This window comes from Rhinopithecus roxellana, chromosome 14 (assembly GCF_007565055.1).
Source record: "Rhinopithecus roxellana isolate Shanxi Qingling chromosome 14, ASM756505v1, whole genome shotgun sequence".
Taxonomy (NCBI): Eukaryota; Metazoa; Chordata; class Mammalia; order Primates; family Cercopithecidae; genus Rhinopithecus; species Rhinopithecus roxellana.
The window spans coordinates 60,546,676-60,655,377 of record NC_044562.1 but is presented as its reverse complement, the minus strand read 5'-3'; the positions used below and the strand labels follow the sequence as shown (position 1 = coordinate 60,655,377).

Genomic DNA, 108,702 nt, shown 5'->3' with positions numbered 1-108,702 from the left:
CTCCAGATCCCCTCAAGTCCATCCTCGACGCGTGACTCCAACTTCACGACATCCACGTCCCCTATGGAGCCGCTCCGACTATGGACGCGCAGGTCCAGCGGACCTGCTCATCGCTGTTCAGGGCGGCCCGCGGGAGACCCCCGGGGCCCCGGCCCTGCCGCCGCGGTCCCAGCACTTCCCCTCGAGTGTTCGCGGCGAACAAGGCCACGCGGCCCCGGCTCTCCCGGTGCGCACGGTTCCGCGCGCAGGCAGCCAGAGGGAGGCACGCGCAAGACAGCACAGCTGCATCGGCTTCTCAGGTCCAGCTCGGGCCTAGCCTGCTCTTACGCCGACTAGCCGGCCGCGGACCGACGGCGGCCCTGCCCCAGAGAGCGAAGGTCACGGGGCTCCCCCGGAAGTGAAGTTGCGGGGATTCGCGCCAAGTTTCCGGGAAGCCCTGTGACGCGCTAGGCCCCGCCCCAACCCGTTACCTGACCCCCGCGCAGCCCCGCCTCCCACTGGGCGCACTGCGGCCTTGTGAAGCGGGCGGATTGGCTGGGGGTGCTTCGCTCAGCCAATCCGAGCGCGTCCGGGCGTCGCGGCACCGCCTCCTCCCCAGCGCTCGGGACTTGTAGCGCTCCGCGGGAAGAAGGCTGGAGTCCCGGTAGCCGTGGGGCTAGGATGGAGGCGGCCGTGGCGCCGGGGAGGGATGCGCCCGCACCCGCGGCGAGTCAGCCCAGCGGCTGCGGAAAACACAACTCGCCGGAGAGGTGCGCGCCGTCAGGGGAGGGCCGGGGAGGCGGCCGGCGTCAGTCCCCGATTGTCCCGCGCGGGAGGACGGAGGGCGCTGCCGGCCTGTGGCCGCTCTCGCGTGGGGCGTCCCGCGCGGGGATGTCCTCGAGGTCGGTCTAAGTCAGGGATGCGAGCTTCGAGGAGGAGCAGGTGCGAGCTGTGTCCCGGGAAGGGGCCACGGAGAGGTGACTTTGAGGCCGAAACTCGAGTGACTTCCAGGGGTGAGGTTTACAGGTTCTGGGGCAGCAGAGCCTGCCAGGAAGAGGGCACAGCAGATGCGAAGGGCAGGGGACTTGTCAGAGGTGATCCGGCAGAGCCGGGAAGAACTTCGGGGTTCATTCGGAGCCTTATGGGACCTCGGAGGTTGATCACGGAGCGATGCAATTTAAGTGTTTTGAAGGAGTCCTTCTGGCTGTTTCCTAGAAATAGGGGCGCGGGTAGGCCTGGGACGGGAGGAAGCCGGGAAGCCAGTTGGGGATCTTGTAACAGTCTAGGAGGGAGATGTGGTGTGCTCCCAGAAACGGATGCGTTGGTAGGAAGCTGTTGCACTGGGGCAGGTGAAAGGGAATTAAGGATTCTCCCAGGCTACTAGCCCAGCTGCAGGAAATTGGGGCTGGCCACCGCTGAGAAGCGCGGAGACCCGGAGCACGTGGTGTCCACACTTGTTAAGTCCGAGAAGGGCGGGAGGCAGGGGTATGCATTTTCCGGTCTGTGTGTCTTCTCTCTCTCTCTCTTTTTTTTTTTTTTTTGAGACGGAGTCTCGTCCTGTTGCCCAGGCTGGAGTGCAGTGGCGCGATCTCGGCTCACTGCAAGCTCTGCCTCCCGGGTTCATGCCATTCTCCTGCCTCAGCCTCCCGTGTAGCTGGTACTACAGGCGCCCGCCGCCACGCCCGGCTAATTTTTGGCATTTTTTAGTAGAGACAGGGTTTCACCGTGTTTGCCAGGATGGTCTTGATCTCCTGACCTCGTGATCCGCCCGTCTCGGCCTCCCAAAGTGCTGAGATTACAGGCGTGAGCCACCGCACCCGGCCTGTGTGTCTTCTTTTCCAGACCCCTCTTTTTCCTTTTTGTGAGCTCATTTGCTACCCATGCTTAGAATATGAGGGGTCCAGGCCTAAAGCACACACGTTTGGCATTCTACCTTGGTTGGAACAAAGTGAAGGGATCTGGGAAAATATCCCCTATGGAATCAGTGGAGCGAGATTCCCAAGACTTTTTATTTTTTGGTTAAGAAACTAATAAAGTTGAGCCTGCTCATCCAATACTGATAGCATTTTAAGGAAGCAGCAAATAATGAAGCAAAGGAATGTGTAAAGTGTTAATCTGAAATTCAAGCCATAGATTTGTTCAGCCCAGCAGCAGATTGAAGAGCTATAGTCGCCCAACAAACACTAGCTAGACTAAGGTGCTTTGGATGCTTATTTATAGGAAAGAAACAGATTTAAGGACACATGCAAAGTCAAGCTGGGCTGGGGGTTTCCTGGGACTGTTAATGTCTCACGGGTCCGTGTGAAGAGACCACCAAAAAGGCTTTGTGTGAGCATCAAGGCTGTTTATTTCACCTGGGTGCAGGTGGGCTGAGTCTGAAAAAGGAGTCAGCAAGGGTGGTGGGATTATCATGAGTTCTTACAGGTTTTGGGATAGGCGGTGGAGTTAAGAGCAATGTTTTGGGGGCAGGGGGGTGAATCTCACAAAGTATATTCTCAACGGTGGGGAGAATTACAAAGAAACTTCTTAAGGGTGGGGGAGATTATAAAGAACATTGATCAGTTAGGGTGGGGTAGAAACAAATCACAATGGTGGAATGTCATCATTTAAGACTATTTTCACTTCTGTGGATCTTCAGTTGCTTTAGGCGGTCTGGATGTATCCGTGCAGGTCACTGGGGATATGATGGTTTAGCTTGGGCTCAGAGGCCTGACATTAATACTAGTGCCACAGTGATAAAGGACAGCAAGTCAAACTTGTCAAAGCCTTGTACCTATTGAGTGATTTTTTTTTTTTTTAATTGAGATGGAGTCTCACTATGTCACCCAGGATGGAGTGCAGCGGCACAGTCCTGGCTCACTGCAACATCCACTGCCCGGGTTCAAGCGATTCTCCTGTCTCAGCCTCCCGAGTAGCTGGAGATTACAGGCACCTGCCACCACATCTGACTAATTTTATTGTATTTTTAGTAGAGATGGGGTATCGCCATGTTGGCCAGGCTGATCTTGAACTCCTGACCTCAGGTGATCGGCCCGCCTTGGCCTCCCAAAGTGCTGGGATTACAGGCACGAGCCACAGCGCCCAACCTATTGAGTGATTTTGAACAGAAAAGATGCTTCATTACAACTGGTGCACATTCTGTCCACACTCTGTGTCTTAACAGCCATAGTTAGTCATTGTTTCTGGGGTTTCATGTGGATGGTGTAAGTACTGTTTATTTTAAAACTAGGTAAATTAATATCAGGCAGGACTACTACTACACATTTTTCTAAAGGCTTTCAAAGATTTTGGATATTAGTAAAAACATATACAGATAAATTTTACTTAGTGAGGGATCTTTCAGGGAATTTGTACTTTCTGTGGCATTTATTTTGTCATCTTATAAAAATCATGCCCCTGCTGTGTGGTACCTATGGGCTTCAGCATTGGTGACAGGGCAGTGAGAAAAACAGAGCCCCTATGCCCATAGGAGCCATACTTCTGTCAGTCTATTAAGGTAGACAGTAAGGGAATAAGTCTAGTGTGTCAGATGATGCTGCTGCCTGGAAAGGAAGGAAAGAATGGGACCTGGAGGCTGGGGAGGGAGGGACATAGGTGGCTGCAGTTTTGTGGATTGGTTGGTTGGTTGGTTGGTTGGTTTTTCTGAGACAGAGTCTTACTCCGTTGCCCAGGCAGTGGCGTGATCTCGGCTCACAGCAATCTCCGCCTCCTGGGTTCAAGCGATTTTCCTGTCCCAGCCTCCCTAGTAGGGCTAATTTTTGCACTTTTAGTAGAGATGGAGTTTCACCATGTTGGCCAGGCTGCTCTCAGACTAACCTCAAGTGATCCACCTGCCTTGACCTTCCGAAGTGCTAGGATTATAGGTGTGAGCCACTGCGCCCAGCCAGCTGTAGTTTTAAACAGAGCTGCGGGGCAGGGCATCTCACAAGAGGACTAAGTTGGAACAAAGATCTAAAAAAGTAAGGTGGAGGCAGGGCGTGTAGTTTTTCTGGGCAAAGAAATGGAAAGTGCAAGGTCTGGGGCCAAAGTTCACCTGCCCCAGGGAGAAGCCCAGGTCACCACGAGCCCCACAGGCCATTGCAAAAACAGGTGTGGGGAAATAAGGCGAAACTCTGATGAAGTTAAAACAGCAGACAGGAAAGTTCCCTTGGGAATATGCAGCTGTTCCCCTCCTTCCATAAGAAAGAGGCCAACGATCTGCCCTTTACAGCCGTCAGATGGGTAATCTGGGCCCAACAGACCGTTAATCCTACCAAGGGGTAGAAAGAGTGTTATTAGAGGCAGGATCTGGCTGTGTTGCCCAGGCTGGTGTGCAGTGGCTATTCATAGGCGCCATCATAGCTCACTGCAGCCTCAAACTTCTGGCCTGAAGAGTTCATTCCGCCTCAGTCTCCCCCGTGGCTGGGACTACAGGCACGATCCACTGTGCCTTACTAGAAAGAAATTTTGAAAACCTAAATGAAAATCCAAGTCCTATCAATTATAAAAGAAATTGGCAAAAACTAGATTATTAGAAATTGTGCATACGTTTTCCATAAGTAGTGCAGATCTGGATATTCCCAAGTGCAGCTTGTGGGTGTCTGCAGTGCTTATGCAGAAGACCGCCGTGCCCTTGACATTTTTTGCTGCTGCTGATGGGATAGACACAGAGCAGCCGTACTTCCCATATGCCGTCTCCTTTTCCTTAGGGGTGTCTTTGCTTTCTTTCCTTCAGGAAAGTTTATATGGACTATAATGCAACCACTCCCCTGGAGCCAGAAGTTATCCAGGCCATGACGGAGGCCATGTGGGAAGCCTGGGGCAATCCCAGCAGCCTGTATCCAGCAGGTAATTCTAGAAGATGCACATGTTCACAGATGGGAGATAATGGGGATGGGACACTCTTAGAGAAATTACACACCCACATGTGATGGCTTTGTTTTGAATAGATTTCTGTTAGCTGCAAATCTTTAGCTGTAATTTTTGATTGTTTCTTTTCTGAGAAGTCCCGGTTTGTAAGCTGAGCCTTGCTGCTACTGTAGTCTTTAACCTTTAATGTTTAATCTTTAACATGCTGTCCTGTCACCCTTTCCCGGATGAGAAAGGTGTCCACTGAGAGTTCCTTGCAGTGGCAGTCAGTGCCTGTTGAGCACTGCACAGATCTAGCTCAGTCAATCCTTACAGAATTCGCAAAATATGTCTTTTAGGTCATCAGGATAACATACAATCCTGGCCCTTTTTAAAAATGAAAATTACTTTTTCATTAATTAGTTATAAATATTCTTATATGTTTCCAATTTATTTTTACTGTAATGTAGAGCATTAAATTGGAGGTTTTTGAGAATAATTTGCTTCAAGTCAGTTATATGGCAGAGTTACATTCTGTTTTTCAGACAGATGAGCAAACTCAAAGTCTTTCTTATTTAATGTTTATTAGGGATAATTAAGATAAACTATGTTAACTGTGGATTATGATGAACTAAAATAACTTCAAACAGAATATTGCCAGGCCATATGGTTTAGTAACACTTGTGTACAACTTTACAGGTTTAATGTGTTCTCATATTCATTTGCTGTTAAAAGTTTCACAGCAACTTAGTAACAAAGCCCTTCAGCTTAGATACTAGTCATTCATTAACTTATTTGTTGGCTTATTTGTTGGTCTATTCTGGCTAATCTTCTGCACATTGCCTTGTATCCAGGATCTCCTTTGGTAAAATTGAACTTTCTGACGTATTAAACTTGAAAATACGGAGAATAGGCCGGGCGCAGGTGGCTCAAGCCTGTAATCCCAGCACTTTGGCAGGCCGAGACGGGCGGATCACGAGGTCAGGAGATCGAGACCATCCTGGTGAACGCAGTGAAACCCCGTCTCTACTAAAAAAAAAACTAGCCAGGTGAGGTGGCGGGTGCCTGTAGTCCCAGCTACTCGGGAGGCTGAGGCAGGAGAATGGCGTAAACCCGGGAGGCAGAGCTTGCAGTGAGCTGAGATCCAGCCACTGCACTCCAGCCTGGGTGACAGAGAGAGACTCCGTCTCAAAAGAAAAAAAAAAAAAAAAAAATACGGAGGATAATTAAATGCCGATGACAGGCATGGTCTCATGAAAACGTCTGGGAATCGCTGTCACGGAGAAATCATGTTCTGGACCTAAATGAAGCCTGGCAGTGGCTTTTAGGTTTCCTTGACAGCCTTTGTTTCCACAAATTAAAAACCATAAACTCAGAAGTGTTGCAGTTCACTTTCTGTTGCTACTCAGAAATGCAAAAGAAAAAAAATCAATTTATAGAGTGGTTTAATTATTTTCACAATATTATTATTTAAACATTAATAATATTTAAATATTATTATTATTATTTTGAGACTGAGTCTCGCTCTCACCCAGGCTGGAGTGCAGTGGCACTATCTCAGGTCTCGGGTCACTGCAACGTCCGCCTCCTGGGTTCAAGCAATTCTTCTGCCTCAGCCTCCCAAGTAGCTGGGACTAGAGGCACGTGCCACCATGCCTGGCTAATTTTTGTATTTTTACTAGAGATGGGGTTTCACCATATTGGCCAGGCTAGTCTTGAACTCCTGACCTCGTGATCCACCCACCTCGGCCTCCCACAGTGCTGGGATTACAGATGTGAGCCACCACGCCCGGCCTAAATATTATTATCTAAAGTCTTTGAGGGAAATTTATTTTAAGGAAAATGTTGAGGATGTGGGGAAAGATTTTACATACCTAAGATATTTATCACAGTCTTGCTTATAATAGCAAAAAAAAAAAAACCTGAAAATAAGCTCAGCGTTCATAAATGTTTATGAAAAATAAACTATCTTCGGCAAAACAGAAGAAACCTCGTGAGCGTGGCCCTGTTGTGCGTGTGGAGGTCTCTTTACAGCCTGTTGCTGGAAGATAGCCAGTGCTCAGACCTCCCCGTCCAACCCACTGAAGTCACTACATCGTCATAGCAACAGAAGCCTCTGGAAGCTTCACCATATACCTGTGAGAAAAGGAGCGTGAACAAGGCAGCTGATCTCTTAGTATCATCATGAAAACAGTTTTGACTTTGTGGAGCTCGTGAGAGGGCCTTGGGGTTTTGGAAACCGCTGACGTAAGCAGCACTGACTGAGCATCAGCTGTGTACTCAGCACCCTGCTGGGGAGGGATGAAGCAGGGTGCCCAAAATATGTTTGGGTTTTTGAGGCATTACCTTGTCCACTATGTGGAGAATGGACCCTGGTGGGGGCCTGCTAGGAGAACATCACAGCAGTGGCCTTGGCTTGGTTGGTGGCTGGGCGGTGGAGAGGCGGAGTCAGGTTCGGAACGTCTTTTGAACACAGAGCCTACAGCATTTGCCGGTGGATTAATTGGCGGGGAATGGAAAGAGAAAGAGCCCGTGCTTTTGCCCTGGGCTGCTGAGGGATGGAGTTGCCATTTCCTCAGTGTATTAGTCTAGTTCTCATGCTGCTAATAAAGACCTACCTGAGACTCGGCAATTTATAAAGGAAAGAGGGTTAATGGACTCAGTTTCCCATGGCTGGGGAGGCCTCACAATCATGGAGGAAGGTGAAAGAGGAGCAAAGTCACACCTTACATGGCAGCAGACAAGAGGGCATGTGCAGGGGAGCTCCCCTTCATAAAACCATCAGATTTCCTGAGACTTCATCACTGTCATGAGAACAGCATGGGAAAGACCTGCTGCCGTGATTCAGCTACCTCCCCCCGGGTCCCTCTGATGACATGTGGGAGTTATGGGAGCTACAATTCAAGATGAGATTTGGGTGGGGACACAGCCAAACCATTATCACTGAGAGAGGGAAGGCTGAGAGTGAGGGTGACAGTTTATTACGGTGACTTTTAGTGTCACCAAGTAAAATGATGGAGTTTTCCTAAACACCATAGGCCTTAGGTGTTTAGGAAACTGCTACTAAAACTGACATCTATACAGTAGCATTAAGGAGCGGCAGAATTACTTTGTGTATTTATTTTACCTCAGCTTTTTATATTTCTCTTTTTTATGATGTTTTGTAATAGTATGTGTTTTAGTGGTGCCTGTTCAATTTTTTTTTTTTTTTAAACAAGACTGAATGGTCAAAAAAGTTTGGGGACTCCTGGTGTGTACAGTAAGGATGGTCACTGAAACTTTCAGAATTCCCATGGCAGAGCCGTTCTGTCTTTGCCCCATCAAGCATGGTTCCTGTGTTTTCCTTCTAGCCAGTGAAACTGGGTGATGGCCAGATGCATAGCCCTGTTTGAAAGCAGGTGTGTCCCTCAGACAGTAACCTTCGCAGCCCAGGCACACGTGGGCGGCATGCAGAATGAGATATGGCACTAGACTTTGTGTTGAGGAGTCATGAGTTCTGTTTTTGCTTATTTTTGTTGTTTGCAACCCGTTCCACCCTTTCATTCTCCGCTCTTGTTGAATGGGAAGCAAGGCAGATGGCCGCAGCTTCCCCCCGCAGCAACTGGTGAGAAGAAAGCCACATCTTGGGGGACGTCCAGGTTCTTAGCCAACCTCCCGTACTTGTTTCTGGGTCTCATGGAGTTAGTAACTCTCAGTTGGTCACTGGTTCGCTGCTGTCTCACGGCCGCCCCTTTGCCAGGTTGTGTCTAGGTTGTAGTGTTTTGCTGTGCTCACATTAAGGGGGCAGATTTTTCTTAGAACGGCCCACGCAGACCTCTTACTCTTTTGTATTTGGTTTTCCTTTTAGAAGCGTTGGTAGGGCTTGGTGAAGCAATGTTAATGAATTTCCTTTTTGGTCCCTCAAGGAAACAAGGCCAAGGATATTATAAATGCAGCTCGGGAAAGCCTGGCGAGGATGATAGGGGGGAAAGCCTCAAGATATAATCTTCACTTCCGGGGGCACTGAGGTAAAGCTTCTGAACACGCTCACATTCTTTTAGCTGCAAGTTATAATAAAGTACACAGAAAGTGATTCCCTTTTGCTACATTTTCATTTAAAGAAAGAGTAGGCCAGGTGCGGTGGCTCATGCCTGTAATCCCAGTACTTTGGGAGGCCAAGGCAGGAGGGTTGGTTGAACCCAGGAGTTTGAGACCTGCCTGGGCAACATAGGGAGAGTCCATATCTACAAAGGAAAAAAAAATTAGCTGGGTGTGGTGGTGACACCTGTAGTCCCAGCTACTAGGGAAACTGAGGTGGGAGAATCATTTGAACCCAGGAATTCAAGGCTGCGGTGAGCTATGATCATGCTGCTGCACTCCATCCTGGGCAAGAGACAGACCCTGTCTCAGAAAGAAAGAAGGAGTAATGTGTGGTCTTGCTATATTGCATACTAGCTCGAGATAATTAGTATATATCCTTTAAGTAAATTTCAGGTAGCTAATAGGATTTTCGTAATGTAATATGTAAAGTAACCTGCTTTGCATTGTTATTTCCATAAAGGTTTCCCCATCATTTTTGCCCTGGAATCATTCCTTTTCATCCCTAATTGATGGATATTTAAGGGCTTTCCACGGTTTTGCTGTAAGAAATGGCGCTGCACTTAATATTAATAAATAACCTTTATACACTATTTTGTTTCACTGTGAGTGTAGCTGTAGGAAAAAGTCCAAGAACTGGAATTGCTGGGTCACGGGGCTCATTTGGTAGATGTGACAGATGGCCCCACTGTAGAGGTTGTACCAATTTATACTCCCACCAGCAGTGGTGGCTGGACAAAATACTCTTTATGGCAGATTTATAAAATTTTAAAATTCATAATATTCTATGCATATAACAAAACTGCACTTACACCAATACATTTATATAAATTCTTAAAAATTAGTAATATTGCATAACAATAAAATAGACATGATTGACTGGAAATGAATCTCAAGTTTTTGAATGTTGGAAAACCCCAAATCTTTCAAAAGGTCCAACTCAGGAAGCTGAATTTCTTTGAAGCTTTTTTGATATTAGCCACAAAAGAAATTAAGTAACAGAAATTGTTGCTCTGACCCTTACCTCAGCACAGTTTTTGTAAATGCTTTTTTTGCTGTATCTCTGCAGTCAAATAATTTAGTCATCCATTCTGTGGTGAAACATTTCCACGCAAACCAGACGTCAAAGGGACATGCGGGTGGGCACCACAGTCCAGTGGAGGGGGCCAAGCCCCATTTCATTACTTCCTCGGTGGAACACGACTCCATCCGGCTGCCCCTGGAGCACCTGGCAGAAGAACAAGTGGCAGGTGAGCGGGTGCAGGGTGGCCCTGGGGCCACCCTGCTGGGCTCCAGCTGTGAGGCGGGCAGCAGCCTGCAGGCAGAGCCTGGGATCCACTGTGGAGATGTGGATTCAATGTGCCACTCACTGTAACTCCCCGGTTCTGATGGGGAGCCAGGCCCTGGCGCCTTGGTGAATAGATGCCCCTCACTGCACTGGGCTCCCTGGCTGCCCCTCTCAGTGCAGAGACCAGCTGCCACGAGGGCGTCAGCCAGTGTGGCTAAACCTTCCCTTAGGAAAAACATCGAAAATGAATATGTAGAACTAGCCATTTGTGTAAACTGAGTGATATTTGAAACTTGCATGTAAGAAATATTTAACCTTTATATAGTACGCCTGCAAATGGGCAAATGAAGCTTGTCATTATTTGGTTTTCATCATAAAATCTCAGCTCCCACTCTCCTCTCACATGAAGGGGAAGGGTCAGATAGCCCTAAACTTCAGGTGTGAAGGCTGGAATAAGCTGCTGCACCTGATCTCAGCACCCATGAGGCAAGCAAGGCCTCCGGCTGTGTGCAGAAAAGTGGAGCGAGGTGGTGCCCAGGTGCAGCAGGAGGCGCAGGGGCCTGCGGGGAGGAGGAGGCTCGCTGCAGCAGCAGTGGCCCTGTGGCTGTCACACAGCACAGAGCCACCTTTCAGTTTTCTTGCCATAGGACGTCCCAAAAGGGAGTGACATGTTCGCCAGTTGTAGACCATTAACTTGTAAAACTGGGGCAGTCAATTAATCAACACTGTCCTTGAAACAGATTTTCTTCTCAGCCTGAGCTTTCTTATGTAATCTATATGAAAACCTGAAGGTGAATAAAAAGAAAATACAGGCCGGGCGCGGTGGCTCAAGCCTGTAATCCCAGCACTTTGGGAGGCCGAGACGGGCGGATCACGAGGTCAGGAGATCGAGACCATCCTGGCTAACACGGTGAAACCCCGTCTCTACTTAAAAAAAAATACAAAAACTAGCCGGGCGAGGTGGCAGGCGCCTGTAGTCCCAGCTACTCAGGAGGCTGAGGCAGGAGAATGGCGTGAACCCAGGAGGCGGAGCTTGCAGTGAGCCGAGATCGCGCCACAGTACTCCAGCCTGGGCGACAGAGCAAGACTCCGTCTCAAAAAAAAAAAAAAGAAAGAAAAGAAAAAAAAAATACACTTCTCTTCAAGATTAAGGGACTGTGGCTGAACTGCTTGATTTGACTATGAAGCCTTTTTGGAAAAAAAAATTTTTTTTGGCCGGGTGCAGTGGCTCAAGCCTTGTAATACTAGCACTTTGGGTGGCTCAGGTGGGTGGATCACTTGAGGTCAGGCAGTTCAAGACCAGCCTGGCCAACATGGTGAAACCCCATCTCTACTAAAAATACAAAAATTAGCCAGGCGTGGTGGTGCATGCCTGTAGTCCCAGCTGCTGGGGAGGCTGAGGCAGGAGAATCACTTAGACCCTGGAGACGGAGGTTGCAGTGAGCCAAGATCACACCACTGCACTCCAGCCTGGGAGACACAGCAAGACTCTCTGGGGGAAAACAAATTAGCATTCTATTGAGTGGGATTGCTGGGTCATGTGGTAACTATCTGACAACTTTTAAGGTAACTCTGTTTAACCTTAAGCTTTGTTTTCCAAAGTAGCCGCACCGCACCGCTTAGTACTCCTATTTGCAGTGTCACAGGGTTCCAGTTCCTCCATGTCTTTGCTGACATTTGTTATCTGTCTTTTTGATTATTGCCATCCTAGTAGGTGTGGTTTTGATTTAAAATTCCCTGATGGCCAGTAGTGTTGAGCATCTTTCGTGTGTTCATTGGCCATTTGTATATATCTTCTTTGGAAAAATGTCTATTAAAGTCCTTGCTCGTATTTTAATTGGATGACTTGTCTTTTTATTGAGTTGGAAGCGTTCTTTATATATGCTTGATACAAGTCCCTTATCAGACAGATGATTTGTAAATATTTTCTCTCCTTCTGTGGGTTTGCTCTCACTCTCGTGGTATCCTTTAGAGAACAGAAACTTTTCGTTTTGATGAAGTCCATTTTTGTTGTTGTTGTTCCTTGTGTCATACGTAAGATTTTGTCCTACCCAAGGTCATGACAATGTACTCCTATATTTTCTTCTAAGAGTTTTATAGTTTTAGCTCTTACATTTAAATCTGTGGTACATTTTGAGTTAATTTTGTGTGTGGTGTGAGGGAGGAATCCAAATTTACTTTTTTTGCATGTGGACATCCAGTTGTTCCAGCACATTTGTTGAAAAGACTCTTCCATGGATGGTCTTGGCACCGTTATTGAAAATCAGTTGACCATAATATGTGAGGGTTTATTTCTTGACTGTCACCTCTATTCCATTTACCTGTATTTCTGTTCTTAGATTGGTACCAAACTGCTATGATTACTGTAGCTTAATAGTAAGTTCTGAAATAGGAAAGTAGGAGTTCTCCAAATTTGTCATTTTTTAATATTGTTTGGCTATTCTGCATCTGTTGAAATCTCAAAAGAATTTTAGGATCAGCTTGTTAATTTCTGCAAAAAGTCTAGCTAGGAGTTTGATAGGGATTGAATTGAATGTGTAGATGAATTTGGTCAGTGTTACTACCGTAACAATATTGTTTTCCAGTCCATTAACGTGATGTCTTTATATTTACTTTAATTTCTTCCAGCAATTTTTGCAGTTTTCAGGATTAAGTTTTTGCACTTTTGTTAAATTTATCCTTAAGTGTTTTATTCTCTTGATACTATTGTAGATGGAATTGTTTTCTTATTTCATTTTTGGATTGTTCGTTGCTAATATATGTAAATGTAGTTGACCCTTGAACAGCATGGGTTTGAACTCTGTGGGTCTACTTATATGTGGGTTTTCTCCTATCTCTACTGTCTCTATGACTTCAGGATCAACCCCTCTTCTTCCTCCTCCTCAGCCTACTCATTGTGAAGATGATGAAGATGAAGACCTTTATGATTATCTGCTTCCACTTAATAGTAAATATATTTTTTATTCCTTATGATTTTCCTAGTATTTTTTTCTAGCTTTATTGTGAGAATACAGCATATAATATATAATATACAAAATATGTGTTAATCAAGTGCTTATGTTATCAGTAAGGCTTCTAGTCAACAGTAGGTTATTTGTTGGTTAAGTTTGCGGGGAGCTGGCTGGGTGTGGTGGCTCACACCTGTAATCCCAGCAATTTGGAAGGCCAAGGGGATACGGATCACTTGAGGTCAGGAGTTCAAGAACAGCTTGGCCAACATGGCAAAACCCCATCTACTAAAAATACAAAATTAGCTGGGCATGGTGGCACATACCTGTAATCCCAGCTGCTTGGGAGGCTGAGGCAGGAGAATCACTTGAATCTGGGAGGCAGAGGCTGTAGTGAGCTGAGATGGTGCCACCACACACCAGCCTGAGCGACAGAGCAAGACTCCATCTCAAAAACTAAAAATAAAAATAAAAAGTTTTGGGGGAGTCAAAAGTTAGACACAGATTTTCAGCTGCATGAGTTGCGCCACACCCCTAACCCTCACATTGTTCAAGGGTCAACTGTACAGTTGATTTTGTATGTTACTCTTGTATTCTGCAACTTTGCTGAATTTATTAGTTCTAATTGTTAGTCTTTTTTTTTTTTTTTTTTTTTTTTTTTTTTTGAGGCAGAGTTTCACTCTTGTTGCCCAGGCTGGAGTGCAATGGAATGATCTTGGCTCCTGCAACCTCCGCCTTCTGGGTTCAAGCAATTCTCCTGCCTCAGCCTCCTAAGTGGCTGGGATTACGGCATGTGCCACCATGCCCAGCTTATTTATTTTGTTATTTTTAGTAGAGATGGGGTTTCACCATGTTGGTCAGGCTGGTCTCGAACTCCTGACCTCAGGTGATCACCCCAACCTTGGCCTCTCAAAGTGTTGGGGTTACAGGCGTGAACCACCATGCCCAGCCTAATTGTTAGTTTCAATAGGTTTTTTAATGGATTCCTTAGGATTTTCTATATAGAGGGTATCATATCATCTACAACTAGAGATAGTTTTACTTCTTGTTGTCCAACTTGTATTTCTTTAATTTTATTTTCTTGTCTAATTGCCTTGGCTAGGACCTCCATACAATGTTGAGTAGAAGTGGCCAGAGTGGATATCCTTATCTTGCTGCTGATTGTTTTTTTTTTTTTTTTTTTTTTTTTTTGAGAAGGAGTCTCGCTCTGTCGCCCAGGCTGGAGTGCAGTGGCCGGATCTCAGCTCACTGCAAGCTCCGCCTCCCGGGTTCACGCCATTCTCCTGCCTCAGCCTCCCGAGTAGCTGGGACTACAGGCGCCCGCCACCTCGCCCGGCTAGTTTTTTGTATTTTTTAGTAGAGACGGGGTTTCACCATGTTAGCCAGGATGGTCTCGATCTCCTGACCTCGTGATCCGCCCGTCTCGGCCTCCCAAAGTGCTGGGATTACAGGCTTGAGCCATGGCGCCCGGCCTCTTGCTGCTGATTGTAAGGGAAGGCATTCATTCTTTCATAATTTCATATACTGTTAGCTGTGGGTTTTTTATAGATGGCCTTTATCAGGGTGAGGAAGTTCCCTTCTGTGCTTGGTTTGTTGGGTGTTTTTATCACGAAAGGGGTGTTGGATTTTGTTAAATGCTTTTTCTGCATTTATTGAGATGATCATGTGAGTTTTTGTTCTTTATTAAGTTTGTAATGTTGTAGTACCTTAACTAATTTTTGGGTGTTAAACCATTTAATCCTTTTCATATGTTTTTAGATTTGGTTCACTATTATTTTGCTGAAGATTTTTCTGTCAATATTCATAAGAGGTATTAGTCTATAGTTGCCTTGTGGTGTCTTTGTCTAGTTTAGTGTCAGGGTAAAATTTGCCCCATGTAAATCATGGGGAGTGTTCCCTCCTCTTCTGTTTTTTGGAAGGGTTTGTGAAGACTTGGTTTTCATTCATCTTGAAATATTTGAGAGAGTTTGCCAATGACAACATCTGGGCCTGGGCTTTTCTCTGTGGAGAATTTTCAAGTTACTGATTCAGTCTCTTTACTTTTTATAGGTCTATTCAGGCTCTCTATTTCTTTTGAGTCATTTTCAGTTGTTTGTGTCCTTCTAGGAATTTGTGCATTTCATTCGTTATCTAATTTTATTGGCATGCCATTGTTTATATTAGTCTCTAGTAATGCTTTTTTATTTCTGTAAGATTTATATATCCCTTTCATACATGATTTTAGTAATTTTATTCTTTTTTTCTCTTGATCAATTTAGCTAAAGATTTATCTTTTTTAAACTCTTTAAAGAACTAACTTTTGATTTTCCTGTGTTATTTTTGTAATCTCTATTTTATTAATTTCTACACCAATCTTTATTAACCCATTTATGCCGGAGGTTGCAAGTTTTTTGTGTGTGAAAAATCAGACCTTGGCAATAACCTTGAGCAGTAGGATATAAATAACTCCCACAAGCTTAGTGTTCCAATAATGGAACACTTGGCATAAATGGGTTCTTTCTTTCTACTTGTTTTAGGTTTGGTTTGTTCCTTTTTTTCCAGTGTCTTAAGGTGAAAGATTAGTTATGATTTGAAATTTTTTTTTTTTTTTTTTTTTTTTTGAGACGGAGTCTCGCTCTATTGCTGGGGCTGGAGTGCAGTGGCCGGATCTCCGCTCACTGCAAGCTCCGCCTCCCTGGGTTCCCGCCATTCTCCTGCCTCAGCCTCCCGAGTAGCTGGGACTACAGGCGCCCGCCACCTCGCGCGGCTAGATTTTTGTATTTTTTAGTAGAGACGGGGTTTCACCGTGTTAGCCAGGATGGTCTCGATCTCCTGACCTCGTGATCCGCCCGTCTTGGCCTCCCAAAGTGCTGGGATTACAGGCTTGAGCCACCGCGCCCGGCCTAATTTTTTTTATTTTGTGGCCTAGCCATATAGTCTATCCTAGAGTATATGTCAAGTGCACTGGAGGATAATGTATGTTCTGCTATTGTTGGTTGGAGTGTCTTGTAGATGTCTGTTAGATCTACTTAATTTATAATGTTATTCAAGTCTTCTGTTCCCTGTTCCCTTGTTAAAATTCTGCCTAGTTATTGTATCCATTATTGAAAATGTGATTTTGAATGATCCCGCTATTATTAATCGGTGGTCTGATTAATAGTTGATCACACTATTAATTAGTTTCTCGCTGCAAACCTGTCAGCTTTTGCATCATGTATTTTGGTGCTCTGTTGTTAGGTGCATATACATTTATATTTGTTTTGTATTATGGATGAACTGGTTCTTTTATCATTATAAAATGTCCATCTTTATCTCTAGTAACTTTTTTTAAGTCCTTTTTATTTTATGTAAGTATAGTCATTCCAACTGTCTTATGGTTGCTGCTAGCATAACTATCTTTTTCCATCCTTTTACTTTTAATCCATTTACGTCTTTAAATCTGACATGTTGTAATACAGTGTAAGCGACATATTGTGGCGATAAGATTAATGATAGTGGTAGCCCCTCATGCAGGGCTGACACTATGTGTCAATTAGCAGTATGACGCAACATGGCCTAGGGATTTCCAACCCTGGCTGGGGAATTTCCAGGAGGTAAGACCGCCTCAGCATAGATGGAACTCTCATAAACCATAAATACAAAGCTTACCCTTACCAAAATAGCTTAACTCCCTTACGGAAGAGAAACCTGGTAACTGACCTGGACTAAATACAAGATAAGAACGGGGAAGAATCCCTGAAACTCTGAGAATGCTCTCTGGACAGAGACCCTCTCGGTCAGGCAGTCATGATGCCTGAATGTATCTGACCCTTGCCACCTGCCTGCTCCTGCTAGCTATCTTGTAAGAGCGCTGCCAGAATAAACTGCTTGAACATCATACAGTATCTAAGACTTATCTTCGATGTGAATAATACGAAAAGGGAAAAGTCACCTTTGGGGAAGGTTAACTAGGCCCACCCCAAGAGCCCTGAACAGGACGCATGGGTCTCCTGTAGATTCTTTTTTTGTTTTTTGGTTTTTTTTTTTTTTTTTTAGACAGAGTCTCGCTCTGTTGCCTAGGCTATAGAGTCTCGCTCTGTTGCCTAGGCTATAGAGTGCAGTGGCACAATCTCAGCTCACTGCAACCTACGCCTCCTGGGTTCAAGCCATTCTCCTGCCTCAGCCTCCTGAGTAGCTGGAACTACAGGCACCTGCCATCATGGCCGGCTAATTTTTGTATTTTTAGTAGAGACGGGGTTTCACCATGTTGGCCAGGCTGACCTTGAACTGATCTCAGGTGAACCATCTGCCTCGGCCTCCGTAAGTGCTGGGATTATAGGCGTGAGCACCCGGCCAGTTCTTTTTAAATCTAGTCTGACAGCCTCTGCCTTTTTATTAGATTGTTTTATCATTCACACTTAATGTTGCTATTGACATAGTTGGATTACCACCTATATTTTTACTTTTTGTTTTCTAGATATCTCATATATTTTTGTTTTCTTTTCCCCCTTTACTCTTTTCTTTTGCATTAACGAGTATTTTCTAGTTTAACATCAAAATTCATTAGTGCTGGCCGGGCGCGGTGGCTCAAGCCTGTAATCCCAGCACTTTGGGAGGCCGAGACGGGCAGATCACGAGGTCAGGAGATCGAGACCATCCTGGCAAACATGGTGAAACCCCGTCTCTACTGAAAAATACAAAAAACTAGCCGGGCGAGGTGGCGGGCGCCTGTAGTCCCAGCTACTCAGGAGGCTGAGGCAGGAGAATGGCGTGAACCCGGAGGCGGAGCTTGCAGTGAGCTGAGATCCGGCCACTGCACTCCAGCCTGGGTGACAGAGCCAGACCCCATCTCAAAAAAAAAAAAAAAAAAAATTCATTAGTGCTTTTTTCACTTTTTAAATTAGTTATTTCCTTAGTGGTTATCAAGGGCTTACTATATACTTATAAACTTATCAGTATTTACTTCAGATTTATACTAACTTAATTCCAGAAAGATGTAGAAATGTTACTCCTATACAGTTCTGTTCCTTCTTCTTTTTTGTGCTTTTCTTGTTATGGGTATTACATCTATATATGTTACAAACTCAACAGTGCATTGTTATAATTTTTTTTTTTTTTTTTTTTTTTGAAGCAGTCTTGCTCTGTCACCCAAGCTGGAGTGCAGTGGTGCAATCTTGGCTCACTGCAACCTCCACCTCCCAGGTTCAAGTGATTCTCATGCCTCAGCCTCCCAAGCAGCTGAGATTACAGGCATGTACGATCAGGCCCATCTAATTTTTGTATTTTTAGTAGAAACAGGGTTTCTCCAGGTTGGACAGGCTGATCTTGAACTCCTGGCCTAAAGTGATCTGCCCACCTTGGCCTCCCAAAATGCTGAGATTACAGGCATGAGCCACTGCACCCAGCCACAAATATCATCATTTTAGTTAATTTCCTGTCTTTTCTTTTCTCTTCTCTTCTCTCTTCTCTCTTCTCTTCTCTTCTCTTTTTGACAAGATTCCACCCTGTCACCCAGGCTGGAGTTTGGTGTCACAATCACAACTCACTACAGCCTCAACTTCCCAGGCTCAAGTGATCCTTCCTCCTCAGCTGCCCTAGTAGCTGGGACTACAGGCATATCCCATCACACCCAGCTAATTTTTTTTTTTTTTTTTTGTGCAGATAAAGTGTCCTTATGTTGCCCAGACTGGTCTTGAACTCCTGGGCTCAAGTGATCCTCCTGCCTTGGCCTCCCAAAGTGCTTACAGGCATGAGCCACTGCACCTGGCCAATTTCATGTCTTTTAAGGAAGCTAAGGGAAGAAAGAGCAAGTGTATGTTTATAGATTTTGTTCGAGTAACCTTCTTAGTTGCCTTTTCACATTATCTTCATTTGTTCCATGGATCTGAATTATCATTTGGTGTCTTTCCTTAATAGACAGTTCTGCTCCCTCCTACCTCCTTGGTGCTATTATCATGAAATATTGTGTTACAGCCCTAACAAAATAGTTATATCTATGTTACTTTATACAGTTGCTTTTAAATCAGTTGAGAGAAGCAATATACAGTTACACTGCCCTTTTTTCCCTTTATTTTTTTGAGACAGAATCTCTTGTGCGAATTTCAAGATACTTTCTCTGTCTTTGGCTTTCAACATTTTCATTATCATGTGTCTGGGAGTGAATGTCTTTGTGTCTCATCCTACCTGGAATTCATTTAGCCTCTTGGGTGTGTAGATGAATGTTTTCCATCATATTTGAGACATTTTCAGCCATTATTCTTCAGAGATGTTTTTCTGCCCCTTTCTCTTGCTCCTGCCCTTCTGCTACTCCTGTTTTCCATATTTGGTGCCTTATGGTGTCCCACATTTCTCTGAGGCTCTGTTTATCTTTCTCATGTTTTTCTCTCTTATATTTGGATTTCATAATCTCTGTAAATCTACCTTCATGTTGACTAAATGTATTTTCTGCCGGTTCCAACAAACTCTTGAGCCCCCCTCCAGTGAATTCTTCATGTCGGTTGTACTTTCCAACTCCACGATTTCCTTTTGGTTCTTTTTCATAATTTCTCTCTTGTTTTTTTTTTTTTTTTTTGAGACGGAGTCTCGTACTGTCACCCAGGCTGGAGTGCCGTGGCTGGATCTCAGCTCACTGCAAGCTCCGCCTCCCGGGTTTACACAATTCTCCCACCTCAGCCTCCCGAGTAGCTGGGACTACAGGCGCCCGCCACCTCGCCCGGCTAGTTTTTTGTATTTTTTAGTAGAGACGGGGTTTCACCATGTTAGCCAGGATGGTCTCGATCTCCTGACCTCGTGATCCACCCATCTCGGCCTCCCAAAGTGCTGGGATTACAGGCTTGAGCCACCGCACCCGGCCAATTTCTCTCTTGTTTATCTTGAGGACTCTCTATTTGATGAGCCACTGTCATCATTCTTTATCTCTTTAAGTACAGTTGCAGGCAGTTTTTATCGCTTGCCTTTTTTCCTGCTTTTCCACACACTGAAGATACCAGTTAGAATTATTTTAGTTTTCCTGTTCCTGGGATTGCTTCTGTGTGATCTAGAATCAGTCATTTACCTGTTCATCCTGGTTTTTCCTCGGACTTGGGGATCCTGGATTGTTCCTGTGGATGGATGAAGCATTTCGTTGTTTGATGTAGGGGCTAGGGAGGGCTCATCTCCAACTCTCAATGCGTTTCCCCAGGAGGTGTCTCCCAGGAAGGGAGGGCCCACAGTGGGCTGTGCATAAGGTAGTGGCAGCAGACCCCGCCCACTTTTCTCTGTGACTTCCCTGGACAGAGCTGCTTTTGCTTTGCTCCTCTGAGTCCCCTAGCAGATGCCTCAAGCTCTTCCCCCTTTTCTAGATCCTTCCCCCAGACAAGGAGCCTGCCTTGTGCCTGTCGTTCCTCTCTGGGCGAGTGGCGCTGTCTCAGTCTGAGGTCAGTGCCTCTGCTGCTGACTTGGTGTACGGGAGCAGGGAGTGCTCAGACATTGGGACACGGTCCTCTGCCGGCCTTGGTAGCTGGCCCCTGCCCTGCGCTTCCCGCTGTCCACCCTGAACTTGCATGGCCACTGATCCTTTCAGATTTGCCTTTAAGTATTCTCTTCACTGTTAATTTAATGCCATCATCTTGCTACATTTTAGGGACTCCTCAAAATTCCTGGTCCACATACCTCACCGCCCCCCCTTTTATCTGAGACAGTGCGTTACTGTGTCACCCAGGCTGGAGTGCAGTGGTGTGATCTCCCTATGTTGCCCAGGCTGGTCTTGAACCCCTGGGCTCAAGCCGTCCGCTCACCTCGGCCTCCCAAAGTGAGCCACTGCGCCCGGCCAGATACCCTTTGTTGGTGTTGTTTTGATTTGATTCTTATTCGGAGAAGTGGCTGTTTTCTCTTTCATTTCAGTAGGACCCTGAGCGGGCAGTGGATACATTTGTTTTTCACCATTTTAAACTCAAAGGACTAAAGCTAAATAATGTTGTCTCCTCTGCTCATTTTCCATCCGCAGTAGCGAGACTGTCAGTGCCTGGGGCAGCGCCTGGTGCGTAGGAGTGGCTTCATCAGCACTGGCTAGGTGCCAAGCACATGGCAGTGAAGTGCTGTGTGCGAGGACCCTCCCCTAAAGCAAGAGCCTGTGTCCCTGTTGCCACTTCCCCTTTGGTCCCCGTAGAAGCAGAAAGGCACGTAGGTTCCACGACACAGATCCACCCACTGCAGCCACATTAAAGATGCGTTCACACTGAAGCACCCGACAGTGACGCTGGGCGAATGATGATGGGCGGCTTATATTCTTCTTTATAGTCTTCTGAACTTGGACAACAATTTACTTTTATAGTTGTAGAAAACTGTTTTTTTAAGCTCTGTTGGAATAGAGTTTTGCGAGGAATCAATTTGTGCAGCTTAGTTCGGTACCCATGTTTGTTTCCCAGCGGTCACCTTTGTCCCTGTGTCCAAGGTGAGCGGGCAGGCAGAGGTGGAGGACATCCTCGCAGCTGTCCGCCCGACCACACGCCTCGTGACCATCATGCTGGCCAACAATGAGACCGGCGTTGTCATGGTGAGTCAGCCTTTGTTTCTCTTTAAGGAGAGCTCATGGGGAAGAACTGCGGCTTAGACTCATGGCGTTTCAGGTTTCCCAGCTCTGGCCTCTCCCATTTCTCTGTTCACTTTGATAACATTTGGCCTGTGCTCACTACTCCTGATTTCTGTCATTCAGTTTTCATCAAATCGGAGCAACATATTCAACTGTTTCCTTTCCCCGTCAGCCTGTCCCTGAAATCAGTCAGCGCATTAAAGCCCTGAACCAGGAACGGGTGGCAACTGGGCTGCCTCCCATCCTCATGCACACAGATGCTGCACAGGCCTTGGGGAAGCAGCGCGTGGATGTGGAGGACCTGGGCGTGGACTTCCTTACCATCGTGGGCCACAAGGTACGTCTGCAGAGGCTTCCTCCCTCTATGGGCAGAGTCTGCTGCGCAGGTGGCTGTTCACTCCTCGGTCCGTAAGCCTCACTGCCCACTGTGAGCCAGGCCTTGGGGGCACTGCAAGGAGCAACACGGGATCCCTGTCCTCAGGAGCTTTAAGAGAGGAGCCCCACATGGCCAGCAGGCCAGGCTGAATGCCATGGCAGGGATGATGGGGGTGCCCAACCCACATAGGGCAGGGTGGGGTGGTAGACCAAGCTAGGGGAGGAGACGTCGAGATCTCAGGCAGAGTAAGGCAGGGGGTTCGGCCAGGCAGCGAGTGTCTCTGCAGCGGACAGAGCATATGCAGAGGGCGTGGGGTAGAAGATGTGGGGACAGGAAATTGTTGCTTTCTCTAACGTGATTTCAGATGCGGCTCCTCAACAAAAACTTACTAGCTATCTTTAAGGTGGGAGTATGGGGGAAAGAGTTAACAGTGAAGACCCTTCTGAAATTTTGTACATCTTTCTGGCAGCTTACCAGGTCCTGAGATATTTTTAGTACTCAATTTTGAAGCACAGTCCTCAGCTGGTTTCCAAAGGAGTATCTCTGGTGGCCTGACACTGTGGCACTCCAGAGTTCTGCACTGTGTCAGTTGGAAACATGGAATCATTTGCAGGAAAGGCCGTGGCCAACTGCTAGTTCCAACCCCTCTCTATTTATGCATTCTCTTTCTCTTTTTTTAAACCGTGATCCATATGATTTGAGATCCTTGTCCAAATTCTATCACATGATGTGCGAGGGAGAGCTGCCTGCCACAGAGCTGGGCACAAGAGTCTAGCACCTGCGCTGCCTCCTAGTTTGGGGTTCCACCCTGCCCCGAAGGCTTTTGTGACTCTGCATGTCAAAAGGGGATGACACTCAGAGGCACCCCAAGGAAGCACTGTGCATCGCAGAGCATTTCTCCTGTGTGCCTCTAAGCACTTGGCGTGTCTACAGAGTAGGTCCTTGGAAAGTTCTTGTTGAATAAATGACCAACTTTTCCTTCCAGTTTTATGGTCCCAGGATTGGCGCACTTTATGTACGAGGACTTGGTGAATTTACCCCACTCTACCCTATGCTGTTTGGAGGTGGACAAGAATGGAATTTCAGGCCAGGGTAAGGCAGAAAGTTAACAAGTCTCTGACCTACTGACCATGGCATTTGTAGAGCAGTGACATTGTAAAGAAACATGGCGCCATTTCCCTGTCTCGTGGAGGCTCTGTAGCAGTGTCCACACTGCCGCTGTCAGAACTGACTCCACTGACTGATTTCACGCCGAGGACTTACAGGACCTGCAGCCTCTTTGGGAATGATTGAAAGCAATGAAGGAAATCTCTGTTTCTTTTAACTGCTCCAACGCATGCAATTCCCCTTGTAATTTTGGCCCAGCCCACTGAAGAGATAACTGTTGGACCCTTCATGGCTGAGGCCTGCTGCTGTTTTAACTTCGGGGCCACACGGAAGCACCCTGGTCTCCTTTCTGATAGCTCCTGTGTCCCCTCTGGGTACAGTGACGTGAACTGGGAAATTAGTTGTTGCCCCACTACACCTTTTGTTAGAAACTTGTTAACAAGAGGCAGAAACAGTAACAGCGTAGAGGTGGGGGTGGGGGTGGGGGTGGGGGTGGGGGTGGGGGTGGGGGTGGGGGTGGAGGTGGGGGTGGAGGTGGGGGTGGAGGAGGTGAGGTGAGTTCCCGGGTTTTCTTCTCACCTTATATATCCCACACTTAGTGCTGGAGAGGCTGGCAAACCTGAAATGCCAGTAAGGGCAGACACAAATTGCCCCAACCAAAGCCTGTCCTCTCTAGTCAGTGGACCAGGAAAGGAATGGCCTTAGTAAGACAGAACACTTGTAGACAACACCTGCTTTACTCTAGCCAGATGCTACAGAGGATATTGTGTGGCCACACCTATCCACGCATGCAAAGATGGAGCGGGAAACCCAGACTTCCGCCAATACGGGCTGTAACAAGGCATCCCACACCGCCCCCGGGTGTGTCAAGAAGGCGAGGTAGAGAACCAGGACTTAGGCACCCCCACCATAGTGTCAGCAGAGACCATATAGGGATCTTGGACCCACACCTGTCAGTCACAGGGAGTGTCCTCCCATTGGGTGTCAACATCAGCCAAGTGAAAAATCTAGACATTGACCAGGCATAGGCTCATGCCTGTAATCCCAGCACTTTGGGAGGCCGAGGTGGGCAGATCACTTGGGGTCAGGAGTTTGAGACCAGCCTGGCCAAGATGGTGAAACCTTGTCTTTACTAAAAATATAGAAATTAGCCAGGTGTGGTGGTGCATGCCTGTAATCCCAGCTACTCGGGAAGCTGAGGCAGGAGAATTGCTTGAACCTGGGAGGCTGAGGTTGCAGTGAGCCGAGATGGCACCACTGTACCACTGTCCAGCCTGGGTGACAGAGCGAGACTCTGTCTCAAAAAAAAAAAAAAAAAAAAGGCCAGGCGCGGTGGCTCACGCCTGTGATCCCAGCACTTTGGGAGGCCAAGGCAGGCAGATCACAAGGTCAGAAGATCGAGACCATCCTGGCTAACACGGTGAAACCCCATCTCTACTAAAAGTACACAAAATTAGCCAGGCGTGGTGGTGCATGCCTGTAGTCCCAGCTACTTGGAGGCTGAGGCAGGAGAATCACTTGAACCCAGGAGGCGGAGGTTGCAGTAAGTCAAGATCGTGCCACTGCACTCCAGCCTGGGTGACAGAGAGACTCCATCTCAAAAAAAAAAAAAGAAAAAAGAAACCTAGACTTCTACTTCCAGTTGGCAGTAATGAGTGGCATACCCCTTCTCCTGCCAGCGCAACGTCGGAAAATGCCAGCCAAAACAGAAAGGTTGAATAAGATCCAGATTCTCATAACGTAAGGCAAAAATGTCCCGGTTTCAAGTGAAAATCATTTCATCATACCAAGAACTAGAAAGGTCTGAAATTGAATGAACAATAATGCGTGCCTGCACTAAGATGATGACGTTAAAATTATCTAACAAATATTTTACAGCAGACACAGTAAAAATGCTTCAATGAGAAATTGTGAACACACTTGAAACAAGTGAAACGAAGTGTCAGCAAAGAGGACAACATAAAAGAAGAACTAAATGAAAATTGGAAATTGTAGAACTAAGAACTGCAGTAGCCAAAATATAAAGCTCAGTGGATGGGCTTAATAGAAAAATAAGAGGATAGGGAAGGAAATCTGTGAGCCGAAAGACAAAACAATAGAAATAGAGAAGAAAGAGAGTGGGGCTTCGGCCGGGCATGGTGGCTCACACCTGCAATCCCAGCGCTTTGGGAGGCCGAGGGGAGCGGATCACGGGTCAGGAGATCGAGACCATCCTGGCTAACACAGTGAAACCCCATCTCTACTGAAAAAAAAAATACAAAAAATTAGCCGGTCTTGGTGGCACGTGCCTGTAGTCCCAGCTACATGGGAGACTGAGGCAGGAGAATCCCTTGAACCTAGGAGGCAGAGGTTGCAGCGAGCCGAGATCGCACCACTGCACTCCAGCCTGGGCAACAGAGCGAGACTCTGTCTCAAAAAAATAATGGGGTTTAAAATAGAGCTGCAGGGACCTGTGAGACGATAACAAATGACACAACATTCGTTTCATTGAAATCCCCTGAAACAGAGAAAGATAACAGCCTGCAAAGGTACTTGAAGAAATAATAGCTAAAAAATTTCCTGAATTTGGCAAGAGACATAAACGTACAGAATCAAGAAACTGAGCAAACCCCAAATAGCATAAACCCAGAGAAATCCATGCCAGACATACGATTAGACTTCTAAAAATGAAAGAGAGAATTCTTGAAAGCAGTCAGAGAAAGATGACACTTCACCAATAAGGGAAAAGAATTTGAATGACAGTGGTCTCATCAGAAACCAGAAAGCCCAGAAGAAAGGGACACAATTATTTTTCTTCAAGTGCTCAAAGAAAACCATCAAGCCAGAATCCTGTACCCAGTGAATATATCTTTCAGGAATGAAGAAGTAATCAGAATATTCTCAGATGAAGGAAAACTAAGAATTTGTCACCAAATAGAATAGGCTTTCCTTCTCCTTTAGAGTTTTCTGAATTATGTTTGATAGCATAAGCAAAAATCATAGCAATATCTCCTGTGGTTCAAAATGTACATAAAGGACATATTTAAAATAATTACAGAAAGGCAAAGTAAAGGAACATAAAAGGAGATGAGGTCTGTGCTTCACTGGAACTTTCAAAAAGACAACTCAGGCTGGCACGGCGGCTCACACCTATAATCCCACTGCTTTGGGAGGCCAAGGCAAGAGGATTGCTTGAGGACAGGAGTTCAGGACCAGCCTGGGCAACATAGCAAGATCTCATCTCTCAAAAAAATTTTTTTAATTAGCCGACATGGCAGTGCGTGCCTGTAGTCCTAGCTACTCAGGAGGCTGAGCGGGGGAGGATCACTCAAGCCCAGAAGTTCGAGGCTACAGTGAGCTATGACCACGCCATTGCACTCCAGCCTGGGCAACAGAGCAAGAGCCTGTCTCTTTAAAAAAAAGACAATATTGGCCAGGCACGGTGGCTAACACCTGTTATCCCAGCACTTTGGGAGATCAAGGCGGGCGGATCACCTGAGGTCAGAAGTTTGAGACCAGTCTAACCAACATGGAGAAACCCCGTCTCTATTAAAAATACAAAATGAGCCAGGTGTGGTGGCACATGCCTGTAATCCCAGCTACTAGGGAGACTGAGGCAGGAGAATCACTTGAACCCGGGAGGCAGAGGTTGTAGTGAGCCAAGATCGCACCATTGCACTCCAGCCTGGGCAACAAGAGTGAAACTCCGTCTGGAAAAAAAAAAAAAAAAAAAAAAAAAAAACCATTAGCTGGGCGTGGTGGCTCACATTTCTAATCCCAGCACTTTGAGAGGCCAAGGCAGGCAGATTGCTTGAGGCCAGGAGTTCAAGACCAGCCTGAGCAACATAGTGAAATCTTGTTTCTACCAAAAAAAAAAAAAAAAAAAAAAAAGCTGTATGTGGTGGCACAGGCCTGTAGTCTCAGCTACTTGGGAGGCTGAGATAGATGGTAGGATTCCTTGAGCCCAGGACAGACCTCTAGCAAGACTAACCAAAAAAACAGAGAAGTTATAACATCAGGAATGAAACAAGGAGTGTCACTCCAGGCCCTGCAGCCATCAAAAGGATAAGAAGGGAATGCCACAAACAGCTCTACACATAGGAAGTTGACAACTTAGATGAAACTGACCACTTCCTCAAAAAGCACAAACTACCACAATTCACTTGATATAAAATAAATCATTTGAATAGCTCTATAACCATTAGGAAATTGAACTTATAGCTTTAAAACTCCACAAAGAGAAGTCTTCAGGCCCAGTGGTTTCACTAGAGAATTGTATCGAAGAATTCTTTGTTTAAAGAAGAATTAACATTTCTATACAGTCTCTTCCAGAAAATAAAGAGGAAGGACAACTTCCCAGTTCATTTGATGAACCTAGATCCTCATACTAAAACCAGGTAAAGACAGTATGAAAAAATCCTTTACAGCCCAACATCATCATGAATTGTGATGCAAAAAATATTTAACAAAATGTCTACAAATAGAATTCAGCAATACATAAAAAGAATTATATACAGCAGGGTGTGGTGGTTCATGCATGTAATCCCAGCACTTTGGGAGGCTGAGGCAGGGGAATCGGGATCACTTGAGCCCAGGAGTTCAAGACCAGACTGGGCAACATAGTGAGACCCCTCTTCAAAAAATAAAAAAATTAGCTGGGCATGGTGGTACATGCCTATAGTCCCAGCTACTTGGGAGGCTGAGATAGGAGGATTGCTTGAGTAAGCCTGGGAGGTCGAGTCTGCGTTGAGCTATGATCACACCACGACACTCCAGTCTGGGTGACAGAGTGACACTCTGTCTCAAAAAAATAATGATACACTGTGACCAAGTGGCATTTATTCCACAGATGCAAGGGTGGTTCAGTATTCAAAATGCAATCTAGAGCCGGGAGTGGTAGCTCAAGCCTGCAATCCCAGAACTTTGGGAGGCCAAGGCGGGTGGATCACTTGAAGTCAGGAGTTCGGGCCCAGCCTGGCCAACATGGTGAAACCTCATCTCTATTTCAAATACAAAAATTAGCCAGGTGTGGTGACAGACGCTTGTAATCCCAGCTACTTGGAAAGCTGAGGCACAAGAATCACTTGAACCTGGGTAACAGAGGTTGCAGTGAGCTGAGATGGCACCACCACACTTCAGCCTAGGCAACAGAGCAAGACTGTCTCAAAAAAAAAAAAGAAAGAAAGGAAAAATGCAATCAAGGCGGGGCACGGTGGCTCATGCCTATAATCCTCCAGTACTTTGGGATGCCAAGGCAAGTGGATCACTTGAGGCCAGGAGTTCAAGGCCAGCCTAGGTGAACTGCAAGACCCATCTCTACAAAAATAAAAAAATTTAATCAATGTAATCTACCATATTAACAAGCTAATGAATAAAGAAGATAACATGTTCGTATTTGATGCAGCAGAAGCATTTGACAAAATTCAACCAGTCATGTTAAAAACTCAGAATAATAGGATTAGTGGGGAACTTTCTTAACCTGATAAAGAACGTCGACATAAAACCTACAGCTAACATCGTTCTTAGTGGTCAAAGCCTCAATGTTTTACTCCTGTGGCTGGGGGAACAAAGCAAGGATGTTCACTGTCACCACACTTATCCAACATAGTGGTGGAAGTTCTGGTCAGCGCAGTAAGGCCTGAAAAGGAAGCAAAAGGCATATAGATCAGAATGGAAGAGGTAAAATTGTTTCTAATCAGATCACACAATTGTCTATAAAGAAAATCCCAAGGAATGTACAAGAAAACTCCTAGAACTAATAAGTGAGTATAGCAAGGTTGCAGGACACAAGATAAACATGCAAAAATCTGTCTTATTTTTATATAATGGTAATGAACAAGTGGACAGTAACATTAAAAATATAATACCATTTACGACTGGGTGCAGTGGCTCAAGCCTGTAATCCTACCACTTTGGGAGGCCGAGACGGGCGGATCACGAGGTCAGGAGATGGAGACCATCCTGGCTAACACGGTGAAACCCTGTCTCCACTAAAAAATACAAAAAACTAGCTGGGCGAGGTGGGGACGCCTGTAGTCCCAGCTACTCGGGAGGCTGGGGCAGGAGAATGGCGTAAACCCGGGAGGCGGAGCTTGCGGTGAGCTGAGATCGGGCCATTGCACTCCAGCCTGGGCGACAGAGCGAGACTCCGTCTCAAAAAAAAAAAAAAACAAACTACCATTTACAATGAAACAAAATTACGCAGATATAAACTAGCAAAATATAAAGGACTTATATGCTAAAAATAGCATAACATGGATGAGAGAAGTTAAGATCTAAGCAGAAACACATCCCATATTCATAGTTTGGAAGATTCTACATACCAAAGATGTCAGTTCTCTCCAAATGGATACACAGGCCTAACAATTTCTGTCAAAATGCCAGCAAGTAGATCAGTGGAGGAGAATAGACCCAAACAGAAATAGGCCCATATGAGATACGGGTGCAGATACAACCACAGGAGACGCAAATTAATTCAGCAGATGAAAGTCAGCCATTCAGCAGATGGCAAGTTAGCCTTTCAACAGATGGTGCCAAGGCAGTTAGTTATCCATAGGCAAAAAATTAACCTTGACCCAAGTCTGACACCAAGCTTTTCCAACCTGCGGCCTGCAGCTGCATGTGGCCCAGGACAGCTTTGAATGTAGCCCAACACAAATGCATAAACTTTCTTAAAACATTGTTTTGTTTTGGGTTTTTTTTGCGATTTTTTTTTAATTTTTAAGCTCATCAGCTGTCGTTGCTGTATTTTATATGTGGGAATTCTTCCACTGTGGCCTCGGGAAGCCAAAGGATTGGACACCCCTGTCTTACACCTCATAAAATAGTATCTCAAAATAGATCATGAAATTAAATGAAAAACATAAAGCAATAAAACTGCTTAAAAATAGGAGAAAATCTTCAAGTTCTAGAACTAGGCAAAGAGTTCTTAGACTTGACACCAAAAGCATCCATAAAAGGAAAAACGGATAAATTAGACTTCATCAGAATTTAAAGCTTTTGCTCTGGGAAAGACCATATTAAGAGTATGGGAAGATAAGCTAAATCTAGGAAAAAATATTTTCAAATGACTTACCTCACAAAGGAATGGTATCTAGAATATATCAAGAACTTGCAAAACTCAACAGCAAAAATAATACAATAAATTCAATCAGAAAATAGGCAAAAAATATAAACAGACATTTCACCAAAGACAAGACCCACGTAACAAGTACAGGAAAAGATGTTCAACAGCATTAGTTATTGGGGAAATGCAAATTAAAACCACCAGATATCACTAACTCCTATAAGGACGGCTAAAATAAGAATAGAGACACCACCAAATGCTGGTGAGGGCACAGAGAAAATGTCTACTGGTAAACAAGCAATAGCCGGGTCCAGAGGTTTAAGAAAACTTTGTTCAGCCAAACTTAAATTACTGGGCTGGGCACAGTGGCTCATGCCTTTAATCCCAGCACTTTGGGAGGCCGAGGCCAGTGAATTACGAGGTGAGGAGTTCAAGACCAGCCTGACCAACATGGTGAAACCCTGTCTCTCACTTCTCAGAAGAAGACATTTACATAGCAAGCGGACACATGAAAAAATGCTCATCATCACAGGCCATCAGAGAAATGCGAATCAAAACCACAATGAGATACCCTGTCACACCAGTTAGAATGGCAGTCATTAAAAAGCACCCACAGGTGCTGGAGAGGATGTGGAGAAATAGGAACACTTTTACACTGTTGGTGGGACTGTAAACTAGTTCAACAATTGTGGAAGACAGTGTGGTGGTTCCTCAAGGATCTAGAACTAGAAATACCATCTGACCCAGCCATCCCATTACTGGGGATATACCCAAAGGATTATAAATCATGCTGCTATAAACACACATGCACACGTATGTTTATTGTGGCACTATTCACAATAGCAAAGACTTGGAATCAACCCAAATGTCCATCAGCGATAGACTGGATTAAGAAAATGTGGCACATATACACCATGGAGTGCTATGCAGCCATAACAAAGGATGAGTTCGTGTCCTTTGTAGGGACATGGATGCAGCTGGAAACCATCATTCTCAGCAGACTCGCAAGAACAGAAAACCAAACACCGCATGTTCTCACTCATAGGTGGGAATTGAACAGTGAGATCACTTGGACACAGAGCGGGGAACATCACACACCGGGGCCTGTTGTGGGGTAGGGGGAGGGGGGAGGGATAGCATTAGGAGATACATCTAATGTAAATGACGAGTTAATGGGTGCAGCACACCAACATGGCGCATGTATACATATGTAACAAACCTGCACGTTGCGCACATGTACCCTAGAACTTAAAGTATAATAACAAAAAAAAAAAACCCTATCTCTACTTAGCCAGGCATGGTGGCGTGTGCCTGTAATCGCAGATACTCAGGAGGCTGAGGCAGGAGAGTCACTTGAACCCGGGAGGTGGAGGTTGCAGTGAGTCGAGATCCGCTGCACTCCAGCCTGGGCAACAGTGTGAGACCCCGTCTCAAAAAAAAAATGAAGAAATGATTAAGTGAATTTTTTTTCCTGAAAATAGGGTAATGAGTTCTGGTTTTCAGTTTGTTAGGTCAGAGTATGGAAGCCATTGTCTTTAGGGGTCTCTTGGCCATCTGTGTGCGCACACCCACCCGCCCACACGCGTGCACACACACACACCCCTCTTGTTTGCTGATGCCTGAAATGTTGAGAACAAAGGGTTCTCCCCTGTTCCATACTGTACTGGTTTGGCAGTGAGGACTAAGGAGAGCTGTGCCTGGGGCCTGCGGGAGGAAGAGTGCTTGCTTTGGGTAGGAAAAGGATCCAGATAGAATTGTCACAGTGAACACCCAGCGCGTCACCCACAGTGGGCCTTGTTGATCTTCACTGGGCCAGGGCAAGTGCAAACTTGGCAGGGGAGGTTTCTGGGGCCTGCAGCTGCCATTGCGATAGCCACATGGTGCATGCTTAGGAAAGATGGAGCGTGAGTTTATTTTGTTTTAACACAATGACTTTCATGGAGACAGGATTCCTTCCTGAGACATTTGTTTATTCTTGCTGAATCCCTTGTTTCTTACAGGACAGAGAACACCCCAATGATTGCCGGCCTTGGGAAGGTGAGCCCTGGTGAGCTGGAGGAGATGAGTTGATTGCTTTGTCATCAGTGACCCCTGTGGCTCTAGCAGGAATCCAGGGCTTTAGGGAGATCATATTCGTGATCTCATAAACGGACTGACAAGAAAAAGCCTGGAGTCTGATTTATCAACCCAGAGATCTGTACTTTTTCAGATCTGTGGATTAGTGGCACTTGCTTAGCATTTAAAAGGGAAAAACTCCTTGTCTCTGTCTCTTCTGACGTAAGAAACAGTGATATCTTACAGCAGAGGTGAAACGTCAGGCCGCAGGTTCACCATTCCCAAAGGCGTTGGCAGCCCCCAGACCATCGACCTTCTGTCCCCGAATGGTCTGTGGGGTGGCCAATCCAGCACCTGCCGCCAGCCCTCCACTGGGGCCTGTCCTGCTTCTGCGACAGTAACCAGACTCAGGTTTTGCTGTGCGAAGGCAGGGGTACTGGTCACGCCTCGGCATCTGCAGGCTGCTGCCTCGCTGTGCAGGCCTCTGCTTAAAGGCCACCACCTTCAAGCACCCCTCCATGAACCACAGCTACATTGGTCCCCCCATGTCCCCTGCTGTCACGCTCTATCCCTGACACTGCTTTATTTCCCCTATCTGATGTTTCTCTGTAGTGTGTTCAGATGTATGCGTCACCTCCTGCTTCCCCTTCGAAGGGGCTTGTCAGCTCCACGAGAGCAGGGGCTTGGCCTCAGTATCCCCAGTACAGAGAAAGGGCTTGGCGCCCAGGAGGCCGGGCCTTGGGAAGAATATGAATGGATTCCCTGTTACTTAGAATATTCAAAATTAGTAACAGTGGTAACTAAGGCTACATTTACTAGAAGGAAGAGTGTTTTTGTTTGTTTGAGACGGAGTCTCACTCTGTCACCCAGGCTGGAGTGCAGTGGCGTGATCTTGACTCACTGCAGCCTCCACCTCCCAGGTTCAAGAGATTCTCCCACTTCAGCCTCCAAGTAGCTGGAACTACAGGCATGCACCACCGTGCCCGGCTAATTTTTGTATTTTTAGTAGAGACAGGGTTTCATCATGTTGGCCAGCTGGTCTCGAACTCCTGACCTCAGGTGATCTACCCGCCTTGGCCTCCCAAAGTGCTGGGATTACAGGTGTGAGCCACCGCACCCGGCCGGAAGAGTGTGTTTTAAGTGGAGTCCAGTACCTGCTCATACTGAACTGAATGATGAAGTAGTGGTGCGGTCCACAGGCTTTGAAATACCAGGGTTCAAATCCTGGCTTGAAGTTTCACTCACCCTGTGCCTTGGGTCAGGTCGCTAGAACTCCCTGAGTCCTGGCTGTCCCCCCTGCCAGATGGGAATCATGGTAACAGCTTCCTCAATAGAGCCTCAGCTCACAGTGCTCGAAGTCCCCCAGCCCCTGACCTTCTCCGTGCTCCTGCGGCTGCATCTGCACCTGTAACAGCACAAGTGCCACAGCTTGGTCTCAGCCCCAGCACCACACCCCCGCTGGTTCTTCAGCTTCGCCCAGACCCCAATGCCACCAGCGCGTTAGACAGCCCCCCTCTGCTGCCCAGCCTGGACTCCATCCTGCACACGCCCTCCCCAACATTCTTTCCCCCACCCATTCCTTTCTGCCTTGGTTTCGTGCTGGCGGCCCTTCCCTGCACCTGCACCCTCGTGGATCCCTCCGTCCTGTCACTGTGATGCTAGCCTGTGCTCCTGCCTTTGAACTTGACATCTCAGCTAGGCCCTGGCCCATCTCCTGAGAGACCCATTCCTCTCAGTTCAAAGCCTGTCCCGACTGCTCTCCACCCTCTTCCCACCCTGGGTACCTCCCACTATCCAGGTTCTTGCCTCTGAAGTTCGGGAGATGCCCTCAGTCCTTCCTTGTCATCGTCCCCTCCCTCTCATACAGCACCTGTCCTGTCAGTCTGGACTCCAGAATACACCCACTACCGGCCTCATGTCCATTTTCATGGCCACTAATCTTAGACCAAGGGTCTGGATGCCTGCCATGGCCTCCTGGGGGCCTGCTGCTGCCGTTGTCCACACAGCCACAGAGTGACCAACACAGGCCAGTCAGACCATCGCATCCCTCCCTCAGAGCCTCACTGCGTCTGCCCTGTGGCCAGGCCTGCAGGGCCTGTGGATCTGTCCCTGGGCCTTCACCCGCTCTGCACACTCCACCCGCCACACCAGGCCCCTCTGTTCTAGAGACAGAATGACTCTCCGCTGCAAAGCCCTTGCTGAGACGCCACTCTGTGCTCTTGTGCAGCCATCTGTCACCACCCCACCTCGGGCCTGCGAGGTCCCTTCACAGCGCTGACTGGTGGGTAGGAGTCTGTTCCCCCCGCCCCTGCTTTTGTCCGTCTGCCTCTTGGATGCTGGCTCCTCAAGGGTTGGGATCCCCTTCAGGGCTGCTTTGCTGGGGCATCTCCAGTGCCTGGCGCTGTCAGGAAGTGCCTGGTGAAGTCAATTTCTGTGGCACTTCCACACCCTCCAAGTGGCAGCACTCAAAAAATATGGTCTGTCTGTGACTGTCAGGAGAATGAGCGGTTTCAGGAAATGCTGCCTGTGCTGTTGAAAGCTTTTTTGCCCTCCTTTGTTTTGCAAGAATTGTGCTCCCACTCGTGTGTCTGCCCCCAGGCCGCGGAGCTGGTGACCCAGAACTGCGAGGCTTACGAGGCCCACATGAGGGACATCCGCGACTACCTGGAGGAGAGGCTGGAAGTGAGCACAGTGTGGGGTGGGTACCGGGAGAGGGAGGGTGTGTGGGGCAGGTGCCTGGAGAGAGGGGGGGCCTGGTGCTCCTGGACCCCAGGACCTGTGGGGATTGCAGCGTAGCCTGGAACTCGTCAGGATGCAGTGAGGGAAGAAAGAACTGGTGGGAAGCACATTGGGATCGGAAACCCCGAAAGTGGGACCCCAGGCCAGGGACATGATCTTTTTCAGAGACACATGATCAGATATGCAGAGGTGGTGTGCTTCATGGTTTATGTGGAAGGTTCACATGTTTCTGAATATTTGGTTTTTCTCCTAATTAACTTTGCTTTCCATAGTCTGTCCCCATAACTATTCTGGGTAGATGCTGATTGAAAAGTATGCACCTGCTGAGCTTGTGTTTCTGGAAAAGTCTAAATTTCAAACAGTTGCTGATGGTGGTGTCTTTGAAGGTCACCAAATATTTCACTTTTTTTTCAGGCTGAATTCGGTCAGAAGAGAATCCATCTGAATAGCCAGTTTCCAGGGACCCAGCGGCTTCCCAATACCTGCAACTTCTCCGTCCGGGGACCCCGGCTTCAAGGTGACGGCCCCTCACCCTGGTCTCTCCGAGTGTTAGCATAGCTCCCGCGGTGCATGGGTTCTGGTCCGAGCCAGCGACTCCCACTCTCCCTGCCCTGAGCATGACACGGCTTGGGCTGTCAGAGGGCCTTGCTGGGGTTGCTGAGAGCAGGCTCAGGTGGCTGTGCTATGGTCCATCGGGCTCTTGCTGCCAGCCCCTCCTCTCCCTGACTTGGCTCATTTTGCTGCTGCTGGGATGTGGACCGTGGCGAACTTTCATGTCTGGCATTAGCACCGCCCCAAAAGCTGTCAGGGAAGGAAGTAACATTAAATTTTAGACATTTGTCTATTTTGTTGGCAGTTTTTATTAAATATTTTATTAGAGTAAGGGAAAGGGGAGGCGATCAGTTTTAAAAACTGGCAGAGGCTGGGCACAGTGGCTCAGGCCTGTAATCCTAGCATTTTCGGAGGCTGAGGCAGGCTGATCACAAGGTCAAGAGATTGAGACCAGCCTGGCCAACATGGAGAAACCCCATCTCTACCAAAAACTACAAAAACTTAGCCGGGCATAGTGGTGTGCACCTGTAGTCCCAGCTACTCGGGAGGCTGAGGCAGAAGAATTACTTGAACCTGGAGGTTATAGTGAGCCAAGATTGAGCCACTGCACTCCAACTTGGGCAACAGAGTGAGTGAGACTCTGTCCGTCTCAAACAAACAAAAAAACAATAAAAATAACTGGCAGAGTAAGGATCAAGTACAAATGTGGATTTCCTGCGGCATCTGCCTCGGCTAGGAGCAGTTAGGGTCACCCCTGTCCCAGATGCACCTGAAACCTGGTCTGCCCTGACTCCATGAGAGTGGAAGTCCAGGTCGTTGACCAGCCACGTGTCATTTGGGAGCAGGTTATAGCAGCCCTGAGATCACGATGAGCTGCCTCTGTAGACGAGGTTTTGACTTCTTAGAAGATGAAGGTGTTGCTTCTTTCTTCTTCCTGGATCATGCGGAGAAACCCAGCAGTCGTGTTTGGTCCATGAAGAAGAGCCCGTGGGTAACCGTCATGATGGCTGCGTTCATGAGAACCTGGGCTGAAATGCGTTCTTGTAGGCAATGAAGCCTGGGTTTCCTTGACCATCTCAGATTCCTCACCATGGAAAGGAGAGTTCTCTGTCAACATTCCCCTTGTTCTGGGGTCAGACTTTGTATTCAGTGACGACCTGTGTTACTTTAAATGAGACAGAGATTCTCATTTTATATATTTATTTTTGGATTCAGGGTCTCACTTTTTCGTCACCCAGGCTGTAGTGCTGTGATGTAATCACAGCCCCACTGTAGCCTTGACCTCCTGGGTTCAAGTGATCAGCCTCCCTAGTAGCTGGGACTACAGGCATGCACCACCACACCTGGCTAACATTTTTTTTTTTTTTTTGAGACGGAGTTTCACTCTTATTGCCCAGGCTGGAGTACAGTGGCACGATCTCGGCTCACTGCAACCTCCGCCTCCCGGGTTCAAGCAATTCTCCTGCTTCAGCCTCCAAAGTAGCTGGGATTACAGGTACCTGCCACCACACCCGGCTAATTTTTGTATTTTTAGTAGAGACGGGGTTTTGCCATGTTGGCCAGGCTGGTCTCGAACTCCTGACCTCAAGTGATCCACCTGCCTCAGCCCCGCAAAGTGCTGGGATCACAGGTGTGAGCCACTATGCCCAGCCATGGCTAATTTTTTAAAAGTATTTTGTAGAGATAGGGTTTCCCTGTGTTGCCCAGGCTGGTCTCAAACTCCTGGCTCAAGCAATCCTTCTGCCTCGGCCTCCCAGAGTGCAGAGATTACAGGTGTAAACCACTACGCCTGGCTGAAATTCTCATGTTAATTCCATCAGCCGTGCTTGTGAAAGAAGAGGCAAGTGCCTTCTGGCTTAATAGAACTCCCACGTGTCTCTGCAATTCAGAACACAGGTGGAGACGTGATATTGTCGGGACTGCCAGCTTGTAAGGACGGAGCTGGTCAGGACTCCAGGTGTCCTCGCAGGCAGTTGATTAGAGTGCCATTTTCTTTTTTTTTTTTTTTGAGACGGAGTCTCGCTCTGTCACCCGGACTGGAGTGCAGTGGCCGGATCTCAGCTCACTGCAAGCTCCGCCTCCCGGGTTTACGCCATTCTCCTGCCTCAGCCTCCCGAGTAGCTGGGACTACAGGCGCCCGCCACCTCGCCCGGCTAGCTTTTTGTATTTTTTAGTAGAGACGGGGTTTCACCGTGTTAGCCAGGATGGTCTCGAACTCCTGACCTCGTGATCCACCCGTCTCTGCCTCCCAAAGTGCTGGGATTACAGGCTTGAGCCACCGAGCCCGGCCTAGAGTGCCATTTTCAAGGCCAGCTTTGTGAGGGAGAATAGTGTCTGCGTTTCTGCAGCCAAAGGAGAAACAAAGCATTTTCTTCGGCTCCTGCTGTGAGATCTCTCCCCAGCTGCCAGAATGGCCGGTGCTGGAATTCCAGTAGGTGGCATGGAGGGAGGGAAGCAGCCTACACCAGCAGGACCCTGGGAAGGGAGAGAAGGGCGGCCTGGCTGGAGCCCCATCTCAGTGGCGCGTACTCTGTCTCCACAGGCCACAAGGTGCTTGCGCAGTGCCGAGTGCTGCTGGCCAGTGTGGGGGCCGCGTGCCACTCAGACCATGGGGACCAGTAAGTGCTCTTCACAAACCCAGTCCAGGGCCTAGGGGTCTTCCGGGCACTGGGTGTGGTGGGCAGGTGGCCACTGGGCCGCACTCTGGCTCGTGAAGGATGGCCCAGTCTGGGTCCTAGGAGGGGCAGAGGGAGGGCTTCCTGGAAGAAGTGACTTCTAAACTGCCATCCGAAGGACTAGGACTTGTGCGGGAAAAGAGGGCTTCTCGTGCTCAGTTCTGAAGGCAGGGGTAGCAGGGCCTGGAGGGGCAGCGTGGCTGGGGCTGGGGAGGAGTGGGGTGGGTTGGGGAGGGGATGGCCCGAGTGTCAGTGCTTACTTAAATCTCATGGAAGGGGGAGCCCTGAGGGCTATGGTGTGAGCAGACTCAGGTGTCAGATCAGCCATCTGCAAGATGCAGCAGAGATTCTGGGATAGCGGGTCCAGGTGAGCGGGTGGCCTGCCTGGTGGAGACTGTGGGGTAGAGGGCGTGGGGCACCCGAGCAGCGGCCTGCTGGCAGCAGGGGAGAAGCGGTTCCGGGTCTGGCCTGCTGACAATGTGAGACGCCTGTGGGAGGTCGGCGTGAATGCAGGAGAAACACCCGGGGCTCTGGGGAGAGAGAACCGTGGCCGGCAGCACGTGGTCATCAGGGTCAGGAAGGAGGAATTGTGTCGGAGCATCTGGAGCGAGACAGTGGTGGACCCGGCTCCAGGGAAAAGGAGGGGCAGGACGTGGCCCTGTGGGGGTAGGGGACAGTGCCCTGCTGCAGGAGGGGCAGGAGAGGGCAGGGGAGGAAAGGGGTCTGGGTGTGATGAGGGCAGGCCCCTTGGCAGAGCCCATGCCTCGAGCCTCCAGCAGCCCTGCTTCCGGACGCCCACACGCAGTCATCTGTTCCGTGGCTAGATACTGGCTGGGTCCCTAGTGTCTGCAAAGCCCCATGCCAGGTGCCGTGAAGTTACCAAGTGGCTTAGATGGGCCGCATGGGTGAGGTACTGTCTGTGTCAGCATCAGTGTTCTCCAGGACCTCAGACCCCTCAAGGACAGGAGAGCCCTTGGCCCCAGAGCTCAGTGCGAGAGGGGGGCAGTGTCACCTGGGAGTGCCAAATGCAAGAGAACTCTACAGGGAGAATGGTGGCAACTTTGAGCCGCACCTTGATATGGGTGGTCTTAGGGGTGTGCTTGGTCCAGGAGTTCAGCAGGAGGCGGATACCAGGCAGGGCAGGCACGCACCCGGGTGGGCAGAGCCCCACTGGGGGAGTAGTCCAGAGCAAGGGACCCTTGTCTCTTCCATGTGCCCTTGGCAGCAGCTGCCACCCGGTGTCGCCCTCCCCAGGCCGTCCCCAGTGCTGCTGAACTACGGCATCCCCTTTGACGTGGCCAGGAACGCGCTCCGTCTCAGCGTGGGCCGCAGCACCACCAGGGCTGAAGTGGACCTCGTCGTGCAGGACCTGAAGCAGGCCGTGGCGCAGCTGGAGAACCAGGCCTAGCGCCGGGGCCGCCCTCCCCGCCCCACTTCTAGGAAGCCCATGGCAGGGCACAGGATTGTCCCTCCAGTTCCCACCTGAGGGCTGTGCCAGGATAACTGTCTCATGCCCCCTCTGCATTCTGTCCTGGAGTGCCTGCAAGTGTGCACCCCCAGTTTCCTTCCCTGGACCCCTGCAGAGCTCACAGGGCCCAGGACACCGATGCCGCATAGGAGCGCCCACATAGGAACTCCCACACAGAGCCGTCCTCCAGTGGTGAAGTGGAAACGCCAGCTTCATCCACCCTCCCCACTGGGAACTGGGCAAGCCTGCTGCAAGTGCCCTTTCCTGGAAGGTGTTTTTATCAGGAAGATAGAATCCAAGTCTTCATAACTCATTGTCAGCCAAATGCTATCATGAACATAGGAAACTTGATTTTTTTGCTTTGATCATGGTCTCGCACATGCACCTTTCCTAAGTGGTTTCTTCTCAGGCCCTTTTTAGTCCCTTTCCAAAGCTGCCCCCACCACCCTGCTCCTCCTGGCCTCAGTGCACAGTGGCCCCCAGCCTCAGCCAGGCCTGCTCTGCTCAGCGCCTACCGCACACCACCCCTCCTGCTTCCCCGAGCCTGACCCTGCTCTGCCCACTGGTACTCAGGGCTGCGTGCTTCCCCATCCACAGTCCCCAGGCCTTCTCGTCTTGTCCCTTTTGATCATTAACTCAGGGTTTCAGCTCCAACCTCACTGAGTTGGTGCAGCTCCAGGTCATTCCTGGGGTGGGAACTGGATCATCCCTGACTCAGCTTTTACCTTAATTTTATTTGCAAAGGACTTTTTTCTCAAAATACTCTGTGGCATTTGGATACACATCCCATGTCGATATTTGCATAGGAGTCATTTTCAGTGGAATAACACTTTTAATGTGTAGTTTTATGATTCAAGGAACTACATAATGATTTTGAGGAAACACTTGCCAGAAACTAAACGAACAAAAGATTTCAGTGCCCAGCTTGGGTCTCCTGTGGTTTCTCTAGTGGGTGCTGCGCTTGGGCACAAAGGCATCTGACGGAGCCTGTGGATGGGGGAAACCAGGGGTGCAGCAGCCCCCAGGTCACCATTGTGTGATGATGCATTAGCCCAGAAATCCAGCTTGAGGCTGCGTCTCCGGGAGCCCCTACAAATGGAATGGGTCCCCCATCTGCAGCTTCCCATTGCTGCCAGGAAGAGGCTGTGGTGGTCCTGACTTCCCTAAAGAACTGTGGATTGTCCAGAACAATCTGGAAAGGGGTTAAATGTACTTGGGCTCTTTGGACTGCAGCCCAGAGACTCGGTCAGTGTAGTTGGAGAGGGGGCTGAGGCAGGGGCTGGACACACCCAAGTCAGGGTCCTGGGCCCGTCGCAGGCCCTGTGGAGCCACTGCGTCCCCAGAGGTTTATAGCCTCCAGGGCCGAGGGCCAGATCCAGAGGCGGAGCAGTCAGCTCTGTGCCAACACAGCCAAGCATGTAGACCTACTGGGCACCCTTTACTTTAGGCGCACTGTGGTGGCGGCTGGGGGTCTGCCCTGCTGTGAGAATCGGGGAGACCATCTCCCAGGCTACTCGGGGCTTCTGTGAGAAGCTCAGTGATGCGTGTCCTCAGCCCTCGCTCCACAGTTGAAGAGATGGGTTTGTGCCATCTGGACAGATGTGAGCAGCCTCAGGGCCAGCCTCCTTTCTCTGCGGGCCATGCCCAACCCTGACCTAGCCCAGTGTGGGCCTTTCCCTGTGTGCTGCACTCCATCCTCCCAGCTCCAGGCACCTGGCACGCTCACGCTGTGGGAGTGGCTTGGGCAGGTCCCCAAGGTGTATCCCCCCCACCCCGCCCCAACGCCTCCCATCTGCCCTGTGGCAGCTTATCAGGTAACCAGAGCCGGCAGCTTCATCCACGTCTGAAACAAGAAGCCCCGGCCTATGCATGAGTCACCACTGAGAGCCGGGGCCAGAGGATGGAGGAGCAGCGGGCACTCGTGGCCGCCAAGGATGGGGATGTGGCAACACTGGAGCGGCTGCTGGAGGCTGGTGCCCTGGGCCCAGGCATCACCGATGCTCTGGGGGCCGGCCTGGTTCACCACGCCACCCGGGCTGGCCACCTGGACTGTGTCAAGTTCTTGGTGCAGCGGGCCCAGCTGCCCGGCAACCAGCGGGCCCACAATGGGGCCACCCCAGCGCATGACGCCGCCGCCACAGGCAGCCTGGCCGAGCTGTGCTGGCTGGTCCGCGAGGGGGGCTGCAGTCTGCAGGTGAGCAGAGACGGGGCAGCCTGGCCTCCACAAACCTGGCTGGGGTGGAACCAGGGAGGTGTGAGCCAGGGAGGTGTGAGCCACGGAGGCTCAGAGCACTGGCCACCCCGGCCTCCACGGCCCTGGGCTCTTTGTTTCTCTTGGGGACTCAGTCAGTGGTCGCCGTCTCTGCCCCACGCTTCTCAGAGCACAAAGGCTTGAGAGCCAAGAACACCTCCTAAATTTTCTTATCACTTTCCCTGCCAGGAAGCTGGGTGTTACCAGTGGGGGTCTTGCCAGAGGTCAAGACCCCTTGTCTCTGATCAGGCCTCGTCCACAGGGCCCGCTTCCCAAAGGGTCTAGAAAGGGATCCTTACAGAAGCACTGTGCGAACTCAGGCTTGAGAGCTGGGAACCCAGCTGGGAGACGGGAGTGAGGGCTGCTGATGGTGACTGTCTTGTCCGGAGCATTTCTACTGGGCCCCCCTCCCCTCTCCTGCCTGCCCCGTCCCCTTTGTGCAGGCGAGGGCCTTCGAGCTGTTGCTCAGCCCTGTGGAGCTTTCAGGACTGAGGGTGAGCAGGACTGACTGGCCTTAGAACACCGCCCAGAGGTCAGGGTTGGGGTGGGGGCCGGTGGGACCTGCTGAGATTAGGGAGCGGGAAGGTTCCCCAGCACCTGGCTCACCAGAGTGCCTGAGAGTGCCAGCCTAGCATCCTGTTCCACCAAGCTCAAGGGCAGCAGGTGGGAGCTGTGCCTGCCTGGGGATCCATTCTGACCACAGGGCCCTTGGAGAAGGCCTACGTCTGCTGGACCCCTGGCACCTGTGGTGGGAACACTCCCTGGCCCCGGGGCGCTGTGGCCAGTGGGAGGGCACTGGGACAGGGAACCAGCCAGAGGCAAGTGTCCTGGGAAGCCTTTCTGACCATGAGCAGAGTGGGCAGGTGTCTGTGGGCACCCGGCTGAGTGGGAAAGGGCCTTCTCCGCACTGGGGACAGGGGCCCAAGAGGGGGCAGGGTTGCCAGAGTTGGCCTCGCAAGACCTGGACCTGAGTCCTGGCCCTCCTCTCACCTCAGTCCCAGCAGGGAGCACCTCCCTCCATGTTGCAGGCAGAAACAGAGGGAAGGAGGAAGGAGGTGGAAGCCCCTTTGCTGGGTTGCAGGCAGTGTAAGCCCTCGCCTGGGGCTCCTCCAGCAGCTGGCTCTGGCCACACGGCCTACCCCCCACTCACTGACCTGCCTGGGCCTCGGTAGGACCAAGATGCCTCGGGTGTCTCCCCGCTGCACCTGGCCGCCCGTTTTGGACACCCAGTGCTGGTGGAGTGGCTGCTCCACGAGGGCCACTCGACCACGCTGGAGACCCGGGAGGGGGCCCTGCCGCTGCACCACGCCGCCGTCAGTGGGGACCTGACCTGCCTGAAGCTCCTGACAACTGCGCATGGCAGGTAAGGAGCCCAGAGTCCCGCCTGAGGGGCAGCCTGGGGCAAGCTGGCCAAGGGGAGGCTGCACCGAGGAGGGCCAAGAGGACAGGCTGGTGGCCTTTGAGGTGAATCCTGCAGGCGGGCATGCTGTCACTGTGGGGTGAGCTGGCAGGAGTCAAGGGCAGTGAGGCCTCTACCCACAGGCCAGGCAGTGGTGGTGCCATGCCAGGGCCCAAGGGGACACAGGCCAGCGCTTCAGCTTGGAGAGTGGCTGGGGGCAGTGAGGACAGCAAGATGCTGCTGTGATGCCCAGGGCAGCTCTGGCCCCGCCTGGGGGCGTCTCAGGACCTAAAACAGCTGGGAACGTGGGCAGCTGGCAACCTGTGAGGGCACCCTCCCCTCACCTGACAGGAGTAGGGACTTTCTAGTGGACTTGGGGACACGGAGGCTGGAGCCGCCTCTGCACTGCCCCGTCCCTGTGCTGGGACCCCTAGAGCCAGGCGCTGGCCTCGCCGTCTCCGGGGCCCTGTGCCCCTGCCAGACTTGGTGGATGGTTCAGGAGGAAGGGCAGGGTCAGGACAGCCTGTGAGGCACAGGGCTTCCCTCCCCACCTGGACGCTCCTCCAGTCTTCGCCCTGCTTACCAAGGTCACCGTTGTCATGGGAACAGGCCCTCTGCCTCCTGCTGTCTTGGCTGAGGGTGAACCTTCCCATCCCCCAGGGACCCACCTACCTCCGACCACGGCTCTTCTCTTTTCGAGGGAGCATCTCATTTGCCTGTTGCTGCCCCAGAGGCCTCAGTCCCCACATCCTCTTAGCTCCAGGACAAGCCCCAACAGCTTGCTTGTGGAATCGGTTCTCATTCCCGGGTGTTCCCATCCTGGACCGCTTGGCAAAGGCCTTTGGGAGTTGCTTCTGTGGCTTTTTCCCAGAGCGTCCACACCACCCCCAGCCTTGGCTGGCCACAGTCTCTCTCAGACCCACCTGGCTTTTAAAGAAGTTTCCACCATTGAAAACAGGGAGACTTGGGTTGAGTGCAGTGGCTCATGCCTGTAATCCCAGCATTTTGGGAGGCTGGGGCGGGAGGATTGCTTGAGCCCAGGAGTTCAAGACCAGCCTGGGCAATATAGCAAAGCCACTATCTCTACAAAAAATGTATTTAAAAATTAGCCAGGCATGGTGGTGAGTGCCTGTAGTCCCAGATACTCGGGAGGCTGAGGTGGGAGGATCACTTGAATCTGGGAGGCAGAGGTTCCAGTGAGCTGAGATTGTGCCACTGCACTCCAGCCTGGGTGACAGAGCAAGACCCTGTCTAAAAAAAACAAAAAGAAGAAAACCAGGAGACTTCATGTTAATATGTACACACACACATACACACACTCACACACACAAATGGGAAGGTCCTGTACCCCCAGCCTAGTTCCCACCTAGCACTGACCAGCAGCCGAGAGGTGGCTGCTGCTGGCCAGACCATGCCCCTCCAGTGGCCCCCGACCCACTGGCTGCATCATGGCCTGCTCCCAGCCACCGCACTGGACACTGCCTGTTCCAACCCTGGATGCAGTCAAGGACGCCTGGCAGAGTCCAGTGAAAGCACGGATCCTCCCCTGAGAAGGGCACCAAGGCATACTGGCAGCCCTTTGGGGCACGTTCCATGAGTGAGTGGACCCTCAGGCTCAGCAGGTGCAGGGGACGATCCCTGTGTGGTCCAAGGCCAGGGAACAGCCACCAAGGTCCTGTGTCCCCCTTGCTAGGAGCAGAGGAGAGGCTGCTAGGGGGCTGGTACTGGCGGGGACTTTGTGAGGGGGAGGGGAGTTTAAACCCAGGTGCAAGCCCCTGGACAAATCAGCTCCCAGCCTCTGTCTCCCCTCTGCCAGCTGAGGCCTGTGACTAGACTCTCCTCTGGGGGGGACCCCGAGTTGCTCAGATTCATCCATCAGAAGTGGGGAGCATGTGTGGGGGTGCTCGTGAGATCCCTTCATTATTACCCAGCTTCCCCTCCTGAGAGGGGAAGGGCCTGGAAGTGGAGGGTCTGAGACAGGGTGGCGTGGTCAGCAGGCTTGGCGGGAAAGCAGGCATGAGCTGGAGAGTTGACCCTCCCCAGTGACACTGGCCCTGCCTCCACACCGCCACTGCGACCCCAGCCCAGCCAGTGCAACCCTCACCTCATCACAGGCTGCCACAGCTACCAGGCAGCCAGCATCACCTGGCACAGGGCACAGGGCAGAGGGAAACCCCTAAGGGAGCCGGGGTCAATCCCGGGCCTCCACTGGGACAACTGAGAACCTGGAAGCCAAGACTGTGACCCCTCAGATCTAAGAAGATGCATGTTTCTGACCTGGACCCAGGAGTTCCCAGAAAAGGACAGAAGGATAGGAGAGTGGGGTTGCACAGCCACCTGGGGGAGCAACCTGGAGGAGGGAACCCCACAGCAGCAGCTGGAAAGCACGTGGGAAACTCAGCCATCACGAGCAGGGCCAGGGGTCAGCAGTGAAGTCCAAGCAGCTGAGGGATGGGCTCAGCCATAGGCAGGGACTGGGCCTCCAAACCCTCCCTTCCCTGCAGCAGCGTGAACCGGCGGACACGCAGTGGCGCCTCCCCACTCTACCTGGCCTGCCAGGAGGGTCACCTGCACCTGGCCCAGTTCCTGGTGAAGGACTGTGGCGCTGATGTGCACCTTCGTGCTCTCGACGGCATGAGCGCCCTACATGCTGCCGCCGCCCGCGGCCACTACTCCCTCGTCGTCTGGCTGGTAAGTAGGTGCCAGAGGTGGAAAGGGGACATCCAGGGAGTGTGGGTCCTGCAGCAAGCAGAGTCTGGAGCCTGGATGGGGGCTCCAGAGGGAACTGGGGACACGCAGGGCTGTTGGGGCATCCAATGAGCTGGTCCATGGCTCCCGAGACCCTGCAGCATTCCCTTCTCCATAAAATTTTTTCTAGTCGCTATTACCTTCCTATTATTTGACTTAGAAATCGCCCTGCTATTACCCTTGCCATGAGCTCTACAAACAACAAGCCTCCCCGTAATAATCAAATCGTCAATTATACTAATTATTATTCTAACCCTCAGCCTAGCCTATGAGTGAACTCAAAAGGGATTAGAATGAATCGAATTGGTAAGTAGTTTAAGTAAAACAAATGATTTCGACTCATTAAATTATGATAATCATACTAACCAAATGCCCATTATTTACATAAATATTGTATTAGCATTTATTATCTCACTCCTAGGCATATTAATCTATCGCTCGCATCTAATATCATCCCTATTATGCCTAGAGGGAATAATACTTTCACTATTTATCATAAATACCCTCATGGCACTCAATATACATTTCCCCTTAGCTAATATTATACCTATTGCCCTACTAGTATTTGCTGCTTGCGAAGCAGCAGTAGGCCTTGCCTTACTGATTTCAATCTCAAATACGTATGGACTAGACCATATCCATAATCTAAACCTACTCCAATGCTAAAAATAGTCTTTCCCACAATAATACTCCTACCAACAACATGATTTTCCCCGGCCAGGCTGGGCCCGGGAAGTTTTGACTGCCTGCAGTGCACTCTGCCCTGTGGGGTCGTGCCACGGCTCCCCTGGGGCTCTCCTAGTCCCTCTTTCCCCGGAAGTCCAGGTAGGCCTCCCGTGTGCTCTCACAGTTGGTGGTGGCCCATGTGCTTTGTCTGCGCCCACACCAGCAGTGCCCAGTTCGGGCCACTCGGCCGCTTGTTCAGGCCCTGCCGCCTGAGATCCCCGGGCCAGTCCCCACCTTTCCCCACTTCTGGCCTCTTTGGGGAAGGAAGACCTGAGACCCCAGAGCAGAGTGACTGAGGCTGGGGAGGTGCCATCTTCAAGGGTGGGCTGGGGACTTCCTGCCTCTACAACAGAAAAGCAGAGCAGGTGGGGCCTGTAGTCCCAGCTACTCAGGAGGCTGAGGCAGGAGAATCGCTTGAACCTGGGAGGCAGAGGTTGCTCTCAGCTGAGATCACGCCACTGCACTCCAGCCTGGGCAACACAGTGAGACTCCATCTCAAAAAAAAAAAAGAGTAGGGGAGGCCCTCTTTGAGGAGGGGACTTGGGGGCAGAGCTCAGGAGGGACAGGAGGCGGCTGAACAAGGAGCAGGGCCCAAAGCAGCTTCCTTAGGGGGACACACCTCATTCAGAGGTGGGGAGAGCCTGGCCCGTGGGGCCTGGGGGTGGGCCGGAAAGGCAGACAGAGGTGCTGGGAGGACTGGGGCTCTTTCCTGAGGGTCCTGGGGAGCCACGGAAGGCTCAGATCCAGGAGCAGCAGGATCTGACTGGTGTATCAGAAGGTCACTGTGGCTGCTGGTGAAGTGCGAGCTGCCTGCCCCAGACCTCCCACGCTTGCCTGAGGCCTCCTGTCTCCCGGCTCCCACCCACTCAGCTCCAGCTCCTTCTCCAGCAGGCCAGGCTGGCTCTGCCCCCAGGGCCTTTGCATGCGCTGCACCCTGTGCCTAGTACACAGCTGCCCAGGTGCCCCTGGGGCCTTCCCTGACCAGCTGGTTTACCAGGGGAGCTGCCTGCCCAGACCATCCTCACTCCTGCTTTCCTCCCCCGCGCACCAGCACCGGGCACACGGCACGTCTGACTCCTGGCCTTGGTGGTGGTTTCCACCCGCCGGGGTGTAGGCGCCAGGAGCTCCGTGGGTGCAGGACTTCGCCACCTGCTGCGTTCCCCGCACCTGGCACGCGGTCAGGCTCGAGAGATGTTTACTGAACCATTGGGCAAGTGAAGGAACGGGGGCCTGGTCCCTTAGGATGGCACCCACTGCTCACTGTGGCCCTGAGGCCCTTGGGACGGGTCCCGCCTGCTCACTGTGCCCCCGGGCGCTCGGGATGGTGCTGGCCTGCTCCCCGTGGCCCCAAGGTCCTCAGGCTGGTGCCAGCCTCCCCACTTTGGCCCCAAGGCCGCCTGAATTGGCCTCCAGCCTCCCTTCGTGGAGACTGCAACCCCTCCTGGTGCCTCGCCTGCGTGTGCGCCCCTCTCCACCCTGGGGCCTGCCCCTCCAGCTCCTCCTGCTGGAGCAGCCTCCCACAGAGGAAGCTCTCTTGACCTGGTCCCGCCCTGGCCGTCCTCCCCTCGCTCCTGCAGCAGTTCTGACCCATTCATTCCAGACCTCAGCCTCCCAAACTATGCCTGGCCCCTGGGATGAGCGGTGGCTGCACACAGCAGGCGGAGCGGCAAGAGCTCACCGCAGGGGGTCCGCTGAGCCGTGGGACCGTGCTGAGGCATGAGCGGCCCTTCCTGGGGAGAAAGCGGACAGGCATCGGGGTCTCAGGGCCAGAAAGGCCACTCCAGATGCGAAGGAGCCCCGCAGCAGCCCTGTCCCTGTCTCTGTTTCCAGCTCATTGTGCTTTGCCCAGCAGACACTTCTGATCAGTCAGGAGCACCCTGGCTGTGCTAAGAGGCACTCACACCAAAGGTGGCAGGGGCTGCTGACAGCTCTGCTGTCCTCACGGCCTCCCCGATGGGGAAAGTGGGCACACTCAAGGCAGGAAGGAGGGAGGAGGGCGAAGGCAGGGAGCCAGCACGCCTATCACCTCTCTGTCAGGAAGGCAGGCTGTCCTAGAAGACCCCCGCGTCCCACTGGCCAGCCCAGGCCCCATGGCTGTCCCAGCTGCACAGGTTTCAGCGAGTCAGTGTAGGGGACTATCACCTGGCTGGTGCTGTGGACCAGAGCAGGGAGCCCTTCAGAAGACAGATGAGGCCTCAGAGGCGGGGCTGGCCTCAGCCAGCAGTGGGGGCCAGCAGATCAGGGCCACCTCGAATCCAGGCCCTGGAGGGAGGCCACAGGACCCGCTGCACCAGCAAAGGGGCTCAGTGCAAATGCCCAGCAAGGCAGCGCCACCCTCGGGCCAAATGAAGTTCTTTCCTCCCCTGCCTCTCCCTCCCTCCCTTCTTTCCTTCTTTCCTTCATAGCAAATGCTTCTTTACTGTTCCCTAGGTGTTTCATTTGCCATGATGTTTGCTTTCAGATTTAGGACCATGGTGTCTCCAAATTAAGCTATCGCACTCACTTCACCCCCACCTGGATCCCAGAGGTCCTGCTGCCCCAGGGTGACGGGGACGCACGTGCTGAGCCAGCCCTGTCCGGGGTTTCCTGAGGTTGTGCCCTGTGCCCTGAGAGGCAAAGCCAGAGTCCACTTTCAATTCTGCTCTGAGCCCCTCCCACTCTGTGTGCCTCCTCCCTGGGAGGGTGGCTGCTCCCACTGCTCCTCTCCCCAGGTCACATTCACCGACATCGGACTCACGGCACGGGACAATGAGGGGGCCACAGCCCTGCACTTTGCAGCCCGAGGCGGGCACACGCCCATTCTAGACCGACTCCTGCTGATGGGTGCCCCAGTCCTGAGAGACTCCTGGGGTGGGACCCCCCTCCACGACGCAGCAGAGAACGGACAGATGGAGGTAAGGTGGGTGTGAGGGAGACTGGGTGAGCAGTCACGAGTGTCAGCCATGCCCAGCACTGTGTCACTGACCCTCATGGCAACCCTGTAAGAATGATGACTCCCCTTATGCAGATGGGTAAACTGAGGCTCAGAGTTGCAAAGTCACTTGCGCAAGGTCAAGAGCCCAGGGTCAAGTGGCAAGATCCAAGCTCTATGCTCTCGTCCTGCATACCATCCTCCCTCCCTTCGCGCAGAAACTGCCTGGTGTCTGGTCCGGGCTTGGTCTTGGTGACAGTCTTCTCAGAACAGCCCTTGGGGACGGACCCTCTGCCGTGAGCAGCCTTCGAGCAGAGTTGTGGCAGGGGTGTGATGTCAGCCCCTTTGCTATTACCCAGATAAATCTTGGGGGCTCACATGGCCCAGCTTCGAGGACACGACATCCAAAAACCCCACGTAGGCAGAGATGGTGTTCAAATGTTCAACAACATCAGAACCACACCCAGCCTTTGAGGGTGGGCGCAGCCATAAGCCTCTGGCCCTGCACGGGTGCCCACCCGATCTTGACCTCGTCTAAAGGCGAGACCCCATCTCAGGAGAATGCACCCAGTTTACTTCTCCCCATCCCCATCCAGTCCTGAGCGGTGTCGAGTCTGTTCACCTCTATGAAGTCTCCTGGATCCCCAGAAGTGCACTCCAGGCCTCTGCAAGGCTAGTCTGGGGGGATTATAAGTGGAAGTGCAACCGACCATCACATTCTGGGTCTGCAAGCCTGTTGGCCAGGCTGGTCTCGAACTCCTGATCTCAAATGATCTGCCCACCTCGGCCTCCCAAAAGTGCTGGGATTACAGGCATGAGCCACTGTGCCCAGCCTAGTTCTTCTTTGAATGGTGTAAATTACACTAATTATTTTTTTAAATTGTTAAATTGTGATTAAAAAATATGTAACATAAAATTTACCATGTTAACCATTTTCAAGCATACACTTGAGCAGCATTAAGTCTGTTCACATTGTTGTGCAGCAGAATCTCCACAACTTTGTCATTTTGCAAAACCGAGACTCTATGGCCATCAAACAGCAATTCTCCATCTCCCTTTTCTCCCAGCCCCTGGCAACCAACATTCTACTTTTTGTTTTTTATGAACTTGATGACTTAGGATACCTCATATAAGTGGAATTTTACTGTATTTATCCATTTGTCTCTGGCTTAGTTCACTTAGCATAATGTCCTCAAGGTTCATCCCTGTTGTAACATGCCAAAATTTCCTTTTTTATGGCTAAATAATATTCCATTATATAGTATATACCACATTTTCTTTCTTTATTCATCTGTTAATGGACATTTGGGTTTTTCTGCCCTTTGACTGTTGCGAATCATGCTACTATGAACATGGGTGTGTAAATATCTCTGAGATCCACCCTTCAAATCTTTTGGATATGTATACCCAGCATTAGAATACCTGGATCTACCCTGATTACTTTAAAATGTTACACCAACCTTGCATTCCTGGAATAAATTCAATGACATATTATTCCTTTTAAATATAGCTGAATTCAATTTGCTAACATTTTGTTTAGGATTTTTTGGCCTTATATTCTTGAGTAAAATTGGCATGGAATGTCCTTTTTTTGTTTTATCCTTGTTATATTTTGGTATCAAAATATGCTATGAATTAGGGAATGTTTCCTCTTTTCCTATTTTTTGAGACATTTTGGTTACATTAGACTTATTTTTTTATTTGAAGATTTTGTGGAATTCACTAGTGAAATCCTGTGGATCTGGCTGTTTCTTTGAGGGAAGGTTTTTAATTACTAATTCAATTTGTTTAATTATAGAACTACTAGGGCTTTCTATTTCTTATGTGTTGGTTTCATCAAATTATATTTTTCTAGGATTTATTTCCTAGAAATGTTCTAGGAATCAATTTTATCTAAGTTATTAAGTGTATTAGCATAAAGTTATTTTTGATATCCTGATGATCCTTTATTGTCTGTACATAGTAAGGTCCCCACTTTTAATTCCTTATGTTGGTTATTTTCTTCTTTCTTTTTTTGTCTCAATCAGCCTCACTAGATATTAGTCACTAGTTTTTCAAACAGTCAGGTTTTAACTTGTTCAGGGTCCTCCAAAAAGCATTTAATTGTCTCCAATGTATTTTTTTATTTCATTAATTTCTGCATTTATCTTTGTCATTACTTTCTTTCCTAAATTACTGAGATGGGTGCCTACTTCACTTGCTTTTCAACCTTTTTTGTTTTCTAATATATTTATCGAAGGCTATAAATTTTCCTCTAAGTACTGCTTTGGCTGTATCCCACTGTTTGATAATTGTTCAGTTAAAAAATATTTTCTAATTCCCATTTTGATTCTTATTTGCCCTAGGGATTCCTTGGAATTATGTTTCTTAATTTCCAAATACGAAGGTGTTCTTTCCGGCTATTTGTTATTAATTTCTGTCCAAATTGCATTGTGGTCAGAAAATATACTCTGGTGATTTCAGTCCTTTGATTTTTTGATAAGTTACTTTATTGCCCTGTGTATGGTCAATTTGATCAATGTTGCATGTGTTCTTGGAAAGACTGTAGAGTTTGCAGGCTCTTCTCTACATGTCATTATATCATTGTGTTCTTCAGATCTCCATAGGTATACATTTTAGTTTATTGGATTTCAAATGGCTCGAGAGAAGTGTGTGAACATTCCTGGCTATTATTCTGGATTTGTCTGTGTTTCCCTATAATCCTGTCACCATTTGTTTTGTATATTTTGAACCCCACATCTAGTCTGTTTTATCTGATATATGTATACACATGACTTTTCTTTCTGTACTCATTTGATGGTGAAGCTTATTCATACTTTACTTTCAGCCTTCTGAATCCTTATGTTTGCCAGTACTTCTGGTTAGCCACATGCAGTCACATTTAGTTTTTTTCATCAGCCTGATAGTCTTTATCTGTTGGTGCATTTAGACCATCTACAGTCATATGATTACTAATGTTTAGGGGTTTATTTTTACTCTCATTTTGAGGAGATGTTATCTGGCTGCCTGGGTTTTTCTTTATTTAAAAGGAGTAGGCACTGTTGTTTTTGTCTGTTAGTTCTCAGAGCTTTATTTCTATTTCTTTGTGGGCTGGGTCTTCTGGTTCTCATTCATGGTATCTTACTTCCTTGTATTTTTTATTTTTGTTGACGTATGCTGACATTAAACATGAAAAATGAAGTGTAGGCATAACTGGAGGCCTTGGCAATATCTTATTTGCCTTTGCTGGGCACATGTGGGCTCAGGATCACCTTAACCTGCATTCCAGGCAGGAAGTTCCCAGGACCACCTCCATGATAGGAAGCAGGGGCCTGACTGGCATCTGGCTTCCGTTTTCTCTGAGGGTAGAGCCCTTGGCCTACATCAGGAGGTGGTCAACCAGAGCCCCCACCCTTGGCAGAACCCGCACTGTTCCTGGCCTCCCTGGTCCCCTGAGGCTGCTGGAGGACAGTGTTCTTCTGGCATCAGCCCAGGCTCAGGGCAAGGGCAGTTCTGAGTGCTGGGCTCCCCGACTACCCCCCTACCCCTGAGGCTTTCCTTTTCCCCTGAGTGTGGCCGGATCACTCCTCCCTGACTTCTGTGTGACCTTACGGAGGCTGTTGGCAGGTGACTTTTACAGAGAATCCGTGTTTCATGTCCTTGGGCAGTGGGTTGGTTTGACCCACCTGGTTCTCTCCTCCCTGGAGTAGTGGATCCATCTGCTTACCTGCTTTTCCACTGGTGTGGCCTCCGCACAGACTTCCGGACAGAGTTCCGTCTGTCACCACCCACCCTCTGCTGACAATCCCAGCGGCGATGGGGTCCATTACTCTGGGGGAGATGTTCCCTTCCTCCTCCCCATGGCTCTGTTCCTGTCAGGGCTATGCCCTCTTTCCCCAGCACTATCTGGGGCCAGGTCTGACACCTGTCCCCCTTCCTCTGCCGTGACACCCCTCATACTCTTGCAGACCCCGTAACTCCCCTCCTCCGCATCCTGGCCTCCTCTTCCCAGCAACAGCTCCGTGGGGACGCTCTGCCTCCACCCACCCACACACCCACCGCGTCCTGGCAGACTTTTGCCATTCCCCCAGCCCAGAGCCTCCGGGAGCAGTGCCTCTCCCAGGGACTGGCTTCAGCAACCGGCCCCAGCCTCCCTAGCCCCAGCCTCCTTGCACATCTGACAAATGCTTCCTGCTTCCTCAGCCACACCAGCCACTGGTTCAGCCCTTCTGGTCCTCCAAGAGCCTTTAGGCGTTATCTGGTTCAAGCCTCCCGGCAGGCCCCCGGGAAGGGGTGTGCGCACACCTGATTTTGTGTGGCCCCACAAGCTCAAAATAGTTCTCCCCTTTTTAAATGGGGAAAAAGCAAAAGAATCACATCTCATGACACATGAAACTCATCTGAAGTTAAAAGTGTCCACAAATAAAGCCTCGTGTGCAACCAGCCATCCTATGGGTGGCAGCTTTCATACCACAACCAGGGTTGCATATTTGTGCCAGAGCCGGCGGCCCCCGGCCTGAGCTGCTTACTCTCTGGAGGGCAGTGCGGCACCCAGGAAGGCAGGCAGTGCACAAGCAGACACCCAAGTCCACAGCTTAGAGGCACAAGGTCATTATCCTCAGGCAGTGACAAGCCCTGTAGCTCTGTGGTTCTGGAGCAGGTCTTGTGGATCTGCAGGGCTTCCAGGACGCAGGGCTCTTTCCATCTTCGTGTCCACCTTCCTCTGGTGGTGCTGTGGTCTCTTCAGGCTGTGGCCACCTTGGAAGCCATGGAACTCAGGGCAGAGGAAGGAGGGGAAGGGAAGCCCTCCAGAGAAGAATTCCCCCAGGACGAGCACTTACCCTTGAGGTCTCGAGCTGACCTGCTAACTGCACAGCTGGGTGTCGGTAGGGGCCAGGGGCGAGGAAGGCTGGTGGTGTCGGCCATAGATCAGTGCAGCTGTCCCTACTTTACAGACAGGCCCAGTTAGCTGGCCAAGTTCTCTGACCAGCAAGTCACAGAGCCAGATGAGCTCAAGGCCACTGGACTTCGCTACCAGGCCCCCTGCCACGCACAACAGCATCACGTTGTGTTTACTCACGGTGGGCACACCTGCCGCTCCACATGCATGCTGAACCTGCATTTATCTGTAGAGAATGAACACTAATTGCACCTTTTATAGGTGAGTCACCTGCAGTCCAGAGAGGAGCTGAAATTTCCTTTGGGGTCTCACAACTTTTTTGAGATGGAGTTTCACTCTTGTTGCCCAGGCTGGAGTGCAGTGGTGCCATCTTGGCTCACTGCAACTTCCGCCTCCCGGCTTCAAGCAATTCTCCTGCCTCAGCCTCCTGACTAGCTGGGAATAGAGGCGCCTGCCACCACACTTGGCTAATTTTTTGTATTTAGTAGAAACAGGGTTTCACTATGTTGGTCAGGCTGGTCTGGAACTCCTGACCTCAGGTGATCCACCCGCCTTGGCCTCAAGTGCTGGGATTACAAGCGTGAGCCACCGCGCCCGGCCAAGGGTCTCACAGCTTCTTACTTAGTTCAATTCAGTGTCACCCAAAGATGCTGAGGCCCAGCTGGTCTATCTCAGACATACGTTTGCGTCAAAGGCACAGTTTTATGAACACAGCATTCGCCTTGCTCAAGTTCATTTTTGTGTTTCCCTAGTACCACCAAAGAGACACAGAAATATTTATAGAATAAATGCATACAGAATAAAGTACAGAATTCATTATTGAGGTCCCCTGCCCCTCTCCCATCTGAATCCTTCACAGGCGCAGATGTCCTCCAGCCTTCCAGTCCTGTGGACTCCCTCCCCAGCTCCTTCCCTCCCCTCTTCCTCCCCATTCCCCTCACAAGAGCCCATCAGGTACAAGGAGACAGGAGGGCCCTGGCCCCGGGTTGGCTGGGTAGGAGCAAGCAGTGTGGCTGGCAGAGGTGGTGAGCAGCCTTGGTCAGGCATGAGCTGGTACTCCGGGTGCCGGGGGACCTCGTGGGGCCAGGAGGACGGTCCTATGGAGAGGGGCTGTGGTGGGAGGTGGCCCTGAGTCCCCGGGGCGGGGCCGGCTGCTTGTCTGTCCGAGCCTTGTTGCTTCACATGCGTTGATCCACATCTCCAAGGGTGGCAAACATGGAAACTGGTTCTGCATTTAATGCGTAGGCCATGGCAGCTGTGAGGGGTCTGGACGGGGCACCCTGATGCCTGTCAGCTCAGCACTGCTTCATATGCAGTGCCTGGTACTGTCTGTGCCAGGACAGGGTGGCTGTGGGATGAGGCTTGGGTGCTCCTAGGCAGGTCTCTGGAACCCACGGCCCAGATTCAAGCCCTGCCCCTGCTGGGAAAGGCACTAGGGCAGCCTGTGCCATGGGGCCAGCCCGTGGGCACCTGGTGAGGGTCGTGGTGGGTCACACGTGTGCCCTCCTCACTGCAGTGCTGCCAGACCCTAGTCTCCCACCACGTGGATCCCTCCCTGCGGGATGAAGACGGTTACACGGCGGCGGACCTGGCGGAGTACCACGGACACCGGGACTGTGCCCAATACCTGCGGGAAGTGGCCCAGCCGGTAAGGCTCAGGGTCCCCAGCTGCCCTGGAGACATGGAGGGTGGGCCCAGATCCCAGCCAGGACCCCACTGCTGCAGCATAGTCAGCTGGGAAGCTCACCGTATCCAACTCATACATGGCATCGGAGCCAGGAGCAAGGGCCTGGGCAGGACTGAGGTGCCACAGGGCAGCCAGTGCTAGGGTCAGGCTGTGACAGGAGCTGTGACAGGGGCCAGGACAGGGGCCGTGACGGGTGGGGCCAGGGCTGTGACAAGGACAGGGCTGTAACGGGGATCAGGAGAGAGGGCATGTGACAGGGCCTGGGGCCATGGCTGTGGCCAGGGCCCGGCCTGGGCTTGTGGCTGGAACTTGGCCAGGTCATGCCATTCGTCTGGGTCACAGAGACCACACCTGTGTCTCAAGAGCCTCCGTGGCCAGGGTTCCTCGTGGGTGATGTATGTCAGACTGAGGAGCCCCAGGAGTGGAAGCAGAACCTCCCAGAGGTGACTGCAAGGCGGCCAACAGCCCTACAGCAGCCGGAAGGCAGCAGATTCCAGCCCTGGCTCTTGTCTCTCAGCCTGGGACACCACAGCCTCTCATTTCCCCATTTGTAAGGACAGGGATCTTGTCTGTCCCACTAGTCCCCAGCCCTTAGCACATGACAGGGCTCAGCAAGTGTTTACTGAATGAACAAATGAGCAAATGGGCGGAAAAGCAGGTGGATGCATGAGGGTGAACAGAGGAAGGGATGGATGGGGAGGGAACAGACAGAGGAGGAATGGATGGGGCAGGGAGGCCAAAGGAGTGAGATATGAGGAGAGGGCTACATGGAGAGGGGAGAGCTCAGGAGGGTGGACAGAGAAGAGATGGGTGGAAGAGGAGTGGACAAAGAAGGGTGGAAGGAGGAGGGTGAATGGAGGAGGAATGGATGGAGGAGGGTGAATGGAGGAGGAATGGATGGAAGAGGATGGATGGAGAGTGGATGGAGAAGGGTGGATGGAGGAGGAATGGATGGAGGAGGGTGGATGGAGGAGGAATGGATGGAGAAGGGTGGATGGAGGAGGAATGGATGGAGGAGGGTGGATGGAGGAGGGTGGATGGAGGAGGAACGAATGGAGGAGGTAGATGGAAGAGGGTGGATGGAGGAGGGTAGATGGAGGAGGGTGGATGGAGGAGAGTGGTTGGAGGAGGGTGGGTGGAGGAGGGTGGGTGGAGGAGGGGAGATGCATGAGGGTGGATGGAGGAGGAAGGGATGGAGGAGGGTGGATGGAGGAAGAATGGACAGAAGAGGATTGGATGGAGGAGGGTGGATGAAGGATGGAGATGGGAGCTAGGTGGATGAAGGAGTTGGATGGAGGAGAGTGGATGGAGGAGTTGGATGGGGGAGGTGGATGGAGGAGGGTGGATAGAGGAGGTGGATGGAGGAGGGTGGGTAGAGGAGGAATGGATGGAGAAGGGTGGATGGGGGAGCTGGATGGAGGAGATGGATGGAGGAGGTGGATGGAGGAGGAATGGATGGAGAAGGGTGAATGGAGGAGTAATGAATGGAAGAGGATGGATGGAGGAGGGTGAATGGAGGAGGAATGAATGGAAGAGGGTGGGATGGAGGAGGGTGAATGGAGTAATGAATGGAAGAGGATGGATGGAGGAGGGTGAATGGAGGAGGAATGAATGAAAGAGGGTGGATGGAGGAGGTGGATGGAGGAGGGTGGATGGAGGAGAAATGGATGAAGGAGCTGGATGGAGAAGTTGGATGGAGGGGAGATGAGGGGGGTGGATGGAGGAGGAATGGACAGAAGAGGAACGGAGGAGGGAGGAGAGTGGATGAAGGATGGAGATGGGAGCTGGGTGGATGGAGGAGGGTGGATGGAAGAGGATGGATGGAGGAGAAATGGATGAAGGAGTTGGATGGAGGAGGGGAGATGGAGGCGGGTGGTTGGAGGAGGAATGGACAGAAGAGGAATGGATGGAGGAGGGTGGATGAAGGATGGAGATGGGAGCTGGGTGGATGGAGAAGGGTGGATGAGGGCAAATGAATGGAGGAGCCGGTGGGAGAGGGTGCTTTGGCATCCACATTGGAGTCAGGTCACCCCCATGTGCTCCCACCCGACCTTCCCTCTGTATTCCAGGCCCAGGGCGGTTACTGTGACAAATTCATCTAATCTGCCTCAGTTTCCACCACACTTCTTTTAGTGACCACCCCTTCAGAAAGGTGTTCTGAAATCACCTGACCCTTCTTTTCAGGTGAGGGGACTGAGGCCCAGAAGGTGCCATTGCCCTCCACCCCCCAAACCCCTTGTCTCCCCATGGGGTTGCTGGCCTCCTCTTCTCTGATGTGTCCTCTCAGAGCATCTGGGGCCAACTGGGGCAGAGCCACAGTCCCCCCAACCCCCCAGCCCCTGGGGCCTGCCGGACACTTGTCACACTGCCACCACCGGGGCCTCTGTTAGCACTGGTGGAAACCCACACCAGTCCTGCCGCGCTGCGCAGGTGGCTCAGGTGGCCTCCAGAGAGCACGGCTCTGCCCTGGTTTTGCCCTGGTGCAGCAGTTTCAGGAAGTAGAATTCAGTCACTGCTGGAAGTCATGTATTTACTAAATGGTGAGCTTGCTAGACGTCCAGCGGGTCCTGGTTCAGCAGAAGGCTGTCTTTCTGGCTTGGCTTGAGAAGGTGGTGGCGCTCTGCTGGCTTCTCCACAGAAGGCCGGGGCTCCACGGCCCGCAGCCCAGGAGTGCCGACTGCCTGGGTCTCCCACAGCTCCTTCAAGGCCGCTGGGTCGGCCTTGGTCTTTTTTGGGCCCCTCCCTGCACTTCCTGCCTGGATGGCAGCCGAGATTAGGCGGTGGGGAGGGTAGCCGCTCTGCCGGTGTCCCAGCCTCCACAAGACGCTGGCACAAGGGAACAGCCCCGCCTGATCTCCTGGGAGTCTCTGACACTGTTCCTGCCCCAGCCATTCTGGGGTCCCATGTGTGGGCTTTCTGTCCAAGCAGTGCCTCTGCCTTCTGTCCCCAGATCCCGTGGTAGTGGGGACGGGTCGCGTTAGGCTCGCCACATCCTTCCCGTCCACAGTCCCCTCCTGCCTGCGCCTCGGCGCCCCCTGCCCAGTGCATGAAAACCCAACCCTGCGACCTTCCCGGCTCCTAGGTGTGCAGCTTCAGGAGCCAGTTTGGGAGCTCGGGGTCGGGACTGGAGCATGTGTCTGTCTTCAACCTCTGGGAGGGTCTGGTGACAGCAGGGGGTGCTCATCTCTCACCACTGGAGCTGTCTCCCCTCCAGGCCTCTGAGGGAGAGCAGGCTGTCAGCTGTGGGCCGGGGGAGGCCATGTGCCTGCTGCAATATTGATGGGAATCCAGTCTGCAGGGGCTGCTTGCACTGGCCGCCTCTGAGCTGGCCTCAGAAGAGGTGGTGAAATCCATCATCTTCCCCATGACAACGCAGCCTGTCTCCACCCCCAGGAAACTCGTGCATTCCAAGAGCAACAGCAGCTTGGGGAGCAATGCTTGACAGCAGTGCTGAGACCTGCCCTGTGGGAGGTGCCCCCTTGTGCCTCCTTTGTGTCGGGTCTGTGGGGCCCTCCCGGCTTGGGGTCTGCTCAGGGTGCTAGGGAAGGCCAGCCCTGCCCCTCCCTGGGCCTTGGGGACCCCTCTCCACACAATGAGAGATGGGGTCTTGAAGTCCAGGGGCTGCCCTCAAGGCAGGCCCCCTCCCCTCTGCTAGCCAAGCAACTGGGATCCTGGCTGTGGGACTCTGAGCGCCCTGTCTGGGCAGGGATGGCGCATAGAACCCTCCATGCTTGGGGAACAGAGCCTCTGGCATCTCCCGTGGTGTCCAGGGCTGTCCCACTCACCCCCACCTGCCAGCACTGTGCTGCCCTTCCTGGGCATGGGGTGCTGGCAAGTTCTGAGCACCTCTAAACCCCAATTTTCTCACCACAGGGTCTCTCTCTGTCACCCAGGCTGGCGTGCAGTGGCACAGTCTCAGCTCACTGCACCCTCAGCCTTCCAGGCTCAAGTGATCCTCCCACCCCAGCCTCCCAAGTAGCTGGAACTATAGGCACATGCCACCACACCCAGCTAAGTTTTGTATTTTTTGTAGAAACGGGGTTTGGCCATGTTGGCCAGGCTGGTCTTGAGCTCCTGGGCTCTAGTAGTCCTCCCACCTCTGCCTCCCAAAGTGCTGGGACTACAGGCATGAGCCACCGCACCCGGCCCAGAGCCTTGTTTTTTGGGTAAAGGAGAAGCTCCTCGAGCACCCAATGAGGCGCCTGCCCTGGTGGGCCCTCGGGACAGGTGTACTCTCTCCCCTTCGGTCCAGAAAGGTACTAAGACGTCTTTATTTTATATATGAGGAAACTGAGGCCCAGAGAAGGTGAGAGGCTTCCTAGGCACTCTCCTCCTGCTGGGAAGGGTGGTACCCACCCAGTCAGTAATGGAATCTCAGCCATGGCAACTGCTGTCCGGCACCCATCCGTGGGCCGTGATTCTCTCCGCCCGGGTGGCATTACAGGCCTGTGACCTGGCTCACCACGATGCTATCCATGTATAATGCATGGAGCCTCCGCGGTGCTCAAATCTCACCAAAAACCAGGGACAGGGACAGCGGGCTGGGCCGTGGGGCCACATGACCACCAACCTCAGGGCAACTGTCCAGTGCTGGGATTCAGGGCAGCACGTGTCTAACTGTTAAAACCCCAAGGGACGAGACTCCCACATCTGTGCCTCCAGATCCCTGAGGCTCCACTGTGTCCAGGGCCTTCCTACGGGAGGCAGGGGTGTGGTGACTCCCGTTGCCGGGTAAATGCCACAGCCAGGCTTCTCATCCCTGTTAAAACTCAGAGACCATCCTAATACCGACGGTGGCAGCAGCGTCGAGGTCTGAATGCCACCGTCATGCAGGCCCCTGCCAGGTGCTGTCCATAGTCCCTCAACTTTCCAAGAACTCTGATTTATAGGCAAAGAAATGGAGGCTCAGGGGGTGGCGTCCTGGGGCTTCTCGTTGGTGAGGAGTGGAGCAGGGCTGGGCCACAGGGACCTCAAGTAAGGTCCCCCAAGCCTCAGGTGCTGTGCTGGGGCCAGAGTCCGGTAGTCCCCTGAGCCCCAAACTAACTTCCACCTCTTTGTCTTCCCCAGCATAAGAGGGCCGCTGCCATCCTGCCAAGCCTCGCACTCTGCCAGGGGTGGCCCCTCCCCACGGACAGCAGGTTCAATCTCAGGGAGGGGGCTCAGGGCTCCCAGGCAAGGGCAGAGAGCAGGCGAGAGGCACCATCCCACTCCTGGCTCAGTCCTGGCTGGGCAGGGGACAGTGCAAGGGCATTGGGGTGGCCTTGCTGTTGAGGGCCCACTCGAGGCAGGGCTTAGCCACCTCTGTTGGTGTTACCACTTGTGTCCGGCTTTTCTGGCCGTGTCTGGTCTGGAGTCTTGACTGCCCTGCTTGAAGCGGCCAAACCAGCCTCTCACTATGGCCTTCCTTCAGCATGGCAGGGAGCACACATCATGTTCTGCGGCGTTCCCTTGCCCCCGAGTCCCAGGTGGTGTGAGTCAGGTCCCGATGGCAGCTGTGCCATAGGTTTGTATCTCCGCCGAGGACCCTCGAGTCTGGGGAACACCGTGTTGCTCAGCAGAGGGCAAGTCGCTCCCAGTCCCTCCGTCGCTCCCGTCCCTCAGTCGCTCCTCAGTCGCTCCCCATCCCTCAGTCGCTCAGTCGCTCCCAGTCCCTCAGTCGCTCCTCAGTCTCTCCCCGTCCCTCAGTCGCTCAGTCGCTCCCAGTCCCTCCGTTGCTCCCCGTCCCTCAGTCACTCCCTGTCCCTCAGTCGCTCCCTGTCCCTCAGTCGCTCCCTGCACACAAAGCCCTGCGAAGCAGCCCAGAAAGGACCGCCAGGCTTTGTGTTCTTGGTCTGTCACCAGAGGCTGACCTCTGTGGTGTCCCCCACCAAGGAAGCAGCTGTTCAAGGGCACTGGAGGGAGCAAAGGCTGAGGTCTCCTGTGCGACTCTCATCCAGCTCTGCGGCAGCCCGGCTGTGGGGCCTTGAGAAAGCCCCATTGCCCTCTCTGAGTCTCAGTTTCCCCATCTGTGCACTGGGAGCCATACTGTGGGTGGGGCTGGGGACTCCTCTGGATGGTTTCTCTTCTCATGGGGCCCAGGGGTCTCAGGTCCCCTTCCGTCTCCCAGAGCGTCCCCTCCCCGGCCGCTGCTCTGTGGAGAGTTAAAGGGGCCGTGGTAAGGTATCCCGCACCCAGCCCAAGCCCCGCCTGGCCACCTGACACCTCGGCCTTCAAATATTCATGTGACACCTCCCACTCCTGGGGGCAGCAGCCGGCATCCCAGGACAGCTGTACTCCCTGAGCTCTGCAGTTCGCGTCTGAGGTCCTCCAGGGCTGGGGCTGGGCGGTCACTCCCCAGCCCACCGTGCACCAGGGTTCCTGGGCTGTGGGCACAGATTCCTGGAAGGAGTGAGGTGCGTGGGGGCTGGGAAGATGGGCTTTCAGACTGTGTTCCCTCCCCCGTGGCCCAGTGGGGTGAGGGTCCTGGAGGGGAGGTGGCTGAGGGGCCACCCAGCATCCTTGCCGGGAGGCAGCCTGTGCCACCTTGTCCATGAGCAAGGGAGGCTTGGGGAGGCCAAAGTTTTGCTCAGGTAGGACTGGCTTCACTGCAGTCCGGCCCCAGTGCAGTGTGAAAATGGGCCCTGCGTGTGTGCAGGAAAGTACATGCATGTGTGCAGGAGAGTACATGCATGTGTGTGCAGGGGAGTGTACGTGTGTGTGTGTGCATATGTGTGCACGTGTCTTTGTGAGACCACAGGGCGCTAGCACAGCTGGAAACCAGGCTCTAACCCAGTGCCCAGAACCCCAGAGCTCAGCTGCCTCCAGAGGGAGCCTGGAAGCTGAGTTTTGAGATGGGGGTGGCCCACTCAATAGAGGTGGCAGCAGGTGGGGAACCAAGGTGGGGTGCTGGGAAATGATGGCACTCAGGCAGGAGATGACCCTGGGACAGAACCCTGATCAAGGACCTGCCCCTCTCCTGCCACCTCCTTACCTGTCGCAGCCCTTCTCAGATGCACAGGCTCGCCCACTGGGTGCTCCCACCCCATCTAGGTGAGTAGGGAAGAGCCCACAGGGGCCCCCCACTGACCAGGTCCATCCACCCACAGGTGCCCCTGCTGATGACGCCCCCACCACCGCCGTTCCCCCCACCTCCACTGTTGGCCACGAGGCCCTCCCTGGAGGATGGAAGAAGAGGAGGCCCAGGGCCCGGGAACCCCACCTGTGAGTGCACAGCCCCACGTGGGCCGGCTGGGGCATGGGCCTGGGAGTGGGTGCCACTGGCCTCCCCTCCGAGGTCCTGGACCGGTGGGGAAGTCTGCGGGCAGCCAGGGCACCCCATCACCCTCCCTCCCCAGTTGCTTCCGGGTGTCCTTGGCTGCCTTTGTTGCTTTGGAAAGCAGACGATTAGCATTTTGCATGGTGAGCACTTAAAGTCACAGCAACTTGTCCGGGGGTGAACACGGGGAGACGGGCCGGTTGAGCCCAGGCCCCTTGTGGATGGGCTGCTGTCCCTGAGACCCCAGCACACCTTGCATGCGTGGGCTAGCAGGGCAGGGGATGGTCCTCACACTGTGGGCCACCACCATTAGGGGTCTGTGAGCAGCACTGATTGGCATGGCATGGCATGGCAAGAAAACAGCAGCAGGTGCCACAGGTAGTGAGGGCGAGCTTCCTCCCCAGGCCCCGCTGCGGCCCTGTACTCACACGTGGGAGTGTGCGTCTGTGTGTGATTGTGTCTGTGTGTTCTGTGTGTGATACACATAGATATGGGGACCCTTCTCTTTGTGTGACTGTGTCTGTAGCTGTGTATGATTGTGTCCATGTGTGTCTGTGTTTGTGTGTCTGTGATTGTGTCTGTGTGTATCTGTGTGTGATTGTCTATGTGATTGTGTGTCTCTCTGTGATTGTGTCTGTACGTGGTGATTGTATGTTCTGTGTCTGTATGTATCTGTGTGATTGTGTGTTCCTGTGCATGATTATGTCTGTGTATCTGTGTGTGATTGTGTGTCTGTATGTGTTTGTCTGTGTGTGACTGTGTGTGTGTCTGTGTGTGATTGTGTGTCTCTGTATGATTGTGCCTGTCTGTGTGTGATTGTGTTTGTGTCTTTCTGATTGTCAGTGTGTGATTGTCAGTATGTGATTGTGTGTATCTGTGTGATTGTGTGTGAGTCTGCTCTGTCTGTTTCTGTGTGTGATTGTGTCTATGCATCTGTGTGTGACTGTACCTGTTTCTGTGGGTGATTCTGTTCGTGTGTGTGTCTGTGTCTGTGTGCTTGTGGGTTCTGTTCTGTGTCGGTGTTTCTGTGTGATTGGTCTGTGATTGTACTGTATGTGATTGTATGTGATTGTGTATGCTTGTGTCTGTGTGTATGACTGTGTATCTGTGATTGTATCTGTGTATCTGTGTGTGACTGTGTCTGTGTGATTGTGTTTGTGTGTCTGTTCTGTGTCCGTGTATTTCTGTGATTGTGTGTGATTGTATCTGTGTGTCTGTGTGTGATTGTGTCTGTGATTGTGTGATTGTGTACATGTGTGTCTGTGTGTGGTTGTGTGTGATTGTGTCTGTGTCTGTGATTGTGTGTGTATGTGTCTGTGATTGTGGTTGTGTCTATGATTGTGTCTGTGTGTGATTGTGTGTTCTGTGTATATTTCTGTGATTGTGTCTGTGTGTGTGATTGTGTGTATGATTGTGTGTGTGTGTCTGTGTATGATTGTGTATGTGATTGTGCTTGTGTATGATTGTGTCTGTGTGTGTCTGTGTGTATGATTGTGTATGTGATTGTGCTTGTGTGATTGTGTCTGTGTGATTGTGTGTGATTGTGTCTGTGTGATTGTGTCTGTGTGTGTCTGCCTGTGACGCAGACGTGTTCTTCACTCAAGGTTGACACTTAAGTGTGTGTTTGCATCGGGGCAAGGAGCATTGTGGGCAGCGAGGGGACCAGCTTTGGGGCCTGCAGAGCTACCTTAGCCGCCTGTGACCTCCAGGCCTCAAGCCCTTCCCAGCTCCTCCCCTGCTGCAGGAGAGGCTGCGGCGTGGCCCAGGGGTGTGCCTCAGGCTTTCCAATGGACCAGGCCCATTCCTCAGAGAAGGTCCAGTGGGGCCCTGAGGTGTTCTGGGGCAGGGCAGGCTGGGGTTGGCTCCCAGCTCGCAGCTCGTTCAGGAGGCCGGCTCTGCCCCAAGGCCCAGATCCCCGAGGCTCTGCGTCTCTGCTCCCCAGCCCTTGCCCTTTCTGCAACACCCCCTTCTTCTCGGCAGCCACGTCCCTCAGCCTGGCCTGGCCTGGCCATCCTGACCAGCCTCCTCCCAGGGAGCAGATGACCGGCCCGGCCCCTCCGAGGATCACCACCAGTGCCATGGCTGACCCTGCGGTGCGTCACCCACCCGTGCATTCCTGTCTCCCGGGGCCCCCAGCCAGCCTCCATCCCCATCCTCTTAGGGGCCCAGGGAAGCCCCCAGCACAGCCAGGCCTTTCCTGAAGGGTGGATGCCTGGCTGCCTGCATCACTCCGCTGCTCTCAAGAACACCTTGAGTTCTGAGGAGACAGAAGTGTCAGGGCGACAGCAGCTGTCCCCTCACCACAGAAACACGGGGACCCTTCTCTGTCATCCCAGAGGGCTGCAGTGGCCCAAGCCCCTCTGCCCGACCTCTGAGCTCAGGGGTGCTCCGTGCCTGCTTGGAGTGCGGAGATCGCAGCAGCCAGCCATGGGCAGGGCCCCGCTGCCACTGTCCTCCTCCTCAAGGCCTCCGCCAGCCCAGACCAACAGAAGGGTCCTGCTCCCCCTTACCCTCCCTTTCCTGGGCGCCAGGCCCTTAGAAAGCCAGCCCAGCCTTTCCCTGATTGGTACTGCAGATTCTCAACCACTGAGATGTTCCGTGGGAGTCTGGGAAATGCCACGTCGCACTGTCCGTCCTGGAGAGCTGGAGTGTGCACAGCACACTGAAGGCTGTGTGTGACAAGCCCTGCGGCACAGGATTGGCTGCCAGGCTTTGTCTATGTAGCTATGCCCAGAGCAAGTTTGCCCAGGGACATGGTGTGCTCCGTGAGCATCAGCTGGGCTTGTATAGGGGACTGGGAGGGACCTCTGGCTTCATTTCTCTGCTAACAATCCCCTCCCACACATCTTACCCCCGCCCCACTCCGGTCCCTCCCCTCCGAGGTCTCACTCTTAAGCTGGGGATGAGAGGGTGGGGTGCTGTCCGTGACCCCAGCTGTCCCTTCTCTCAGGGCGCCCTGTTAGGGTGTCCTGGGCGGAGCCAACCCCCCATGTCCTCTTGGATCTTCCCTCCACTTAGGGCCTGGGTCCCCTTCGGGCCTGTGTGACCCACCCCCTTCTGCACAGGGGACAGAGACTGTGCTGGTGGGGGACGCCTCAGATAGCCTGGCGGCACTGCAGCTGGATGGGCCGCCCTCAGGCGACATCGACGGGTTGGTGCCCACGCGGGATGAGCGCGGCCGGCCCATCCCCGAATGGAAGCGGCAGGTGATGGTGCGGAAGCTGCAGGCGCGCCTGGGCGCAGAGAGCTCCGCAGAGGCCCAGGTAGGCCCCCGGGGAGGTCCAGGTAGGCCCTGGGGAGGGGCGGAGGGGCGGGACCAGTGGGCTGGGCGGGGCAGGGCCTTTCCAGGTAGATGGAAGTGGAAGTCAGAGCACCCGAAGCCCAGAACTAAATCCAAGACCCAGGGGCCCCTCTCCTCTGTGGCCTCAGCTGCTGCTTCCGTCAGAGAATGAAGTGAACCAGACCAGAGGACTCTGAGCAGAGCCCCTTCACCTGCTCTGGAGGCGTGGGTCCCACGTATCCTTCTGCTTGGCGGATTTGTGGCACAGGCCTGCCTGTGCCAAGCGTTGTTCTAGGCAGTGAAGGGCAAGCCCTGCTCTCCTGGGCGCAGCGTCTAGCAGGGAAGACGGTGGCCCATGGGCAGGTGCCAGCAGGTGTGGGGGTGCGATTCCTACTGCTGTGGAGAAAGCAAAGCAGTTGAGGGACTATGATACATGGGTGCTTACGGGGGCCCCCTCTGGGGACGTGGCCTTGAGCAGGGGCCAGAGGGAAGAGAGGTGGAGCCCTATGGGAACTTGGGGCAGACACCTCCTAGGCAGAGGCAACAGCCAGTGCAAGGGTCCTGAGGCCCGGCCGGCCTGGGGAGAAGCAAGAGAAGGTGCCCTGGCGTGGAATGGGCGCCTGAGGTTGGAGAGGAACCTGGCTGGGATTACTGCACCTCTGTGAGGCCGTGGGGAGCCACTGAGAATCTGAGCAGAGAAGGGCTGTGATGTGCCTTGGATTTTAACAGGCTCCCCCGGCTGCTGTGCAGACAGGAGTTCAGGAATTGTACCCTCAGAGGCCTATGATATTGTCAGGACGATTGCGTCCTGCATCCCCGGTCTAGCACTGTGCTGTCCAGCACAATCATGCCAGCCACGTGCAGCCATTGAAATTCACTACAATTTAGGGGAAGTAAAAGTTCTGCCCCTCTATCGCACCAGCCACCTGTCGTTTCTCTAGCCACAGGTGGCTCCTGGCTGCTGGAATACAGCCCGTCTCCATCATCTCAGGACTGGGGGACAGCCCTGTCTGAGGGCCCAGCCTGTCCTGGCCTGTTGGGCTGAGAGCCATAGGGGCTGAAAGCCACAGGGTTGAGAGCAGAGCAAGACTGGGGCAGAGCAGGTCAGGGGCTTCTGCCCTAGCTGGGAAGCCCTTTAAAGTCTTACCTTGGGGCAGGACCAGAGGCTCTGCAGAGATGCTGAGAGCTCAGGGATTTGGAAGCCAGGTGGGCTGATGGCAGGTGGGCAGGCTCACCCTGCTCACCCTGCCCTTCCTGTGCCCAGGACAATGGTGGGAGCTCAGGCCCCACAGAGCAGGCGGCCTGGAGGTACTCACAGACCCACCAGGCCATCCTGGGGCCCTTTGGGGAGCTGCTGACGGAGGACGACCTGGTCTACCTAGAGAAGCAGATTGCAGACCTGCAGCTTCGGCGCCGCTGTCAGGAGTATGAGAGTGAGCTGGGCCGGTTGGCGGCTGAGCTGCAGGCCCTGCTGCCCGAGCCCCTGGTCAGCATCACGGTCAACAGCCACTTCCTGCCCAGGGCGCCCGGGCTGGAGGCTGAGGAGGCCTCAACCCCAGCGGCTGGGCCCACAAGCTCTGCGGAGGCCTTGGAGGTGGCCCCCGGGGGGCAGCCCCTGCCCTTCTGGTGCAGCCACATCTCCCGCCTAGTGCGCAGCCTGTCCCTGCTGCTGAAGGGTGTGCATGGGCTGGTGCAGGGGGATGAGAAGCCGGCCACCCAGCCCCTGCAGGAGACCTGCAGGGAGGCCTCGGCCCGCCCCCCTTGGAGCGAGGCCCAGCGCCAGATCCAGGAGTGGGGGGTGTCTGTGCGGATGCTGCGCGGCAACTTCGAGTCGGCCTCTGGCCTACTCTGTGGCTTCAACCCTGGCCCTTGCGAGCCAGGGGCCCAGCTCAGGCAGTGCCTGAGTGGCTGCTGGCCGGCCCTGCCTAAGCCCTGCAGTGGCCTGGCTTCGGGGGAGCCCAGGCCTGGCGACACAGAGGAGGCCAGCGACTCCGGCATCAGCTGCGAGGAGGTGCCATCGGAGGTGGGCGCCGCAGCCGGCCCGGACCTGGCCAGCCTGCGCAAGGAGCGCATCATCATGCTCTTCCTCAGCCACTGGAGGAGGTCGGCCTACACGCCGGCCCTCAAGACAGCAGCCTGCAGGACCCTAGAAGACCGCCACACGGGGTTTCGGGGCCAGGAGGCCTCCAGGAGCCCTGGGCCACCCTCCTCACCCGGCGAGGGCCCCCGGCTGGGCCACCTGTGGCAGCAGCGCAGCACCATCACCCACCTGCTGGGCAACTGGAAAGCCATCATGGCTCACGTGCCCACCCGGCAGCTGCGGCGGCTAAGCCGGCGGCCCCGCGGGGCCCTGTCCCCCGAGCAGTTCCTGCCCCACGTGGACGGGGCTCCTGTGCCCTACAGCAGCCTCTCCCTGGATCTCTTCATGCTGGGTTACTTCCAGCTCCTGGAGTGCGACCTGCCGGCAGAGGAGCGGAAGGTGCGCCACCTGCTCTGCTTCGAGGTCTTCGAGCACCTGGGCACCCACGGCTGGGAGGCGGTGCGCGCCTTCCACAAGGCTGTGACCGACGAGGTGGCCACCGGCCGCCGGGCCTGGACCGACGGCTTCGAGGACATCAAAGCCCGCTTCTTTGGCTCCAGCCAGGGTCCCGCCTGGGAAACAGAACCTGGCCGCAAGTCAGGCCTGACCCCGCTCGGGCCCCTGCCGCATGCTGCCGTCCCCTGCAGCGGCCCTGAGCCCACAGCACAGCGGCTGGGGTCCCGCTCCCAGCAGGGCAGCTTCAACAGCGAGGACATCTGCGGCTACATCAACCGGAGCTTTGCCTTCTGGAAGGAGAAGGAAGCTGAGATGTTCAACTTTGGAGAATGACCCAGCCGGCAGCCTGCTTTCCAGAATGTGGTTTGGGGGTAACTTGGGGTTTCTCTTTTCCTTGCTCACACCCTTGGTGGCTGGGGGAGCCGGGCAAGGCTGCCTCCAGTCCTGCGGGTTCTCGGAGGCTGCGGCACTCTTCTGTTGTGGCATGCTTCTCCTCCGAGTCGGGACTCAGACTCCTTCTCACCACTGCACCCAGGAAGCCCCTGGGCAGGCCCTGAAGTTAGGCAGTGGGCCACCCCAGCCCAGGGCACCTCTGCCCGGCCAGCCCCCAAGACCCGGGATGCTGCCTGTTTCCCACTTGTCCTTCCCCAGTGCCACCAGTTACCTGGGCGTCCTGTCCCTCAGTTTCTCTGGTGCTGGTGGCCTCGGCCACATCTACCTTCCATGTGAGCCTGAGGTGGCCCCAGGTCCTGGTCCTGCCCGTTTCTCCTGCTGACCTTGGGCCACACCCCTTCACCTCCCGCCTGTGAATGGTGGGGAGCTGGAGTGGTTCCGAGAACAGATTCCATGGGGAGGAGACCTTCCTGCCAGGCCGTCCTTGCTGGTCACACACCGATGCCCGCCAGGCCAGTGCCCCACCCCCAGGGTGCTCCAGAGACCCTGCTTCCTCAAAGGAAGGCTCCCCGTGGGGCCCCTGTCCTCCAGCTGACCAGCCCCAGCCTAGTCGTGGGCCCCAGCAAGGCCGATGAGCAGGGACGTGGGAGTAGCAGTGGCTGAGAGTCCTCCAGACAGGGTGGCTGGCGTCCACTCTCAAAGGCTGCTGCACACAGAGGAGAATGCTGGCAGGGGTGGGCAGCAGCCGGACCTCGGTGGGACGTGGCTACTCCGTGAGGGCACTTGGGTGTCACCCACAGTACACCTCTTCACGGGCGCCTGTGTACTGGAGGGAGGGATACAGGAAGGGAGATGGATTCCATCCTCGGGGGCTCTGGGTGCTGCCGAGTATCCCTGGACATGGTGCTGGGCATGGCTGGCATAGGGTGTGGTTTGTCCCCAGCTCCTGATGGCAGCCAGGAGAATGGGTCATCACCCAGGCTCTGGGGCTGAGGAGGGCTGGGCCCAAGCCCACAGTGAGATGGCCCAGCAGGGAGTGGCAGGGAGGGGAGGCTTCAGGAATATTCTTCCTGGCATCCAGGCCCTCTGGGACAGAGGAGGGTGCAGTCAGGGGACAGGCTTGTCAGGGGTCCCTGCCTTGCTCCCTGGGGATTGCCCAGGCAGAACCTGGAAGGCAGCAGGCAAGCTGTTAGATGGAACAGAGAGACCCTCGCGGCTGACTGGGGCCCAAGGGGAGGGACGCTGAAGAAGATGTAAAATTGGCCAGGCTTGGTGGCTCACGCCTGTAATCCCAGCACTTTGGGAGACTGAGGCGGGCGGATCACGAGGTCAGGAGATCGAGACCATCCTGGCTAACACGGTGAAACCCTGTCTCTACTAAAAATACAAAAAATGAGCCAGGCGAGGTGGTGGGTGCCTGTAGTCCCAGCTAGTCGGGAGGCTGAGGCAGGAGAATGGCGTGAACCTGGGAGGCGGAGCTTGCAGTGAGCCGAGATTGTGCCACTGCACTCCAGCCTGGGCGACAGAGCAAGACTCTGACTCAAAAAATAAATAAATAAATAAATAAGAAGATATAAAATTGGGAGGGGTGGTATTGGCCATCAGGGTGGGCAGGGCCAGGAAGGGAAGTAGCACCCGCCTCAGCCCCAGGCCAGTGGCTTTTCCCCAAGAGCCTGCTCTGCGGCCGGCCTGCTCTGGCTTCCTCCACTGCTGAAGACCCTGCCGTAGAGCTGAAGCTGAACATGTGTTTGCTAAATAAAGATTTCCACTCCTAGCCCACCCCCTCTCTTGTACTTGTTTCCCCATCCCCGAGAGCCGCCTGTGCCCCCACAGACCCCGGTACCAAACCTGAGTCTCATCTCAGCTCTGCGGAAATATCAGGGCCATTGTCCGTGGTTCCTCAGAGTCTCTGGTTTCTCATCTGCAGCGTGGGACACATACGGAGCTCACGCTCCTGGGGTGGCAGTGAGGGAGGACGGCGGTCCCACGTGGGAGGGGCCTGTGTGCTGGGGAATCAGCATCATCGTCTCAGACACTCACCAGCATGCAGTGAGCACTTCAGAGTTCCTTGTCTCTCTTTCTCTCTTTTTCTTCCTCTTTCTTTCCTTTCTCTTTTCTTTCTTCCTTTTCTTTCTTCCCTTTTTTTTCTTTCTTCCTTTCTTTTCTTTTCTTTCTTTCTTCTCTTCTCTTTTCTTTTCTTTCTTTCTTTCACAGGGTCTGGCTCTGTTGTCCAGGCTGGAGTGCAGTGGTGCAATCTTGGCTCATTGCAGCTCCTGCCTCCTGGCCTCAAGCAATCCTCCCACCTCAGCCTCCCGAGTGACGGAAACTGAGGTGTCAGCCACCACGCCCAGCTAATTTTTTTTTTTTTTTTTTGTATTTTTTGTAGGGACAAGGTCTTGCTATGTTGTCCAGGCTGGTCTTGAACTCCTGGGCTCAAGCAATCTGCCCACCTCAGCCTCTCAGAGTGCTGGGATTACAGGTGTTTCAGTTGTTTCTAATGAGCAGGGCACTGGGAGCGGCCGGGAGCATCCTGAACACTGCTTCTCCGTCAGTGGGGCCCTGGCTCTTGGCCACAACACACGCCCAGTGGAGACCGACGAGGCTGCTCCACCCAGTACAGCCACTGCCCAGGGCTGGCAGAGGGCAAGGGGCAGCAGGTGGGTCTAGGGAGAGCCCTTGCCTGTGGGTGTCTCCTGGAGTCCCCTGACGCACCGCTTGCTGGCAGTGTTGTTCTGAAGGCCCTGACAGAGGAGGGGCTGGAGGTGAGTGCAGCAGGCCTCAGGTTGCTCCCTGGCCGAGGGTGCTCAAGAGAGAGCACTGGGCAGGGAGTCAGCCCTCCTGGCTCCGGGTGTCCCTGCCAACTCGCTGTGGCCTTGGGCAAGTCTTCCATAGCCTCCAGGCCTCAGTTTCCCAACTGAGGAGCTGGATCAAGGCCAGCAGCAGACATACGCATCAGGGGTCCCAGGAGAGCCTGGGGTGGCATGCCAGGCGAGGGGTGGGGTGTGGCTCAGATCCAGGCTGGGCCCCTGGAGTGCTCCTGGGATGCCTTGGGGTGACCCCTAAATGACCTTCTGCCAATACCCTGCCTCTGGGGGAGCTGCCTCAGGGATTCGGATTCCCTTGGCCTGGGGTGGGTCTGGAAAGCTGGGGTTTTAAGACATTCCAGGCGATTCTGATGCCCGGCAGCTGGAACCCGTGCCCACCGGCAGCTCACCCGTGGGGAGCACGTGTCCCCGGAGCAGGCAGGCACTGGCCCCTGCAATGCCACACTCACAGCTATAGGGCCCGTTTGGTGCCTATAAATCTGTTGTTCAATTGACAAAAACTAAGGACCAGAGATGGCAGCCACAGCACCCTGGAGGTGCCGACATCGGTGAGGTGGCCACATGCAAAGCAAAGGCGCAAAGCCTGGGGACTTCCCGGTGAGTCAAAAACATCCAGGGGAAAGGGAGCCCTGTGTCCCCAGCCCATAGATGAGGGCAGGATGGAGATGTGGAAAAACAGAAGCCTTCCCCAAGGGCAGTGCAGGAACCCCAGCTTCTCCCTCACGCTGGGTCAGCGCAGGAACCCCAGCTTCTCCCTCACAGCTGGGTCAGTGTGCAGAAGGCGGGCTCCCTGCATGTCGGTGCACAGATTTAATGCAAAGCCTAACTCATTTAAAAATGTAACATCGGCCAGGCACAGTGGCTCACGCCTGTCATCCCAGCACTTTGGGAGGCCAAGGCAGTTGGATCACGAGGTCAAGAGATCGAGACCATCCTGGCCAACATGGTGAAACTCCGCCTCTACTAAAAATACGAAAATTAGCTGGCTGTGGTGGTGGGTGCCTGTAATCCCAGCTACTCGGGAGGCAGGAGAATTGTTTGAACCCAGGAGGCAGAGGTTGCCGTGATCGGAGATCGCACCACTGCACTCCAGCCTAGTGAGAGAGCAAGACTCCATCTCAAAAAAAAAAAAAAAAAATTAATGCCTCTGAATTAATGCCTCTGAAGGCCATTTAAAAGAAGAAATGAACGAAGCCTGCCATGGAGGCCAGCCTGCATGAAGGCCCCCAGCAACCCCTGCCTCCGGGTGGTCACAGCATGCAGCCCCGTTCCACCCAGGGTACCCCAGAGTAGGATGAAGCTGCAGACATCACTTCTGAGTGGGCTGCGAAAGGCGTCACGGCTCCATCTCTGCTGCTCGCCTTATTTCGGGGAAGCAGCCGCCTCACGTTGGGAGCAGCTCTACAGAGGGACCTGTAGGGGGAATGGGTTCTCCAGCTCACAGCCCGCAGACCCTCCCGCCCCAGGCCAGCCTTCCGATGGCTGCAGTTGGACTGAGCACATCGTGGGACCCTCCTGAGACATCCTGAGGTGCAGCCACCCCATGCACGCGCTCCCGAGGAGAAACGGAGAGACGTCGCATGCGTGCTGTTCCAGGACGTTGGCTTCCGGGGCAGTTGATGATGCAGTGTGTGTGAGATCACTAATGTGGCAGAGCAGCAGGGCCTTCCATCGCAGATACAAGACGTCCTCATTACAGCGCAATATGCCGTCAAACAAGGTGCTTTTGACCCAAGAATCAACAAATCCCAACAGCGAACGTACAGAAAGCGGTGCCGCAGCCAGTCCGCGGGGAAGGAGCGGCCGTCTGACGGGTGAGTGCTGGTGAAAGGGAAACAAGGACAGCCTGATGGAACCCAGGCCCCAAATCACCCCAGATGGAGTGAGAGGTGCTGTAAGGCCCCCGAGAGGTGGGCAGACTGACATGCCGACCCAGCCTGGGACGTCCTCACAGCTGGAAGGCGCCCGGCCTAGCAGAGGGGAGCTCACTCACACGATTTCTTTTCTTTTTTTTTTGAGATGGAGTCTCGCTCTATCACCCAGGCTGGAGTGCAGTGGTGCGACCTTGGCTCACCGCAACCTCCGCCTCCCGGGTTCAAGTGATTCTCCTGCCTCAGCCTCCGGAGTAGCTGGGATTACAGGTATGCACCACCACGCCCAGCTAATTTTTTTTGTATTTTTAGTAGGGACGCGGTTTCACCATGTTGGCCAGGATGGTCTCGAATTCCCGACCTCAAGGGATCTGCCTGCCTTGGCCTCCCAGAGTGCTGGGATTACAGGCGTGAGCCACTGCACCTGGCCTCACACATTTTAACTTGGTGATTTCACACTCAGAGTCTATTCTGAGGGAATAGTCACACAGGTGACGCCACCTTCGTTGTAATAGTCCCAAATGGAAAACAGCCTGAACGTCCACGAACAGGAGGAGGTTACCACTCCCAGCTTCACAAAGTGCGATGTCATCCTATTGAGATGAAATTGAAAATCTTTTTTGTTTTTGAGAGTCTTGCTGTGTCGCCCAGGCTGGAGTGCAGTGGCACGATCTCGGCTCACTGCAACCTCTGCCTCCCAGGTTCAAGCAATTCTCCTGCCTCAGTCTCCCGAGTAGCTGGGACTATAGGTGTGCACCGCCACTCCTGGCTAATTTTTGTATTTTTAGTAGAGATGGGGTTTCACTCTGCTGACCAGGCTGGTCTAGAATTCCTGACCTCAGGTGATCCACCTGCCTCAGCCTCCCAAAGTGCTAGGATTATAGGCGTGAGCCACTGCACCTGGCAAAAACGGAAAATCTTCCAGTGCTGATCACATCAGAAACGCCCACAATCTAACAAGGTGTGAGGAAAGGGCGCTGACCCACACGCGCCGGCAGGCTCATTTTCACAATAGGAAAGAGCTGGAAGCATGTTAATGGCAAATGATCTTTTACTGGTGACATTTTCTGCTTTTTATTTTTCTGTTTTCCAAAAGGAACTTGTGTTATTTTTATCCTCATAAAAAGAAAGAAGTGTATTTTTAAAAACTGCACCACTCAGTAGCAATCTGTTGATGAGGATCTGTTTTGCGCCCCCGGTGTTGAGTTTCCCAAACTGACCTGTCATCTGAGGTGCTGGGACTCTGAGCCCCACGACGGCTGCTGTGAGGCCTCCACACTTGGCAAGCAGTGCTGTTCCCCGAGCAGAGCCAGCTCCCCGTGACAGCAGCCTGTCATCAGAATCCCCTGTCCTCATTTCCTCCAGCCCGAGCTGGGACCGCATTAATCCTGCATGTTCCGCCTGCAAACAGCGGGGACAGTAGGGAAACCCAGCACTCCAGCGCCCACCCCATAATGGTCCTGGGCACAGCGAGAGTTGGGGTCTTCCATAAGCGTCCCCCACCCAACGTGAAGCTGATGTCCAAGGCCAGGGGGAAAATCCCGGGACAGTGTGGGACAGGAGCAGGGGAAAGAGCAGGGCCGGGGGCCAGGCTGGGCTATGGCTGAACTGGACCGGGCTATGGCTGGGCTATGACTGGGCTATGGCTGGGCTATGGCTGGGCTATGACTGGCTATGGCTGAGCTGGACTGGACTATGGCTGGGCTATGACTGGGCTATGACTGGGCTATGGCTGGGCTATGGCTGGGCTATGACTGGGCTATGGCTGAGCTGGACTGGACTATGGCTGGGCTATGACTGGGCTATGACTGGGCTATGGCTGGGCCAGGCTGGGCTGTAGAGGAAGCATGGACTCAGGGAACCCCTATGGAAGGTAACCCAGAGGGCACCTTGCAGACTTGGCAGTAATTTGTGGGTGAGCTTCCCCTCCATAGGCTGTGTGCATCTCAGGAGCAGGAGTGGGGTTCTGTCTCCCTGGGAGCCGCCTGGGCCTCTCTGGTCTGTAAGAGCATTAGGACAATCCCTAGTAGCATCAAGAGGCCACAGCCAGACCCGACACTCCCCAGCTCCTCTAGGTCGCAGCACACCTGGAAATGGTCATGCTGGTCAGGCCCACGTGGCCGATGGATAGAGGGCTGAGGGTGAGGGCTTCTCTCCCATGCACTTGAAGCTCCTCAGCCACAAAGCTCTGCTCTGGCCACTGGTGTGGGAAATGTCCAGTGGCCTCCTCGGTTCCCAACTCAACCCACCTGACCTTGGTCAGGGCCTGTGGTTCTGAGCCCAGTTCAGTCCCAGGCGTGAGGGCTTCCCCCTGCGACTACTGTGAACCAAGCGCTGGACAGGAAGCTGAGAGTCCACTGCTGTATTTTTAGATGACCCTGTTTCTTAGCCGCCCTGGGCAGCCCCGAGGCCAAGGCCATGGGGTAGCAGGACAAGGAGCCCCAGGGTCTCTCCTACCTGCGCTAGCTGGGCAGGGCAGCTGAGGGTGGCGCCTCCCCTCTCTGGGCAAAGTTCTCTCACCGCCACCATGGACTCCCAGCTTGGAAAGCCTCTGCTAACCAACTGTGCTTATTCATGATAATCACGTTTTCCCATGTGACAACAGAACAAGAGGACACATAGGTGCCATTGACATCAACAGCGAGGGCAGCACCTGTCGGTGTCCTGGCCCTGGGCTGAGGCTCTCTGTGACCCCAGGCCCCCACCACGGGCTCCACTGTCCCCACCTTGTAGATGAGGAGACAGGTGGGGAAGCTGCACCCCTGCCCCCACCAGCCAGCCCCACCGCCACGGCTTTCACCTGTGCTTGCTCTGGAGCCCTTCCTGCTGTCTGTCCTAGGCCGCAAGTCCCTGGAAGGCCTCGATGGGCTTTCTGAGCCGACAGTCACCGAGGAGCCGAGGAGCCGGCATCTCGCTCCTTCCCCCACCAGCCCAGCCCTCACCACCTGACCCTCCCGCCACCCTGCAGACAGAGGCTAAAAATACCCTCCCCACGGGGCCACCAGCCCTGCCCTGCCCCGCCCTGCAGGCCTCCGTGTCCCCTGGCTGCTGGCTAGGCAGGGTCTGTGTTCTCAGCTTCGAGGTCCAGGCTGAGTGAGAGGTAGGATCCAGGGGGCTCTGGGGCAGGGGATAGCAGAGAGGGCAGGGGGACCCAGCAGGGAGCAGCGGGGAGGGTGGGTTAGGCCCCAGAGGCCGGGATCACAGCCGAGTGCTTCACAGACACCCCCGGCCCCTGCCAGCGGCCAAGCCAGGCTCCTTAGGGTGGGGGCTCCGGAGACAGGTTTCCCTCTGTTCCAGCTGGAGAGGTGGGAGGGGAGGCTGGGCCACCCCTCGGATGGCAGCCAGGGCCACTCGGCCACAGTCGCCAGCCTTGCTGGGCTCAGGCCTTTTGTTGTCCTGCCCACTCAGCTTCCTCACTCTGGGCCTGGGCAGGCACTGGGGTGAGGCTCTGAGACCCTCAGAAAGCCCCTGACCCATGCAGGGACTGCAGGGTGACAGGTGTCAGCAGGCACCCCTGAGGCCCCCAGGGAAAGTGGGGGCGCTTATGCCTGCCGGCCCATCGCCCCAGCAGCAGCTGGCCCAAGGGAGCACAACAATGATGGGAATGCGAGGCCTGCAGGCGGTGGCCCAGGGACAGCCCCATCGCCTACTCAGGCCCCAGCTCATCTCCCAGCTGCCCAGGAAGGGCAGAGCCGCCTTCATCGGGGCCAGGGCCTCCTGGGGAGGGGCCAGGCAGGATCCCCATGCCTGCAGTGTTGGCTGGGTACTTCGTGTACCCGCCAGGATGCTGGGGCGTGGGGCCGCCGGCCGCCTGAGCTGCCCTGTGCGCGAGCCCGGGTTGGTCCGCGAGGCCCTGGGGACTCCCAGGTGCTTCCCCGCTCTGGGGTCAAGAGGTGGCACCCGGGTCGGGAAGTCGGGGAGCCCTAGCTCCCACTGCCTGCACCTGTACCTGCACCGTGGCTGCCCGGCCAGACTCTCGGCCTCCTGGTTCTCCAGCTGACCTTTGTCATTTCCATGCCGCTGGCGTTCCCACGCATTTTGTACCTGCGGACGCGCCGCCGCCTCTCTTGCCTGGGATGGCTCCGCGAGGCGCCCCCTAGCGGGCGAACGGCCTCTCCGCTGCGCAGCCTTTCGCCCTGGGGTGACCCGGGTCAAAGGCTTGTGCACAGACTTGATCTCTCCTAGGGACGGTTGTCTTAGGGTGCAATACCAGAAGGACATAAACCACATGCATATAATTACATGAGCCTGTAAGCAGCCTTGCTGACTTCAGCCATAGGAGAGTGGTGATGCAAAACCCTCCAGAACGCTGCCTTTGGCTGGCGGTTTCTGTTTAGCAACCTCCAGCGGGCCACGTGGAATGCAGGGTTCAGAGCCTGGGCCCCCAAGCCTAGCTCTGAGTTCAAATTCCAGCTTCACCACTTCCTAGATGTGTGATCTTGGGCAAGTGACTGAAACCTTCTGTGCCTCAGTCTCCCCAGCTGTAAAAGGAGCAATGATTACACCCACCCTCCAGGACTGTCGTGGGGCTGAGTGGTGAATGCACAGCTTCTCTGCATGCTTGGCACGTGGCCTGGTGCCTGGGAGCACCACGGGAGCAGGAGCTACTGCAGCCCCCAAATGGCCTCCCCAGCAATGTGGGATCTGGGACAGAGGATGCCTCCGGGAGTTTGGGTGCCTCCGGGGCCCCTAGGGGGTGGGCTCAGTGTAACCCAGGGTTATGGACAAGACCTAGGACATGGGTTCTCTTGCCAGCCCTGTTCTGCCCTGAATGCCTGGCCATGGGTAGGTCTCCCACCCCTCTGAACCTCAATTTCCTCACTGCAAACAGGAATGACACCTACCCTACCTTACAGGGTTCTGGGAGTGGCTTGAGGCAGATGGCGAGTAAAGTGATTGGCACATGGTCGGTGCTCATCCTGTGTTTATCAAGGGATGGAAAGGGCTGATGGACAGACCGGATGGGTCACTCAGGAGGATGAGACCATCCCCACTTGGCTGACCCTGCTCTCTTCTCTCCTAGGAGCTCGGGCGGCTCCAGGCACTTCTTCCCTTGAGTGGGTGGGCTGCTGAGGGTCCCGTGGGCACAGCATCATGGTACGGAACGTGGATGACCTGGATTTCCACCTGCCCTCGCATGCCCAGGACATGCTGGAGGGCCTGCAGCGGCTGCGCTCTCAGCCCAAGCTGGCCGATGTCACACTGCTGGTGGGCGGCCGGGAGCTGCCATGCCACCGTGGCCTCCTGGCACTCAGCAGCCCCTACTTCCATGCCATGTTTGCGGGTGACTTTGCCGAGAGCTTCTCTGCGCGCGTGGAGCTGCGGGACGTGGAGCCAGCTGTGGTGGGGCAACTGGTGGACTTCGTGTACACAGGCCGGCTGACCATCACCCAGGGCAATGTGGAGGCACTGACACGCACGGCTGCACGCCTGCACTTCCCCTCGGTGCAGAAAGTCTGCGGCCGCTACCTGCAGCAGCAACTGGATGCTGCCAACTGCCTGGGCATCTGTGAGTTTGGGGAGCAGCAAGGGCTGCTGGGCGTGGCTGCCAAGGCCTGGGCCTTCCTGCGAGAGAACTTTGAGGCTGTGGCACGTGAGGACGAGTTCCTGCAGCTTCCTCGAGACCGGCTGGTCACTTGTCTGGCCAGTGACCTGCTGCAGGTGCAGCCAGAGCAAAGCCGACTTAAGGCCCTGCTGCGCTGGGTGCGCCATGACCCACAGGCCCGAGCCTCCCACCTGCCTGAGCTGCTCAGCCTAGTGCACCTGGACGCCGTGCCCAGGCCCTGTGTGCAACAACTGCTGGCCACAGAGCCCCTGATCCAGGAGTCAGAGGCATGCCGGGCAGCCCTGTCCCAGGGCCATGATGGGGTGAGTGAGCAGCTGGGAGGCCCCCATTCCTGGGAAGCAGGGAGGAGAGCCCCAGAAACCCCACCTTAATCAGGACAGAGTAAGCAGTGGACATTCCAAGGTGCACTCTGACCTTGCAATGCTCCTTTTTTTGGGCCAGTTCCCTATAAGGACATCACCATTCACCCCTCAAGTGCAGATCGTGCCTGTGTGCGTGTCACACCCTGGGTGCAAGGGGCAGGGGAATGTAGAAGTGGTAAGATCTGACCCTGTCCTGAAGGAGCCTGCAGCTCAGTGGGACAAGCCTGGAAACAGACGTCAGGCAGTGTGGAAGGGCCAAATATATGCCCAGGATGCATTCTGGGAGGGGCTGGCAGTCAGGGAGTGCTTTCTGGAGGAGGCAGCATGTGAGCTGGGCCTCAGAGGAGGGATAGGAGCTCACAGGGAGAAAAAGAGGGGAAAACCATCCAGGAAGGTGGTGCAGCTTATGCACAGGCAAGGAGGCACAGACAGGCCTGGCAGTCCGCCCGAGCTTTTCTGGGGTGCTACTTCCTGTTTGTGCTGGCAGTGGGCCTGGTGGGCACAGCAGGTCATGATGGAGTGACAGGTCTGGGAGTGGCTGCACGGTCAGCTGCCGGACAACCTGTTCAGGGGCCTTGCTCCAGGGCACTCCTTTAGAACCAAGTCCAAGGACAAAGAGTGGCTCAGGCTGATGGTCCTCAGGCCAAGGGTGGAGTGAGTAGTGGGCTAAACCCTAACCCCTGTCCCCACTGGATTCCAGCCAGTCACGGAGCACCTGGCCTCCTTCTGGAGCTGGCTTCAGAGCCTTGCCAGTAGGCAGTCACTTAGTATTCTAACTCCTGGCAGTGGGAGATCTGGGGGTTCCATATGGGGGCCAGGGCGGGCGGCTATTGGGGAGCCTGGGGTTCTGGGAGCCCTAGGCAGCGACTGCTTACCGGCCGTTCCTAAGAGAGCCAGCGTTTCCCACTGAGCCGGGACACCCTTGTGCCCCCTGCTGGAGGCCACCCAGGGAGCGGGGCTGGGGAGAAGCTTATGCATGGCGCTGCGTACCTGCTGTGGGGCTGGTTCTGAAGGTGGTTCAGGAATGCCCCTGAAAGGCACGTGGTGCAAGGAGGGAGCAGCTTGTGCACTCGGGCACACACCATCTCCAGCAACACGCATGCACACATGCACACACATGCTGAGGCCTGCCCAGGGCATACGGGGGCTCAGAGCATGGGGAGACTTTGCTGTTGCCCTGACCCTGGCCTCCCACCCCACAGGCACCACTCGCCCTCCGGCAGAAGCTGGAGGAGGTCCTGGTGGTGGTGGGCGGGCGGGCGCTGGAGGAGGATGAGGCAGGTGAGGAGCCCACTCCCCGCCTTGGGAACTTTGCCTTCTACAACAGCAAGGCCAGTAAGTACCCCTCCCACGTCTGGGCCCACCTGCTGTCCCTCGGTCTGGCGAGAGCCGCTGTGTCCACCTTGCAGGTGGAGCGAATGAGGCTCGCAGAGGACCAGGAACTGTGTGAGGCCACTGTGAGGGGCGTGCCTGGGTGGGCCTCACCTGGGGGCTGCAGAGGAGCCAGTGGCACCCCAGTGAGGAGGTAAGCTGGGGGGCACTGCTGTTCCCTTTCCCTGAAACCAGAGCCCAGGACTCTGGTCCCTTTTAGGCCCTGGGGCCGGTGTACAGGGCTCCACGGCCCAGACTGCACTCTGTGGAGTGGGCGGCCTGACCGCTGCCTCCTCCCCATGCCCCCCGCTCAGTGCATCTGCTGGGGGAATCGAGACCCCAAAGGGAGAGCGGGGTGGGGAGCAAAGGGGTGCAGACAGCTGGAGGAGTGAGAGCTCAGCTTCTGGGTCAGCCCAAATGGGGTTGTAATCCCAGCCCTCAAACAGGTGACCTTGCCTCTCTGAGCCTCAGCTTCCTCATCTGTGAAATGGGCTCCTGCTGTTTCCTTACTCAGTTGTAGGGAGCCCTGAAGTGGGCACTGAGGCCAGGTCCGCCATTTGGCGGGAAAGGAGGCATGAGGGCCCCGCAGCGGTTCTGGAGGACCCCTGCACTGGCCCCGGGAGGTGCTCTGGAAAGGGCTGATGCAGTCTGGCTAGTATCATGGGGCCACCAGGCAGGTCGCCAATCATCTCCCTGGTGTCAGAGGCTGGCAGACTCCAGGAAGCCCGAGGCCAGCTGTTCGGGTCAGGGGCTGATGAGAGGGGTCTGGGGCTGGCGTCAGGAGGGAGCAGCTGTCTCAGACCCAGCCGGGAGGCGGGGCGCTGGCAGGAAGGGCCTGTTGATGGCTGGGCAACCCCCTCCCTGGGGCGACAGAGCCATGAGTCACAGGGACACGGTCCCTGCCCACAGTGCCAGGCTCTGCTCCCAGGGAGGCCTGGAATTCCACATCTCCCAAAAATGGTCATAAACAGTAAACAAAGTCTTCCCAGGGGGCATCCCGAAGGCCTGGGGCTCTTCCACAAACACCCAAAATATGTCCATTTATAGGACTTGACCATTTCCACATTTATTGTCTTGTCTTGATTTTCCAAAGCATTTTCCCATCTTTTGCCTCAGTTTACCTCTTGTAGCTCTGAGAGGCAGGCCTGACTTCGGCACATCGTTCCGCCCCACCCCATGACCCGAGCAGCAATCATCCTAACAGCCACCATCAGTGAGCAGTCCCATGAGGGTCCCCACAGCTCCTGGGAGGCAGGGGTCAGCCCCACTCTACAGCAAGGAAACTGAGGCTGGGCTTTGCCCAAGGACACACAGCTGGGGCACGACAGCTGGGATTTGGACCCGCTCTGCCTGCTGCAAGGCCTGTGCCTGATCCCCTGTATGTGCCTGGCTGCCTGGAGGGCAGGGAGGGTGCAAGGAAGGAAGGAAGGGAGGGAGGGAGGGAAGGAGGAAGGAAGGAAGGAAGGCATGCTGTTGGTGTTATCACACACTAGTGACACCCACAGATCAGGCCACTTAACCCACACCACATCTAACCGACAGGCCAGCCCCAGGGCTGAATGGTCCATTTGGGGTCAGTGGGGTCAACTGCAGGGTCAAGTAAGACCCCGGCCTCCAAAGCCTTCCTGCTTCTCCAGGGAGCTGTCCTGTGTCCACTCTGAGTGTCAGGCTCTGCGGAGGGGGTGGGGGGGGACACATTAAGCCAGAGCACCCAGGACCCCCTGGGCCCCTGCACCAGTGTCCCCCTGCCCTTCCCTTTCCCCACCAGTGAGGGGTGCATTTCTGCACCTGGTGCACGGAAAGGCACCTGGGAAGGGGTAGTGGGGACCGCCCCAGCAGGGAGCCTGGCAGCCTGACCCTCTGCCTCTTTCCTTCTGCCAGAGAGATGGATGGCGCTTCCAGACTTCCCCGACTACCACAAGTGGGGTTTCTCCCTGGCGGCCCTGAACAACAACATCTATGTCACAGGTAGGCAGCTCAGAGACCCTTCCAGGGATGCCCTGCCGGCCAAGCACCGGGCTCAGTGCAACTCCCCACACTGAGTGGGGTCTCTGATGGTTAGTCAAGGCTTGTCGAGGCCTTTCCATGCGTGTGAAAACAAGGACATTTAAAATCCGTGGTCACTCATGGGAGCTGGGAGCTGCTTCTGTACACAGGCTAGCGTGGGCCCTCCCCTGCATCGCACAGCTCCTTCAGGGGAAGCTCCAGACCTCCCTGCTGAGTGCCACGCTGGCGTGGCTGCTGTGGACGCCACGAGGTTCCAGGTGGCCTCCTTCAGCGAGAAGCCCCAGGCCTGGGTGGTTGACCAGATGTCCATCTTGGTCCCCAGAAGGAGTCATGTGATGCAGGGGTCACTTTGTTCTTTCCTATCTTAGAAATTGGGGTTCCTTGTAAGATTTGGGAGGGGACAAGCTTCCGCTGATGGGGGCTTGAAATCACTGATCTTGTCATCCCTGTTTATGGGGGATGGAGGGGCCTGTGCAGTCACATAGCTTGACTGCGCTACGCTGGTCCCACCCCTGGCTCACCATGCTGGAGATCATGGCCTGGCATGGGAGGAGGCCCCTGGACATTGGTACCCAGACCCCACTGGCCTGGCGCCCCAGGCTGGTGGTACCCATGTAGACAGAACTTCTCCCGGCAGGTGGCTCTCGGGGCACCAAGACAGACACCTGGTCAACTACCCAGGCCTGGTGCTTCCCACTGAAGGAGGCCTCCTGGAAGCCCGTGGCGCCCATGCTGAAGGCCCGCACCAACCATGCCAGCGCAGCACTCAATGGGGAGATCTACGCCATCGGCGGTGAGGCCTTCCTCTCCACTCCTCCCTGGGGCCTGGTTCTAGCCTCTCTTCCCTGCAGCAATAGGAACAGAGAGCCCCATGCTGGCCTCGGAGACCACAGAGATGCCGCTCCCACTGCCACCCTCAGGGCTCACTGTCTGGTGGGGCGGGCAAGCCACAGGCCAGGGCTCCTGACCAGGTGGGCCATCGAGACCCACAGCCCGGGTGTCCTCCCTGGCCAGCTCCCAGTGCCTCTGCTATGCTGGGACAGAGACAGCAAGATGGTGACTCAGGCCCCAGGAGGGGTTCCTGAAGGAGGGGCCAGTGGGGACAGCCACACCCACCCGCCAGCACCTGCAGCTACAGCAAGGAGTCACCCAGGAGCCTTCACTGATTAAAGGAACATTGAAAAACAAAATGTGGCCAGGTGTAGTGGCTCACTCCTGTAATCTCAGCACTTGGCGGGGCCAAGGCAGGAGGACTGCTTGGAGGAGGACAGGGTCTCTCTATGTTACCCAGGAGTTTGAGACAAGCCTGGGCAACATAGAGAGACCCTGTCTCCCTTTTTAAAATTATTTATTTATTTATTTATTTATTTATTTATTTATTTATTTATGAGACAGTCTTGCTCTGTCACCCAGGCTGGAATGCAGTGGAGTGATCTCAGCTCTCTGCAACCTCCATCTTCCAGGTTCGAGCAATCTTCCCACCTCAGCCTCCTGAGTAGGTGGGACCACAGGTGCGTGCCATCATGCCCAGCTAATTTTTGTATTTTCTGTAGCGACGGGGTTTCACTATATTGACCAGGCTGGTCTCAGACTCCTGGGCTCAAGTGGTCTACCCACCTCAGCCTCCCAAAGTGCTGGAATTACAAGAGGGAGCCACTGCCCCCAGCCCATTAAAAAAAAAAAAATAGCCAGGCCGGGTGCAGTGGCTCACGCCTGTAATCTCAGCACTTTGGGAGGCCGAGGCAGGTGGATCACAAGGTCAGGAGTTCGAGACCAGCCTGGCCAACATGGTGAAACCCTGTCTCTACTAAAAATACAAAAATTAGCTGGACATGTAATCCCAGCTACTTGGGAGGCTGAGGCAGGAGAATTGTTTGAATCTGGGAGGCAGAGGTTGCAGTGAGCTGAGATCGAGCCATGACACTCCAGCCTGGGTGACAGGGTGAGACTCCATCTCAAAAAAAAAAAAAAAAAAAAAGGGCAATCATGGTGTTACGTACCGGCCAAGGTAGAAGGATGGCTGAGTCTGAGAGGTCGAGGCTGCAGTGAGCCATTATCGCACCACTGTACCTCAGCCTCAGTGACAGGGCAAGACCCTGTCTCAAATAAAAGAAAAAGAAAAACAAAACACATGCGGCCCAAAAGCTCTGTAGGTGATGAACTGGTCTTGAGGCCACTTCTAATGCCCCACCTGTCCCAGCTGTCCCCTTTCTCTCAGTGGCTACCGTGTCCCCAACCAGACGGCAGAAAGCACCCAGGGCTCCCGAGCCCAGGGCTTGTGAGGTCCCCAGGTGCTCACAGAGGCCCAGGCCAAGGCCTGCTCTCCCCAGGAGGCATCCCCATCACTGTCACACCCAGACTATATCTGGGACTGGAAGGGAGCTGCCTACAGCTCCAGGGTCTCAACCTGCCCTCCCAGGGCTGGCGTCCTCCATTCCAGTTCAGAGCACTCCGGGAAATGACTCCCGGCACATGAGGGGCCTGGGGGCGGGCAGCCTGCTGACTGCTCCCTGCCACCTCGTTCCCGAACATCGGCCTCAGAGTGGGGCATTTCTAGGCCCGAGTGTCCATCTCCTACACCACTTCCTGGCGGGGTGGCCTGGGGAGGTGCCAGCGCCTCTCAGAGCCTCAGCTTCCCTATCTGTGAAAGGGGGGGCCCACCCCGCTTCCCACCACGGTGGTCCCTGCTGCCTTACAAAGCCCCAGTCCCTGAGTTTCCAGGCCTCCCCTCTCCTCCCCAGCCCTGACCTGCCCCCACCCTCACCCTACAGGCACCACCCTGGACGTGGTGGAGGTGGAGAGCTATGACCCCTACACGGACAGCTGGACGCCCATCAGCCCAGCCCTCAAATACGTTAGCAACTTCTCAGCCGCCGGCTGCCGGGGCCGGCTTTACCTGGTGGGCTCTAGCGCCTGCAAGTACAATGCCCTGGCCCTGCAGTGCTACAACCCTGTCACAGGTGGGCGGGGCTCAGGGACCGAGGACAGAGGACCACAGGCCCCTCTGACAGGCGACAGTCCACTGGCAGTGATGGCGAGGATGGGGGCTCCTGAGGATAGACGGGGCCCGGGGTGGAGAGAGCTGGTGGCCGCAGCCTCTCACAAAGAGGAGGGGACGCGGAGGAAGGCAGGGGCCCAAGGGGTCGGGGACCCACTGCGTCACCTCCGCAGAGTCCCAGCGCAGAGGCGAGCTGCACATCTGTCCTGCTCAGGCCTTAGGGCAGCAGTGGGCTGGGGCTGGGGCTGGGGGTAGGGTGCCAGTGACCTGAGCCCAGCACCTGGCAGCTGCCTGACTGTTCTACCCAAAAGGGCCTCATGGACCAGGAGTAGTGACCCCCAACCTCCGAGGCCCTGAGGCCCATCTTGGGTTCTGGACTCTGTGCCAGAGTTGGAGGCCCAGCTCAGCCTCCCTGAACTCTGAGCCGTCCACCCCTGACCCTGGTCTCTGGTCCTGTTTCACCCTCTGGACAGTGTAGATGGTGGCGGACCCTGTTTCGCAGTGTGAGTGTGGGGACAGTGTAGATGGTGGCGGGCCGCATTCTGAGGCGTGGATGTGAGGACCCTCAAGAGACTGGCTGGGCCCAGGGTCCATGCAAGGCCCACCTGGGTACCAGACCTGGGGTTGGGGGCTGGGCAGGGAGGGGCCCCAGCCAGTCAGGTGGAGTGGGTGGGGTGGCAGCCAGGCCAAAGCACCCCCAACAGGGAGAGACCTGAGGGATCCCTGCACCCTTCACAGGCCCCTCACCTATGCTGCAGCCTTGTGAGGGGTCACTGTCCCCAGGGGGAAGATCAAGGCTGGGTGAGAGGCAGGTGTGGGTCCCTCCCAGCTGCACCACGGGAACCTACTCCCATTTCACAGACGAGTTCACTGAGGTTCAGAGAGGCACTGAGTCCGGGGTCCCTCAGAGTGGGGGAGAGTGCCAGTGCCCGCACTGGCAACCCTGGTGATGGTGGCCGGTGCCTGTGCCCCCGCAGATGTGTGGAGTGTGATCGCCTCACCCTTCCTGCCCAAGTACCTGTCCTCGCCGCGCTGCGCTGCACTGCACGGGGAGCTCTACCTCATCGGGGACAATACCAAGAAGGTCTACGTGTACGACCCCGGGGCCAACCTGTGGCAGAAGGTGGGCCACGCCCTCCCCCCACGTGTGAGCCCCTGCCTGGGACTCCTGACATCAGAGAGCCAGCCTGGGAAGTGAGGGATGGGGTGCCACAGAGGGCCCACTGCAAAGGGGACAGCACAGCCTGGAGTGCCCACAGAGGGCCCACAATGAAGGGGGTGGCGCAGGTTGAGATTCCCCCCAGGCTACAAGGCGACAACAGTGCCCTGGCCCGAGCCCCCTTGAGGCTAGGGGAGACAGTGACAGTGGGAGAACGTGGTTTGGGTTGCCGGCCACGGGTGCTCTCTCCCTGCACACCCAGCTTCCTACAGAGGAGTGGTCTGTTCTCCTTCTCAGGGAGAAAAACCAGGTTCAGATTGGAGGGTGCTATAGGGACCAGGAGGGAGGGCGTCCTCTGCCTCAGGGTGGCCAAGTCAGGGAGGGGGTTCCTGAGCTGAGGGGAGGTGAGAGCCGCCAGCCCTGGGACCTTTCTATTGTCCTCAGCACCATCCCACCATGGCCCGCTCTTTGACCATCAGTCCCTGAGGAAGGGGCAGGAGGTGGACCTCTGGGCGGCCTCCCTGGTGGAGGGGACAGTGCCCAGGAGGTTGGGGGTGGGTCTTGGCACCAAGCCAGATGCCCTGGGCCTGCCCACCTGCCCCAAGATTCCCAGTCCCTGCAGTCTGAGAAGGTGGCACTCTTTCCTGCAGCCACCCTGCAGGCTCCTGGCGTGGTGACAACAGGACTTCTGCAATCCTGCTGCCCACAGCTGTCCCCTGGCGTCACTGCTCAGCTGACCCAGGGCCCCCATTACAGTGGTGAGACAGGTGCAGGGTGGGCTCTGCCAGGCCAGCGTGTCAGCCTGGGCCCTCTCAGCTGGGCCACAGCCAGGCCTTCCTCCAGCCCAGGCCATTGTCCCAGCCTCAGGTCCCAGCACAGCAGGACTCTGCCTTACCCTCTCCGGGCCTGGGGCCTCATCTCTTTCCTGTCTTCATCTGGAGGCCACAGACCGGCCTCCTGCTTCCCACCCGCCCAGGTTCTTCCTGAAGCCACACCTCTCTCCAGCCTCTGGAAAGTCACTGGCCCTCACCCCACAATCCCTCCCGGGGACACTCCCAAGGCCATAGACTGAGCAGGGGTGCAGGGGTGAGGCAAGGGGGCCCACGGTGGGCTAGGCTCTTCCTGGGTGTCTGCCAGGGCTGAGCCACACCCGTCTCCTGTGAGACAGTGAAGCCTCGGTGAGGCCTCGAGGGAGGCAGCTTTGGGCTTGGGCCTCAGGGCCCCCTCTGACTGCAGGGGGTGGAATTGTCATCCTGAGGGCTGAGGGTCAGAGAGGGAAAGGGGCCTCCCCACCAAAAGAAGAGTCTGAGGAGGCTGGAGCAGCTGGGGTGGGCTGCCCAGGGACCCTGTGCTCATGCCATGGAGGGGATCTGGGCCAGGTGGCTGGCCGTCCTCTCTGCCACTCCCCCAACCCTGCTGAGGGCACCCTCAGCACTGCTCTCCGGCTCCCGCCATGGGACATTAACCCGCTGACCGTGTACAGGTGCAGTCCCAGCACAGCCTGCATGAGAACGGCGCGCTAGTGCCACTGGGCGATGCGCTGTACGTGACGGGCGGCCGCTGGCAGGGCATGGAAGGTGACTACCACGTGGAGATGGAGGCCTACGATACAGTTCAGGACACCTGGACCCGCCACGGCGCCCTGCCCCGGCTCTGGCTCTACCACGGGGCCTCCGCTGTCTTCCTGGATGTCTCCAAGTGGACCCAGCCCTTTACCTCCACCCAAGAGCACTAAGCCAGGGCTGGGCTCCCCAGAAAGGGCCCCCCAGCAGCCCCTCATCACCCTGTGGAACGGCCCCCTTTCAGTTTCGCTTATTTCTTCACTTGGAGCTACCATTCCTTCCCGGCTTGGGCCGGGCTTGGGCCACCAGGGGTGATCAGACAGCATGGCTCGGAGGACACAGCCTTGGTTTCTGCGGCCACCACACTAAAGTCTGAGCTGAGCAGTGACGAGGGCCTGAGTGCCGGACACCAGCATAACAGGGTCAGGAAGCTCTGCTGTCCCTGGGGTTACCGAGACCTCAGAGAGAGGAGCCGGGGGCTGGGCCAGCATTCCCAGAGCTTGTGAGCTCCACTCCTGCCCTGCAGGGCCTTTTGGAGCAGTTGCGTGAATGTGGGGTGAACACGGAGTGTCCCAGAAAGCGGAGGCAGCTGGGGAAGGCAGGCCCCAGAGATGGGGTCAGCACCAGGTCCTCGCAAGCCGGCTTCTGCCTAGCTCACAGCAGTGTAACCGTGGCAGGCCAGCTCCCCGCTCTGGGCTTCAAGCTCTGCGTCCACCACACACGGGCCTGACTGTGTGGGCTTTGGGTCCCCACTCAGCCTTTGCATGTCGGTGCTGTGTTTCTGCTTCTGTGGACAAAGGAGGCCCCCAACCATCTCTTGCACCCAGCGGGCAGCACCCACAGAGAAACCAGGAAGGAGGGAGGCAGGGCGGTGAGCAGGAAAGACTGCTCTCAGAACTGATTGCTGTGTCTCTTTGGGTCAGAACAAAGGCTCTGCATCAGAATGGAATTTCCCACCAGGGGATGATTCTTGGGTGCACTGGTGGCAGCCTCCTGAGGGCGAGGGGTAGCATCTGATGGGCCCCTGGCAGCACGCAGCCTGACTCCGGCTGGCTCAGGCTCTCAGTGGCTTCTCCCTCATCCTGAATGAGGCACCCACCTTTGGAGCTAAGGAGACAATGAAGGACTGCTCCCTGGGTGCCCAGTGGCATGTCCTTACTGTCATAGGCTCTGCCCTGGGATATGGGGCTAGAAGTCAGGAGTCAGGCCTGGCCAGGCACAGGCCCTGGTGTTGCCCCGCAGAGGCCTTGGGCAGCTCCCGTCTCCCACCAGATCCAGGCTTCCTCTCCAGGAGCAGCTCATGGATTCCTCCCTGAAGAGCCGCTGCCCCTGGGGACCAGAGGGGCCTCTGACATCCTTGGGTTCTGAGGACAGGAACCCCTGGGTCTCTTGAGCTTCCATAGGTAGGGATCTGCTTTGCTCCCAGACCTGCCTCTCACAGCACTTTTTTTTTTTTTTTTTTTTTTTTGCGCCTCTTGTCACCCAGACTGGAGTGCAATGGTGCGATCTTAGCTCACTGCAACCTCCACTTCCTGGGTTCAAGCGATTCTCCTGCCTCAGCATCTCTAGTAGCTGGGATTACAGGCACCCATCACCACGCCTGGCTAATTTTTGTATTTTTAGTAGAAACAGGATTTCACCATGTTGACTGGGCTGGTCTTGAACTCCTGACCTCAGGTGATCCGCCCGCCTCAGCCTCCAAAAGTGCTGGGATTACAAGGTGTGGGAGAAGTGAGTTGACCCTGGAGGGCCAGAGAGAGTGGGGCCACTGGGTGCTTCCAAAGGAACAAGAGCCCAGAGCTGAGGAGACCTTCAGTGGCAGGTAGATTGGATGAAGCACAGGTGAGGGTTTCTGGGGCCCTGGGCTCTGTTTCCACGTGGAAATCTGCAATGTTTTCTAGATAGTGATGGAAGGAGGTCAGCCAAAGGGCTGTTTAAAAACAAAGCCTCCATGTAAACCATTTCTGCAGGAATATTTTAAAATAAATAAAAATACAACTGAAGACATGAAATGTCAAAATAGGCTAACTTTGATCACAAAGTAGCCAAAAGGGCGGCATGCCAGAGCAAGACCTGCTCTCCACCGCTGCATGCCCTGCAGGAATATGGGCGGTCCATGGGTGGAGGGCGTGGGCCTCTCCAGGTCCTGGCTCCCAGCTTTGAGGTGCCAAAGTGCACCTCGCCCGATCAGCTGGGCTCCTGATTCAGGGGGCCATCGCACCCTTCATGGCACCAGGAGGAAAGGGGAGCCTGCTGGGTATTGAGGTGAGAGCCTAAGGAGAGTTTCACGACAGCCTCTCCCCATGCTGTGGGCAGGGTGAAGGGAGCCCAGAGGCTGGAGAGGCATCCCAGGACAGCAGCACTGGGGAGCGCAACCCCCTCTGTCTTGGGGGAAGGGAAAGGGCAGACACAGACTCCAGGGAGCTGCTGAGAGAGGGCCTTGGCGGGGGAATGCAGCCACCACCCCTGTTGCCCAGCTGGGAGGAGGTGGCAGAGTCCATCTACCCTCTCTCTCCGGCTTGCCCCCTGTCTCCCACTAGCGCCTCCTACAGGTCAAACCTAACCAGAACCCAGAAGGAAGAGAGGCCATTGACAGGCTGTAGTGGCCAACTGGGGACAGAGAACAGGTGGAGAAGGTGGCCAGGGCACCAGGATGGCGGCCAGAATGTCTGGCACACGTCACCCACTTGAGAACTTTGCAGGAAGGGACATTAATGCACTCACCAAACGACAGTCATAGGACAGCCAAGGCGCCCCTTCCACCATCAAAATCCCAGGACAGCAAGGACTCATTAGAAGGCTTGAGGCTAATATGGGCTTCTAGAAAGGAAAGCGCGTAGCCTTGGAACATGTGCAAAAGCCCACAGGGGTGTGCGAGTGAAACCCACCTCCCCAGCCCCACGTGCTCATGTCCTCCAGGTAGGTGTGTGTTATCTTTCCCACAGAAGATGCTGGGTAAACTAAGGCCCCTCAGCCTTCAGTGGGCACACAGGGCCCTGAGCCAGGCCCAGCACTGCCAACTCTATCTCAGCTCCCTCAGGTCCCCAGGTAAGCCAGGGCCTAGGCATGCTTCCAGCCACTTCCAGTGGACTTGAGTTTCCCACACCTGCCAGACAGGCCCCTTTTATTATCCAGCATCTTCTCTATTCAGGCAGGGACAGTGGTTCCTGGAATCAGGCCATTGACACCCTCAGGTGACTGTAATTAAATGGACTGGTCACCTGACAGTTTTCCGTAGTCAGGTAGACCATGACATAGCTTGGAGATCTGTCCCCTCCGAATCTCATGTAGAGTCTGATCACTGGTGTTGGAGCTGGGCCTGGTGGGAGGTGTTTAGATCACGGGGCGGACCCCTCAGGCGTGGCGTGGTGCAGTAATGGTGGTGTGTTCATGCAGAGCTGATTGTTAAAGAGCCTGACACCTCCCCTGCTCTCCCTTGCTCCCTCTCTGTGTGACATACCTGTTCCTGCTCCCCTTCCGCTGCTACCATGAGGGAAGCTTCCTGAGGCCTCACCAGAAGCAGATGCTGGCGTCATGCTTCCTGTACAGCCTGTGGAACTGTGAGCCAAATAAACCTCTTTTCTTTATAAATTACCCAGCCTCAAGTTTTCCTTTATAGAAAGAAAACAGACGGATACAGGCCACTACTCCAGTTGGCTGGGCCATCAGTTGATCCAGTTGAAAGCATGTGTATGGATGGAGAATGTGCCAATGGCTTGAGGAGAGAGGGCACAGCCACATACACAGGAAAGATGTCTGTACTGTCCATCCCCAGTGCCTGGTGTGGTGCCAGCTGCTTGGTCTGAAGTGTAGCTGCTTCTCCCAGGCTCTGCAGCACCAGGTACATGGCAGGGCAGCCAGGTGTGTGGCTGTCACTGAGAGTGAGGAATCTCCATGGGGGAAGTGTCCTGTTTGGAACAGACCCCAGGAGCCATCATGACTCCATCAGATGCCAAGGTGATTTTGATCACAGTCACATTTAAGAATGTGATTCTTTCCAAAATGGCATTGCGTTCAACTGAGAGGTTAGCTAAAGATGATTATTTTAATTAATCTATTAAAACCATGTAGACAATTAGCAGAAAACTCAAGAGACCCTCTGGGCAGAAGTGAGAAAGAACTGTCCCCCGTGAGGCCCGAGACTGCCCACACATCCATGCAGGAGGCCACAGTGTATTCTGAGGGCTCGGCCTGGTGCCGGCACGTTGCGGGAACTGCACAAATGCTCACTGAATTGAACTAAATCTGTGGGTTCTTCAGAGCAACTGACCTCAGTTGTAGGGGCCAGACCTGAATGTGGTTTCATTTGATGGTTCCATGATCTTGGGCCAGTCCCAAGATCTGAGCCTCAGTTTCCTCATCTGTGCAATGGGGATAATCACATGATTTGCATATTAGATGACGTCGTGGACTTGCAAGGCCCAGTAAACAGCCACGGCCGCCCGCCTGGACCTCGGGAGGCCACACAACAAGCTGACTTCACAGTCCCACTGTTTGCGGGGCAGAGGGAGCTTCTATTCCCATGACTTCATTGGCAACGGTCCTTTCTCTGGAGGAAGAGAGAAGAGTGGGAACAGCTGGACTGCATCAGGCTGCTGGGAAGGCAGGCCTGGGCCGTGACATGAGGGCCCAAGAATGAGGATTAGATTTCAGACAGGCATGAAGGCGCGTGGGGGAGGCCACCTCCTGCTCCAGTGATCCCCGTTCTGTGGCCACTCATTTAGTCCTTCCACCCTGGGATGCACTGGCTTGCCGTGATGCCAGCCCCACTTCTGACCCATGGGCTGCTGCTGCAGGGGGAGGCCCCCATTTCTACTGCTCCTTGATCTGCGCAATTCTTTGCTGAGCTCCACCTTCCCCTGAGTGAAAACCACTTTGAAATGTGAACATAGATACATGCAGGGGCCGCACCTGAAGACCCCTGGCCTCTCTGCTCTCTGCCCCCAACCCAGGAAGAGTCATCCCCTCAGGATAGTGTCACAGGAGGCTGACCCAGCACCAGAACAGATTTGATTTGGGCCCTCTGGGAGGGCCTATGACATCACTAGGATTGTTCATTGTTTGGGAAAATAACTTTTTCACATGGCAACAGCACTTGTCCTTAATGCTGGCCTGAAAGCTGGGGCCCCCCGCTGTGAAGTGGAATGACATCACGCCAGTATCTTAAGGGTAATGTTTCCCAAATCGGGGCACGTCATCCCTGTGTGTCCTCAGTGTTGCTGACGGTGGCAGAGCCTCCTCTTCCCAGGGCTTGGGTGCAACCAATCGGCGCCCACCTTGAGCCATAGCTGCGGCCAGGACCCCAGAGGGAATTCAGACCTGTGGGATGCCCATTCCTCACAGGGAAAAGATGGGGCTATTTTTTCTGCAGTAATGCTCCAACTCATCACGGAGCTCTTACTTCACACCAACTAGAGGAGGAGGAACCCTAACGAGCAAAACATAAGGCTGTGAAGATGTAACCTGCCCAGTGGCCAGGAGGGCCTCTCCAGCCCCACTCCGGTTCTGCCCATGGGCTGTGTCCTGGGCAAGCCGCCCACCTCTCTGGGCTAATTGGTGGGTAATCGAATGAGGTGCTGGTGTGGATGAGCTTCTCCAGAAGCAAGAAGGTACCATTCACACAGCTGCAACTCCAACAGGAGCCCGTCTCTCTTTTTATTATTATTATTATTATTATTTTTTGAGATGGAGCCTTGCTGTCTCCCAGGCTGGAGTGCAGTGGCGCCATCTCGGCTCACTGCAAGCTCCGCCTCCCGGGTTCACGCCATTCTCCTGCCTCAGCCTCCCAAGTAGCTGGGACTAAAGGCGCCCGCCACCATGCCCGGCTAATTTTTTGTATTTTTAGTAGAGACGGGGTTTCACCGTGTTAGCCAGGATGGTCTCGATCTCCTGACCTCGTGATCTGCCCACCTCGGCCTCCCAAAGTGCTGGGATTACAGGCGTGAGCCACCACGCCTGGCCGACAGGAACCCCTCTCTACTAGCAGAATACAGGAGAATACGGCACGCCGGGGTCCTGTGGTTCACAGATACAGTCCCTCTGAATAAGAGAAACCGAATGAAATGTTAACACATTACACTGAGTGTGCATGTCACATTCAGACATGTCATGACAAAGTTCCACACATCAGGCTTCTTAATAGACATTCCAATAGAACCAGACATGAAAACCCACCAGAGAAAACCTTCATTCTTCGAGGGCTTTAAGACATCCGCCTCATATGTGTGAATTTGGGAGCAAATGTCTTTGTGAGAAGCCTGTGGAATGTTTGCAGGTGAAATAAGTTCAGATATCTTGCTGGGCACATATGACCTAAGCCAGTGTTTCTCGTATTTCTCAAATGTGTCTTAAAGACTTGCATGTTTTATAGGAATTCAAATGTTTTCGTTGTATTGGTTTTTTTTTTTTTTTTTTTTAATCATTTGTGGCTTTTTGTTGAGATGGAGTCTGGCTCTGTCACCCAGGCTGGAGTGCAACGGCTTGATCTTGGCTCACTGCAACCTCTACCTCCCAGGTTCAAGCAATACTCCTGCCCCAGCCGCCTGAGTAGCTGGGATTACAGGCACTCACCACCACGCCCGGCTAATTTTTGTAGTTTTAGTAGAGACGGGGTTTCACCAGGTTTGGTCAGGCTGGTCTCGTACTCCTGACCTCCGGTGATCCACCCGCCTCGGCCTCCCAAAGTGCTGGGATTATAGGTGTGGCCACTGTGCTGGGCCCATTTGTGGCTTTTAAAGGCAGGACTACTCTCTTGTGTCCTCACCTGCCATTGAAAGACATCTTCATAGAGTAAGTCCACGGGACTTACCCCTGCTGGACAAATTCTCATGCTGGGCAGGGTATGTTTCTCCCCACCCAACTCTACACCATTCCCATATCCTATGGGAAAAGGGGTGGAATCACTGGGAATAATTACCTTCTGATCCCATGCTTTTCTTAAAGTATTAAGTATTTCCTGGTTTCCCCACCTGCCAGGCATGAGGCCAGCCAGGTGGAACATCGCGTGAGTGGCCAGAAAAGGCAGGCGACAAAGGCCAGCTTGCATCTGGGGACTGACTTTGGCCCATCCCCAAGCCTGGGGGGGTACCACCTGCGGCTGCTGGTGCCCCTTTCAGTCCCTGCTGCCACATCCTGTGAACCAGGACAGGGTAAGGCCTCCTTTCCCAAGCGGGCTCTTCTCAAAAGAGGGGAACAGCAGCCCTCCGTGTGAGTGGGAGGTGCTTTTCCAGCGGAGCCTTCTCCGGTTCTTTAACAAAACGCACTGTGTACCCACTGGGGCAGGTGCCTCCGGGGTGGGGCAGGCGAGCCAAGCGTGTGACCCTCCTCGGCGTAGCGTCTTAGTGGCGGGGCAGATAGCCAAAAGGGTATGCCATATAACAAAGCCAGGGGTGGGGTGGGGCTGGGGGCTGCCTCTTTCCTGGTAGGGGTGCCCAGAGGCCTGCCACCTTCTCTGAGGCCTGCAGGGTCTGGTCCAACTCTGGGGGCACCAACTCTGGTAGGCGGTGGGCAGCTTGGCTTCTGGTCTAGTCTGTCCCCACACACCCACTAGGGCACAATAGGGGTCAGTTCTCCCAGCCCAGGCCCCACCAGGGCAGTGCGGTTGTCCTGAGTTGTTTCTCGGCTCCCTGCGTCCCCTTGGTCCCTGCAGGTAAGCGGGGTGGGGAAGAACAGTGAGTCTCTGCGCTCGGAGCACGCTAGCCATGGAGGGAGGGCGGCCTGGAAGGGGTAGTTCCCCCCTGGGAAAGGGGAGCTGAGAAGGGGCCCCGAGGGTCTCCCGGCTCCGATTTGCTCCACCTGTGTCGTAGAGGCCTGGCCCTCGCGGGGCGCGTCCAGGAGAATGGGGAGGGGATACCTCGGGGGTCCCTGCAGAGGATGTGGGGGATAGAGAGGGGAGAAAGGATCCTCGGGCCCGCTGGGAAGAGGCAGCGCCTGGCTCTCCGCAAAGAAAATGGGGTCGTGAGGGCTGAGGGTCCAGGGACGGGAGAAGAGGCGCCTCGCTCCCCAGGAAGCGGAAGCGCTGGAAGCGCGAAGGAGGGACCCCAGAACCGGGATTTGCAGAGGGGACGCGCACAGCAGGGGAACACCCCTCCCCCTCCCTGCCCTGCCCCGCTCCGCGTGCCCCCCTCCCCCAGCCCCGAGCCCGGACACTCCCCCCATTCCCCCTGCAGCGCGCGCGGGAGCCGGGAGGGGGCGCGCGCGGGAGCCGGGAGGGGGCGCGCGCGGGAGCCGGGAGGGGGCGCGCGCGGGAGCCGGGAGGGGGCGCGCGCGGGAGCCGGGAGGGGGCGCGCGCGGGAGCCGGGAGGGGGCGCGCGCGGGCGCGCGGTCTCGGGCGAGGCGGGGGATTCAAGCGCGTTATAAGGCGAGGAGCCCGGGGCGCCCGAGACGCCGCACTCGGAGCCGCCGCCCGCATGGCCCCGGCCCGCCGCCCCGCCGGAGCCCGCCTGCTGCTTGTCTACGCGGGCCTGCTGGCCGTCGCCGCGGGCCTGGGGTCCCCGGAGCCTGGGGCGCCCTCGAGGAGCCGCGCCCGCGAGGAGCCGTCGCCCGGGAACGAGCTGCCCTGGGGCCCCGGGGAGAGCCGCGCGGGGCCGGCCGCCCGTCTGCCGGTAAGACGCCCGGGTCCGCTCCGGACCCAGCCCGCGCCCACAAGCTCCGGCCCGGGAGGAGGACGGAGAGGCCGAGCCCGCCCTCATCCCCGAGAGCTGCTGCAATGCCCGGATCCGGGGCTCCGCCGAGACTCGGGGCCGTGTAGACGCTGCCCTCAGCCCGGCGGGGAGCCTTGACTTTGGCTTTGGGGTAGTTTGACTTAAAGCAAGGTTCTGCTAGGTCGGCGAAAACCCCCTTTTCTTTTGGGACAGAAGGAAGTTGGGAAATAGATAAAGTGTAAATAACTTGAGTTGAGGAAATTGGGAAGAACGCATTTGTAAAAAGTGTAAGCAAATTACTGACACCGCCCCCAATCTATTTGGTGCAGTTCTCTGAAAACAAAGTGTTTCCCTGCGGGTCTGGGGTCAGGGGGCTGTTCAGGGTGGGGAATGACATGTGGCTTTGAGTCAAGTAGCTTCTGGCCGTGAAGGGGTGATCTTGAGCTCTGCCCTGCCCCCTCCTCTCCAGGGTTTTGGAGCCTGGACTGCTGAGCAGAGGGCGGTCCGGTTGGGGAGGTGTGGCCCAGGCCTGAGGAGAGGAGAACTTCAGAGGGGCCCTTAGTGTGGCCGGGCCTTGGGTCAGGGAGGCAGGGCCGCTCCAGGGAAGCCAGGGTGGGCGGCAGGTGCTCTTGACTCTGAAGATGCTCAGGGACAGTAGAGGGGAGAGCCAGGGGGGCATCTACTAGAGGGGACAGGGGTGCAGCTAGGCCTGGGGTCCCCCAGAGTTCTCTATCCCAGCCCTACCACCCCCAGCTGCTTTCCAGGGACTGAGGGCAACCTCTCCCCCTGCAGTTGGCCAGACCACCCAGGTGGGCACAGCAGCCAAATGTCAGGGCACGGTCAGCAGGAGGCAGATGGGGCTCAGGTGCTTCCAGATGGAGTTTTGGTTGGACCCTGTTTGTAGGGGACACGGTGACCAGAGGTCCTCCCAGGCTCCAAGGCTTGTTTCTGAGAGACCCCTTGTGGCTGGAACCAGGGCAGCTGCCCAATACCCACCCTCACGGCTGGGGCCATCTCCTGGTATGCCAACTGACATGGTTCTGCCTGTTAACGGCTCTACCCCCAAACCAAACTGGGGTCAGAGTCCATCCACAGGCTACAGGTACAGCTGGGAAGGTCAGCTGGGCACACCCCTCCTGACTGGTGTGCAGCATCCTCACTGCATGTTTCCGCAGAGGGCACACGCGAAGTGGAAGAGGGTCCTGGGAGGGGGTAGAGTGGAGAGCAGCCAGCAGGTGGTACAGTTGACCCTCCAAGGCGCAAGGAAGCGCTGAGGGCCCTGGGCACCCTGAACCCTTTCTCCGTCCAACCACAGGCTCCTCTGGCACCGCAGCCCCATCTTCCCACCACAGCACCCTGGTCTGTGCATTGGTCAGCCAGCTCCCAAAAGAAGGCCCTGCGTCCCCCCGAGCAGCCAGGAACCAAAGGCAGTGACTTGGCAACCGGCTTTGTCTCTGATAAAAGGGCCTGGTCAGCTATAAAATCCCAGGGTCCTTCTGTCCGCCCCCAGCGTCAGCACCCATGACCTCATCTAAGCCCTCCTGAGCTGCTTTCCTTCCCAGCTGGCAGCCTTGCCTGGAGCCCAGATAGCCCAGTGGGTCCAAGTCCTCTCCCAGAAAGCTCCCTCCCAAAACTGTGCTCAGTGTCAGCATCAGTCAGGATGCAGCAAGGACAGGAATGGGAACTTCCAGAAGCTTCACTGTCCGTGCTTGAGTCAGTGTCTCAGAAGTGCTGAGGCAATGAACGTCCCTCGCAGAGGCCTCATGTCATGACAGCTCGCCTGGTCCTCTCCCCCACTGGATTGTAACCCGAGGCAGCTGTGAGGGCTGAATTTGCCTCCTCAGAACTTCTGACAGTGGGGGATGGACAGAGGAGCAGCTCACCTGGTCCTCTCCCCTACTGAATTGTAACTCGAGGCAGCTGTGAGGGCTGAATTTGCCTCCTTAGAACTTCTGACAGTGGGGGATGGACAGAGGAGGGCTGGCTAGTAGTTGGGCTCCCTGATAATCACAGTTGCTTCTTCCTGAGCACCTATGGGTGCTCTCGTGGTTGGATCTTCCTGGTGACTGGAGGGTGGTGTGATCACTGCAGCTCCTCTGGAGGAAGGAGGCCCAGCAGTGCAGGGATTCACCCCTATACCCGAGCCCTGCACCCCATCTTCCCTCCAGGCATCTTGGGTCTGCCTCTCCCATGAGTGCCAAGTCCAGGCTGAGGTGTGGCCTGTTCCCTAGGAGTTGTCCTCCACGGGCCAAGGGGAGAAGGTGTGAGTGGTGGGGGCCCCTTTGGGAGCTGCCTTTGAGGCACTGCCTTTGAGGGCACCACAGGTGACAAGGACCAGGGTCCCAGAGTACAGAAGGCCACACAGTCACCTCCTGCAAAGTGTCCCACCTGCTTGGTGGGAGCCCAGTGAGGCCAACCGCCCTGCTGGGCTGGCTGTGTTCCAGGAGCCCACCGCCGAGCGTGCACACAGCATCGACCCCCGGGACACCTGGATGCTTTTCGTCAGGCAGAGTGACAAGGGTGTCAATGGCAAGAAGAGGAGCAGGGGCAAGGCCAAGAAGCTGAAGGTGAGGCCGGCATCCCGTCAGCACCAGGCCGTGGGGGGCTCCACCACCTCGCTCCTCATCCACTCCCACTCCTACATCCTGAACATTTCTAATAGCACACCCCTCATGCCTCGGCCTGGGGACAGAGAACACAGAGAAAGAACCCAGGCAGCCCCAGGGGAAGCCCTGAGTTAGGGGCCTGGTCCCAACCATTTCCCCATACCCCTAAAATGCCAAACACTCCCTCTTTTCTCCTCCCTCTGCATCCAGGCCAGGGAGGCTGGGCTAGCCCAGGCTGTGGTGAGAACCTTGTCCATGCTGGGGGTCCTGCAGGAGTACCTGGTTCCCGGGGACTAGGGGCACAGGGTCCTGGCGACTGCTGTGCTCTCACCCTCACTCAGCCTTGGGTCTTGGCCTGAGTGGAAACTTGGTGCTTGGTCCTGGTGTTGCCTCCTACTTGGAGCCCCCAAAATGGCACACAGGGGGTGTGGGCTTCTCTGTCCCCTGGGGGCCAGTCTCACCTGCCTGGGATCTGACCACACAATGGAAGGCCAGCTCAGAGCACATGAGGCAGGTGCACAGGCTAGGCTGTCCCCATGGCCTGGCCTTCCACCTCTGCCCCAGCCTCCTGGCCCTGCCCTAAGCTTCTCCCGACAGGGGCTCACTGGCTCCTATTTCAGGTCCCAACCCAGCCTAGTGGGGACTTGCTGATGGTGGACTCCGGCCCAGTGCAGACCCTGAGATGCAAGTCCCCAAAAGCAGCCTGGAGCCTTCTTCCCTCCAGGAGGCCTGGCTGCAGGAGTGGGCTTCAGCCCTCTGCCTCCCCACTCAGAGCAGAGCCCTTCCCTGCCAAAGCCCCGCCCTGAGGGCTCCCCTACTTCAACACAGTCCTTGTACTCACTCCAGGAGAAGCTTTCACTGTTGGAGGTGGACCCTCGGCTGGAGGTTGGAGCCCACTGGGGAGCTCTCTTGCCTGCCTCTTAGTGGCAAGAGCCTGCTCCTCATATGTCCTCACTGGCAAGGTTCCCTTTCAGTTCGGCTTGCCAGGGCCCCCTGGGCCTCCCGGTCCCCAGGGCCCCCCAGGCCCTATCATCCCACCCGAGGCACTGCTGAAGGAGTTCCAGCTGCTGCTGAAAGGTAGGGGTGTGCACCGGCTGGCACACACACCCCCCACTGAGCCGGGCCCGGGAGGGTGTCCCGAGGAGCCGACAGGGCCAACCTCAGCACTTCCACAGGCACCCAAGGAGGCACCTGCTCTGGGCTGGACTCAAGGACAGTGGAGCTGGCCCAGGTCCAGTCCCTGCCCCGTCTTGGCCCACGTCTGCCAAGAGTCAGGGCTGGGGGTGGCTGGGAGTGGGGGACCATGGTCAGGAGAGGGCTTCACAGAGGAAGGTGGACCTGGCCACTCAGCATGGCAGGTGCTCAGGGACCAGCGCCCATGCCCTGCCTGGAAGTCAGGAGAGCTCGGTGAAAGGCAGAGGCATATGAGCAGCACCAGGTGGAGCTCGGCCTGGCACCCACAGTCACCACTGGCCCAGGCTGGGGCAGCCTGCGCTGGAGGACGCAGAGCTGAGTCGAGCTGCGGAGTCCACACTGAGGCCTGCTGCCGAGCAGCAGAGTCCACACTGAGGCCTGCTGCCGAGCTGCAGAGTCCACACTGAGGCCTGCTGCCGAGCTGCGGAGTCCACACTGAGGCCTGCTGCCGAGCTGCGGAGTCCACACTGAGGCCTGCTGCCGAGCTGCGGCTCACATTAGTCATTAGAATTGAGCCTTTTTTCCCTTTTAGTTCAATGTCCCGTTCGTTTAAATATAGCACCCTCTGCGCTGAAGAACCTCCTTGTACTTCCAGTAAAGTCGCAATCCCTTATTTTACCCCCAGCTTCTTTGGAAAATGTGGGTGGGGTAGAGGTGAGGCTGGAGACCAGGGGCGCTAGGGCACTTCTGCCCGAGCTTCCCAAATGGTGAGGGAAACGGAAGCCGCTGCAGGGTCAGGAAGCAAAGCCTCCGAGGCCCTTCGGGCCGAGGGGGCGTCGCCCTCGCCCCACCCCTGCGCCGGGCAGGCCCCTCGTCCTGCTTGCACCTGTCCCGCTTGCACCCACCCGGCGGGCGGGTGAGGGGTCCCTGGCGCGCGGCCACCGCTCGCTCTGTGCCAGGCGCTGTGCAGCAGCGGGAGCGCGTGGAGCACAAACCCTGCACGCGCGGCCCCGCCGGGCCCGTCGCTGCGAGCCTCGCCCCGGTCTCGGCCACCGCCGGGGAGGACGACGACACGGCGGGGGACGTGCTGGCACTGCTGGCCGCGTCCCTGGCCCCGGGGCTGTGGGCGCCGCGCGTGGAGGCCGCTTTCCTGTGCCGCCTGCGCCGGGACGTGGTGGTGGAGCGGCGCGCGCTGCATGAGCTGGGCGTCTACTACCTGGTGAGTGCGGGAGGGCGGGTGGCACCATGCGGCCAGGCGGGAGCCGGGATGACCATCCGTGCCCCTCGCAGCCCGACGCGGAGGGTGCCTTCCGCCGCGGCTCAGGCCTGAACTTGACCAGCGGCCAGTACAGGGCGCCCGTGGCTGGCTTCTACGCGCTTGCCGCCACGCTGCACGTGGGTGAGGCCCGGGGCGTGGGGGGACCGCCCGCCCTGTCGCCCACCCCGCCGCCTGCCCAAGTGACCACGTCCCGCCCTCCCCCGCAGCGCTCGGGGAGCCGCCGAGGAGGGGGCCGCCGCGCCCTCGAGACCACCTGCGCCTGCTCATCTGCATCCAGTCCCAGTGCCAGCGCAACACGTTGAGTGCATCCCGGTCCGGACCCCACACCCGCATTCGCTTGGCCCCCACAAGCTGTGCCTGGTTAAACGAGGCACTGGACGGGGCTTCCGCCCGTTCCCACCCCGCCGTGGCCTGGGTGACCCCACACCTTCCAGGTCTCCTGGTCTACTCCTGCCCCGATCAGGCCTTCCCTTCACAGCAACCAGGGGCTGTTAAAAATGACCTTTCCGGGCCGGGCGCGGTGGCTCAAGCCTGTAATCCCAGCACTTTGGGAGGCCGAGACGGGCGGATCACGAGGTCAGGAGATCGAGACCATCCTGGCTAACACGGTGAAACCCCATCTCTACTAAAAAAAAAAAAATACAAAAAACTAGCCGGGCGAGGTGGCGGGAGCCTGTAGTCCCAGCTACTCGGGAGGCTGAGGCAGGAGAATGGCGTAAACCCGGGGGGCGGAGCTTGCAGTGAGCTGAGATCCGGCCACTGCACTCCAGCCTGGGCGACTGGGCTACAGAGCGAGACTCCGTCTCAAAAAAAAAAAAAAAAAAAAAAAACCTTTCCAGGCCACTCCCTGCCCAGACCTTCACCTCCTCCCCAGGTCCTAGGAGGCCCGGCTCCTCCCAGCCTCCCGCCTCCTTCCCACCTCGGGGACTTCCATCTTGGGGCCCGAAGCACCAGTGTTACTCCAAGAGGCCTCTCCAGACAGCTTTCTGGAGGGCCCCTCCTCAGTCGCCCTCCCATCCCTCACCCGGGAACTTTCTTCCCCATGATCGCATCCCTTGCTCCTGCACCATCTGGCTCATGAGTGCCGTGACTGAGTTCCCTGTCTCCCCACACCCAGAAGGCAGCCCAGGTACAGCGGAGATGCCCTGCCCATACCTGGAGCAGATGTGAATGAATGGATCAAGTCCAGAACTTCTTAGTCTGCCTTTGAACCCCCAGAGTGTGTTGGCCTGGACTTTTAGCATCACCTTCCACCACACCCCCACTTCCGGCTGTATCAGCCAGTGTCGTTTCCCACTGGAGCCAGGGCTTTGCTGCCCCTTGCTGGGCCCTGGCCTTGCCTTTCCCAATACAGCAGGCATGCCTCTGGCCCTGTATCCTTCCTCCTTTTGGGGACTCGGTTCAAACACCACCTCCACTGGAAGACCTGGCCAGGGCCAGGCACTTTGCTGGGCATGTGTTGGCTGCTGGCAGGATTGTGTGTTGTGGGTGAAGTTGGTGGGGTCTCATGGGGAAGGCTGACCCTCCTTCTGTTTTGGCTACAGCTCCCTGGAGGCCATCATGGGCCTGGAGAACAGCAGTGAGCTCTTCACCATCTCCGTGAACGGCATCCTGTACCTGCAGGTGAGTGGGGCAGGTTTGGGCATGGAGGGGCACCACCTGGGCATGGCCACGGGTGGCTGGGTGCAGAAGGGTGCTGTTAGATGTTCAGGATCACCGGGTGTAGCACCCTCAGACTCCAGGCCTGGGAGAGGGTCCAGGACATGCCAAGCGCTCACCTTGGTCTGGACACAGCCAGGCTTCAAGTCCTGATCTCCTTCCTCCAAACAGCCTTTTTCCCAGGGTGCCTGCCCACTTGAGCAGCTGCTCTGCTCTGCAGTCCCAATATTCAGACTTCCTGAGCACCTCATTCTGAGGCCCGCTACTCCCGGCCGCCACAGGTCTGCTGGAGGGAGGGAATGGAGGCCAGGCTGACTCTGCCCACGCTGACGCCGAGTCTCCTGTGACTGTGGGAAGTCAGAGATGTTGTTTTCCTATCTAAAACCCTAAGTGACTACCTCTTTCTGGCACTGGGAATTTTGGCAAGTGGTAGAGAAATGGACAGGAAGGTGGAATTTAATGACAGAAAACAATTGAGTGCAGGTGTGTGGAGTAACAGCTGCTATTGAATTCTCCCAGAGCCTTGGAGAAGGTAGTGCTACTCCCCGAGTTAGCCTGAGTTCACACAGCAGAGCCAGAAATGGAGGCTCCAGAGTCTGTGCTTGCTGAAGGGCATTCAGCGTTCCTGTCTGGGTGCCACACAGCGTGCTTGGTGAACTCAGTCTCTGCCGCACCTGGCTCTTAAGATGCAGATCCTGAGGCAGCTCTGGGTGGATCCCGGATTATGCATTTCTGGGAGTTCCCAGAGAATGTGACGCTGCTGGTACATGACCACGTTTGGAGCAGCCAGGCTAGAGTGCTGGTTTCATGGAAGGCCCTGCCAAATGATTGCAGGGCCAGGCCTCCCTCCCACCTGACTTGGAGCCACCCTCCCACCTGACTTGGAGCCCTTACAGGCTCCGAGAAGCCCTGCAGCTGTGAAACCTGTTGGATTCCTGAATCCCACTCTGGCCCTGAGCAGGGGCTTGCTCCCACACGCGTGAACCACAGGGCACTGCGGGGAAAGTAGGAGAGGTGCTGGGTGGGGCACAGGGCCCAACCCGCGCGGGCCCTTGCTCTGTGACCTTGGCAGCCACATTACTCTCTGGGCCTGAGCCCTTCCCATATGCGGGGCTGAGTGGGCAGGAGGGAGTGTGGCTGGCTGGCCCCTGGGTCGCCTCTGCAGGCTGTTGGGGTGGCCCAGTGCCTCAAAGGCACCCTCCTTGCAGATGGGGCAATGGGCCTCCGTGTTCTTGGACAACGCAAGCGGCTCCTCCCTCACGGTGCGCAGTGGCTCCCACTTCAGCGCTGTCCTCCTGGGCGTGTGAGCAGCCACCACGGTCCCTTCCTCTCGGGGGCAAATGGAGCACAGGTCTAGACAATGTGTGGACAGTGTCGGAGTAGCAGTGGCCACATGCAGGAAGAGGCCCACCCGGAACTCTGCCCACACTGGCCACTGCAGTTCAACCCACAGAGCCACAGCAGGCAGGCCTACGAATGTGACGTGCACGCTGGTGGTCCCGGAGCCAGGGGTGATTCAGGACACCATCTTGAGCCGTTATCCCGGAAACAGTCGGCATGCCTGGGGACACTTGCTAGTCCCCAGCTGCAGGCCGACTCTTTCCTGGCCTGCTCAGCACCTGCCCAGATGGCCTCTGCGTCTTTCCTGCGCCCAGCCCCACCTTTTTCACCTCTCTTCATGTTCTCATGGAGTGCAAAGCACACCAGCCAGGCCCCCTACCTGGAAGGGGGTCAGCTGATGCAGGGCTAAGGGGGCTGCCACAGGGAAGTACGCCGTGTGTTCTTACTGCTCAGAAGGGACAGGGTCTCCCACCAATCCCCTGGTCTCCATCTGGGCTCCTTGGTCTTTCCTGCCCCTCCCCTAACTGTGTTCCACCTGCCAGTGGAGCTCAGCACTGCTTAGCCTGGGCCAGAGGGACACTGGACAAGGGCCTTTGGGGGACAATGAGTCTGGGCCCAGCTTCCAGTTCTCATGTATGCAAGATTAACTCACAAATTCACCTCAGAAGGCCTTTCCAAATGAGAGCTCTACTCTTCCCCTCCTCTGCCAATCTTTTCACAGCCAAGGCCCCTTCCACCCTCTCCAGAGGAGGATGAGATCCCTTTTCCCCTCCCCTCCGAGGTGCTGACTCACTGCTAGGATCCACCCACCAGAGGAAAGATCTAGAACGTCTTTACAGATTGGAGACAGCCAGGCCTGCTGACCCATCCGAACAGCTGAAGCAAGAGACTTCCACCAGGGATGCCAGGGCCTGGGTTGGTCCAGCAGCTCTGGGATGAGCCTCCCAAGCATCTTTCCCACTTGGGTGGCGATGCGGCTCTGAGATTGGACAGGTGGTGGATGAGAGATGGTCCCAAGAAAGGGTGGTCTTGGGAGGGCTGGTCTCAAGCCTGCTGTGCTCCTGTGGCAGTGATGGGGCCTGGGGATGGGGACGGCAGCTCTCATGAGGAGACCTAGGCTGTGAGCCCGCAGCCTCCCACATTTTCCCTAAAGTGCAGGACTGTCCGAGAGTAGGTAGTGAAGAGGACAAGGCCCTCAGCGGTGACCTCCACGGCCTTCTACCTGCTGAGGAAGAGTTAACGCACTGCCTCCCCCACACAACAGGCTACCAAGAACCTGGTGCCTCAGGACCTCCTGGGAGCCAAGCTGGTCTGGCAAGGGTGCTCAGGCCTGGGAAAGAAGGGAGTAATGGCTAGTCACCTTCTAACTGACCTTTGGATGAGGTGACCACCACCAGGCCTGAATGATCCCCAGGAGCCCAGCTTCCAAACCCCAACTCCGAATCAAACATCTCCATCCCCAAGTGCAGTAATGTACAAAAACCAACCACTCTGCCCTGGGGCAGGCCTGGTGTGATTCTCAGTAGGACTCATACCCACCCTACCTAGAAGTACTGGGCTGGCCTGGGTATTGCATCCCGTGTGTTTTGATAAGGGGGTGATGTGGCCACACCCTTATCTAGATTTCACTTTGTATCCACTGGGCAGATATTTTAGAGAACTTCATCTTTTACTCTTAAAAAAGCCACATATCCACATCTCTTTCATTTTCTCAGTGTGTTAATGTAGCAATTACAATATTTATTATCTAATACTGCCAGGTGGAATATCTTTAACTGACTTCGTGGGGTGGTTCAAGTACTTAAGAACTGTGTGACACAACAGTTACAAAACAAAAGGCAGACTTTAAGATCCAGAATCAATCCTTTAGCCCAGGTTCACTAAGCACGGTAAGGAGAAACCTGCAAGGTGAAGTGGAGATGGCCTCCAGCCTCTATGTGGGAGGGGTTCCCTTGAAGGCTGGGAGCGAACTTGTCTGGGAAACTAGGGTCAAGCCTCTCGGGGATGGTGGGACATAGGGATGTATGAGGCACAGACACCTGGTTTGCTATAGGAAGTTATTTACCAAATAGTTCTAGTTCCTGATTCTGGGGTACTAGGGCTCTTTTCTTCAGTGATGCCACACTGGACAATGTCCCAGTCCTCAAACTAAAATGGGTACTTGGCTCTTAAAACTCCCTGGGGAAGGGACAGCACCAACACTTCCGTTTTTATTTGTGGCTTTTACACAACAAACCCACAGGAGCCATCTAAGGTTTACATGAGGCATTTACCACTGAGGGCCTTGTAGCATGGATACCAATTCTAGTCACTGAACCAACTGGCTGATAAAACCATGTGTCAGTTGGGCGGGGGCCAGGGAACACTACAAAACAGATTCTGAAAACGCAAATTTTTAGCATCTTACATCATCCTGAGCCAAACAGTTACACAAAAGGATCCAAGAGCTGCTTTACTAAAAACTACTTAGTCGTAATGATGACATGTTTTCTATATAAACAAGTGCTTGAAAAGTATTTTAAAGCTTATTCTGAGATTATTCATGCACTCTTTTCATGCTTTTAACATCTTTCGCAGAAAGGTTGAGGTGTT

General features: G+C 54.7%; 5 protein-coding genes across 9 annotated transcripts; all 5 read left to right on the top strand.

The window, feature by feature from the left end:
• Nucleotides 1–509: 509 nt before the first annotated feature.
• Nucleotides 510–40,585, top strand: SCLY (selenocysteine lyase). Its single transcript, XM_010357968.2, is given in 13 exon segments — nucleotides 510–749; nucleotides 4,694–4,806; nucleotides 8,712–8,767; nucleotides 8,769–8,813; nucleotides 9,953–10,133; nucleotides 21,483–21,610; nucleotides 21,819–21,983; nucleotides 23,008–23,114; nucleotides 32,175–32,211; nucleotides 34,828–34,911; nucleotides 35,383–35,485; nucleotides 38,063–38,138; nucleotides 39,450–40,585. Coding segments are annotated over 13 exon segments (1,338 nt in total). The 5' UTR covers nucleotides 510–660; the 3' UTR covers nucleotides 39,604–40,585.
• Nucleotides 40,586–40,665: 80 nt separating this feature from the next.
• On the top strand, nucleotides 40,666–71,061 carry ESPNL (espin like). Its single transcript, XM_010357971.2, has 9 exons — nucleotides 40,666–41,857; nucleotides 43,087–43,277; nucleotides 45,818–46,004; nucleotides 49,499–49,681; nucleotides 56,094–56,225; nucleotides 63,350–63,464; nucleotides 65,500–65,612; nucleotides 66,585–66,782; nucleotides 68,064–71,061. The coding sequence occupies exons 1-9, from the start codon at nucleotides 41,564–41,566 to the stop codon at nucleotides 69,666–69,668; spliced, it is 3,018 nt and encodes a 1,005-aa protein (XP_010356273.2). The 5' UTR covers nucleotides 40,666–41,563; the 3' UTR covers nucleotides 69,669–71,061.
• Nucleotides 71,062–77,454: 6,393 nt separating this feature from the next.
• On the top strand, nucleotides 77,455–90,885 carry KLHL30 (kelch like family member 30). 2 transcript variants are annotated; one of them, XM_010357972.2, is made up of 8 exons: nucleotides 77,455–77,524; nucleotides 79,448–80,292; nucleotides 81,555–81,687; nucleotides 83,605–83,691; nucleotides 84,368–84,523; nucleotides 86,502–86,690; nucleotides 87,706–87,851; nucleotides 89,371–90,885. In XM_010357972.2, the coding sequence occupies exons 2-8, from the start codon at nucleotides 79,519–79,521 to the stop codon at nucleotides 89,620–89,622; spliced, it is 1,737 nt and encodes a 578-aa protein (XP_010356274.1). In that variant the 5' UTR covers nucleotides 77,455–77,524; nucleotides 79,448–79,518; the 3' UTR covers nucleotides 89,623–90,885. The 2 variants fall into 2 exon arrangements, with proteins under 2 accessions (XP_010356274.1, XP_010356275.1); XM_010357973.2 differs by lacking the exon at nucleotides 86,502–86,690.
• Nucleotides 90,886–97,782: 6,897 nt separating this feature from the next.
• ERFE (erythroferrone) lies at nucleotides 97,783–107,876 on the top strand. 4 transcript variants are annotated; one of them, XM_030916421.1, is made up of 8 exons: nucleotides 97,783–98,052; nucleotides 100,536–100,658; nucleotides 101,672–101,774; nucleotides 102,791–103,050; nucleotides 103,122–103,230; nucleotides 103,317–103,407; nucleotides 104,655–104,733; nucleotides 105,978–107,876. In XM_030916421.1, the coding sequence occupies exons 1-8, from the start codon at nucleotides 97,858–97,860 to the stop codon at nucleotides 106,074–106,076; spliced, it is 1,059 nt and encodes a 352-aa protein (XP_030772281.1). In that variant the 5' UTR covers nucleotides 97,783–97,857; the 3' UTR covers nucleotides 106,077–107,876. The 4 variants fall into 4 exon arrangements, with proteins under 4 accessions (XP_030772281.1, XP_030772282.1, XP_030772280.1 ...); XM_030916422.1 differs by having other exon boundaries at nucleotides 101,660–101,774; nucleotides 103,122–103,226; XM_030916420.1 differs by having other exon boundaries at nucleotides 101,660–101,774.
• On the top strand, nucleotides 106,092–107,876 carry LOC115893210. The gene is made up of 2 exons (XM_030916424.1): nucleotides 106,092–106,301; nucleotides 106,364–107,876. Exons 1-2 carry the CDS (start codon nucleotides 106,130–106,132, stop codon nucleotides 106,864–106,866), a joined length of 675 nt encoding a protein of 224 aa, XP_030772284.1. The 5' UTR covers nucleotides 106,092–106,129; the 3' UTR covers nucleotides 106,867–107,876.
• Nucleotides 107,877–108,702: the final 826 nt, after the last annotated feature.

Excerpts from the sequence above, each read along its gene's own strand:
- ESPNL (XM_010357971.2), top strand. The coding sequence starts at position 41,564 with ATGGAGGAGCAGCGGGCACTCGTGGCCGCCAAGGATGGGGATGTGGCA. Across the intron at positions 49,682-56,093 it reads CAGAGAACGGACAGATGGAG|TGCTGCCAGACCCTAGTCTC; the intron begins GTAAGGTGGGTG and ends TCCTCACTGCAG. Across the intron at positions 65,613-66,584 it reads GTGCCATGGCTGACCCTGCG|GGGACAGAGACTGTGCTGGT; the intron begins GTGCGTCACCCA and ends CCTTCTGCACAG.
- KLHL30 (XM_010357972.2), top strand. The coding sequence starts at position 79,519 with ATGGTACGGAACGTGGATGACCTGGATTTCCACCTGCCCTCGCATGCC. Across the intron at positions 80,293-81,554 it reads TGTCCCAGGGCCATGATGGG|GCACCACTCGCCCTCCGGCA; the intron begins GTGAGTGAGCAG and ends CCCACCCCACAG. Across the intron at positions 87,852-89,370 it reads GGGCCAACCTGTGGCAGAAG|GTGCAGTCCCAGCACAGCCT; the intron begins GTGGGCCACGCC and ends GACCGTGTACAG.
- ERFE (XM_030916420.1), top strand. The coding sequence starts at position 97,858 with ATGGCCCCGGCCCGCCGCCCCGCCGGAGCCCGCCTGCTGCTTGTCTAC. Across the intron at positions 100,659-101,659 it reads GCAAGGCCAAGAAGCTGAAG|GTTCCCTTTCAGTTCGGCTT; the intron begins GTGAGGCCGGCA and ends CTCACTGGCAAG. Across the intron at positions 104,734-105,977 it reads ACGGCATCCTGTACCTGCAG|ATGGGGCAATGGGCCTCCGT; the intron begins GTGAGTGGGGCA and ends CCCTCCTTGCAG.
- LOC115893210 (XM_030916424.1), top strand. The coding sequence starts at position 106,130 with ATGTGTGGACAGTGTCGGAGTAGCAGTGGCCACATGCAGGAAGAGGCC. Across the intron at positions 106,302-106,363 it reads TGATTCAGGACACCATCTTG|GACTCTTTCCTGGCCTGCTC; the intron begins AGCCGTTATCCC and ends CAGCTGCAGGCC.